Source organism: Aethalodelphis obliquidens, unplaced genomic scaffold (genome assembly GCF_003676395.1).
Source record: "Aethalodelphis obliquidens isolate GAN/ISIS:26980383/991018 unplaced genomic scaffold, ASM367639v1 scaffold10, whole genome shotgun sequence".
NCBI classification, from domain to species: Eukaryota; Metazoa; Chordata; class Mammalia; order Artiodactyla; family Delphinidae; genus Aethalodelphis; species Aethalodelphis obliquidens.
In genome coordinates, this window is record NW_020837954.1 from 916,774 (window position 1) to 1,053,796 (window position 137,023).

General features: G+C 51.6%; 6 protein-coding genes across 16 annotated transcripts in view; 2 read left to right on the top strand and 4 right to left on the bottom strand.

Moving 5' to 3' along the window:
- Positions 1-9,914, bottom strand: part of LOC113622955 (myosin-7-like) — an 11,304-nt gene extending 1,390 nt beyond the window's left edge. Inside the window, exons 1-21 of the mRNA XM_027111722.1 lie at positions 9,870-9,914; positions 8,633-8,685; positions 7,997-8,205; positions 7,595-7,738; positions 7,148-7,304; positions 6,946-6,973; positions 6,204-6,312; positions 6,029-6,121; positions 5,862-5,925; positions 5,346-5,444; positions 5,008-5,111; positions 4,207-4,345; positions 3,982-4,100; positions 3,724-3,873; positions 3,274-3,444; positions 2,374-2,683; positions 2,036-2,103; positions 1,614-1,701; positions 863-980; positions 594-717; positions 175-311 (exon numbers count right to left, since the gene is read on the bottom strand). Of these exons, the coding sequence (XP_026967523.1) occupies positions 175-311; positions 594-717; positions 863-980; positions 1,614-1,701; positions 2,036-2,103; positions 2,374-2,683; positions 3,274-3,444; positions 3,724-3,873; positions 3,982-4,100; positions 4,207-4,345; positions 5,008-5,111; positions 5,346-5,444; positions 5,862-5,925; positions 6,029-6,121; positions 6,204-6,312; positions 6,946-6,973; positions 7,148-7,304; positions 7,595-7,738; positions 7,997-8,197 (2,423 nt within the window). The 5' untranslated portion in view covers positions 8,198-8,205; positions 8,633-8,685; positions 9,870-9,914. The remainder of the gene's footprint in view (positions 1-174; positions 312-593; positions 718-862; positions 981-1,613; positions 1,702-2,035; positions 2,104-2,373; positions 2,684-3,273; positions 3,445-3,723; positions 3,874-3,981; positions 4,101-4,206; positions 4,346-5,007; positions 5,112-5,345; positions 5,445-5,861; positions 5,926-6,028; positions 6,122-6,203; positions 6,313-6,945; positions 6,974-7,147; positions 7,305-7,594; positions 7,739-7,996; positions 8,206-8,632; positions 8,686-9,869) is intronic.
- A 19,153-nt stretch (positions 9,915-29,067) lies between these two features.
- On the top strand, positions 29,068-82,553 carry NGDN (neuroguidin). Of its 4 annotated transcripts, XM_027110853.1 has the most exons (12): positions 29,073-29,109; positions 29,464-29,523; positions 30,146-30,217; positions 33,708-33,845; positions 34,095-34,179; positions 34,264-34,316; positions 34,568-34,691; positions 34,779-34,947; positions 35,720-35,876; positions 36,018-36,075; positions 61,582-61,737; positions 62,767-65,481. In XM_027110853.1, the coding sequence occupies exons 1-12, from the start codon at positions 29,098-29,100 to the stop codon at positions 62,868-62,870; spliced, it is 1,188 nt and encodes a 395-aa protein (XP_026966654.1). In that variant the 5' UTR covers positions 29,073-29,097; the 3' UTR covers positions 62,871-65,481. The 4 variants fall into 4 exon arrangements, with proteins under 4 accessions (XP_026966656.1, XP_026966654.1, XP_026966657.1 ...); XM_027110855.1 differs by lacking the exons at positions 61,582-61,737; positions 62,767-65,481 and adding an exon at positions 36,529-36,700 and having other exon boundaries at positions 29,068-29,109; XM_027110856.1 differs by lacking the exons at positions 61,582-61,737; positions 62,767-65,481 and adding an exon at positions 46,985-48,688 and having other exon boundaries at positions 29,083-29,109.
- Positions 67,827-85,281, bottom strand: ZFHX2 (zinc finger homeobox 2). 3 transcript variants are annotated; one of them, XM_027110852.1, is made up of 10 exons: positions 84,808-85,281; positions 79,532-81,615; positions 78,827-79,344; positions 78,028-78,268; positions 76,599-76,673; positions 76,114-76,172; positions 74,466-74,666; positions 73,910-74,036; positions 70,281-73,736; positions 67,827-70,029 (listed from the first exon to the last, which is right to left on the bottom strand). In XM_027110852.1, exons 2-10 carry the CDS (start codon positions 81,564-81,566, stop codon positions 69,050-69,052), a joined length of 7,692 nt encoding a protein of 2,563 aa, XP_026966653.1. In that variant the 5' UTR covers positions 81,567-81,615; positions 84,808-85,281; the 3' UTR covers positions 67,827-69,049. The 3 variants fall into 3 exon arrangements, with proteins under 3 accessions (XP_026966653.1, XP_026966651.1, XP_026966652.1); XM_027110850.1 differs by having other exon boundaries at positions 83,069-85,281; XM_027110851.1 differs by lacking the exon at positions 84,808-85,281 and adding an exon at positions 81,762-81,930 and having other exon boundaries at positions 67,828-70,029.
- A 13,718-nt stretch (positions 85,282-98,999) lies between these two features.
- Positions 99,000-103,265, top strand: THTPA (thiamine triphosphatase). 2 transcript variants are annotated; one of them, XM_027110863.1, is made up of 3 exons: positions 99,000-99,344; positions 99,713-100,264; positions 101,374-103,265. In XM_027110863.1, exons 2-3 carry the CDS (start codon positions 99,718-99,720, stop codon positions 101,484-101,486), a joined length of 660 nt encoding a protein of 219 aa, XP_026966664.1. In that variant the 5' UTR covers positions 99,000-99,344; positions 99,713-99,717; the 3' UTR covers positions 101,487-103,265. The 2 variants fall into 2 exon arrangements, with proteins under 2 accessions (XP_026966664.1, XP_026966665.1); XM_027110864.1 differs by having other exon boundaries at positions 99,560-100,264; positions 101,374-103,261.
- On the bottom strand, positions 102,217-111,191 carry AP1G2 (adaptor related protein complex 1 subunit gamma 2). 4 transcript variants are annotated; one of them, XM_027110857.1, is made up of 22 exons: positions 111,126-111,191; positions 110,483-110,693; positions 109,943-110,067; positions 109,658-109,799; positions 109,436-109,532; positions 109,186-109,262; positions 108,972-109,067; positions 108,486-108,566; positions 108,094-108,192; positions 107,863-107,918; positions 107,579-107,692; positions 107,253-107,393; positions 107,114-107,168; positions 106,911-107,033; positions 105,227-105,316; positions 105,010-105,137; positions 104,422-104,526; positions 103,970-104,093; positions 103,753-103,888; positions 102,902-103,065; positions 102,579-102,677; positions 102,217-102,492 (listed from the first exon to the last, which is right to left on the bottom strand). In XM_027110857.1, exons 2-22 carry the CDS (start codon positions 110,690-110,692, stop codon positions 102,391-102,393), a joined length of 2,364 nt encoding a protein of 787 aa, XP_026966658.1. In that variant the 5' UTR covers position 110,693; positions 111,126-111,191; the 3' UTR covers positions 102,217-102,390. The 4 variants fall into 4 exon arrangements, with proteins under 4 accessions (XP_026966658.1, XP_026966660.1, XP_026966659.1 ...); XM_027110859.1 differs by lacking the exons at positions 107,863-107,918; positions 108,972-109,067; positions 109,186-109,262; ... (3 more) ...; positions 110,483-110,693; positions 111,126-111,191 and having other exon boundaries at positions 108,486-108,572; XM_027110858.1 differs by lacking the exons at positions 107,863-107,918; positions 108,486-108,566; positions 108,972-109,067; ... (4 more) ...; positions 110,483-110,693; positions 111,126-111,191 and having other exon boundaries at positions 108,094-108,438.
- A 69-nt stretch (positions 111,192-111,260) lies between these two features.
- Positions 111,261-121,357, bottom strand: JPH4 (junctophilin 4). 2 transcript variants are annotated; one of them, XM_027110861.1, is made up of 7 exons: positions 120,728-121,357; positions 120,431-120,566; positions 119,647-120,197; positions 118,132-118,903; positions 114,951-115,069; positions 114,063-114,595; positions 111,261-113,136 (listed from the first exon to the last, which is right to left on the bottom strand). In XM_027110861.1, the coding sequence occupies exons 3-7, from the start codon at positions 120,023-120,025 to the stop codon at positions 113,053-113,055; spliced, it is 1,887 nt and encodes a 628-aa protein (XP_026966662.1). In that variant the 5' UTR covers positions 120,026-120,197; positions 120,431-120,566; positions 120,728-121,357; the 3' UTR covers positions 111,261-113,052. The 2 variants fall into 2 exon arrangements, with proteins under 2 accessions (XP_026966662.1, XP_026966663.1); XM_027110862.1 differs by lacking the exon at positions 120,431-120,566.
- Positions 121,358-137,023: the final 15,666 nt, after the last annotated feature.

Below are 137,023 nucleotides of genomic sequence, written 5' to 3' on the forward strand. Positions count from 1 at the left end.
CTGGGTCATGGCCCTGTCCTCCATCCATTCCACACTCCGACAGCAAGGCCCACCCTGTGTCTGTATGTGTGTCGTGCCCCCTTTGTCATTTGAAGACCTGGTGTGCTCTTTCTCCTTATACTGCCCTGAACCTGGGCCTTAGAGACCTGAGAACCTCCTTTTGAGATCTCTCACCTGCGTTCCAACAGCTTCTTGAACTCCATTCTGGAGAGCACACCCCGGGACTGAGCCTGGATGCGGGTGATGATGCGGCTCAGCCTCTCGTCCCGCATCTCCTCCAGCAGCCCCAGCAGCCCCGCCTTGAAGAACACCTGTGGAGAAGGTGTGTGTGGACATGACTAGGACAGGCAGGATGGAAAAGAGGGGGTGCTTATCTTAGAGAGGCTAACAATGCAGGAAAGAACTGGAGGAAGGAGGTCAATGGCAGCTGGAGCTGGCATGGGGGAGCAGTGCTGTCTGGTCCATGGGGAGGGCTAGCACGTGGTTCAGTAATGTTCCTGAGATGGTTGGTAAAAGGAAAGGAGCCATGAGGTGAGGAGTCAAAGGACAAGACAGGTCTTCCTGTAATCAGTTTGTTTCTTCCCTTTCCTCACCTTGGTGTGGCCGAACTTGTACTGGTTGTGGTCAATGTCCAGGGAGCCCAGCAGCTTCTCTGACCCTTTCCTGCTGTCAATGAACTGGCCCTCGGGGATGGCTGCCGGGTTCAGGATGCGGTACCTGGGAGGGAGGTGCCCGTAGTTACCCACGTTCTGCACTGATCTGCTCTGCCCAGAGAATCTGAGGCCACCTGAAGACTCCCCTCCCACCTGAGGCTGCCTATGCTCCCCCTGTTCCCTGAGCCCTGGGGGGCCCTGGTACCCACCTCTGCCGGAAGTCCCCGTAGAGGATGCGGTTGGGGAAGCCCTTCCTGCAGATGCGGATGCCCTCCAGCACGCCATTGCAGCGCAGTTGGTGCATGACCAGGGGGTTGTCCATCACCCCTGTGGCAGGAGGGGAAGAGAGAGGAGTGTGTTGAGAGAGCACGGGACTAACAGCCAAGCGTTCTGGGTTCTGATCCTGGCTCTGCCACGTACTGGCCTATAACCTTAGCAAGTCAGTATTTTTTCCTAGCCGTGTTTTGAGAATAACCGAAAGGCTTTCACGGTCCTTATTTTAGATGGTTTATGCCTATTATCATAGGTGATAGCCAGGGCAAATATAGCCCATTTTTTAGAGAATAAAATAAGCCCGGACAGGTTAAGGGACTTGACCGAGGTCACTGAACTGATCAGAAGAGAGCCAGGCCTTGAACCTAGGCACCTGAACTCCTCCATCTCCTTATGATTCATTCAGAAAGGGATAAACAATCCTTACACGTGTCACCAGCGGTTGTAAGGCACTAGTGAGGTGATGTCCATCAGAGTGCCTTGCACATTACTCTGAGCTACACATTCCAAATGTAAGGCAGCACTGTGGCCGAGTTGGGAGGTAGTGTGTGAGACTCCATGGGCAGTGGGAGGAGAAGAGTGTGATTTGGAAAGCTCCATGGTGGGAGCTCAGGAGGTGACCTAGAAGGCCCTGACCCCGGGGCAACGCGTCTCAACCTTGGGCTGGGCCCGACTTCTTGGGCTTACCTGGAGACTTTGTCTCATTGGGGATGATGCACCGCACGAAGTGGGGGTGTGTGGAGCGCAAGTTGGCCATCAGCTTGTTCAGATTCTCCTGTGGCCCAAAACCCAAGAGGGAAAAGTAAAGAAAGGGAGAGAAAGAGAAGTGAGCGGAGAGGAAGGAAGGGAAAGAGAGACAGAGAGAACTCGAGGAACTAGAGGATAAAGGAGGGCTAGGGGAGACGTGGAGAGGGAGAGGATGGGAGGCAGGAGCGACAGTGAAGTGAGGTGAGATGAGAAAGGAGTGGGAGACGAGGCCAGCAGATGAAGGAGAGAGAAGACAGGGTGGACAGGATCAGGAAGGGCCTGAAGAGACTGAGGGGCAGGAGCTGGGGATGAACCAGGCAGGGGGCAAGCGGGACTGGGGTGGCGCTGGGCCACATGCTCACCCTGTGCAGAGCTGACACGGTCTGAAAAGATGAGCCTTTCTTGGCCTTGCCTTTGCCCTTTTCGATAGCTGTGGGAACGAGAGTCGAGAAAATGGGACGAGTGTGCACGTGGGGAGTCTGGACAGGGGGTGAGGAATCACAACCTCTCTTCACATTTAGCCTGCAGGCCAGGGTCTTCATTGTGGGTGCCTCAGCTTCTCCACCCAATTCTATCTCACTGAACCTGTAAAGCTTGGGGCCCAGCCTGACATGGAAGTGGTGGGGTGTAGCACATGACCTGCCTCAGAACCACGGCAGAAGTCCTTCTCCCAGTCCCCTGGGTCCCAGTCTCCACTCACGTGTGTCAAACCCAGCATAGTTGGCAAACAGGGTGCTGAGCATCTTGAGCGAGGACTTCTTGTACAACTCCACCACCGTCTCGTTGAGGGGGTCTTTGTTTTTCTGTAGCCAGCCTATGATGTTGTAGTCCACCGTGCCGGCATAGTGGATCAGGGAGAAGTGGGCTTCCGGCTTCCCCTTGATGTTGCGTGGCTTCTGGAAGTTGTTGGACTTGCCCAGGTGGTTGTCGTACAGCTTGGCCTTGAAGGTCATGTCAGTGGCCTTGGGGAACATGCACTCCTCCTCCAGGATGGACATGATGCCCATGGGCTGAGGGTGGAGGGGAGAGCATCACTGAGCCTGCTTTAAGCAGATGGAGATGGACCCTGCTCTAGGGTCAGTATTTGCAAATGGAGATGCTCCTTTGGGTATTAGGTATCAGTGTCAGCTCTGAGTACAGTTATCTATTGACTGACACCTGTTCAAGCCTTCCCAAGGTGGGACTTTGTTTGATTTCGGAGGGACCTTTGTGAAAGTCTGGGAATGTGGATGCTACAGGTGCTTTACACACCATTCCATCGCCCAGATCCCTGAGATGATGGGGTTGAAAATAGGTGTTCTCTTATGCGCCCCTGTGCCACCCTCAAACTTCCTGCTCCTTGATGGGTAAACCAGGGCCGCAAGCACACTGGTATGGGAGGCCATCCTTGAGGTGCCCGTCCTCCGTGTGTCCACTCTCAAGCCTCTGGAAACTCAGCTCTCCCAGGCACCACCCTCTCCTGCAAGGTTCTGGGAACTAGGGCTCAGGCTTCTTCTGCTGTCTGGATCTCCCAGAAGGGAGAGGGGTCTGCCACTTTTCTGGGCCGTTCATGCATGTGGGGTGTGAGTGGAGAGTTCAGGCGGAGGGGCCAAAGCGGCACCTTCTCGATGAGGTCGATGCAGGCCTGCAGGTCCATGCCGAAGTCGATGAACTCCCACTCGATGCCCTCCTTCTTGTATTCCTCCTGCTCCAGCACGAACATGTGGTGGTTGAAGAACTGCTGCAGCTTCTCGTTGGTGAAGTTGATGCAGAGCTGCTCAAAGCTGTTGAACTACAGAGCGGGGGGGTGGGGGAGGGGAGCGGGTCAGGCGGGCAGCTGTCCGTGGCCCATGCGGTGCGCCCAGGGCCGCGTCCAGCCTGGGAAGGGGTGCAGCTGGCTCCTCCCCTCCCCTGTCAGGGCGGGGAGGGAGGGCGCCCTGAAGACACATGACCGTCTCCACCAGAGCACACCACCGTCCCCGCGCCTGGCCTGCAGCCGGCTCAGCCAGCAGTGGCTGCCTGTGCGAACCAGTGAGTTACTGTTCTCCCGGCCCCGGGGCTCCCCACTCACGTCGAAGATCTCGAAGCCGGCAATGTCCAGGACGCCTATGAAGTACTGGCGCGGCTGCTTGGTCTCCAGGGTGGCGTTGATCCGCGTCACCATCCAGTTGAACATCTTCTCGTACACGGCCTTGGCCAGCGCCCCCCTGGCGTACAACACCTGGAAGGTGGAGGAGAGGCCCCGATGAGAGAGTGGTAGGAAAGAGTGAGTTGCAAAGCTCCCACTGCACCATGCTAACCCCCCATTTAACTTCTGAAGGTGACCCACCTGCTGGACATTCTGCCCCTTGGTGACGTACTCGTTGCCCACCTTCACCCGAGGGTGGCACAGCCCCTTGAGCAGGTCAGCTGAGTTCAGCCCCATGAGGTAGGCGGACTTGTCGGCCTCTGGAAGGAAAGGGCAGGTAGCAAAGCTGGTAAAGGATGCGATGACTCCTCTGCAGAGGTAGGCTTCAGGGGCTCCACAGCTGCTCCCCGCATCCCTGACTCCCACCTTCGGTGCCATCTGGCTCAGCCTGCTCCTCTCGCTGCTTGAGTTTGAACTTCATGTTTCCAAAGTGCATGATAGCTCCCGTCAGCTTGTACATGGAGTTCTTCTCCTCTGATGTGAAGCCCAGCACATCAAAGGCACTCTGTAGGCAGGCCCGTATTGGTGGAAGCCAGAAATGGGAGTATGGCAGGTAAGTGAGACCCCTCTTGAACTGGAGAGAGATCTTGTCTCCCGAATCCCTGTGAGCTCTGAGACTCCCGTCCCCAGTGGGGAACTCCAAAACTGAGACGGGAGGTACAAGAGCTGGGTGGGGTGTGGACTGCCTCAGCCCCAGCGTCAGTGGTCAGGCTGTGCGCTGGAGGTGCTGAGGGTTGCCCACTCATGTTTCCTACTGTTACCCCTCTTCTAGGCCCTCCCCTTGCTTCCCCGCCTGGACCTTTCATATGTGTCTATACCCGTTCTTTACCTGACAGCCTGCCCCAGGCCCACGGCATCTGCGTGACCACCACTACCCCGTTTCCCTTGGTAATGCCTTGCTTTTTCGCTTGTCTGCTTCTCTGTCCCATGGCTTTCAACCCTCTCTGCTTTGATTGAAAACACCAAGTACTGGCCTGCCCTGTCTTAACCACACCTGTACCCCAGCACATCCTGGTCATAGGGCACATTCTGGTCCTCAGGGAGGGCCGTACCACGTTGAACAACGGACAGCCAGTGTCTTAGCTCTATTCGTGGGCCAGTGAACTGGCCCCATTTACCCCTGACTGCCAATCCCCTCGCCTCTCAGCTGGGTCCTCATGCACTTACATCAGTGGCCATAAGCTCCTCTGCATCATCAATTGAGTCCACAGTAGTCTCTCCTTGGGAGATAAATGAGTAGTCATAGGGGTTGTTGGTGATCAGCAGCATGTCTGGCAGGGGAGAAAGACGTGGTTAGAATGTGAGTGCAAACCCCTGGCCCTCCCTGGGGCTATCTGCCACATGACCTGCAGAAAAGCACATGAACAGGGCTTAACAGGGTCCTACATCCCACAGAACTGAATCCAGCAGTGCCATAAACCCAGGGCCTGTCAACAAGCAGCCACAAGCCGAGGTGACCAGGTTGCCATGGAGATAGTTGGTCTCGGTTGGTAGCTGTGACTCACCCAGCAGCTCAGGCTTTTTGTTAGACAGGATTTGGTAGAAAATGTGATAATCTCTCTCTGCTTTCAGCTGGAAAATAACTCTGGATTTTTCCAGAAGGTCTGTGAATAGTAGGGGAGAAGAAAGAGAGGAAGAAAAGGTTGGGATTTAAGTATAAGGAAATAGAGAAAAAGGAATGATAAATGTAGTGAGAAAAGGACAGAGGGAGAGGGAGACAAGAGAGGGAGAGAGACGCATACACAGACACACAGAGATGGAGATGGAGTCCCAGAAGGAGAGAAATGATCTCCAAGAAAAGTCCCAGAGAAAGAGACACAGATGTGCAGAGACAGTGGTGGAGAAAGACCAGAGGAAGTCTCAGAAGGAGACGAATATATAGACCTAGAGACACAGAGGTGGAGAGAGGGAGAGAGCCTGAGGGGCAGGGCCCTAGAGAAAGACAAAGAGGGAGGTTGAAACGGAGATGGTTAGAATGAGGATGAGCTCAGGCTGAGCCCTAGCAGATCCCTGGCACTCACAGGTCTCTATGTCTGCAGACGCCAACTTTCCGGTGGCCCCAAAATGGATTCGAATGAATTTCCCCTGGAGAGGTGGAGAAGAGTGGTGATGAGTTGAGGGAAGGCTCATACTTGACACCATCCCTTGACCAGCCCAAATCCCAAGTCCAAAGTCAGGGACCACTCACAAAGCGGGAGGAGTTGTCATTCCTGACGGTCTTGGCGTTGCCAAAGGCCTCCAGGGCGGGGTTGGCCTGGATGATCTGGTCCTCCAGGGTGCCCTGCAGAGGTCAAGAAGGGTGGCGGGTGAGAGGCCTCCTCCTCCCTTTTGCAGTGCAGGCCCCTGGAGGACAGTAGGCCTACCTTGCCTGAGGCCTGCTCCTTCTTGCTGCGATCGCCAATGGCGGCAATGACAGCAAAGTACTGGATGACCCTCTTGGTGTTGACCGTCTTCCCTGCCCCGGATTCTCCACTGTTGGGACAGTTGGGCTTATTAGGCAGTGAACAAACATTGTTTGAGACCAACAAGCCTAAAGTCAGGAGAGATTGCCTAGTTTTACTTGGCAGGGGGAGCCCTGAAGCAGGAAGCCACCAGGTAATATGCATCTCAAACACACAGCTGTACTCTGACGTACATATGGTCAAGGGTAGCAACCAGGAAGGATGCTGAAAGAAGGTGTGGATTTGGGCAGGTGGAACCTGGTCTTAGCTGGGCAAGGTCAATCAGAGGAGATTGGCCTGGGCTGTTTTGGAAAAGAATGGGTGGGGCTGGAAGAATGGGGAAGGTTTGCGAAGGGAACGATGAAAGAAAATGAAGAGGTGAAGAAGATGTGGTGTTACTGGGATTATGGATAAAGGAGTGATGAGCTGGAGGGGCGTGAGTGAAGGAGATGGGAGAGGAAAAAATAAGAGAGGGATGGGAAGCAGAAAGGAAGGGGGAGAGCAAGGAGAGGTCAGGGTGAAGGCCAGAGAAGAAATCAGAGCTGGCATGAAGGTGGAGGGAAAGAGAACTGTGGGTCTATGCACAGGGGCTGTGGTCCTCATAGGGGCTGGGCTCAGGGAGATTCTGGAAGGGAACCACATTCTGGAAGGGAGCCACACTCACGTGATCAGGATGGACTGGTTTTCTCTGTCTGGTGGGGGGAAAATGGGGAGGAAAAGTCAGGAGCCACATAAGATGCTCCATCTGGCTTCCCCCACCCCCCAACCTGCCCCAGCTCCCTGCCTCTCTTCGGCAACTCCCAGCGGCCTGAACCCCTCCAGAGGAGGAAGGGCCCTCTGGAAACCCTTTGCTTGGGGCCTGTCACCTGTCAGCATGTACTGGTAGGCGTTGTCAGAGATGGAGAAGATATGGGGCGGCGCCTCGCTCCTCTTCTTGCCCCGGTAGGCAGCCACCACCTCGGCGTTGTACACCGGCAGCCACTTGTAGGGGTTGATGGTGACGCAGAAGAGGCCCGAGTAGGTCTAGGGGAGGAAAACGAGGAGTGAGTTGCCAGTGATGAAGGGGGAGGGTTGGCGGTTTTCGGAGTTACAGAAAGGTCTCAGGAGAGGAAGAGAAAGGAAAACATATGAACGCGCTCAATCTGAGCAATCCCAGCCCTCAGGGTATTAGAACTGCACCAAGGATGCAAGGATTGGGACAGAGTGCAATACTGCCTGGGCACAAAAGACAGAAACTCTCGGGACTCCAGGAGGTGGAATTACGTGGAGCAGGAAGCCACTAGATTCAGAGGGATGTCCCGGGGTGCACTCACGTAGATCATCCAGGCTGAGTAGCGTTCCTTGAGGTTGTAGAGCACCGCGGGCTCGTGCAGGAAGGTCAGCATGGCCATGTCCTCGATCTTGTCGAACTTGGGTGGGTTCTGCTGCAACACCTGGTCCTCCTTCACGGTCACCGTCTGCAACAGCCCATGTGCAGGCCCTGCTGTCAGCCCCCTCAGCAGGGATAGGATTTGGGCAAGTTACAGGACGACGATGCTCATGAGATAAGGACCCAGGGTCCCAGAGAAGAAAGACCGGATGCTGGGGACGAGAAGGGCTATTTGGAGGGAGTAGGTCCCTACCCAGAGGAAGGGCAATCCTGGTGGCACCCCTCTCTGGCCACCCAGGTGTGGGGGGCATCTATGGTGGCCTCTCACACCGGCCCTGCCACCTACCTTGCCACGCTCTGTCTCAGCGGTGACTTTGCCACCCTCTCGAGACGAAATCTTGGCCTTGACGAACTCCTCTTTGTCATCAGGCACGAAGACATCCTTCTTGAGGTCGAAAGGCCTGGTCTGGTCTTCCAGCCGCTCCTTCTCCGACTTGCGCAGGTAGGGGGCGGCCTCCCCAAACGCAGCCATCTCTGCATCCCCCATGGCTGGGCCTGCAGCGGGAGGGAAAAGGAGCTGACTGCCCTCCCCCCCACTCCCCTCTCGGGGCTCTCCCCTTCAGCAGGAGCCCCGAAGCCTAGCACTGTGCTCAGGGCTCAGGAGGGGTCACCGAGAGTCCCTCGTTCCTTGAGCTCATCCTCTAGCCTGAGAACTCCCTAGCAAACCTATCGGGGCAGAGCGGGGAGGCTAACGTCTGTCCTGGCTGGGGGTCTCCTAGAGGAGCGAGGAGTGTCCCCGGCTTCTGCGAGCAGGAAGCTAACTATACCCACCGTACCCGTCTCTGAGCCTCATCCCTCCCTGGCTCCCTCACTAGTCACAGGTAAGAACTCCTGGCCACCAAGCCATGCTCCCAAGGCAAGGCAGAAACTAGAGTTGTGTGTCTTCCCAGATCCCCCACACCCCATCTTCAGCTCTCCTTACCTTGGCTTCTCGGATGTGCCTTCGAGAGGAAAGGGGGTCAAGCTGGCTGGGGCCTGGAGAGAAGGAAGGCTGGCTGGTGAGGACTACTTCCCTGCCTCGCCCTGGCCCCGCCCTTCATCTTCCCTCCGTCTCAGGCATGAACGTGGGTGGGCGGTGGTGGTGGCTTCTCTGGTCCTGTCCTCCCTCTTGCTTTCCCCGCCCAGGTTCCTGATGTCAACTCAATGAGCCCCTCACTCCTCACTCCTGGCAGATGACCCCACCCTTGCCTACCCCCATCTAGTGAAGCTTGCCTTTTTGAGCCACCTGATGTACAACCAGTGGTTACATTTTGGGGCTTTACAGCCTACAGAGCACCTTTATGCACGTGCTCCTACTCAGTCCTCACCCCATTTTACAGAGGAGGAAATCTAGGTTAACCGGCTTGCTTGTCCAAGAACACGTAACAATAAGTGGTGGAGCCAGGACTTGAACCCCAGTCTCAGGACTCCAAAGCCAGTTCTCATCCTTCCTGTCCCCGTTTTATCGTCAGTTGTGGTGAACACTGTCAGAGAGGAGCCGCTGTGGGTCTCTTCTCGTAGACAGACCCATGGTACAGCCGAACGCTCTTCACAACAGACGTGCACATTCAGTATGTATACAGCACAAGTACAGTGTCAAGGGTACGAAGACAGGAATAGCCACACCACGTGCCTGTGCCTGGGGACAACTTCTGCAGGGGGCACACACACGGCAGTGGGCTTGACTCCTAGTTGTGCACACGAGCCCCTCCACGTGCATGGACGTGGGTAGTTACACATCGCAAGCCTAGTATTTATGCGCACACTTCCTAAACAATCGTCCTCCGCCATCCTCTTGCCCCTCCCCACAGATGGACCTACCTGTCCTCGGGCCTGATCATAAACATGTCTCCCAGTTGATATTTTTGTGTCTTAGGCAGTGAGGTACATAGCCTCCCTCACCATGCCTTCAGACACCACACACGTGTGCACACACACACACACACCCCTCTTGTGCATTCCGGTCCCACATGCTCAGATACACGCACCTCCCCCTGTAACACATGAGCCCCCCACTCCCCTGGCACATACATGCATGTTTAGACCTTCCCATGTGTGCTCAGTGACCGGACCTGGCACTCTGCATGAAGCCCTGCATACAGCTTGCTGTTCCTAGGGAGCTCCTTTCGAAACCTGGGGCCCCTTTTCCCAGAGAAAGGCCCCCAGCTCTACGCTCTTACCTGAGAGCAGCAAGGAAAGAAGAGAGTGCAGGAGAGAGCTGTGGAAGTGACCTGGTCAGGGGCTGTATATATGGGGCAGCAGGGCGCCCCCCACCCCCACCTGCACCCAGTCCCCAGCCAGATTTAGAAAGGACTGTTGTCACTAGAAGCATTTCCCCCAGGCTCCCCCCCCTTCCCAAACCGTGCTCCCCTCCCCGCCACCTCCAGCTAGGAAACAATTGGAAGTGGTTGTCATTGTTATGGCATGGAGTGAGCAGGGTCTGATTCCAGGGGGCGGGGATGGCTCCAAGTACAGCCAAAATATCTCCCAGGCCAGGCCTCACATTCCACAGCTGGCAGGAGAGGGAACTGACCACGACCACCATGACCTCAGGCAGGCAGGGCCCTGGCCCTCTGCTCCCCGTCTCCCCCGACTCCGTGCTCTCCTGGCCCCTGACACTGCTGCCCTCAGGGCCCCTGCCCCCAGGACCAGCCTGGTTCCTCTTGCACAGTGTCCTTCCTACTCCTTGGCCTGGGTCCTGCACCCAACTGTGAGATAGGACGGGGCTGAGTGTCAGCAGCAGAGGGGTAGGGCAGAGTTGGGCCCAGGGTAGGGGCTAGATGGGGGCAGCTAGAAGGAGGTTTCCCAGCCAAATGGCAAGAACGACGACCAGGGAGCTTAGAGATGGGGACTCTGGCTCGGGCACTGATTTCTTTGGATGGCTGGGCAATGTGTTGAGGTCACCAAGCCTCAGAGCCAGACAGGTCTTAGTGATGGGTCCAAGTCCTTCACTTTATGGAGAGAGGAAATGCCTTCTTTAAGGTCACGCAGCCAGTCAGGGCAGCAAGATTCAAGGGCGGTGGAGAGGAGCTCAGCAGATGGAGATGGAGCCCAGCCTGTGGAGGGAGGCCTGGGAAGGAGGGCTGGGAGTCCAAGAATTCGAGGACCCACTGTGCGCGGAGGGCAGGACCCGGCTGCCTGATGGTCCTAGTTTGGAGCCTTTTGCCTGTTTTCCTAGCTCTGCCCACAGGTACATAATGCCCTAGCCCAGGGCCATAGATAATACAGCTGCCCTGATCTAGAAGGAGATGCCTAACCAAGACAGCTGTGCCTGCCCACACCCCTCTTGTGTTCTGTGGGGTGATATCTCTCCGGCTCTGGTGAGATTCGTATTCTGGCAAGTTGGGCAGAGGGACAGGAAAGATCTCCCACCTCCCTGGGGGCCTGAGGAGAAGCCACAGAGGAGGGGAGGAAAGGGAGCTGGGGCTCAGCCTGTGAGCACAGAACATAGCCGATGCCACTCCTCCGGCAACTGGGTGTGCAAGCTTCGCTGGCTCCGTGTCCAGGCAACCACTGCGTGGTTTGGTTTGAAATTCCCCCTCCTTCCCAATCACAGCTCTTCAGAGCACGTGGGTTACTCCATCTGATTAGTCTGCTTGGAAGGAGAGCTGCAGGCTGGGGGGTGGGGTGCAGCACAGGTACACTTTGAAAGCTGGGGGGGGGGGGCGGTGCAGCAGGGTAGGGCCAATCCAAGTGCGGGCCTCGGTGAGGGCTGCTTGATAACCAAGACACAGTGTGAGGGCGCTGAGCAGCATTAGGGGCAGGGAGCAGGCAAGTGGGGGGCGGACCGTGAACCGCAGGGGCTGCGCGTCCAATGCAGCCGCAGCTCCGCAGTGTCAAGGTATGCAGCTGCTGGGTAGTCCCCACAGGCCCTGCTCAGCAGATCAAATTCTGGGGGTTCCCGACCAGGCCCTGCCAGGTGCTGAGCGATTAGGTCCACTGGTAGGGACCTCAGGACTGGTGATGAAGGGCAAAATCTCTTTTCATCCACCCCTCCATCTTTCCAAGCTAAAGCTGCGGCCCCTCCCTGGTTTCCCAGGGCTCAGACATAGATGCAGGCAGTTGAGATGCACAAAGAGTGTTTGGGAGATAGCTGAGCCATTTCAAAGGCAGGATCTTCATCACGGGCCAGCCTCTGTGGCGTGGAACTGGAAAGCCTTTTTTACAGTCAGTAATAGTAAATCAATTGTACTTTGTTTCCCTCCCGTTGTGTTTGAGGTATTATGGTGTTACTATTCTCCACACCCCACTTCAGAATAGCACTCGCCTGTCTGCCTCTAGGCTTTCTGCTCCAGTGCCCCAATTTGGAGACAGACTGGAAGGTCTGAGGTCCTAAAGATGCCCACTGTTTCTCCAGCCCTCCGGCACCTACTCCTGACTCCATCCTGATTCTCTTCCTTCAGCTCGCTACTGTTTGAAGACTGAGCAGCTTTGCTGATTCCTTCATTCAACGAGTATTTGTGGAACAGCGATGCGCCAGACATTGTTCTAGTCAATAAGCATCTAACAGTGACCAATACAAAGATCCTTCCTCCAGACAGCTCTCTTCAACTGTTTGTAGAAGTGAAATCCAGGCCTGAGCTTAGAGCCAGTGCCTTTGCTCACATGCCCGTTCGTGGTGGGAGGAGCGAGGGGCCAGGGGCCCCTTGTGTGGCGGGTGTGTGGGGAGAGTGCAGAGTGTACTGGAGTGATAGCAGACAAGACAAAGGAGAGCAGAGCGAAATGCTATAAATAAAGAGGGGCCCGAGGGAGGGCCGCTTCACCAAGGTAGACCAAATAAGGCCTGGAGTGGAAGGAAGGTAATCTGTCTCCCCTGCTCTCCCCTCCCCAGCATTGTGACTGCTTTGTCTGGGCTCTGTCACCACCCTGATCAAGTGTCAGGCCCAAACAGGGGCCATTTGCTGTGAACATGCCAGCGGGAGTTCAGAGGAAAAGTTGCTAAAATTACTACCAGGAATGGGAGGAGGAGGGGTGCACTAGGACAAGTCAGAGGAGACCTCAGCATGAAAAGAGGGAAATCAGAAAGGAGTCCCCAAATCCAAAGGGATGGGAGCAGGAGAGGGGTAGAAAGAGGCAGGGGTCTTGGCCCAGGAAGAGGAAGGAGGCATGGGTTGTTTGTGCACATGGGAGAGGGGACCTACCCTGGAGTGGGCCCAGCACTCCTATCTGCCTGCCCCCAGAGTCCCTGACCTTGGGGGGATCCCTACCCTGGCTCCACACGAGCCTGGGCTTAGGGCCTGAGCTTTGTGCCTGTCTCAGGTTTCCCTTTAGAAACAGCTGTTCCTTCTTGTCATTCTTTTGTCTTCCTGCTGGCTTCCAAATCTTTGACCCCCTGTGCTCTGCCCCCACTCCCTTGTCCAGTCTCTGCTTTCCGATAGACAGTGGACAGCTGGACAGAGGGGCCTGGGGGGATGGGGCTGGCCCAGTTTAGTTTGGGGTGCTGGGGAAGGTAGATCTTGCCTTCAGGGAGTGTTTAGAGGGGCACAACTCACTAAAAGAGAGGCTTGGGGGTGTGTGACTTGTCTGGATCTAGGCTGGAGGCCTCAGAGAGCATTCGAGGGGCAACCTGGCAAGCTTTGGAGTCAGTCACAGAGGTCCACTTTGAAACCCAGCCCCTCCATTTCCCAGCTGTGTGGTCGATGTCAGTCACGGAACCTCTCTGAATCAGTGTCATCATCTGTAACACGGGGATAGTCACGGGCAATTAAGGCCATTAGAGTTTGCACAGATAAAGGTTCCAACACAGTTCCAACACACTGTATGTCCCTAGACATATTAAATGGCAGCTTTGGGCATTAGGAACACAGACCTGACTGCAGGCAGGTAAGGTGGTTTCCCTGCCATAGGTTCTGTGCCCCACATCTCCCTCAGTCCCACTAAGTCCACTTGGTTCAGGGGATGGTCTGGGCCAAGGTAGGTCAGAGATCCAGCAGGCCCATGGTCTCTTTCGCCCAGATTGTGGCCGCCCTTGGGAGCAGCATGATCAAGAGGCAGTCCTCGGGCTGTCCTAGGCCCAGTCCAGGCCCACAGCCCAGCCCTGAGGCCGGGAGAGACACCACTGCATGACTGACAGGCCACTGTGCTGAGTCCCACCAGGAGTCACCCATACTAAGTGGTGACACTGGCCAAGGACACCTGACGGGACCAGATGCCCTGAGGTGGAAGCTGCTTGACCATTAGAACCAACCATCGGTTAGATTTTGTGTGTGTGTCCAGGCCTGAAGCTCTTAGTGATCCTGGGTGGAGCTGCCTAATGGAGCTGGGCTGGCCCTAGGGAATGGGAGCTGGGGTGTGGAGGGGTGCAGATAAAACTGAGGTCCTCAGCGAGGGGACTGACCGAGGTTCCTTCAGCAGTTCTAACCATCCCTGGGCTTGAGCCAGACTTAGCATGTAGAGGGCCTAGGAACCTCCGGAAGGAGAATGGCCAGGGTATTGTGCTATGAAATAATCGGGAAAACTGAAAACCAGCAACCTGGAGTCACCTGGGCACTTCGGTGTTAGACCTGGAGCCCTGCACACTGCTCTCTCTGTGTTGGGCTCTAGCTGGGGACCCAGCCCAGGTCCCCGGCTCCGCCACCCGAGGACCTCTGCTCTGTTCACAGGCATCTCTGGGGCAGTATCCTGGCTGCCAAGCCTGGATCAGCCCAGGATATAGAGAGACCATGGGATTTCATAGGAGTGGCTGGTAATTGCTCAGTGAGGAACCAAGAGGTTGAGTAATCGGCTGCCCCTCCCCAAGGGGAGAAGGGGTTCTCTATTTTTGTTTAGTCAGAGACCTCCTTTTCTTAAGCAAGCCTCCCTGGTACCATCGCCTGTCTCCCCACCTCTACTCCTACCATAAATTCAGGTGAGTGGCCATGAGCACATGTGCCTACACACTTTACACATACATGGGTATGTATACATCTCTGCAAAACACCTATGGTACAGAGACAGAGCCGTATCTGTAGCCAGTCTCAAGACAGAGCATTAGCGTTTGATGAACTCGCCAGGAATGCCTCTCTTCCAGCTGCCAGCCTGTCTCATTCTTCCTTCCACCCTCCATCTGGGTCCCAGTCAGTCACTTAATCAGGCACCTTGCTGAGCCTGCTGCATGCCCAGGTCTGTGGGGACCACAGGAAGATCACATGGCCTCTGACTCACAGGCATTCCCATCAGGAAGCCACAGGTAGCACACTGGAAACCAAGTGAAGATGGCTCAGGGCTACACAGTGTGGTCCACATCCAGGACGGCCCCAAGGCAGAGAAGCTCTTGTTCAGTGTGGGCTGGAACAAAGGTTTCTAGGTGGGGCTTGAAGGGAAGGTAGGACTTTGAGAAGCACTGGGAGCAGGGATGTGGTCCAGGTGGTGGGAATCCCAGCATGACCAGAGGCATGGCAGGGGAATGGCGTGGTAAGGTAGTAAGGACTCAGAGGACATACGCCTGGCCAGACTCTGGGCTCTGGAGATTTCAGGTGGGCTCACGTTGTAGAAGAGGGGAAAGGGCTGTTCGTACGTGGAGTGCCTATCTGTGCCAAGCATCACGCCTGGTGTTTGATGCATATCATCTCCCTAACGCTCACATTTGCCAATCAATTAAATTGCATTTTATGGTTCAGCAATGGGTTCCAGAGAGCTAAGAGGTTTGTTCAAGATAAAGCAGAGGGACTTCTCTGGTGGTGCAGTGGTTAAGAGTCTGCCTGCTAATGCAGGGGACATGGGTTCGAGCCCTGGTTTGGGAAGATACCACATGCTGCGGACCAACTAAGCCCGTGTGCCACAACTACTGAGCCTGTACTCTAGATCCTGCAAGCCACAACTACTGAGCCCGCGTGCCATGACTACTGAAGCCCGTGTGCCTAGAGCCCATGCTCTGCAACAAGAGAAGGCACCGCAGTGAGAAGTCCGCACAATGCAAAGAAGAGTAGCCCCCGCTCGCCACAACTAGAGAAAGCCTGCGCGCAGCAACAAAGACCCAACACAGCCAAAAATAAATAAATGAATAAATTTATTTTTTAAAAAATCAAGCAGGAAGTGTAGTGCTGGGATTCAAGCCCCATTCTGTCTTACTCCAGGGTGCTTTCTGCTGACTCTGCCATGTGTCCCAGACCAGCAAAACGGACAGTGTCCTAGAGGCAGCGAAGAATGACTAAAGCTCTGTAGACCTGGGAACAGTCACTGTGATGTCATGACAGCAGAGTTCGAGGGCCCAGCACAGGTATTACTGGGCACTTTGAGGGAGAAGAGGCTGGAGGCGGGGAGATTGGAGAGGAGGGTAGGGTAACGATCAAGGTCAGGAGAACAGCGGGGCCAGCAGATGCAAAGGGGAAAGGGCGAGGCTGGAAGGATTTCTCAGGTAGAAATAAAATGCCTTGCTGACAGACTGGACGCAGGAGATAAGGAAGACAGACTCATGACTGTGTGATGTTGGCAAGGATGGGGGTAGCAGCAAAAGGGAACAAGCTCTTAGGTGGGCAGGAAGAGGACAACGTGTTTGGTTCAGGGGAGTTGGAGATCACAGTGGGGCATCTGACGAAGATGGTCTGCATCCCTGTAGGAAGTTGGAATTAATGGGACTGGCGGGCAGGGCTGGTACATGAGACCAACTGCCTCGGGGGATGGCCATGAGATCGGAGAGCCTGGAGAAGGCGACTCAAAGAGCACCGAGGAGCACGAGAAAGGGCAGTTTCCTAAAAGCCAGAAGAAGTTCTTCAGGAGGAGCAGGTGGCCATAGCGTCAGATGCCAAAGACAGACTGAATGTCAGGGTGGCAGAGAGGAGGAACTCGGGTGATCTTGGAGCAAGCACCTTCCGCAGTCACAGGGCAGAGCCAGGCTGCAGCAAGGTATTAAGAAAAGGATGAGTGGCCAGGAAGTGGAGGGTGTGACCCCTGCATTTGAGGAGCTTGGCAGTGAGTTGAGAGATTAGACAGCAACTAGAAGGGGAAGAGGGCCGAGTAACACGATTTGCTTTGTTTTAAAAATCGGGCAGTCCTGGGCTTCCCCAGTGGTGCAGTGGTTGAGAGTCCGCCTGCCGATGCAGGGGACACGGGTTCGTGCCCCGGTCCGGGAAGATCCCACGTGCCGCGGAGCAGCTGGGCCTGTGAGCCGTGGCTGCTGAGCCTGTGCATCCGGAGCCTGTGCTCTGCAGCGGGAGAGGCCACAACAGTGAGAGGCCCGTGTACCGCAAAAAAAAAAAAAAAATCGGGCAGTCCTGCACTTGTGAAGAGGGGGTGATAAAAGTTGCCCTTGTTTTGTTCTCCAGTCCCTTTTACATTTTCTGGTTCTAGTTTCTTATTCCTTCTCTCTTTCGGGAAGCTGGAGGGGTGGTTTGGGAATACTTGGAGGGCTGAGGTGACTGCCTCCATAAAGTGGGCTTGCAAACGGGAGGAGACTCAGCTGGCTCGCTCCTCATTCCCAGAGATGCACGCAGGGAGCTCACAGCAGAGCACGGGGGCAGCCGTGCTGTCATCCTGTGGCCCTCACCGACTGAGGCCTCCTGTGTTCCACGGTATGAGTACTAGCCTAGGGCTGGAGGGCAGAGAGTAGCCCTACAGAGTGATCTGGAAACATGAGTAGCACCCGTGGTTCAGCTTCTTCTGCTTCCTTATGTCTGAGTATGTTTATTGCACCTGGAAAGATGATGTTCCTGGTTTGACGACCCAGGTACCTCTGCCTGTCCCAACCCATAACCCGCCGTGGGAGAATGGCTGGTCTCCTGGAGCAGGGCTCTCGCTGGTATTCCAAGAGGATGGAAGGTGGAGGCCGGTTCTTCTCTGATCTGCCTGCGCTGCAGTGCTGGGCAGCCTTCCTATTGCTGGGTTTGCAAGCCTGAGTTTTAGTGCAGGACTTTGATACCCGTCCTCTGCCACATATGCCCCAAAGTTCTACGCAAATATTAGAAACTGATTAAGAACACAAAGAGACACATACATCCATCACGCAGGTCCTTCCTGTCATGGGGCAGGGGCGCTAAGCAACCTCCCTGGGTCTGATTTGGAACAAAGGAGTCGGGGGGCTGGCTGCTGTTTTCTCCCAGGGGAGCTTTTCAGGGGCAGCAGGCAACCTGACTGCCAGCTCACCTCGGATCCATGGACCAGACTAGGGATTGAGAGCTGGTCACAGTCCTCAAGGTCTCAAGAGACCGGAGCCGGGGTCTTAGCTTCCCCACCTGCAGCAAGGAAAGAAGAGCCTTTATCAAAGGGCTATGGACTGACTAGATCAAAAAAGCCTGACGCATATTGAGCAGGAAGAATGGGGAGGCAGTAAGATGGGGAGTTGGTTTGCTGGGAGTGGGGAAGAACCCAGGAAAGGGTGCGTGGGGACCAGGAGATACAGCGGAGGAGTAAGGGGTGAGGCGGCAGAGCTGAGGTTCAGCTGTGAACAGACCGAGGCTGCAGAAAGAGCAGCAGAGCTGTGTAGCTGGGTGTCTGTGCATTGTGGTGGGAGATGACCTTGCCCCAAGGACAGAGCCTTTATGCTCTGAGAAGTCAGGGCAGGGGGCAGTTTCCAGCCCAGCCTCCCACGTCTGGGCCCCTTGTCTCTGAGATTACAGCCTCGGCTGCCAAGAGCAGCTCCATGGGGGTGGTGTAACACAAAGCAAAAGGCCCTTTTGTGGTACTGGGTTCCTAAGAATAGCTCTGGCTGGGCTGTGGGAGGCGTCCCCTATGGCCTGCATGGCCTGGGTCTCGTCCTCAGAGGTATCCCTTTGCCTGGTGTGTAGTGCTGATGGTTTCTAGTAGTTAGGGGAGTAGAGGCTGTCAGCCCACCTCAATCTCTGCTACTTGTGCTTGTCCAGCTCAGCTTTGAGGGAGGGGACACAGCAGCAGGACAGAGGGAGGAGAGGACAAGACACTGGTCCAAAAGTGTTAGGAAAGGGGAGTCAGAGGCCACCAGCCTGGAAAACAAATCTGGCACGTGAAGCTGAAGAGAGTGAGGAGTGAGGAGAGGTGGTGGGCAAAGGGGCCAGGAGGGAGACAGAAGCAGGGGGAAAGGTAAGTGGGAAGGACTTGTGGAAAATGGTGGAAGGAAGCAGATCTAGGCAGAGAAGTAGGGAAAATAGGTGAAGGGGTAGGAACTTAGGAAGAAAGGGGATGAGGAATTAGGGTGGGGCTGGAGAGCAACGGGGGACAGGAGGAGGGGACGGGAATGGATGGGCGTTCGCAGAGAAGAGCAGATGGAAAGAGAAGAGAAAGAATTGGTGAGAGAACAGTAACTTGCATTTGGACGATTACTGAACACTGAAGACCCCTACAGAGACACAGGGCAGGGGAGGAGGTGGGGCGGCTCTTGGAAGAGCTTGGAAAACAGACACTCCCAAATGAACGCCATTCCTGTGAGATAACAATGCAGTTCAAATCCCTCCCTAATCTCCCGTCCTATTCTTAGCCCTGCGTCCTCTCAGAGAAGAGGCCACAGGGCCCTGGGCTCTGTCCCTTCCCCCATGCCCTTGGCTAGAATTAGACAGACGTGCCTGCATGGTCATCTGCTAACCAGGGTCCTCCTGGCTTCTGGCACTGTCACTGGAGAAGAGCATGGAGAGGTGGAGGGAAGGGGACAGGAAGGTCACTGCACACCCTCTGTGGACCAGGCAGCACCTAGACTCCGAGGGGGTAAAGAGGCAGGTCAGAGGCCCCTTTGTCCTCAGAGTTTTCAGATCAATGAACACACGGCCAACATGATCACAGGTCTGGAGTGGCAACACTTAACATGGGTATAATAACTGAAAATTTGAGTCCATAAATGCAGGAATGCAGAGGCAGGGCAGTGAGGGGAGAGGGCGATGAGGGAAGGTTTCTGCGGAAGGTAAGCTGGAGGTGGGTCCTGAAAGGGCTGGATCTTGAGCAACGCCATCCACGGCCACTGTCCAAAGCTGTGTCCATCCGGGGGAAATAAGGGCGACAAAGGCTTCTATGTCGACCTTTTTGGCCCAGCCTCCAGGGAACAAGGCTGTCATGGCTTAACAGGGAGCAGCAGCCTCCAGGATTTTTAGGCACACTGGTATTTGTTGCTATTTACTTGAAACTGCTGTTTCTTTCTTGTTCTTTTTCTGTTTTCCCCTTGCCCTCCCTCTTGCCTCTAGTCTCTTTAAATATTTTTCATTGTTTTGATATTTTAAATGGCCAGAAGTTATTATGTATGTTTTTATCTTGAGCTCTTTCAACTCTGATGAATCTAAATAAAATAAATGCATGATGAATAATGTACCAAAGAAGGTGAACAGCTGCTCTTCTCTTTCCTATGAGGGCTCCAATTGCTCCTGCAGGATAGGGACATAGATGAGATTCCCTGGATCTTATTCAGGGAGAGAGTGGAGGAGGCTTCTCTTTCTGTTCCTTTTTCTTTCTCTTTCTCGCCCTTCCTCCCTCCCTTCCTTCCCCCTTCCTTCCTTCCTCCCTCACTCCCTCCCTCTTTTTTTGTCTTTCTACTTTTCTTCTCTCTCTCAAATCGTTCTTTCTTCCTCCTTCCCTTCCTCTTTCTTTCCTTCCTCCCATATTGTAAAAGTAATGCTTGTTACTTTAAAAATTCAAACAATATATCTTCTACAAGGCAAGTGAGGTAAAGCTTCTTCCACTATTCACAGTCCCATTCTGCAAAGGCAGCCATGGTTAATAGTTGGAGTGTCCATCCAGATACACTTTTATATGTATGTATAAAATACATGCTTGGGATTTTTTTTTTTTTACTGGGATACACAAAAATGAAATGTTTGTAGTTTTGGAGGTTTACCAGGGGTCCCTCCTCAAGTAACTTGCATTTGGACGATTACTAGAGTGTCCAGAGGCTAAACAGTAATTAGCTCTTAAAAAATAACCCAAATGGGGCTTCCCTGGTGGCGCAGTGGTTGAGAGTCCGCCTGCCGATGCAGGGGACACGGGTTCGTGCCCCGGTCCGGGAAGATCCCACATGCCGTGGAGCGGCTGGGCCCGTGAGCCATGGCTGCTGAGCCTGCGCGTCCGGAGCCTGTGCTCCGCAATGGTAGAGGCCACAGCAGTGAGAGGCCCACGTACTGCAAAAAAAAAAAAAAAAAGAACCCAAACGAAAATGAATCCAAGAGGCTCAGGAGGATATGTAAGGGATGCCAACAAACATCCCCCTTTTGTCTCAGCTTGTCTTTGTCCCTGGACATCCTCCTCTTGGAAGAGGGGTCACTTGGACAGAGGGACTCTGCCTGGGGGCAGAAGTGCAGGAGGTATGTGGTGGGCTTTGGGGCCATGGGAAATTATCCTAATACAGCAGAGGTTATATCTGTCTCTGCACAACCCTAACACTGACATAAAGATGTCTGCTAATTTATTTTGCAAAGCCAATAGTGAATTGTCACATTTTTCATGCTCAGAAATTTATCTGGTCATTTTTCTGTTTGGGGCTCTGTAACTTATCCTTTAGGTCACATTTGTACCTGTCCTTTGCTGACCTTTAGCCAGAAGTCAATCAAAAGTTCTGACCAAGATCCTAATATAGTTGATGACTCTGATGCAGCTCCTGAGATGACAGCTGGTGTAACATGGATGGCCGGCTTCCTGCTGTGGAAGCATAAGTCCAGAAGCATCTGAAATACCCCGCACCTGATTCTCACCCTGCTCTGTGCTACTCCTGTGGGCCCCCCACTCCCCACTGAAGACCCCAGACTTAGCCAGTACTAAGCGTCCCTGGTTTCTACCACTTCCCAGATACCTATACCCTGGGCATTCAAAAGGAACAAGGCAAAATTTAAGGTGATGGAAAAAAGAAAGAAAAATTTAAGGTAATTGCTATGGATCCTGATAGAACAAGGTCAATAGGAGAGGGGCCTGAAATATGGAACCATCCTGTCATTCAAACAGGGAGCTGGTATGTAGAGGATTGAGGTGGGAGGAGGGCTTGAAATCAAGAGAAGAGAAGGTAGAAAGGGAGAGCGCAGGGGATGGGGTCAGCAGCCCCAAAGGATGCTGGTGAGCCCTAGGAAGGCCTAGCCTCTCTGGGCAGTGCCAGGGATCCCAGGGAGGAGGGTGTGAAGGTGGTGTGGCTCCCACCCCTATGATCTTTCTCTCCTCTCCCATGTGACCTTGTCACACTGGCAGGATCAGTCCTGCCCCAGGCTCTGGCCCCATTTCAGGCTCCAGGCAGGAGGGATAGAACAAGCTATTGCCCACCTTTGGAGTGTCATCATCAAGTCACCCTTGCTTCTGTGCTGTAGTTCTGGAAATGCAGCTTCTGTCTTGTTCCTAAGACTTGGGCCCCACCCTGTGCCACAGTCTGGTAACTGAGCCCTGGTTTCGTTCCCTCTGCCAGAAGCCCTGTCTTGGTAACCCTCTTAGTTTCTCTGGTGCCTGTCTACTTCTCAGGGATTAGATTTTTTCCCTTAAGCCCCAGACTGGAAGTGGGGGGCCCTGTTTCCTTCGAATAGAGGGAGACAGTATATCTTAATGACTAAGAGCATAGGTTTTGACATCAAATAGGCCTGTGATCAAAAACCCTGGCTTATGGACTAGCTGTGTGACCTAGGTGAGTTACTTAACCTCTCTGAGAAAAAAGTGAAGTATCATGCAGAGTCTTGTGACTCAAAGTATGATCCGTGGACTGATATATCCTCATCAGTGGGAGTTTATGAGGATTGCAGAATCTCAGCCCCCAACCCAGGCCTGAGTTACCTTTCTGCATATTAACAGAATCTGCATTTTAACAAGACCCCTGCCAGGTGATTTAATGCATATTAAAATTGGAGAAGCACTCATGTAGAGAAAAGAGGACAGGGCCAGGGAGAACTATTTTTGAATCCCAGCACTAAACCACAGTCTTAACTATAAAATGTGGATGGTAATACCCACCCCATATACTTGACTTAAGGATTATGTATATGAAGTTAAAAAAAAAATTGGTACAGCCATTATGAAATACAGTAGAGAGGTTCCTCAGAAAATTAAAAACAGGAGTACCATATTATCCAGAAATTCCTTTTCTGGGTATATATAGCCAAAGGAAACGAAATCACTGTCTTGAAGAGATACCTGCATGTTCACTGCAGCATTCTTCACAATAGTCAAGACATGGAAACAACCTAAATGTCCAGTGATGGATGACTGGATGAAGAATATTATCTAGCCCTAAAAGAAGGTAAAAAAAGACAAACTCTTAGAAGCAGAGAGTAGAACGGTGGTTTCCAGTGGCTGGAGAGGTGGGGGAAATGTTGCTCAAAGTGTACAAAGTTTTGTATATGAAGGATGTAAGTTCTAGCGATCTAACATACAGCAGGGTGACTATAGTAAAAAGTACTGTATTGTGTACTTGAACTTTGCTATGAGAGTAGTTCTTAATTGTTCTGACCCCCCCACACACAAAAAAAGGGTGGAGGTAGCTATATTAGGTGACAGATACGTTAATTAGCTTGTTAGCTTGATTGTGGAAAACATTTCACAATGTATACATATATCAAAACATCACATTGTACGTTTTAAATATATATACTTTTTGTCAAATATACCTCAATAAAGATGGGGAAAAAAAAGTTATAGGCACAGCTCCCAACAAACAGTGGATGCTCAATAAGTGGTATCTATTAATATTACTTCCACTTGCCTGCTTGGCTTTCCAAACCTGTTCCAGTGCCCTCTTATTAGAATACCTTCCTGATTCTGACTGCTTTAATAGACTAACTCCCTTCATCTGCTGCCAGGCTGGTCTGCACTTTCTTCCAGCATCTGCAATGACAATGTTCCCCAGGATCTGCCTCATCTCAGTGGGCCCTGTCTAATAATTCCAGATCCCAGCTTCTTCCAGTTTGATTGTTCAACTCATGTTAATGAGAATGATAATGTTAATGGAAGCATGCCCTACCATAGCCCAGGAATGAACGTTCATTCCACCAACACTGATCAAGCACCAACTTTGTGGCAGGCACAGTCCTGACTTCCGGAGCTCACAGATTACTACGGAGAGGCAGACAAAGTGGACAGGCAGTGACAGTATAGTGTGGCAGGTACTGTGATGGAGGAAGTGCCAGGTGCTCTGATGGAAGAAATCCTGGAGCACAAAGCAAGGCCACCTAATCTGGACTGGAGATCGGGAAAGGCTCCCTGGAGGAAATGCCTTTTAAGGTCAGACTTGAAGATGAGCTGGAGTAGATCAAGAAAAGAAGGAGCTGGGCAGAGAGACCAGCTTGTCCAAAGGCCTGAGAGGAACTGAGGTGAACTCAGTGTGGCTAAAGAGTGGAAGTAATCAGGGGATCCGACCGCAGAAGAGCCTGGGAGGCAGGTGAAGGCTGGTCACAAAGGACCTCATGAACCAAATTAAGGGAGTGTGAATTTTAACCTACAGGCACCGAGCAGCCATTAATGTGTTTTAAGGTGCTGGTGTGTGTGTGTGTGGCAGGGTTGGGGTGGGGGGGTGGTTATATTATCTGATTTTGTAGAATTGGTGGTATAACCAGTCATTCTTGGGAAAAGTGACACTGAGTTTTCGGATTCATCATTCATTTGGATTCATTCATTTTCGGATTCATTTCTGTTTCATTTGCAGAGGAGATTCTAGATTTGTGGTCACAGGTAGGGAACGAAGGGAACTACCCAGAGAAGCTGAGAATTAGACATGAGAAAGGGGAGGGGGCTCAGGAGAAAGGCAGCCAACCACATTTCTATTCATCTGTAGATTCCACCTTCAGAAGGTCCCGCCTCCTCCCTTCTTCCCCATTCTCTCTTTAATGTCATGAGGCAAGGCCCCTTCTCATGCCTGGATAATTGCAATAGCACCTTAACTAGTCTTCCATCTGCTCATCTCACCAAATGACTGGCAGACTCAATTTTCTAAAGTACCACTTCTAACATATCTGTCATTCATAGAAACTTCCGGGGCTCCATGTTGTCTCAGAGACAAAGCCTGAATTCCTGACTGGCACTTAAAGACACTTCATAAACTGGCCCCAGATTGTCCCAACTTAGCCCTTCACAACCTCCCATCTCCAGATATGACTGGTCTCCTAACAGTACCCTCACCCCAGGCTGGGCTTTCCCACCTCTTTAAAGTTATTGGGACTTTTGCTGCCTGCCCCTCCAGGCACTGCTCAGTGACTCTTCTTTTTTTTTTTTTTTAACTATTCCACTATTAATAGAGAAATTGTCAGCAATATATCCAGGAATCACTTAAAAATAGCATTAGGGACTTCCCTGGTGGTGCAGTGGTTAAGAATCCACCTGCCAATGAAAGGGATATGGGTTTGATCCCTGGTCCAGGAAGATCCCATGTGCCGCGGAGCAACTAAGCCCATGCACCACAACTACTGAGCCTGCACTCTGCAACTACTGAGCCCACGTGCCGCAACTACTGACGCCCGCGGGCTCTAGGGCCCACGTGCCACAACTACTGAGCCTGCATGCTGCAACTACTGAAGCTCACGTGCCTAGAGCCCATGCTCCACAAAAAGGGAAGCCACCACAATGAGAAGACTACACACTGCAACAAAGAGTAGCCCCCGATCACCACAACTAGAAAAAGCCCACGCGCAGCAACAAAGACCCAACACAGCCAAAAATAAAAATAAAGTAAAATAAAATATATTTAAAAAAAATTAAAATAAAAAAATATCATTAACTTGTGAAGTCCACAATGATTTATAATGTACTTACACATACTTTGCTTCAGTGGATTCTCAAAACTGAGTAGCAAAATTATATTTTTCCCATTTTCAAATGTGGAAATTCAAGTTTTTAAAGGCCTAGCTGGCTCTGATTAAACATTCAGCAATACCACAATATATATAACTAACAAAAATGTTGACGGAATGGATGAGATCCTCTGATGATTCTTTCTAATGTGCATTTAGAAAAAAAATTTTGTTTTCTTTTTCCTTTCTTTATTTTTTGGCTGTGTTGGGTCTTCATTGCTGTGCGCGGGCTTTCTCTAGTTGCGGCAAGCGGGGGCTACTCTTTGTTGCAGTGCACGGGCTTCTCATTGCGGTGGCTTATCCTGTTGCAGAGCATGGGCTCTAGGTGTGCAGGATTCAGTAGTTGCGGCACGTGGGCTCAGTAGTTGTGGCTCGCAGGCTCTAGAGTGCAGGCTCAGTAGTTGTGGCACACGGGCGCAGTTGCTCCGCGGCATGTGGGATCTTCCTGAGCCAGAGTTCGAACCCGTGTCCCCTGCGTTGGCAGGCGGATTCTTAACCACTGTGCCACCAAGGAATTTCCTCTAATGTGCATTTCTTAATTGAAGTATAATTGATTTACAATGTCATGTTAGTTTCAGGCATACAGCACAGTGATTCAGGTATCTATCTATCTATCTATCTATCTATCTATCTATATTCTTTTTCAAATTCTTTTCCCTTATAGGTTAATACAAAATATTGAGTATAATTCCTTGTGCTATACAGTAAGTCCTTGTTGTTATCTATTTTTTATGTAGTAGTATCAGTGGCTCTTCTACGAAAGTACTTTTTGATTCAGCAGGGCTGCTCCTGAAACACAAACAAAACTTTGTTGAAACTATGCAAGTACAGAAATAACACCCAAGATCTCCTACCAAATCACATTAACTATTTTCAATTCTCAGCTTCTTTCCAAGGTGTGTGTGTGTTTCTATTATATACATACATACAAAAGTACATATATGGTATATATATAGGGCTGCTGTGGGTACATACAATATGTACATAATCTTATGTTCTAGCCATTAGAATTCCAGATTTCTGCAATCTTAGATTTTATCATTTTTACGATGGCAGATGTTCTACTACTAGCTATAAAATGGAGAAAACAATATTGCCCATCTTATGGGTTTACTATGAGAATTAAACAAGTTAAAACAGAGACACTCAAACTTGACCATGTTGCAGAATACACGGAAGGCTTATTAAAATAAAGCATCTTAGGCCTTGGCCTCAGAAATTCTGATTCAGTAGGACAGGGTGGGGTGCCTGAATCTGCATTCCAGATACTACTAGATCAAGTACCATACCACACTTTGAAAAACCACTGAATTTATACATGTGAAGTGTTCAGAATAATGCCTCGCATATAGTAAGCACTCAATAAATGGAGCTATTTGCTATTTCTGTGATAATATATGAAAATTTACTTGTTTGATATTTAGATTGCTTATAGTTTTATAACACTTTTATTGAGACAATTCATATACCATAAAATTCACCTTTTTACAGTGTACAATTCAGTCGTTTTTAGTATATTCAGAGTTGTGTAACCATCACCACTACCTAATTTTAGAACATTTTCATCACCTCAAAAAGAAACCCCCTTCCATTAACAATCACTCTCTAACCCGTTTGCAGTTTTTTGAACTTATAAATAATGTCTCTGTAAACATATATATATATATATATATATATATGGCTTCTTTTCTTTTTTGAAAGATTTTGTCAGAATAAATTCCAAGAAATAGATTTCTGAGTCAATGATTATGAGTATTTTTACGTATAGCATGATGGTTAATTTTATGTGTAAACCTGACTGAGTCATGAAGTGCCCAGATAGTTGGTTAAATGTTATTTCTGTCCATGATTTCAAACTATATTACAAAACTATAGTAATCAAAACAATATCATATTGGCATAAAAACAAACACATAGATCAATGGGACAAAATAGAGAGCCTAGAAATAAACCCACACATGTATGGTCAATTAATTTACTACAGAGGAGCTAAGAATATGCAATTGGGAAAGAACAGTCTCTTCAATAAATGGTGTTGCAAAAACTGAACAGCTACATGCAAAAGAATGAAACTAGACCCCATCTTACACTATACACAAAATTAACTCAAAATGGATTAAAGACTTGAATGGAAGACCTGAAACCTTAAAACTCCTAGAAGAAAACATAGGCTGTAAGCTCCTTAACAGCAGTCTTGACAATGATTGTTTTTGGATCTGACAGCAAAAGCAAAGGCAACAAAACAAAAATAAACAAGTGGGATTACATCATGCTAAAAAGCTTCTGCGCAGCAAAGGAAACCATCGACAAAATGAAAAGGCAACCTACGGAATGGGAGAAAATATATGCAAATCATATATCTGATAAGCAGTTGATATCCAAAATATATAAAGAACTCATACAACTTAAATAGCAAAAGAATTACCTGATTAAAAAATGGGCAGAGGATCTGAATAGGTCACAAATTTATGTTGAAATGGAAACTTTTCATAATACAAATCCTGATAAACGGTATAAAACTATTGGTTAATGGACTGAGTAGGCTGTCAAGGCACACTGAGCTTCCATGCTGGGCCTGAAACAGCAAATAAATGCTTGAGGCAGAGGCATGAGGACTGGATACCTAGGCCATGCCTTTTTCTTCCTGAATCCCTCAAAAGATTTAGAAACCAGGATTTTCCCACCCTGGTTGCCGAGATATGGGAGTTATTCCTTGTTTAATTCCAGAAGACCACTCCAAGTCAGGAAATCTGATTGCTAGTCCTAGCTCTGCTCGACAGTTGCAGGTAAAATTCAAGACCATCATTTCCCCTTGCAGTGCTTACTTCCCAAGGCAGACGATAGGAACAATTAATACCCACCCAACTGACTTCATCAGCCTGTGAGAGCAGGAGTGAGCTGACATACTTTCAAGTATTGGGGAAAGATGAGACAGAGCATAACGAAATACTATATATGCACAGGCTGGGTTTAAACCAAGTTCTGCCGGGGCCTGTGTGACCAGGGCAAGTCACGTAAATCTGAACTGGCTTCATTTGTTAAACGTCCCTCCCTTCACGTCGCCGAACTAGTAGGAAGTGTTGGGGCTGCAGCTGGGGGCGTCTCTCCGCAGCGCCCCCAGGTGCGTATGAGGCGCGTGAGTGTCCTTACTGTCCGTGTCTAAACTGGCTCTGGGCTTCTCTGGCCCAACTCTCCTATTTATAGATGAAAAAAGCTCAGAGAACGAATGACTTCTCCACGATCACACAAGGGCCTTGGGGTCTGTGAGGAATCTAGCGCAGCCCGCCTTGGAACAGCAGCCAGCAATGGCGGCTTCCTAACGTGGCCGCCTTCTGAGAGAGATGCCGAGGCCCGTCACCTAGCGGCGGGTTCAGGCAATGCAAGAGAAGCCTCTTGAAAAAGATTCTGGGTACTGCGGCGTCCAGGAGCCAATACGTTCTCAGTTCGCTCAGTTAACTCCTTTTTTCCATTGGGTCTTTCTACCTGTCAATCAATCAGTTGCCGAGTTTTTACTGGCTTAGCTCCACTCATTCTACTCAATTTACTAATAACATGCTTCTTTCCAATAGCATCTTTACGTCGTTAAAGCTCCTCCTAAGTCTGACGAATTTAGCCAGTTCTTCTATTCCATTGGCTGGACCCGGCCCCGCCTCTCGTACATCCTGTTCGGGGCGGAAGTGAGAGAGCCCTTATTCCTATTGGCTTAGGTTTGCAAGCGGCGGCGGCCTCTCGTCTATAAAGACAACGTCAGCACTCAGGAAGTACAGTTCCGGAAGGGGCGGGCTTTGTGAAGATGGCGGCGCCGGTGAGTGTAGTGTGTTTGCTTCTTCGGCTTGGTATTGTGGACGTTTGTTTTCTCCTCAGTGCCTCGAGGCAAATTATTGGGGCGAGGGAAGGGTGGTGATGGAAATAACTCCAGGGAGGCGCCCTCCCTGCCACAGCGGGGCAAAAGCAGTAGTAGGGAGACATGGCTGGAGTTACCGCTCCTTTCCAGTGACCTGAGAGGCTGGCGGGCTCTGAGGCGAGGCTGCATGTGCACCGGAGTGGGAAGGCAGGAAGTCCGGGGTGTTCGAAGGAGAGAGGGGGCTTTTCCACCTCACATGTTCCGTCTTATAATCCTGAGGAAAGAATGTTTTTTTCTTTTCTCTCCCTTCCATAGGAGGTGCTGGAGTCAGACCTGCCAAATGCCGTAGCACTTTTGAAAAACCTCCAGGACCAGGTGAGTAATGGCACCCCTTCGGAATAGATTAGTCACGAATCGGCTTTGACTTTGCCGCACCTCTAAACTTTGGTGATTTGGGGGCACATATTTGAATGACCAGATAACAGTAAGAGCAAAATGATATAATGAAAACCTTTTCAGGCTACAATTCAGAGTAATTGATTTCTGCGTCCAAAGGAATACAGAAAATTCCAGAAAGAAAGCATCTGAATCAATTTTCTTTATTCTTAGAGCTGAGGAAACCGATGCCGAAAACGGTGACACGATTTGCCCTTTGGGTGCCTAGCTTATATACGTTTATATAGTTCTATGCATTGCAAGTTCAACCGGTACAAAGCTACAATGCCCCCATCACCACTGTCCCAGCCCCCATCCCCTCCCCCTGGTTTGGTAAGATGGTCTCTTTAGGTTTAAGAAGAGGTGGAAAGGTTTTTCTACCTTTTGAAGAAGTATCAGAAACCATCTCTCCTATACTTCCTCAGAACTGAAAAGATAGTGGTGTACTTTAGGCAGTGTTTCAGATAATTTTTAGGTGGCATTGTTTAGCTTTTGCACTTCACAGCTCACAGAGATAACTTTGATGTATTCTAATTAGTGGTTTTATTTGGATTAATTTCAGGTGATGGCTGTCACTGCACAGGTGCAAGCTCTGACCAAAAAAGTTCAAGCTAAAGCCTATCCTACAGAGAAGGTAGGACATAACTGAAGAGTAAGCACCCCTTGACTTGATGTTTTCAACAATTCTTTCCATCGTAGACTTATTGAGTGTCTTGTATGTGCTTAGTGCTGGAGCTTTGAAGATGAACAAGATCCAGTTTCTGTGCTGAAGTCTAGTAGAGAAGGCAGGTGAAAGCAATAGGTATAAGCAGTAGCAGTCATGATGAGCGGCTGTGCGAGCTGAGGAGCAAGATTAAATATCACGGAGCAGAGGGAATTAGCGGGGGCATCTCAGAGGGGTAACAGGATTGTGAGGAATAAATAGGAGTCAGAGGGATAGAAAGAAACAGCATGTGCAAAGGCACAAAGACCTAAAAGCATGGTGATATTCTGGGAAAGGAGGTAAGTCGTGTAGTGTGCTTGGGTGTACATTTTGTGTGTGTGTTGGGGACAGAAAAGTAGTCACTCTGTGTGAAGAGCCTTGTAGGCCAACTGTATTTCATTTAATATAAAATGCTGTTAATTGGTGACATATCACTGACTTACATTGAGTATACAATGTTGCTTGTTAATCTATGACATAATGCTAAGATACCATTGATTTAAAGATGTATCCTGACTTCAGAGATGTTAAAATATAAAAATGATGTCTATCTTAAAATTAAATATGGTAGTTTTCAAATTAAGGTCTTATAGAACCTTCTCAGGGACCATTGAGTGTGGGGCAGTATAGAAGGAGGTCTCTGGGGACTTCCCTGGCGGTCCAGTGGTTAAGACTTCGCCTTCCGATGCACGGGGTATGTGTTCAATCCCTGGTCAGGGAGCTAAGGTCCCACGTGCCTCGCGGCCAAAAAACCAAAACATAAAACAGAAGTTTATTGTAACAAATTCAATAAAGACTTTAAAAATGGATCACTTCCAAAAAATCATTTAAAAAAAACAATGGTCTCTGGATCCCTCATACCTGCTTGAGCTGGAAAACTTGGGTGTTACCTGTTTTATGTATTGAGCTTTCGTCCTAAGATATCATTTAAGCAAAACATTCCATAGGTCAACAGAAATATGCAAATCATAGTAGGTTAATAAAAATCATTGAAGGATTTTTAAGCATGAGATTTACAGCGGATTGTGTTTTAAAAAGACACGAGTTTTTTTTTAATTTTTTAATTTAATTTTGGCTGCGTTGGGTCTTCATTGTTGCGTGCGGGCTTTCTCTAATTGGGGCAAGCGGGGGCTACTCTTCATTGCAGTGCGCGGGCTTCTCACTGCAGTGGCTTCTCTTGTTGCCGAGCACGGGCTCTAGAGCGTGTGGGCTTCGGTAGTTGTGGCATGCAGGCTTAGTAGTTGTGGTGCACAGGCTTAGTTGCTCCGCGGCATGTGGGATCTTCCTGGATGAGGGGTCGAACCCATGTGCCCCCTGCATTGGCAGGCAGATTCTTAACCACTGAGCCACCAGGGAAGTCCCCGAATTTTTAATGTATCTTCTTTTTGCCTTTTCTTTCGCATCATTCATTTTCGTTCTTTTCTTATTTCTCATTTTTTAATCTTCGCTTTTTATTTTGTCTTTCTCTCATACGCTTGTAACCCATTAGAACTTGACAATGCCCAAGCATGTCAGAAGAGCCTATTTCTCAAATTCTTGGCTATCTTTATTCTGGTATCATGCTTTGATCTATTTTAATGTCTTTTTGAGATGGGCTGTGCACGTGTATCTTAGATCACTATATATTTATTCACTGAACAGATATTTATTAACCTTCAGGATCAAAGACTTCTAGTAGGTGCTTTTTAGGCTACAAAGTACTTTCATATCTTATTTGAGCCTCATAATTACTTTTGGGGGTGGGAAGGAATTACTGTACATATTATAGATGAGGAGACAGAGGTCATGATTTACCCAATATTTGACTGCTAAATGCCTAATTCAAAACTTGAACTCAATTTGTCTGTCTTTAAATCCTTTGCTCATCCTCCTGTAGCATGCTAGTGTTGATCTCAAGAGCTTAGCGTGTTGGTTTACAGATACCTAGGGCTTGGGTGTTGGAGTCAGGCTGAGTCTGAATCCCAGATGTACTCCTATTACTATGTAATCCTAGGCAGAGTATTTAATCTGTCTGAAATAGGTCTTCCGAGGGCTGTGGACTTTTTCATTTTCATTTTATGCAGTCACGGTGACTTTTTTTAATAACTATAGCTTAGGTCTGCTTACACACGTTACTTTTTTTATTTAAAAGAATACACTTATAATTTATGATTTTCTGCCTGTAAGTATAATACTTTTTTGAAAAAAAAATTTTATTTATTTTTTGGCTGCATTGGGTCTTTGTTGCTTCGTGCGGGCTTTCTCTAGTTGCGGCGAGTGGGGGCTACTCTTCATTGCGGTGCAAGGGCTTTTCATCGCAGTGGCTTCTCTTGTTGCAGAGCACAGGCTGTAGGCGCGCAGGCTTCAGTAGTTGTGGCACATGGGCTTCAGTAGTTGTGGCTCACGGGCTCTAGAGTTCAGGCTCAGTAGTTGTGGCGCACGGGCTTAGTTGCTCCGCGGCATGTGGGATCTTCCCAGACTAGGGCTCGAACCTGTGTCCCCTGCATTAGCAGGCGGATTCTTAACCACTGCGCCACCAGGGAAGCCCCTAATACACTTTTAATTTTAGAAAGTTTAGGAGATACATAAAATCACAAAGAAGAGAATTAAAAATCAGTGTAATCACCATTCTGAGATAATCACTGGGGTACATTTTTTATTTCGTTGATTGTAAAAGTAATATATGCTTGATGGGAAACCACTTTTTCAGTACAAGCACTCCATTTCTTGCTTTTCCTCATCTCGATCCTCAGGGGTAGCAGTTGCTAATTATGTTACTTTCAGATATTTTTCTATACATATAAAGTGTGTGTATTATACTTCTCACCTCCCCCCCTTAATTGGAACCACATTTTTCACACTTTCTATACAGTGTAGAAAGTGTGTCGACATAGATAAGTCCATGTCAGTATGTACAGGTCATTGTTTTTACCTATATCATATAATTCCATTGTATGTAAAAATCCATTGTATAAAATCAGTGATTGTTTTGGTTAAATTAATTTAAAATTCATTACTGTGTGGAGACATTTCTGATTGTCACAGCTTGGGGGATGGCATCAATGGGTGGAGGCCAGGGATGCTGTGGAACATCCTTCAGTGCCCAGACAGCGCTCCACAGCAAAGAATTACCTGTCCCCCAAATGTCAGTAGCTCTGAGTTTGAGAAACCTTGCTATAGTCATTTTGGGGGATACTTTATTGATTTTCCTGCTCTTATTGTCATACAGTAATTCTCTAAGCTGTGCTTCTGTTGTGTTAGCATAATTTTCTCTGTGGCCATTTTAGGTACAGCCACTTCTTGAGACTACTCCAGATACCTTATATGAACTGCATGGGAAAAAGTTTGAACTTGGAAAAAATTATCCTGTTCTCCCTAGACTCTCCTCCTTATTCTGTGGTTAAAACTGAATTTGCATGTCTTACTGTTTGATTCAACTCAGGGTCTCAGCCTTTTGGAAGTGAAAGATCAGCTGTTGTTAATGTACCTTATGGATCTGAGCCATCTCATTCTGGACAAAGCCTCAGGAGGGTCTCTTCAGGGACATCCTGCAGTTTTGAGACTGGTGGAGATTCGCACGGTATGAGGCGTTTGTCATCTTAGAGTTCTGCGTTTCTATGTCCTGAACTCCAGGACTGACACAATAGCTCTCATTTAAGTGGGTGTTCTCATGTTTAAGGGAGGAAACCAAATGAAAAAAAGCATTTTTGTCTTCATTTGCTCTACTTTGTGCATATTTTAGGTGCTTTATCTGGCAACTTAACATAGGGGCTTTTGGTGTATGCTTAATTTTGAGGAGGACATGTAATCCTATTTAACCACATTATAGGTTTTGGAAAAGCTTCGTCCTTTGGACCAAAAACTGAAGTATCAAATTGACAAACTGGTGAAGACGGCAGTGACAGGCAGCCTCAGTAAGTGGGGGAAGCTGAAAGGTTATGTGTGGGCCGTTCACAAAGTTCCAGATCTTGTAAAATCTCTTGGGTCTTTTATTTTAGGTGAGAGTGACCCACTCCGTTTTAAGCCTCATCCCAGCAATATGATGAGCAAGGTAAGAGGTAGCATTATCCTGATTTTCCTCAGGAATCTAAGCCTGAATGAGCCTTGTAATGCTCCTGGATCTCCTGGGATTCTCTTATTACCGTTGATTCCCAGCTTGTGCCTTAGAATGTTGACTGTGAGATTCCCCTTTCTCCCTCTTGTTTGTATTCCCACCTTCCCAGAGTACTTCAGCTTTGGATTTTCTTATCACTTGTTTGACTAACGCTTCCTAAGTTTGTGGACGTTATGTTCCTTTTGTAGTTGAGCTCTGAGGATGAGGAGGAAGATGAAGCAGAGGAAGGCCAGTCTGGGGCTTCAGGGAAGAAATCTGGAAAAGGGACAGCTAAGAAATATGTTCCACCACGCTTGGTTCCAGTGCATTACGGTATGAACTGTGGAGGCTGCTTCCTCAGCATGAATTGTGTTTCTCTTCTCTGTTCTGGGATAACCCTTGCTGATTTTTATCACATAGATGAAACAGAAGCTGAGCGGGAGAAGAAGCGCCTAGAACGAGCCAAGAGACGGGCATTGAGCAGTTCTGTCATTCGTGAACTAAAGGAACAGTACTCAGATGCTCCGGAGGAAATCCGTGATGCTCGGCATCCTCATGTTACTCGACAGAGCCAGGAGGATCAGCACAGGTCCGAGTCCTTGCAGTTAGAAATTGTTTTCTATGCTGTAGAGACCTGTCCTGTGAATGACGATGATTAAGTCTAATTCCAAGAGAACCCACATTATCTAGAAAGTGGAGTGCAAAATTTGGTGTGACGGTTTCTAAGAGTTAGCGGTTTGAAGTACAGAATAGGAACTAGCGGGGGAAATGTCTTTTTTTTTCCCCCAGGGGTTCAGGCTGAGCAAGTGCTACATGGAGGAGAATATATGCAGTTCCACCTAGTAGGATTTTAAAGTTCTGTGTTTCACTATCACTGCTGTTTATTTTCTGCAGAAAGCAAGAAAGTCACGTTTTTATAATGGCATGGAGAGTGCTAGATAAGTTCAGGGAAGAAAAGTAGAAAAGCAGTTATAAGTTGAACACAGACTCATCAACTTTGCCCAGGTGTCCATCTCTGCAGTTGGTAGATTTGAGTGAGAAGGTTCATGTAGATGATTCTGTTTATGGAGCTGGAATATAAAGAATTTCCTGATATAGTTTAAGTATTCCTGTGGATGGGCTGTGAGTTCATCTCTGGGGAGGAGGGAAGTTCTAGTGCAAAGAACATTTCATTGAGTATTGAGCATTGAGTGTTGAGCACACAGTATCACCTCACTAAATACTATAGTGACTTGCTATGAAATTTCTTGAGAACTGTCTGAATGTAGGGTGAGTAAACATCTGGGCCCAGGTTCTTGGCTGCAACTTTCTGCCTCTATGGTCTGAGCATGCTGCAAGTGGTGTCTGTGTTTCTCTGGCAGGATTAACTATGAGGAGAGCATGATGGTGCGTTTAAGTGTCAGTAAGCGGGAGAAAGGACGGCGAAAACGAGCAAATGTCATGAGCTCACAAATTCATTCCCTCACGCACTTCAGTGACATCAGTGCTTTGACAGGAGGAACCCCTCATCTTGATGAGGTGAGGAAGTGATACAGTGATGGGAGGTGACCTTCATGCTTTCAGCTAAATGTATGTGGGCTTATTACTGTGAGGAACTTGGGAAGGGACACTAAACTTGGAAGCTCACCGCCATTCCTTCCCTTCTCCATGTGTCTCCAGGATCAGAATTCTACTAAGAAGCGGAAGAAGATACCTAAGAAAGGTCAGAAGAAAAAAGGTTAGTGAATGACTAGGACTTGGGTGATCAAGTGCAGGACGGGGTTTACGAATTGGGATGCCAGCTCCGGATCTGCCATCCTAGGTTTTACCAACCTTTATAGTATCTCTTCCATACTGGGTGTTAATCTCTTTAGAGGTGGGCATTTATTTTTTTCTTTCCCAAGATGAAAATCAGCATCATTCACAAAAGAGATTTCTGGATTCTATTTCTGAAGGCCCCACAGTTCCTGTTCAGGTTTCCTTAAGTAAACTATGAAAGTGTCACTTGAAGGAACCATTATCCCATTTCAGTTTCTATCCTGCTTCTAGTCTTTTGTCCTGGGAGGATATAGAGAGTATTGCTGAGGGAACCCACTCCTATCGAGCCCTTCTCTCTAGATGTCCTTTTTTTCTGTCCCTTTGGCTTTTCCCAACTGTCCTTTGCCTCATTCTTGGTTTCCCTTCCTTTCAGGTTTTCGGAGGCGGCGGTGATTATGGGTGTACATATTTAATTTATTTTTTGTCATCCTGGGATACTTCTAATTTCACTGTATGTAGGTTTTTTCCTCGGAATTCATTAATTATTTGCTCTGGACATGTGGAAAGATCTTTATTAATAAAATTGATTTTACTTACGAATTGAAGCCCCTTTTGCACATGTATTATATGACTGGAATCACTGGGTATGGGGTATTTTTGGTGAGAGGTTGATGGAAAAGGGAAGGATGAGGTTTTGGGGGGAATAAGAAAGTTTGGCTTTATATGGTTTTCTTTGATAATACATTTTCACCAGAAACTAAAAATTGGTTATTTAATCAAAAAATATTGAGAGATTAGAGTAGTATAATCCACTCTTTCAACCCCACGTTGCCCCAAGTTCCTGTATAATTTATTATAATTATAATGCAGATCATCTGAAATATATGGATTTTAAGATTTATTAATGTATCTTGCTGGCCACCAGGTGGCATTAGTGGCTTAGGAAACCTCCTTTGGTGCTTGACTATAATCAAAAGCTAGATAGAACCTTTTCTCATTACCAAGAGTTATTCTTGTCTCCACTTCTCTGAAAGTTTTTCCTTTCTTTCTAAAATAGCATGGACGTAGGGCTGATCTTAGGTCAGTTATTGAAAGTTGAGAGTTTATCTGGAGAGAACAGTAGAGGGAATGAGAGGAGTGTGAAGAATCAGTATAGTCTTGTGTTTTTCAGCCTTTTTGACCCTCTTTCAACAAAGTCTTCAGTTTACCAGTGAGCAAACACCAGCCCTTTTACAAAGAGCTTGTGAAAGAATGCCAACAAGCAGGCAGACAGAAAATTCCTGAAGACCAAGAGAATGAAAACCCCTCAGTCATATCAGCCCAAGTCAGGAGACTGGTGGGAGTTACATATCTGAGATCTTGTATTCTGTTCAGAGAATGACTTCTGTTAGTGAGAGATCCCTCTGGCCTTGGATAATGTAGAAGGTGGAAAGAGGGACGGGAAGAGAGTTGAGTCTAGAAGTAATTCATTGGAGTTAATGATGTGTCATGGAGAGGGATATAATTTAGATCATTACATCAGTAAAACCTAGTTGATTATAAGTCCTATGAATTTGTACTTATACCGGTCTGCCCAGTTGGGGTGGGGGGTCTGTTTTCAGTCAGCTGTAGCTTGGTAGAAAGTAGTTAAGAGAGACAACCCAGTACTGTCTTCTGTTAACTCTGTGATCCTGGGCAAATCATGTGACATCTCTGGCCTTTAATTTTCCTCAGCTGAAAAATAAATGTATTAGACTGAGTCTCTGAGATTTCCTCCAAACCAGAGAGCCTAGAGCTGTTTCTCATGGATGGTAACCAAGATGCGCTTACTCCTGGGGCCTCTGACTTAGTCCCTGGCAGATCTGAGTGACCCTGATGTGCCCAGAGCCCTCATACTTCCATCTCCTTGAGTGAATCTAAGCAAAGAGCCTCAAGAACATATTTAGAGATTCTTTTTCCTTTCTGGCTGAACTAACTGGACAAGAGGTTAGGACTACTACATTCTCTTTTTAGGACTAGCTATTGCATTTGCATCTAATTTATTAAGGATTTTTGGATTGTGGGAACTGCCAAGGAAAAGGAGATGCTCTTTTTTTAAAAAAGATCTTAACTTTGTGTTACATCCTGAGCTAAGTGCTTTATACTTAATCCTTGCAAAATATATGTTATCTCTATTTTACTAATGAGGAAACTGAGAAACTTAGGTTATTTATTTGCCCAAGGTTATACGACTAATGAGTTAGAGAACCAGTGCTTGGGGGAACACAGAGGATGGAGGACTGCCAAGTGTCCTGGGGTTCATGAACGTCTTCAGGATTTTGTTTTTCCTTTTTTTTTCCTTTGAAAATGTATTGGTAGGTAGTTTATGACCTGTAGCTCTCCCCTCTTTACTGCACCATTTCTGTTCAAGCCCTTGCCTTCAAAGAAACGACAAGTTCCAGACACTATTCTGGCCTTTTTGTATTATAGGAGTGAACTGAACAGACAAAAATCCCTGCCTTTGTGGACCTTATATTAATTGAATCCAGTCTTTAATCTTAGGAAATCTTGTTATCCCTGGCCTTCTAGATGACAGGCGATATTTGAAAGAGGTTTCCAATAAAAAATGAGTAATCTTGAGATTATTTGCACCAGAGTCATCAAACAATGTTTAGAGTCCATTGTTGACAAAGTTTTGCGTGGATTCTCAACCTGTAAAATAGGCAAAGGCTAGGCTACTGTGGTTGAAGCGAGGATGAGGGGTCCTGGAGCTTCGAGTTCTCATGGCCCACTTTCCCCAGGATTTCTGAGGAGCTCCTAGGAACCTTTAGAACTCCATAGAATGTAGTTTAAAACTCACTTTTACAGTAGTAGGGCAGGGCAACTGAGAAGATTTTAGGGTTTCTTTATGGCTGTCGTTTGCTATTCTTTCCCTTATTCTTACTCAGATTTAGTTCTCTGGTTGTTCAGACCACATGAATGTCAGATTTCATCAGTGCAGTGCTAACGGCAGATCACTTCCAACGTTCACTAAGTAACGTATATCGTTAGTGCTCATGGGCACTTGTTCAGTTTTATCATGTGATGGTAAGGAGAGTCTTAGGATTTATTATTACCTGTTTTAATTAATTAATTTTATTTATTTATTTATGGCTGTGTTGGGTCTTCGTTGCTGTGCGCGGGCTTTCTCTAGTTGTGGTGAGCCGGGGCTACTCTTGCTTGTGGTGGGTGGGCTTCTCATTGCGGTAGCTTCTCTTCTCGTGGAGCACTGGCTCTAGGCGCCTGGGCTTCAGTAGTTGTGGCTCATGGGCTCTAGAGGGCAGGCTCAGTAGTTGTGGCGCACAGGCTTAGTTGCTCTGTGGCATGTGGGATCTTCCCGGACCAGGGCTCGAACCCGTGTCCCCTGCATTGGCAGGTGGATTCTTAACCACTGCGCCACCAGGGAAGCCCTGTTTTAATTTATTTAATCTGTCATTATTAAAAATGTGAAGGATCCTTCCTCCCTGGAAGTACAACAAATACCACGGATCACATTTCTCTCTCCCCTCCATCTGCAGAGCTTTTCCATTCTCTCTGTCATTCTTTCTACCCCATCCCCCCACCCCCCAGGTCTGTTTGACTGGTGGGGGAACCCTTCCCTTTCCTTCTCAGAGCTTGGTGGCTCCCTGGGGGTTTCTGATGATGGTTGGGAGTTGTGAGGAAGCAGCTGAGTAAGGGGCATCCATTGCCCCAGGGAGGGAGCTGTACTCTAGCATCCAGTGGGGAAAGGAAATCACTTGGAAATAAAGAGAAAATCTTTTCTCCAGTACTGATAAGCCTTAGTATTGTCATCTGAGGGGGTGGGAAGAGGGTTTGATCAAGGCCTTTTTTGTCTCTGAAGCTTTGTTTTGTTATGATTTTATGAAGGCTTGGGCAACTGTCTGTCAGGAGTTCACAGCAGTTTTCATGGCTACTGTATTAGAAAAACATGTTTATGAGGGAAGGGTGACTCAGTTATGTCCATTTTCAGCACCATGGAGAGTTCAAGCTTTCTCATCTTGTTCCTTGCCTTGGGTTGGTGGAAGGTACAGAGCTAAACCAATCCATAGAGCTGCCTGGTGTAGACCTGCCCTTACGCATAGCGCAGTTTATCTGTTCCATCTCCATTTCTGATTGGTATGGATTGAGTGTGAGTCAGCAGCAGTCCTGAGTATCCCCATCCTCCCTGGGATCTATTAGGTGTGTAAACCTCTGATTCATGTTGAGACTTATCCAAGGATTTGGCTAATTTGACAGTGTCATATGAATGAAATACTGCCTTCTGCTCTATTGGTAACATCATTCATATTGTGATGCACGAGGTTTTTAACAGCCCATGAGAAAAACTCTGTCCGTCCCTAGCTCTTCTTTGCCTTCAGACCCTTGAGGAGACTGAAAGTTGCTTTTTCATTCCTTGGGCTTGGCCTCCTTTTCTGCCTCTGCATGGAGAAAGGCATCATTGATCTGGCTCTCTGCCCAGTCTTGCTTTTGTATTTCTTTGATCTCATTGTTCAGAGGGTCTCAGAGAAGCCCCAAGAGCCATGCCTTTGCATGTTTAAGCTATTGATGCTTTTGAAATAACAGAGCGTCGCTGTGTAAGAAGTGTATTAAAGGTCTGTCTCAAACAAATTTGGGTCAATAGGTGGCAGTAGTCACCTAGTCCCGAGGCCCTGACACCCCCTGAGTACAAGCACATTTAATGGCTGTTATATTTAAGGTTGTGAGAAAGGAGATCACATTGAAATAAAAATGGGGGAAAAGCAGTCCCTTTTGGTGGGATCTGGGAAATGCTGAGCTGTGCTGGGTTACTTCTGTGGAGGTGTTGTATGTCAGCTGTGAAGGGCACTGGCAGGAAAGAGCGGGGCCTCAGATTGGGCGAGACCTAGGTGGGTACTAGGGCTTCTGAGAGCAGGAGTGAGACTGTGTTAAATGAGGACTTGTGCTGAAAGGATAGAGTCTAGGGTTGGGGGAGTAGAGAGGGGGAGAGAGGTGGAGGAGGGAGGGGCAGGGCTGTATGAAGGGACCACGGAAAGGGTGGGCTCTGATGGGGAGGACTGCAGTTAGAGGGGGAGGGGTAGGCTGCTGCAATACTTAGCCTATCTAATGGGGGAAGGGGCCAGGGAGATATTGGTCTGTGCTGAGCTGCATTGGCTCCCCTCCCCCACACTTCCCAAGGAGCCAGAGCAATGCTGGCAAATCTGTCTTCATGTATTTATTATTATTAAAAATGTGAAGGATCCTTCCTCCCAGGAAGCACAACAAATACCACTGATCACATTTCTCTCTCCCCTCCATCTGCAGAGCTTTTGCATTCTCTCTCTCTCCTTCCCACCCTACCCCCCACGCCCACCCCCCAGGTCTGTTTGTTGGGGGGGACCCTTCCCTTTCCTTCTCAGAGCTTGGTGGCTCCCTGGGGGTTTCTAATGATGGTTGGGAATTTCAAGGCAATGCTGGGAGGAAGCAGCTGAGTGAGGGGCATCCATTACCCCAGGGAGGGAGCTATACTCCAGCATCCCGTGGGGAAAGGAAATCACTTGGAAATAAAGAGAAAATCCTTCCTCCAGCTAATGAAAGAAGAAGCAGGCGCACACGTGCCTTTCAGTACCTGGCATTCCTCCCCTTCCTTACCCTTCTCTTTTCTACTACCTGAATTCTGAGAGGGAAACCCCCCTTGGAATGGAAAAAGCCAGGAGTTCTCTGTCCCCCTCCCTTACCTTGTTAAATCACTGTCTTCCCAGGAGAGCCATATAAAATTTAGTCTTCTAGCCCGCATGTTGTGTTACTGAGAGGCTTGAAGGGCAGAAGCCATGACTTCTCCCTCCCCACCTGCACCCCAGGCTCCCGTGCCCAGGCGGGGGCCTCTTTTGTTGCTGTCTGTAACCCTCCGCCATGCCCATAGGTGGTGCTGCTGTTGCTCTGCATGTAGGGTCCTCCCCAGCACCGGTCCTCCCCTCCCCTGGCGCCCTCCCCCTTTCTCCAGCCCTCTACTGCCTGATTGTTATTCCACCAACGTCTCCTCTACTGTTCCCTTTCTCAAATTAATTTTGTGGCGCTCTTTTTTCCGCAGTGCCATCTTCTTCCCCTCCCCCTTGCTCCAGCTCCCTTGCTTTCTCTGTCTCTATTTCTCTCTCTCTGTCTGTAGGATTTCCATCTCACTCCCCTATCTAAAATCTACAGTCTTCCTTACTTCCCTTTTTTTTCTTTATCTCTTCTGCCGTTGGCATCTTATGACTTGTAATTAAAAGGGGCCATGGGTGAGAGTGAGTTAGAAGAGGACAGGGTTGGGGAACTCAGGGGTCAGTGTTAAGGGCTAGGTGAAGAGAAGGCCGAGGCTCTGGGGAGAATGAGTGGAGAAGGGAAAGTACACATATCCTTTGCTGTCCAAGTCTATTCAGTGTCTGGATTTTAGATAGAGTTCAGCTGACAAGGGACCTGGTGTTACCTGAATCTGTAGAATTTAGTTCCACTTGCTGGGAAAATGGAAGATGGAGAGTCACAAGAATTCAGATAATAAGGGCTTCATCCCAAAACTTTTGGTTTAGATTGCTAAGGATAGCTGTGCTTTTGTTATCCTGTATTTTGTAGAATCTGGAGGAAAACCATGCCCTAAAACCTGTCCTGTGGTCCCTTAGGAAATGTCCTGTTTTTGATCTTTTGAGTCCTCAAATGGTCCTTGCCAGGGCAGCTGTGACGCCTACTTGGTGGGTACCCTGGCCCCCTGGTCACTACTGAGCACAATTCTGGCTGTAGAACCTCCTTTTTCTCTTGGGACTACTTCCTCCTCCTATCATTCCATGTCTCCTTTATCTCAGCCAAGTTCATGGGGTTCCCCACTCAGCCATAGCTCCCTTTATTTGTTTAGTCCTTCCAGAATATAACCCCAGTTCACCAGAGAGTACCCTTGCTCTTGTCCCACCTTGCTTCTTAACTTTATCTGGAAACTGCTCATTCATTGTGTTGACTACTACAACCCCTCAGCTAACTCAGCAGTGTTGTTGGTTGTAAAGTTACCCAGTTTCTAGGATGGCTAATTTTCCTCTTATCGAATTACTTTTGTGGATTAATAGCATCCTGGTAACTCCCTGGATAATAGTGCGGAGTCTTCGCCTTGTGTATGGCCTAGGAATTGCCCACAAGATGGATGGTGTGGCCTCTTTCTTTCATTCCCTGGTGGGAGGAGATCTTCCTTAGCATAAATGGCAGCCTCAGAATGACTGGCTTCCATTTTCCTTGCTTGGGTGAGTCAAGGCTGACTCCTAGACTATGGAGAGAGGCAGCGCCCTGGAAAGAGCCACAGTGCAAAACACCACATCCTTCACTTTATTACCTGAGCCTTGGAGGTACCTATGGAAACCTCTCTTTTGCCTGCCTCTCCTGCCGTCTTAAGGTGTGTATATTGGTGGAGACAAATGGGCCAGTGGCTGCTTCGTTTCCTCAGCTTATTTTCCTGCTGTCCTTTTCAGAGACGTCTCATCCTATTCGGGGGACTCTAGTTAGGGTCGTGGACTCATGTAACTTAGAAACCTGTTAAGGTCTCTCTCTCTCTTTTTTTTTTTTTTTTTTTTGGTCCACGCCGCACAGCTTGTGGGATGGGATCTTTGTTCCCTGACCAGGGATTGAACCCGGGCTCCCAGCAGTGAAAGCGCTGAGTCCTAACCACTGGACTGTCAGGGAATTCCCAAGCAAGGCTCAGTAAATATTTGTTGCCTGAATGGTAGGGACTTTTCAGCTTTAGTACCTTCTACAAGAGTTATAAAATTTTAACTATTTCTTCTCTAGATGCTTACGGTACTGTAGCTAAAATTGTATTGGTTAAAATTTTTGTTTTCTTCCACTAGGTGCTATAGGGGAAAGTGGTTTGCCCAAAACTGTACAGATAAGTCATTAGCAGAGCTGGCGTTAGAACCCACATTCTCTCAGACACCTAGGTCTGACTTTTTGTTGACTACCCCGATCGAAGCCAGTGTTCCCATTTCATCCCCACAGTCACTGACAGCTTTGAAGCCAGCAGCACAGTCGGGTTTTGTAGCTAAGCCACCCTCGGCTGGCCTGCTGAGGGCGAGCATCAGCAGTGCGAGAGCTGGGGTGTGCAGGCAGAGAAGGTAGCCGACTCCCTGGGAAGGGCTAGCACTCCCCTCAGGTGTTACACAGTCCAGCCTCTTGGAGGGGGCCTTGACAGTAGCAAGGTAGAGAATTTCTGAAGTCTTGGCTGCTCTTGCCCATTCCAGGTTTAATTTGACCTACTGCTAACTAATATACCCCTTGCCCTAAGCCTTCCCCCGCCCCCCTTAAAAATATTTCAGGGTCGGATAGCGCATGGTTGGTGCTGGATGCCAGAAACTCTGGAGTCTCCGTTTTTTGCCTTGCAGCTCATTTGTAACTAACTGTTGGGTCCGGGGACCAACAAAATAATAAAAAGCTCTGTGGACCACCCACCTCCTCCTATTAGTGCTAATAATCCTAAATTTCTTTTTTTTTTTTAATAATCCTAAATCTTAAAGAATATATCTCTACTGTAAAGGCATCATTGTGACTTAATAAATGTTCTTACAATTTTTGTTGTTAATTAAAGCCTAGACTAGAAAATAAGCTCAGAAAGCATTCGTGTATTTCCACTAGGACTGAGCCTGTAGCAACTTACTCTGAGAACTGCTTTGTCTCATCTGCCAGCCTTGGGTTTAGCCCCACGGGTGAGATCTGGAGAATAAAAAGCCCTTGAGTGTCTACTTCCTCTTCCCCAATTTCGATTCACTCACTGCTAGCTCTTGCAGAAAGCACTAGGTGGTAAAGAGATCAAATCAGAATTCCTAGCCAGGAAAACCCTGTCTCTTAGCTACAATGACCCTTGTCTGCCATTGCGTTCAGTTCTGTGGCAGTTAACACCAGAGAAGATTCATCTGGCTTCATACCCTCCTTCTCAGTTTCTTTCAGTCAAGTCTTAAGTAATCTATTGCTGATGGCAGGCTTCTCTTGCCCTTTTATTCCCTCCCAAGGCTTTAAGCTCCAAAGCTTCCTAGATGCCTCCCACCAAAAGGGTGCTTCTGAAACCCAGCCTTTCCTCTCTTTCTCATCCCTCAAGTCCTCAAATTGATCCCCTAATGGCTGTATTTCCCTCAGAGTGTCAGGTGACACCCTTAAAGAGCCTGCTGGGTGCTGCTAAAAATCCCATTCCTCACCCATCTCCCCGCTGGAGCTCCTGGAATCAGATTCTGCAGCCTCCTGTCATCCTAGCCTCCTTTTGTGTTCATTTGGAAGCTTTTCTCCATTGCTTTTGATAAATTCCTGGTGTGGCAGAAGTATCCAGAATTTAGGAAGATCCTATGGGATGAGTCCCCTGTCTCCGGCACCTTTGTTGACCCTCAGAGGGATCTGCTCGTGCCCCCTCCCTGCAGTGCCTCCGTACCCCCCTGCCTGGCCTAGGCTGGGCGGGATCAAATGTGGAAGTCCTCTGCACAGACACTCCAGCCCTCTTTATCCTTCTTGGCAAACAAAGCATGGCTCTGCCCCTGACTTCCTCCTCTTTCTTCTCCATTATTTCTTCTCCTTCACCTTGTCCCACTTCTCCCTTCCCTTCATGAATACCCTTCATTCCTCTTCCTTTAAATCTCCTTCTCGTCCACTTGCTCACCGTCGCCCATCTGCGCCCGCTCTCTCTCCACACACGCACACACACCCCCACCCCGTCTTTCATTTTCAGTAGCCGTCTTCCTCATCGCCTGCCCATACTGAAGAAGCAGCATGCTATGGGAAGAATGGCTGCAGAGTGGGTCCCTGGTTGTCAGAGTAGGCGGTCCCTTTTTCTCCAGAGGATCAGTGGCTGTCTTTCCCCATCTTGTCCTCAGGAGCCAGGGAACCCCAAGACGCTGGCTGTCTTTGGGGATAAACAGCTCTCCCCTTCGCTTCTCCCGGTCGTTCGGCTCCGGCGCCCCCTTGTTTGGCTCTTCCTGAGTGTGGTCTGTCCTTGTTTCTCCCACCCTTTCTCTCGTCTCTCGTCTTCTCCCTCTTTCTGTCTCTCCCCAGCACAAAGCGGCGGCAGGACTGAATGTGTCTGTCTAGAGGCTCTGCCAGGCTGTGCCCCTCACTTTTGCCCCTCCCCCGTCGCCGTGCGTGCTGTTGGGGGGAGGGTTGGAGGGCGGTGGCATGGTGCCAACCAACCCAGAACCATCTGCGGTGCCTTCTGCACTGAGGCGGGCTCTGTCTCTCCCGCCTGCCTCCTCTCCCACTCTTCCTCTCCCATTTTTAATTAGCTGCTGAATTAATTAAATCCCACACGCTAATTAACATTCCTACAGGGAAGAATGCTAGGTCAGAAAAGTAGGAGGTGGTAAAGCTTCTGTCCATTTAGGATAGGAGACTTAGGGATGGAAAGGGGGCTGAAGGGTTGAAGAGGAAAGAACAATCTAAGAGCAGAAAGAAATCTGAGGGAGGTGTGAAGAGACAGAGAAGGGAAATCATGGAGAGTGGAGCCTATTGAAGAGAATAATTAGAATTAGGAACATTGGAGAAATGAGAGTGTCTTGAAGCTTCTAAAGGTTAGAGGTAGAGCTGTGGGTCTCAAACATTAGCATGCATGAATAACCTGAGAAATAATGATATAGAGGATGCTAATTTGCTGCCTTGAACGTCTTCTAAAGAAATAAATCTCAATTTTAATAAGAGTGCTTTAGGTTAGAAATGAAGGAGAACTTCCTCCTTGCAAGTCAGTGACATGCTCTAGTAAAGGAACTCTTTGGGAGATAAATTCTTATCTGTCTAGAATGGTTAAAGTTTGCCCAAAGCCAGATGAACTTTGAAGGTTTTTTCTAGATAGACACATTAATCCTTAAATGTGTACTGTGTCCTGGAGAACCAAGAACATCCAGGATAGGAAAATTCAGGATTCATTCTCAGTTCCCTTTCCTCCTTGCATTCAGGGTGAACTTTGAGTTTGATCTCTGTGGTCCAGTCAACATTTTCGGGATGAGCCTTCTCTTCAAATCAGATAATTACTTCCCTGGGGTGTTTAGTGCACTGATTCCTAGCTAGGATTTCAAAGAGATGACTGTCTGATGGCTAGCATGGCTTCTGTCCTTGACCGAGGGCTGGAGAGACAAGAGAAGAGCTGCAGATGTATATGGAGCAGAAGAAGGGAGGCTGGGGTGTGCATTGACAAGGGTGTGGTTGGCACTGAAGATTCTGTTAAGGTCACTACTGTGATCCGACCTGAAAAAAAGAGGAACATCTTGCTTGTCATCGTTTTTCTCCTCTGAAAAGTAAAGGGACTATATTCAATGCAGATTGAGACTCCTCCCTGTCTAGCCCTTCACCAAAGAACTGAAGTCTGGGAGGAGTCCCTTGGGTTAGCAGAGCCTCCTGATGGCAGCTATCCCAGTGTTTCCCAACCGTTTTCAGTCTGAAATACACCAAGAGCAAGTTCTATCATGTCTACTCTCCTAACCACCGTTCACTTAGACGGCATTCCCCACTGTTACTCATATTGCAGTAATTAATTCACTCAAAAGTTTGCATGTTAAACTGTGCAGAGTAAAGAGTGTCGTTAAGAAACATTTATTAAGCACCTACTATCTGCCAGACAAACTAGGCATTAGGTTTAGATATAAAAATAAGGGATGAGATAGAACTGCTACATCTAAGGGGTTTATATTTTGGTTCAAAGGGGAAATAAAGAATATATAATAAAGGGCAGTAACTCACTTTGTGTGTCTATGTGCAAATGGATGTGAACTCCTTGTAGCACCTATTCCCTGTGCTGCTTTTGTGTCCTCTTATATTGTTACTTTTTCTTATATATGTGTCTTAGCTGTCCACAGAGATGGGATGCTAGCTCCTTGAGGGCAGAAATCCAGGTCTTTAAAGTGAGGTACACGTAGCACTAGCCTAAAGCCTTACACATTCCCAGCTGTTCGGCAAATGTGTTGAATTGGCATAGAGCCATATATCAAGGTATAATAGTTGCTTTAGAGTCTGTGACATTCCTAGTTGTGGTAAATATTTGTCCTCTGGAGGGAGGACACAAAAAGTTACAATAAGTATGATGATGAGTAAGATAATTATGTAATGCCCAAGGGAGGTCACTACACAGTATAATAGTGCTTAGGCTCCTCAATAGGATTCTAAGCCAGTTCCTAAAGAGGGGCCGGGGCTGAGGAGTGGCAGTGGAGTGCAGAGGAAAGGACATAGGCTTATTTTTATATGTACTGTATTTCCTGTTACTGTTTTATAGACATTTCTCACCATCTTCCCACTCCAAAATTATGGTTAGGCCATTTGTACACATTTGTACCCTGTTTTGTTCACTTAGCCTAGTGGTGTATTTTCTTATGCTATTAAAAAGTCGGATTAAAAAATACTTAATCAACACGTAATATCTCATCATGTATATACCATAATTTATAAGATCATTTCTTTTTGTTAGACATTTATGATGTTTGCAGGTTTGTCGTTGTATTTTCCTTCTGTGACAGCTACCCACATCTTCATACAGAGTCTTTGCAATTTTCTGAAATGGAATTTCTGGGCCAAAGGATAAAGACTACCATTCTGGTCTGTGGAGTGACTGCATTAGATTCACCTGAAGGAGGTTATGATTATTTTTATTTTTTCTTTTTTAATTTTTTTAAAAAAATATTTATTTTTGGCTGTGTTGGGTCTTTGTTGCTGCCTGTGGGCTTTCTCTAGGTGCGGCGAGTGGGGGCCACTCTTGTAGCTACTCTTGTAGCCGCGTTGCGGTGCGCGGCTTCTCATTGCGGTGACTTCTCTTGTTGCGGAGCAGGGCTCTAGGGCGCACAGGCTACCATAGTTGTGGCTCGCGGGCTCAGTAGTTGTGGCACACAGGCTCTAGAGCGCAGGCTCAGTAGTAGCGCACGGGCTTAGTTGCTCCGTGGCATGTGGGATCTTTCCAGACCAGGGCTCGAACCCATGTCCCCTGCATTGGCAGGCGGATTCTTAACCACTGCGCCACCAGGGAAGTCCCTATATTCCTTAAAAGAGTTTATTTTTTGAGTAGGTAAAAAATGTAAACACTACAAAAGGGAATACAATGTAATTTCCTTTGTACCTTTGTCCCTCATTTCCCTCCCCAGAGGTGTTCTATGCATGTATAAGCACATGTATAGATAAAGAACGTTTGTAAATAAAGAGATCATTTGATCCCACCTCCCGGAAATTCTAATCTAGTCTGAAGTGGAACCTTGGAATGTCTCTTTTCCTCCCCTAATGCGTTCTAGCTAACTCTACTATGCAGCCAGATTTGGGACCATCACGTTAGATGAATTCTTGGGATTCTTTTCAGGTCTAAAATTTAATGACTAAAACTCACAGAATTAGTAATTTAAAAAAAATAATGATTAATGTTACAACTAAATCATCAAGTATCATAGATTCTCTTTGGAATGATCTCAGAGATCCAATTTTTGATACTGAATTTATTATTATTAATACAAATAATGGTCACCATTTATTGAGTGCTTACCTGTGCCAGGCTCTGTGGAAAGTACTTTTTATACATTCTCACTTAAACCCCATAGCACTCCATGTACTAGGTAATTCTTAAACCAAGGCTTTGGAAAGATTAAGCAGCTTACCCACAATCAAGGGACCATTAAGTGGCAGAGTGAAGATTTGAACTCAGGCCTCTTACTCCAGGCTGATGTTCATTACCCTCTACCTTCCACCCTCATCATTAGATTATACTATGCCTGGTGTTTGGTAACTTGCTTTTTACACTAAAAACATACCTTGAACATCTTTCATTTCATATATAAAGGTGTATATATCTATATATACATAATTTAGTTCATTTTTAGAGGGTGTTTTTGTTGGTCATTATTTACTACACATGAATACATTTCTAAAGCAGGTTTCAAACAATACAGATAAGGGAAACCCCTTTGATTTTCACTGCAGTTCTTACAACCACTATTATCAAATTCATGTATATCTTATGGATTCTTTTCCATGTATTTATGTATGTACAGAAATACATGGTTTTGTGAGTGTTTTATAGTTACTTTATTTTTACATAAATGGGAGCGCACTATACATAGGGTTTTATAACTTGCTTTTTTATCTTAATAATATATCTTAAATCTTTCCATATCTCTACCTAAAGGTCTTTCTCAATTTTTTCACTGCTACATAATGTCTATAGTTTATGTAACTATTTCCCTAATGATGGGAATTATTCTAAACACTGTTGTTGTAAAGAGTATTAAATTATTTTTCTCATAAATGTCTAGAAGTAGAATTGCTGGATAGAAGTTTGAAATGTTAATAGAGACTGAAGTTGCCCTCCGAAAAGGCTAATAAGCCAGTTTATACTTCCACCGGCAGCCTGTGAGAGTGCCATTTCCCTTGCCAGCACAGGACACGCTGCAGCTCTTCCCCTGAATTTGCTTTATGTTAATTGCTTCTTCTGGATAGTCTCTTGCAGAACAGGCCAAATATTGACAGATCTCTTTTGATTAAACTCTAGGGTAACTTTTCCCCTATTATTTTTGACCTCTGTCCTGGGCCTGTTCTCTGACATACATAGACTTTTTTTTTTTTTTTTTAAGAGGCTAAATCTTGTGTCTCTTCTGGAACATCCTCATGCCTGTCTGCATCTCCCTCCTGCAATCAGTGATAGGTCTGCAGTGGTTCAGGCATAACCCTGCTTACAGCCAGAGTGACTTATCTCAATTACCTATTGGCACAGGGAGAGGCAAGTTGAAGAATTACGTAACACTTTGTTTCAACGAACTGCTTATTTTCTGCTTTAACACTTTCTTTGTTTACTAGCTGTTGTTATTCCACATTTTTGTGACCTGTTCAGAATGTGTGGGTCAGGCTACCTTGAGTGGAAGCCACTAAAGGGCGGGATCATCATCAGTTCATCAAGAGGCCTCTTGATCATAGGGCAGCTTTGGCTGGCACCCAGACTGAAAATGGGCCTGCCCTGCCGTCTTTTGGATCACATACACAGGAATAAGTAAACAACAATGAGAAACAAACAATTCTAAAATTAAATGAGAAGAAATAAACATTGTTTGATACATTAAAAAGTTCAGTTGCCTTGGGCTTCCCTGGTGGCACAGTGGTTAAGAATCCGCCTGCCAATGCAGGGGACACGGGTTTGAGCCCTGGTCCGGGAAGATCCCACATGCCACGGAGCAGCTAAGCCCGCGAGCCACAACTGCTGAAGCCCGCGCGCCTAGAGCCTGTGCTCCACAACAAGAGAAGCCACCGCAATGAGAAGCCCGCGCACCGCAACGAAGAGTAGACCCCGCTCAGTGCAACTAGAGAAAGCCCGCGTGCAGCAACGAAGACCCAACGCAGCCAAAAATAAAAATTAAAAAAAGTTCAGTTGCTTTAATAATTATCAGAGGAAAAAGAAAGATGAATTCAGGAAGCCTTCTATTCCTAAGGCTTGATTTTTCTCCTATGTGAGTAATGGAAGAATAAATATGTGGAGGGGTAAGAGCCTCTTGAAGCCCTGGGGATCTGGGGTCCTTGAATAATTTGGAGTGTTTGCCTCTGTGGCCATAGAAAGTACAATTGGGTAATTTAGCTTCCAGATCTTTTTTTTTTTTAATAAATTTATTTATTTATTTTTGGTTGCGTTGGGTCTTTGTTGCTGCGCCTGAGCTTTCTCTAGTTGCAGTGAGCAGGGGCTACTCTTCGTTGTAGTGCGCGTGATGCAGTGGCTTCTCGTTGCGGAACATGGGCTCTGGGCTTCAGTAATTGTGGCATGCGGGCTCAGTAGTTGTGGCTCATGGGCTGTAGAGTAGAGGCTCAGTAGTTGTGGCGCACGGGCTTAGTTGCTCCATGGCATGTGGGATCTTCCCGGACCAGGGCTCGAATCCGTGTCCCCTGCATTGGCAGGTGGATTCTTAACCATTGCGCCACCAGGGAAGTCCCTAGCTTCCAGATCTTGATGGCATGAACTGATGAATGAAGAAAAAAGTGACAGGGATCATTCAAGAAATTCCAGAGCATTAGATCTGGAAGGAAGTTTGGAGGTCGTTTAGCAATAGCATATGGCTTAATGGGTTTTGGGATCTGAAAAAACCTGACCTTGAAACTCGACTCCCTAGCTGCATAGCTTTTAGCAAGTCACCTATCTTCTCTGAGCCTCAGTTGCTTCGTTTGCAAAATGAAGATAATAACTACTTCATAGAATTTTACGAGGAATGGAAATAAGTATAAAGCATTTCTCATAATACCTGTCATATAGAAGGTACTTTGTACATGTGGTTATCACATGGGCCAGCACCCTCATTTGCATGAAGAGACTGGTTCAGGGAGTGACATGGACAGCACAAGTTCATGAGTTGTGAGTAGCAGAGCCAGACCCCGATTTAGATTTCTTGACTTTTAGCCCAGTTTCCTTTCTACCACCCCACAATGCAGGCTTTTTTTCATTCATTCTTTATCTTAAAAAGGAAAAGAAAAAACATGCCACCACCTCCTACTTCCCTCCCCTCCATACACATTCTTCTTTGTGTATAGAGTGATAATTGGGACAGAAACCCTACAGAGGTACAGGATAGGAGGCAGTATTCAGTTGGAGAGGCTTAATTGACCAGCTTATCAAAACTGGCAGCAAACTGGTGATCCTGGATCTAGCTCTGGCTGTGAGCAGGGAGGAATGTACTTTGAGTTCCTCCCTTATTTCCAACTGTGCTTGCCGGCTCTGGCTGGCCAGGACTCCCAAATGGATGAGGCTGATTTGAGCCAGCATCCTATTGGCCAACTCTGTTTCCTCCTAACCAGGAGCTGCTGGGAGGAAAATGTCTGGTTGGGCTCTGGGATTTTTCTGCAATCTGCAGAGGGAAAAAGGGAGGAGGGGGTAAAACTGGAAGGTACAAGGCTGAGGCTCTGGCCTCAGCAAAGAGATGCAAATGCCTGGGAATCCTTGGCTCCCTTATGGCTAAATTCTGTGCAGAGATTGCCCTGGATGGAGGAAATTGGCCACACTCACCCCCTCTCCTTCCCGACCTTCTGTCGGGAACTGTTGTATCTTGTGCTGACTAGCATGGCTGCCAGATCCCTCTTCACTGAGGCACCCTGTGCTCTAGACCTTTATCTGCCTTTCTGGATCATATTTTATTTTTTCACACTACCCCTTCCCAAAAGACCATTTTAAAACAAATTAATTTATTTATTTTTGGCTGTGTTGGGTCTTCGTTGCTGCACGTGGGCTTTCTCTAGTTGCGGTGAGCGGGGGCTACTCTTCGTTGCGGTGCACGGGCTTCTCATTGCTGTGGTTTCTCTTGTTGCGGAGCACGGGCTCTAGAAGACATGCTCATTTTTATCTGCTTACTTTCCAAGATGAGATATTTAAACTTCACACCTAACTGCTAAAGAGGCTGTCAAAATGTAAGGTACAGGGCTTCCCTAGTGGTGCAGTGGTTAAGAATCCGCCTGCCAATGCAGGGGACACAGGTTCGAGCCCTGGTCCAGGAAGATCCCACATGCCGCGAGCAACTAAGCCTGTGCGCCACAACTCCTGAGCCTGCACTCTAGAGCCCACGAGCCACAACTACTGAGCCCGTGAGCCACAACTACTGAAGCCCGTGAGCCACAAGTACTGAGCCCGTGAGCCACAACTACTGAGCCCGTGAGCCACAACTACTGGAGCCCGTGAGCCACAAGTACTGAGCCCACGAGCCACAACTACTGAGCTCACGTGCAACAACTACTGAGCCCGCGCGCCACAACTACTGAGCCCACACGCCACAACTACCAAAGCCCGCGTGCCTAGAGCCCATGCTCCGCAACAAGAAGAGCCACCACGAGAAGCCCACACACTGCAATGAGGAGTAGCCCCTGCTCGCCGCAACTAGAGAAAGCCTGCATGCAGCAATGAAGACCCAATGCAGCCAAAAATAAATAAATTTATATATTAAAAAAAAGTAAGTTACAGAGTTAAGACATTCTGGTGTGTGCCCTTACCTGTGGGCGTGCTTCACCTTAGCTCCACACTGCTGCCTTCCTCCACTTCCTCAGTTTCTCTTCTTGTTTCTCCAAGTGCAGTTTTAATTTGTTGCATTTCTGGTGGGAAAGAAAGTGGCACGCCCACCTCACAGGTCCATTTCTTCTGGTCCTAATCCTAGGCAGAGCCACATACTAGAGTTAGGTAGATTTAGAGAAGAGACAGAAAAATGGTGACTTAGTAAGTCACCTAGCTCTGGTCTGCACCAGAGTTCCTCAAGGTGTGGCCCAAACAATACCTGTTATTACAATCACCTTGGGGAATGGGGAGAGTTGTTAAATGCATATTTCTGGGTCCTTCCCCTGTCCTATTGAATCAGAGTCTCTGGAAAGGTGACCTGGGAATAAGCATTGTAAAGAAGCATATCAGGTGACTCTTGTGCTTACTCCAGTTGGAGAATCAGGGCTGTAGAGGTTGGTGTTTTAGTATGGGGTGGCCTGGAGTAGGGGACTAAAGTCTGTGGAGGAGGGCTCAGCAGCCTCATTGAGCACTGGTCAGGAAAGTGCTCAAGGTTCAGCAGGAAACATCCCACTTAAACATCCAGGTTTTCCTGAGTGGCATGTTCTGTAGGCAGTGATGGAGACAGAGGAGGATGTGGGGTATTCATCAGCCCTCTTGCCAGAAGGTAGAAACCCAGCCCCAGGTGATGGAATTAGTCAGATGGGGCCGACCGAAACATGTACCCTTTTAACCTTAGCTTCATTCATTCCAATACTTATTGAGCTCCTCCTGTGTGTCAGGCACTATTATAGGTGGGATACATTCTTGAACAAAGCCAAGATCCCTACCTGCCAGAGGCGAGAAGTAGAAAATAAACAATAAAACAAGTAAGTCAGATAGAAGGTAATAAATGCAATGGAAAAAAGGAAAAGCAGAGCAGGGTAAAGGGGCTGGGTGGGGTCAGGAGTCAGTATTAAATGTGAGGTCAAGTAGACCTCCTGAGCAAAGGGCAGGAGGGAGGGCGGGGTGGCTGGGTGTGCAGTTGTCTAGGGAAATGCACCCGCCTTAGAGAACAGACAGTGCAAAGGTCCTGCAGTGGGGAGCAGATCTGGTGTGCCCTTCAGTCTGGGGCTCAAGGTCTTAAGCCATTTCCCTAGAAAAGTTACTACCATGACCCTAATTTTTTTTAGTGCTCAGGACCAAAAAGAAATCTGACAGTAGCCTTAGAAGACATGAGCTGAGCTGCAGAATTGGAAAAGGTCAGCGCCAGAAGGAATACAGGAAGTCCAGTGCCACACTGAAGGAGTGGCAGAGATGGGATCACACTGTGGTTCCCCTTCATGCTCACTAGTGTTAGATTTTTCTGGGGAGTTTTGTTTGAGATTAACCCTCCTGAAGGGTAGGGGGGTTCACGTTGGGCTGTGGAAATGGTGGGCTTGGAGGACTTTTCATCTTCCCCGAGGGTCCCAACCCCCAGAGGCCATCGCTAACCAGTCTCTCCCCCTTCTTTGCTGCTAATGGTGGGAGCCTTAGAGAGTGGCTCTCAGGCAGAGGGGTGGTTCTAGAAGACCATATACGGTTTATCAATGTTGAATTTTGTAGCTCGCCTCTGCCGCCACCAGGCTTGGCAACATTATTTGATAATAGAATAATCATCATTTATATTGCAGCTCGGAGTGCCTCTGCTACTGATAATGGCTCAGTGCCTGGGTGTTGGGGAGATAAAACAGACTCTAGAAGGGAAAGTGAACTGGCTTGGAATCCATGACCCTGGAAGGCTGGACTTTGGCCTCTCTCACTGACCTCTGAGAGGGGACAATTTAGCAAAGATGTTCCCCAGGGATAAAAGCAGCCCTAAAATGCTTTCTTTAAAAAATGTGACCTGTGAGCACATCTAGGTCATACCTCTTGCCCTCCCTGGTTGGGTAGTTGACTCCACTTTGTCCCCCCCTTTATCAGATCATTCTTCAGCCGCGGGAGTAGTCAGCAGGTGGACAGTGGGGGCACACTCTGAAGCGGCTCTGTGAGCCCAGTGACAAAAGGCCATCCTGTCAGGTACACGGGAGGGAAGGAGGAGAGGGCTCAGCCAGTTCTCTTACAGACTCTTAGGTTGGAGCTCCAAGGGACCTTGTGATTCCTGCAAATTTGGACGTAGACCTCTTCCGCAAATCAGAATTGTATTTCAGAGCTCTTCTGTCTTTCCGATGGTGTGGCGAGCTATCTTGTGAAGAGAGTCATCACTCTTGTGAAGTTGTGGGTGTGTTTCTGTACCGGGAGGGTGGCCGTGAACTGGGCAGCGTTCACACAGCAGGACCCAGAGAGCAAAACCAATTTAACAGGGGGACTTCCCTGGCGGTCCAGTGGTCAGGACTCCACACTTCCACTGCGGAGGGCCTGGGTTCGATCCCTGGTCTGGGAACTAGGATCCCACAAGCTGCATGGCATGGCCAAAAAAACCCAATTTAATAGCGTTCTCAACCTTTGAAATGAGCTAGACTCCATCCATCTCCATTGTCCATCAGCTCCCCAAAGGACTGTGCTGGAAAAGATGGGCCCACGCTATGGCGGGACGGTGGATGTTCAGAAGCTCGGGAAAGCCGTGGTTCCTGAGGTCTCTGAGGGTCTCCTCACTCTCATGAGATGTGTGTCCCTGCAGGTTGAAGACAGCCTCTCCTCTTGAGGACTCTGATGGCCAGGCTAAGCAACCTCAGGGACTCCAGATGCCAAAGTGAGAAGGACAAGAAAAGGGAAAGTTGCTAGGAATACAGCAGGAGGTGTCCCAGGAGACATTTGGGGTTTCCTGACCAGATTGGGATTGAGGCTGGGATGGGAGTAGAAGCCTTGTGTTGATACCAGTGATACATAGTGGGGTCGGGGGTATCCTGGAAGGGAGGGCAGAGATGGCTTAGTGCTGATGTTCTGAACCCAGGATATCAGGAACACTTAGGGAGAGTCTGTAAAGCACGAACTCCTGCCCCCATCCCCACTCCTTTGGGAATAGACTCTCCAGAGGCAGGTAGATGCTGCAGGGTTCCAAAGGGAGTGGGGGGTGGTGAGGGCCAAGGCAGGGTGGAAAAGACAGGCCCAGGCCTTAGTCCCAGAGGAAAAAGGGAGTCTGGGTGAAGCTTTTAAATAGTATATGTTTGTGATAAACCTCGTGCTGGCCTTGTCCTGAAGATTTTTTATTTATTTTTTTTAATATTATCTTGACTTTTTAAAAAAAATTTATTTGTTTATTTTTGGCTGTGTTGAGTTTTCATTGCTGTGTGCGGGCTTTCTCTAGTTGCGGCGAGCGGGGGCTACTCTTCGTTGCGGTGCACGGGCTTCTCATTACGGTGGCTTCTCTTGTTGTGGAGCACGGGCTCTAGGCGCGTGGGCTTTAGTAGTTGTGGCTCCCGGGCTCTAGAGCGCAGGCTCAGTAGTTGTGGCTCGCGGGCTTAGTTGCTCCGTGGCATTTGGGATCTTCCCGGCCCAGGGATTGAACCCATGTCCCCTGCATTGGCAGGCAGATTCCTAACCGCTGCGCCACCAGGGAAATCCGTGTCCTGAAGTTTTAACAACAGAAAATAGAGGAACAGAGCTAGGCTAAAGGTCAAGAAATCTCCGTCCTAACATCAGCGCTACTGTTTAGTGGCTTTGTGACCTTGGACAAATCACTTCACCTCTCTGAGTCTCAGTTCCTTTTACTCTAAAATTAAGGGATTAGGCTTAATGGTTGCTAAGGTGTCTTTCCAGCTCTGAAAATACAGGTCTGTGATTCTAAGAGTGATTTAGTTTCTCTGCCACAAGGCGGTTTGGTACCTTGTTGTATTACATTTGGAAGGCGAGAGCTTAGGTGCTGCGCTTTGTTTATGGAATGTGATACCTGAGGCCAGCTCATCCATCTGCCAGCTTCTAGGCCAGGACCACCCCTGATCACTTGACAGAGCTTTCCCTGTAAGTGGGACACTGCTTCTGTGGGAATAAAATTCATTAAATTAGAAAATTTTAAAATGAGGGTTCCAGGATCCAGTGAGTTTGACAATCAGGGTTAAATGCATTCAACAGTTTCTAATATTAAAATGAGGGTTCCAGCGTCCAGTGAGTTTGACAATCAGGGTTAAATGCATTCAACAGTTTCTTTTTTTTTTTTACAAGATTTCTCAGAGCCTTTAACACACCAGTATGCATCTTGAATCTCTTAAGAGGGAGAATATGTAGTATATACCAAATAATTTGATTGTGAGATCCATTTTTCTTTTATTTATTTATTTACTTATTTATTTATGGCTGCATTGGGTCTTCGTTGCTGCGTGCAGGCTTTCTCTAGTTGTGTCAAGCAGGGGCTACTCTTCGTTGCGGCGCGCGGGCTTCTCACTGCGGTGGCTTCTCTTGTTGCAGAGTATGGACTCCAGGTGCACGGTCTTCAGCAGTTGCGGCGTGTGGGCTCGGTAGTTGCAGTGCGCAGGTTCTGGGATGTGCAGGCTTCAGTAGTTGGGGCCCGCAGGCTCGATAATTGTGGCTCGTGGACTCTAGATCGCAGGCTCAGTAGTTGTGGTGCGTGGGCTTAGTTGCTCCGCGGCATGTGGGATCTTCCCGGACCAGGGATCGAACCCGTGTCCCCTGTACTGGCAGGAGGATTCTTAATCACTGCGCCACCAGGGAAGTCCCGAGATCCATTTTTCTAAGGAGCATCTCATCGGATTCACGTGTCATAGAGCACCCCGAGAATGAAGTTTCACTATACTGACATCTCTTTTTCTTTAAAAACAACAACTCAAAGTTAGATGCCGTTACTCGCTTTTTCCCAAATCCTTGATCTTCAAGGTGGTAGGGGTGTCTACTTTTCCTACGCTGGAATCCTAAAGACAGACTGTCTTGTGTCACGGTCTTCCTAGGGCAGCCTTGCAGGCAGTGCCGGTCATCCTCAGTGAACTGCTGTTGAATCGACACCCCTCACGGTTCCCCATATGCTGCCCCATTCTCCCAGCAGCAGACACTCACAGGGTGCCCCCGACCTTGACAAGGGGTAGCGAAGGCCAAGTCAAGAGGGCTCCTCTGAGCCCAGAGTCTGGTCTTGGTGACCTGGTCTGAGGGTCACTGGGGCTGGATGGACCAGGTAGTAGCTGTTTACTCAGGTTTGGGGTTGGTTTTCTGTAAGAGACAGGGAAGAAAGCTGCCAGAGTCCACCCGCTAGGAATATATACTTGTCCAGGCTGGGCGGGGACGAGGAGTCGGCTGTGTCTCATTTGGGCAGGAAAGGCTGGGTCACTCTCACTTGGACTCAGTTTTTACACGCCCTTTTCCATGCCTCTGTCTTGTCACTCTGCCCTCCTTCTCCTTCATCCTTCTTTTGGATTCTTTCTGTCTCCCAGCCGCTCTGCTAAGCAGACAAACTCTCCTTCCTCCTCCCCCATCCCAGTCTCCTCTTCACACTCCCTCTGCCCCCCCAGCCTGGCAGCCTGCCCTTTAGGAATGTTAATTAGCATTCCCGATTTAATTAATTCAGTAGCTAATTAATGATTGGGGACTGGGGGTGGGGAGCTGGGGTGCAGGGGAGTTGGGGGCTGGAGGTGGCAGGGAGAAACAGCGGAGGCTGCAGAAGGCATCGCAGATGGCTGTGCGGTGGCTGGCACGGTGCCCACTGCCGTGGATGCAACACTCACACGCACGCACACGTACACACACACACACAAAAGGAAAGGGTGATCGAGAAATAAAAGCAGGGAGAGAAGGGCACAGGGGCCCTGGGAACTGGGGGTGGGGAAGGCTCTAGATCTATTTGAAGCTGCTCCGGAAGTGGAAGAGGGGAAAAAAAAAAAAAGAAAGCACCACAGGCGCAGCGAGAAGAGAGCTCTCCCGATACCCCACCCCGCCCCCACCCCACCCCAGCCACCCCTCCTCCCTGGCATGGGATTCATGGGCACCAGCTGAGGACAGGGTCCCCTCCCTCTGCCTGCCATAAACATTGGCACCGAGGACCCAGACTCAGAAGGACACGACATTCCCAAAGAAAATGGTTTTCCTTTTAAGTTGCTTTGTAAAATACATATGTATCTATTTTTTAAAAACATTGCACCCGTTTTGGTGTGAGGGCGAGGCGAAGGAAAGAAGGTGACTGAGCCAGGAGGAGAGAGCACAGATGGCTTGGTGGTGGTGTGGTGTGGTGAGTTGTGGGAGCAGCAGAGGGGTCCGGCAGAGGTTGGGCGTGGGCGGATGAGGACCCTGTTTTCCTCTTTTCCTTTTGCTGCGGATGAAGGAGAGAGAGAGAGAGAAAGAGAGAGAAAGGGGGTGGGGAGAGAAGCGAGACAGATGGCAGAGTGGAGAGGCGGCAGCCAGTGCCGGCACTGCCCAGCCTGGGCGGACCCAGCTCCCCCCGCCTGCCAGCTTCCAAATGCCACCCTTCCCCCATCCTCCCTCTCCCCATCCCCCCAGCTTGGCACTGATCTCAGAGAGAGAGGGAGGGATGCTGGGCAAAGAGCATCTGTTCCCTCCATTCTCCCAGCTCCATCGGCTGCCAACCTAGGGCCATCGCCTGCCTCCATCACCCTTCCTTCCGCCCGCCTGCCCGCCCGCCTCCCCACCCAATCCCAAATGGGTGCTGGATCAGGTGCCGAATCTGGCTGCCTCTCGGGTATACCAGTCACTATGCATTGCTGTGTGTCTGCCACCGCTGCCTGGCACTCAAGGGGCCGTGTGTGTGTATGTGTGTGTGTGCACGCGTGTATACGTACGCCTAAGTGCGTGCTGTATGTGAGCCTCCTGGGCATGGGTGGGGGTTGGCACTGCGGTTGCCAACCTAGTGTCCAACCAGAATGACAGAGGGATGGAGTGGAAGAAGGAGGGGAGAGGTTTGGGGCCTGGGAGGACAGAAGGAGGGTGCCTGAGTTGCTTCATGCTGCCTGCTTGCAGGCATGGGCACTGCGGCTGCCACCCTCATGCCCGCGGAGATGGAAGGAGGCGAATGGGGAGGGGGCAGCGGCAGGAGTCCTGGTGCTCTGGGAGGAAGGCTCGGGACCCGGGAGCCATTGGCATCACATCCGTCAGGCTGGCGCCCCAAGCGGGGTCCGTGGGAACGGGCCCCAGGGAGCAGAGAGGAGGGGCAGGGATGAGTTCCTGGTGTCGCTGTCCTTCTAGAGCTCAGCTCTGGGAAATGGTCGGGCTCTGAGGTGATTGGTCCTCTTCCAGTCTGGGAAAGTGAAGTGGTGGAGAGAGTAGCCAGGGAAGTGCCAAGAGGAGAGGTGTGCCCACCGCTCCCCAGGGAGAGCTCGTTGGGCTGGCAGACCTGGCAGACCGGCCCTTTGTCAGAGCACTGAAGAAGCAAGGGGACCCGGCAGGAGGTGGGCGGGTGCTGGCACTGCCCAGGCAGCCTGGCACAGGCTCTGGTGTTGTGTGAAGTGGGGAGGGTGGCGGTGTCTCTTGCCAATCTGCTTGAGAGGCTTGTTGTGCCAGGAGTGAGAAGGGAGGAGGAGAGATGGTGTGTGTGTGTGTGTGTGTGTGTGTGTGTGTGTGTGTGTGTGTGTGAGAGAGAGAGAGAGAGAGAGAGAGAGAGAGAGAGAGAGTTGTTTGGGAGAACAGACTTTTTTCTGCCGGGACCTCCTTCCCATTCCCTCTTAGGTGTGGGGAGTGGAGCGACAGACGGAGAGAGGCGTGAGGACACAAAGGAGGAAACACGCCATTGCCAAGACCCCAAGGAAGGAGGATGGAGAGGCTGGCAGTCCTGCCTGGCCCCCAGCCAGTTTCCTGCTAAAGATGGCCAGATCCCCTTGCCTGGTCTGTATATGTTACTCTGCGGGCGTCTGCGGGGGAGGGAAGGGCTTGCTTGTGAGCTGGGATCTAGAATGGGAAGGGCACCTTTCTGCGGATCCCATTTGGACTCTCCACTCTAACAAGTGAAGTGTCTGGTTTTCTCCCTGGTGCCCTTCTCCCCTCCCCCTCCCTCTGCCCCAGCCCTCTTTCATCTCTATCACCACCTGGCTCCTGCCGCTTGGCACCCAACCAACTAGATGCCGCCCCGCTTGGCAGCACTGCACTGGCACGTGAACGCCGTCTCAGATCCTGGCACTGCGGCAAACCCAAAGCCACCAAACATGCTCATGACCGCCACTTGGTGGCAGTGAGAGTGGCGCACACAGGCGTGCCACGCGCCGGGTGGAGCCCTGCTGGGGAGGAGCTGAGGACACCCTCAATAGAGGGGCTGAATCCTTGCTCTCCAGCCAACCCCAAGTCCGCCTTCCTTCCAACCAGACACCACCTCCCTCCTCCTACCCCCCGCCACGCCCAAGAAAGGGATTAAGATGGTGCCACTCTGTGTTTGAGCAGAATTCCAAGGGAAGCTGGAGCACAGAGGGACAAGGGCACGTTTAAGAGTCACGCCCAAGGCTCCAGGCTGGTGGACTCTATTCCTCTCTGGGGAGCAAGGACAGAAAAAAAAAAAAAAATCCTAAGAGGGCAAAATGAGATCCTACAGAGAGGCCAGCCAGCTATGCTGCCACTAAGATGGTGCCAGAAGAGATTGGAAGGGAAAGAGTAGGAAGAAGGAGAGCCCCTCAGGCCTTGCTGCTGGGTAGTGGGGTAGTTGGTGCCTGTGTGTATTTCGTTCTTCCCTGTGCCTTGTGATTGGCTGAGCTGTGGTTGAGTTGAACTGGTTCTTTCTCCCTTGTGAAAAGGCCCATATTCAATAACAGTCCTAGAAAGGTGGAGATGTGCTCTAGGCCTAGAGAGGTGGGCAGGTGTTAGGAAGACAAAGGCAACTTGGACTTGTCCTTCCAGAAAGACCACTCAAGGAGGTTTTGTGTTTAGGAATTTCTCTATGGCTTCCCAATTCGAGGTGGACAGATTTCCCTGTCTTTGAAATCCACCTCTGGAAGAGAGACCACGGATCAGCAATGAGCCCTGCCTGGTAAGAGAGGAAGGCCCCTAGGAGCGGAACCCCAGCATCTGTGGTGACACAGACCAGCCCTACACCTCCAGACGCAGTGCCATCAGCAGTCCTGCTAAACTGGACCTTGGGCCTCCATGTGGAAGAACTCCTAGCAGGTTGGGCTTTCCTTGCTTCCTGGGTGGCCAGAGGCTGTGAGTCAGTGACTAGGAAGATACTCGGGTAGAAGAATTGGTGGCTCTGGGTGATGTCAGGGGAGGCTGGACAGCTCAGATGGGGGTAGGACCTGCTCAGAGGGGAGTAATGCCATTGCCCGGCCTGGGGTCTCTCTTACTTCAGCACCTCTGGAAGTGGATGCAGCTTCAGAAGAAGCAAGGTGGTTTCCACAGCAGAGGAGAAAACAGGGAGGCACTCAGTCAAGGGTGATGCTTGTAACACTTCTCCTGTTGAAGAATAGGCACCATAAGCAGAAGACATAGTCAGATTTCCAAATGTCAGGGTAATGAGGAGGATAATCTGGGGGTGAAGCTAGTCCCCTGTGGCAGCCCCAGCCGTAGCAGGGTTAGGCCTTGGGTGCTGGAGAGTTGGGGGCAGGTCGCAGATGTAGACAGGGCTGAGCGATCTAAATAAGTGCTTCTCAGACTCCAGAAAGCACTGAATCACTTCAAGAGTTTCTGATTCAGTCGGTCTGAGGTGTGGTCCAGGAATGTGCATTTTGAACAAGTTCTCAGGTGACCATTGATGCAGGTGGGCAAAACTTTGAGAAACACTGTTCTAAGAGATGGCAGTCACCTTGTAGGACAGTTATTCAGGTCTGGATTTCCCACGCCTTTTACATCTTTCTTCATCCCCCCCAACCATATGAATGTCTATGCGGTCATGCATGGGATATATGTGTTGGGGGGTGTGGGGATGTGTGTTTTTAGGTGGGGGCAGCAGGAGGAAAAGGAGAGATTGTGAGGTCAAAGCAGGCAGATTTAACTTGTTAGAACTATGCTTCTCACTGGCAGGAGTTATCACAGAAGAACCCCTTACGGGACACTTTCGGCCTCCAGGTTCTGATGGATGGCTGCCCTGTTTCTGAAACCAGACCACTGAGAACCCCTAGGTTAGGAGCGTCGTCGGGAGATTGCTCTCTGCGGTCCGGTCAGATGGGTGTGGATTCTGTGGCTCGGTACAGGATGGGTCCTGGTTACACTTCTCTCTGGAGGCAGGTCAGGGTCCCGGGGAGTGGAAGCAGGGGTCGGCAGAGTCCAGGGCCTGGCCTGCTGCTGATGCTTAGTGAGTTGCTGCCGGTGCTGCTGTTTGAGCACTGGGCGGGGCTCTCCAGGAGCGAGCCCAGCGGAGGCCAGGCCAGTTGAGAAGACATGCTGCAGGTTGGGATATCAGGGAGGGACTGTGGATGTGGGGCAGTGCTGAGCTCCTGCTGATGACTTGTTCCAGTCTTTTAGCCACTGTTTGTTTAAGAGTGTGTGTATGGCTGGGGAGAAGTATGAGTCCATCCTGGTCACCTTTCCCCCATCACTTTCTTTCTGGTCCACCTGTAATCAACCTGCTTCCCCACTAGCCTCTAGCCAGACACCTCTCCACGACTGGAAGCTGCAAGAAACATGAGGCTCAGACTACTGGCAGGGAATAATGCCATTGACCCCTTGTCTCTCCTTTGTCTGAAGGCTGTGGGGATTCTCTATATGAAGGAGAATGATGGGGTGGGTGGGTCCTCACTCAATTTTATGTTCTTCTGGGAGTTTGTCTTTCCCCGGGAGGCTTTCCCTGGGGATCGATCACTTCCCGTCTTTCCCCAGATTTAACGAGTCCTGGCCTAGGTCTTCTACGAACATCCTCTCTGGCTTTTTTTTTCATCTCATCTTTTCACAATTGTATCCACGCTGTAATGCTGTAAACCCCTGAGGATGGGCCTGTAGCCTTTCTTATTGTAGCCAGAACTTCGTTGGAATTGGGACATTTCTTCCTTACTCAATTCACTGAGAATGACATCCTCAGGGCTTACAGGTTTCTCATTAGTTGCTCCCCAATACCTGGCCCTTCATGTAACACAGGGTCCCAGCACAGTTTATCCCTGTGTTTCATATAAATTTTCCTCAGAGTTTCTTCCTGGTTTCTCTTCTACCTCCCTCCCCTCCCTAGCCAGGCTCTTCTGTCCCCCAGATTACAGGGTTCCTGGTAAGGACAGCTACTCAGTCAGCTCCAGTCCACGACTGTGAATGTACATGGTGTCTCCACACCAGAGGAATTTAAGGTCCTTTCCCATGGATTAATGGTCAACATTTGGTCACCCTTCTTGACACTGGTTACATTTCTCTGTTTATAAGCTTTTCCTACTTCCTGTTGTGTGAAGAAAATTACTACGTATTGGAGGGTGTTTTTACTTAACGGGAGTGTAGTTGATGACTCTGGGGCACGGCCCTTGTGCCTGTATGCCCGTGGGGCCCGTTCTTTCTGGCATTTGTGTGTGTCCGTGTAGCTCTCTCTATACATGGTTCTGCTGCTGTTTCCGACGGTGTGCTTGCTTGCTTCTTTGGTGCAGTCGTATACACAGAGCTCTGTATTTCAGATGTGAGTATCTATACAGGGATGAATGATTAGAGGAGCGAATGTGTCTACTCCAGGGGCTAGAGGGTCGGGGGGAAGAACAGGTCTCTTTCTGTGGTCCTATTGCAGACTCTGCCCCATTTGGCCACTACGGCTTCAGATTTTCTCATTTTCTTCCACAGACTTTGATTTTTGTTCCTAGTTGAGAACTGGGTACCTTAAGCCATCCCCATACAGGCTCTGGTTTAGAGCAAAGACAGCCAAGATCATTTCCACCTCCTCCTCCTGGTACTGACCCTGACAGTAAGTAGGGTGGACCAGAATTTGGATGCTTTAGGACCTGGGTATGTCAGAAACCCTAAGCCTTTGCCCCGAGCCATGGAAGACCAGTCTTATGAGCCCTTGATTCAGGCTCACTTTAGAGCTGGCGGGGAGGGGCGGGCACCACAAGATAGGTATGGATGTGCCATGCGCTCGAGTTGGTTTACTGCTCCACAGAAGCAACACAGTTTAACCTGGGCGGCTTGGCATTCACCTCTAGCATTCTGCGTGGGGCTGTGCCGACTCAGCCTCTGTCCACAGGAGCCACCCACTCACTGAATCTCCAGTGCAGAAGTGCTGCTGCTGAGGATTGTGGTCTCAGGAAGGGGTCAGGGAGGAATGCTCCAGCCACTGGGAACATGGAACCGCACACCCTCCAGAAGCACGTTGACTGACCTAGGTCAGCAGTTGGCCAGGCTCTTCTGTCCCCCAGGTTATAGGGTTCCTGGTAAGGACAGCTACTCAGTCAGCTTTAGTCCACGACTGTGAATGTACGTGGGATTCTCCACGCCAGGGAATCTGGGTGTAAGAGATTATTAACTCCTGGTGAATATATTCATAGTTCAAACTAAAGCCAACCTACCCTGGCTGTAAATCCCTAAAATGCATGAAACCACACCTCTAATCATCCCATGCAAGGTGTTTGCCAAGGTTTTCTTTAAAACGTTCCCTCTTTTTCTCCTGTTTTTTTTTTCTCTAATTTTTCTTTGTTTGTTTTCAACTTTTATACACATATCACATTCCCAGAAAGCACAGAGTGAAAAAGCTTCTTTCCTCATACACATGCTGCTAAGAAAATAGTTTTATACACGGAATTTCAACAGGAGAGAGAAAAGGATAGAGAGGGAGGGAGGGAGGGGTGCACGAGAGATGCTGAGGTGGGGGAAAGGTGGGAGCAGCAATAGCAAGCCCATGGTTGGGCAATTTCACTCTTCTTGCTTGCATTTGTAACTGGCATTTTTGGCATCATCAGAATAAGTAATCCACCCCACCCCTGATGTGCTAGGTTAGGAGCTTTTCATTTTAGAAATGAATGGGACCAGAAGTGAGATTCACAGAGCATATGGAGACTAGGAACTGAGCTAAGTTTTCCCTCCCCTTTTCTCTCCTCCTATCTTTTCTGCACATAAGCCACTGCTTCAGTATTAACATGTTCAAGGAACAGAGTGACAGGCCAGGAAACCTAAATCCCAGGGCTGGCTGAATTTGTGTGTTTGCATGTATGAAATGGATCCTGGTAGTAGAAGCAGCCTGCAGGGAGAGTTTGGAAGGAGACTACCTAGAAGGGGGAGGTCTTAGGGGCAAGGGTCGTAGGAGAGACTACCTGTAGGACTGGGAAATTTTTGCAGGCTTTTCTTTGCTAAAACACCTGCGTCTCCACCCAGTGCCACTGTGGCTGGGCTTTGGAGTTGCCACAGTTACTTGATGCTTACAGAGACAACGAGGTTAGAGGTGGGGAACCCTCTTCTAGCACATTCCTCATCTGTTGGTTCCCTTGGTGATCTCACTCTATCAAAGGTTCACCTTGTGCTTCGGTCATCTCCTTGCCCACCCATCCCCTTAGCTGTCATCAGCTTGAGACCCCGTGAGCTTCATAGGGAGGCCCTGACTCCTTTGTGTGTGTGTGTTGCGGGGGTACCTCCAGCAGCAGCTGCTGCTTCCTGGAGGAGATGGGCCAGGCCGGAGGAAGCAGGGGGAGAGGATGGGGTGGTGTGGGAAGAACACAGACAGGGAATAAGGGTCCCCACAAAGGCAAAAAGGTTCAAGAAGTGCCAGAAATCTGAAGGGGGCGCCAGGAAGGGAATGGGAGGAGAGGTTTGTGAAAGAAGTGAATGAGAGGAGACGGTGGCAGCTACATGAAAGGGAAGCATACCCAAGATTCAGAAACCAGACTGCCCGGCCTAGTCCACCCCTTTCCTCCTGAGACGGCCAAGCTACTCTCAGTGACACTGACTTTTGTAACTCACAGCTGAGAATGAGGGGATGTTTGTTACTGTCCTGATAAATACTCAATTCAGGGGGCAAGGATGGGGTTCTCTCCCCAGCCTCCAGGCTCTTCTCCCCATTACCAGCTCCTGCTTCTGAGGCCGGGCACAGCCAGGGCAGGGCTGCACTCCCGTTAGTCTTGTGGACCACTGAACCCAAGCAAGGCCTTAAAGCCATTTGATCTTCCAGAGACAAGGTGGTTCAAATACGCTTGAACCCTTAAAATGGGGTGGGGTGGGGAGTGACACAAACAGGAAAAAAAACCACTTGTTTGATGAGAGAGTTTTCAGGCTTTTCTCTTTTTTTTTTTTTCCTGTGTTTTCCAAGTTTGTTTTTCATTAGTTCATTCCTCTGGTCTCTCCATCTCTCTCTCCCGCACGTGTGTGCGTGCTCTCTCTCGCACTCGTGGTTTTTTTTTTTTTTTGGTCGTGTGTTTCAGTTTTTCTTTAAAGAACTTTGGATTTGCCGTTGGTGGGCAGCGCCGGTCCTGGAGGCTGGACCACCACGTGGCAGGGCTGGGACAAGGGGCAGGCCGACGGCTGCTGAGAGGATCTCTGTGTTTAAAGCCTTTGAGAATAAGTTACTGCAGTTTCCAGGGTGCAGGGTCGGGGCTGGCAGAGGGGTTCCTGGCCACGGTTTCCCCTAGAGTTCAGGCCACAGGGGCTCCCCTGTCAGGTGAGGAGGGAGGGGTGTGAGGAGAGTGGGCTGGGAGCACTTCTCCCCGCTGACCTCCAGTTTGGTTAGAGTTTCGTGGGCTCCCTGCCCATCCCAGGCTCCAACCTTGGGAGCCAACTGAGTATTTGGAAGGAGTTTGTGAGCGGTATGGCGCTCTAGACGAGGGGGGTAGGAAGGAGAAAGGGGAGTGGCAAAGTTTATTTTCCTTCCCCCTTCCTTGTCTTGGGTTTTCTTTTTCCTTTCTTCTTCTTCTTTTTTTTTTTTTTTTTGGTGTTTTCTCAGTCAGTGGAACAGCATGGGATAACATATTTGTGTGTTTATAGGAGTTGGAAGGGTGACTGGGAATTCAGTAGGAAAGAGGCTGTAGGAAGATGAAACCAAGGATAGATTTTGTGTCTGGTGGGCAGGGTGGGTGTGAATGAATAATCGAGATGGCAAGATGGATGTGTTGGCCGTGAAGACCAAGGGGCAAGGATTTGTGGAGGATCGGTGTGTCTGGGGGTGGAGGAGGAGGCAGGACTCTGCTGGAGGTGGGGTGTGTGAAGCCCACTGAGGGTGGGAACTGAGAGATTCCCAGGGGGGTGGGCAGGGCCAAGGGCTCCCACCAGACACCCCTTGGGGTAAGAGGAGCCCCGAGGCCCTCCCTGCCCCGTGTCTTGGTTTGTCTGTTTATAAAGCTAGAAGTGTAGAGGTAGTAGGAGTTTTCGGGTTGGAGTCCGTGTGAGGTAATCTTGCTTCCTCTTTGGCAAAAGCCACAGCAGCCGTGGCGGCAGTGGCGGCGTTGGTGGCGGCGCCAGGTGGGCCCCCTGGGGGCGGGGCCGCCTTGCGCCTGTGGGCCGAGGAGCGCAGGTGCGAGGCCAGGGCTTCTCGCCCACTCAGCAGCACCTCACATGCCAGGCAGTGGTAGGTGCAGATGGGCACCCGCAGTGGGGGGGGCATGGAACCCCCAGAGCCCCGCCCAAAGAAGCAGAAGGATCTCTGGTGAGCAGTGGCCAGGGCCTCCCCGTCAAATGCCATCTTGCACTGGCGGCAAAGGTAGCGGTGGGTCACGTCCACGGTGGAGATGCCCGTGCTGCCTGTCAGCAGCTCATCGGCCTCCCCGGCCTCCCCCTCCCCCGGAGCGGGCAGTTCAGGTGGCTTCGGAGGCGCTGTGGCTATGGGCTCGGGGGCCTGGGGCGGTGGCTGGAGGAGGGCGTTGGGGAGCAGTCCGATGAGGGTCTGAGGTATCACGGGGTTCACGGGAAACAGTCCCTTCTTCATGCCATAGAGCTGTTGGAAGTAGGCCCCCTGTAACTGGGGGCCAAAGACAGCTGGCGGCGTGGCCCCCCCTGCAGAGGGCAACGGGAAGGGCAGGAACTGGCCCCCCAACAGGGCTGGGACAGTGGCCTTCAATGCTTTGAGGTTCTTGAGGGCATCGGTAGAGGAGTTGGCGGGGGCTGCAGCTGGCTTTCGCTCACCGGAGACCTTGTCCCCAGAGGGTTCAGTAGGCGGGCCTGGGGCAGGGTCAGTGGTGCCTACTGTGGAGGTGTTGGTGTGGTCGGGCATAGGTCTCTGAGGTAAGGGGCAGCCTGGGCCAGCAGTCTGGACCACTGTGGTAGCAGGCAGGACCGAAGTAGCGAGGCCAAGGAGGCCTGAGGAGGCTGCAGGGCCTAGGAAGACGAAGAGTGCGGATTAGCCACCTCCTGGCGCTGCCATCCTTCCTGCTGGAGGCCACCTCCAGCCACGTACTCATGCGTCCCCACCGCCTGGCCTCCATGCTCCCTCTCCTCCCTTCTCTACCCCACCAGCTGGAAACACAGGGAGGAGACTGGAGATGGGAGGAGTCAAGAAGGAAAAGGAAGGGCACCTCATTAGAGGGAGATGCCCTCTGAAGTCCAGCTTCTCCCAACCTCTCACTCACCTGCGCTGAAAGGAGCTAAGCTGCCCAGTGGGGGCTGGGCCAGAGCTGGGCCGGACAAGAGGACCGGGGCCAGGCGAGGCAGAGCCGGGGCAGCCCCGAGGGGCACAGAGGCAGGTGTGGTGGCAGGTGGAGCCTTGGGAGCGGGGGGTGCCTCGGGTGCTGGGGCCAAGTCGTAGCACTTGCTTTCACTCTTCAGCTGGGCTCGGACTGCCTCCTTGAGCTTGGCCAGGTGCTGGCGGGAAAAGAGGTGGCCTCGGCAGGAGACATAGAAGTCATACTTGACGTCACAGTAGGGGCAGTCGGTGCGCTGGGCTCCCGAGGGGCCCTCACTGCTGCCCCCAGCCCCACCGACTGCTGCCCCCTGCAGCTTGGCCTTCTTCTCCTTGGCACGAGCATTCTGGAACCAGACCTGGATGACTCTCTTGGGCAGCCCAATCTCCTCCCCCAGCACCTCACACTCCTGCATCGTAGGGGTACGGTAGGCTTCATAGCAGGCTTTCATGATCTTTAGCTGCAGACTGCTCATCTGGGTCCTGTAGCGCCGCTGCCCCATTCCGTCTGGGACCCCAGCCCCACCTCCTGGGCCCCCATTGGTCCCTCCAGTCCCAGGGGACTCTGGTTCAGCCAGGCTGGAAGCTGACGAATCACTTAAGTCCCCTGCAGATGGACTGCAAGCCTCACTCTCTGGAGAAGCTTTAGACGGTTCCTCTGGGCCCTCATCCTCATTGGGTGGAGGGGGCGGTGGGAGAGGTAGAGGTGGCTCTGGTGTCAGAGTGGGAGCCTCTTTCCCAGGTGGCAGGAAAGGCAGAGGCCCAGCAGCAGGGGTGACCGTGGGGTAGGGAAAAGCGGGTGTTTCCCTCTTTGGGGCCTCCCTCCCAGCCCCATCATCCACCTTGCCCAGCAAGTGGTTGAACTTGGGGAAGGGTGCGGGGCTGGGTGTGATGGGGACCTTGACTGCCGGACTGGGCACTGCCCCGGGGGTGCTTCGGAACTGGCCCTTCCTCTCCCGGGCCCTGGTGTTCTGGAACCAGACCTGCACCACTCGCTTCTTGAGCCCCACCTCCTCGGAGATGCAGTCGAGCATCTTGCGCGTCGGGTTGGAGTCCTGCATGTACCAGCGGTACAGGATCTCCAGCTGCTCGGGCAGGATGGTGGTGCGCAGGCGCTTATCCCTGGGGGGCTCACCCTCCCCACCCACCCCTGCTTCGCTGCCCGTGGGTGACAGGCTACCGTCCTCGTGCTTCCGTTTGAGGGGTGGCCCTGGCACTGGTGGAGTGCCTGGCACCGGAGGGTTTCGCTCCCCGAACACCAGCAAGGGCAGCTCTAGGAGGTGGGGGGCAGTGCTGGGCTGCACAGGTGGCAGGAAGTGGAGCCGGCGGTGACTGGTCAGGAGGTCCTGGCTGGGGAAAGACATGGCGCACTGGTCACAGGCGTGGACGGGGGAGGGCGAGGGAGGGGCCCTCCCTTCAGGCTCTTTGCCTCCTGGCTTTGTGGCCTCTGCTTGGCCCAGCTCTTCCCTGTCTGGAGGTTCTGGTGATGGGCCCTCAGGCCCCGCTGGGGGTTCTGGGCCCTGTTCCTCCTCTGCGTCTTCCTCCTCTGCGTTTTCCTCCTCTTCTCCTCTCTCTGCCTCTTCCTCCTCTTCCGGATGCTGGTCGTCATAGCATTTCTTGAGGTGCCGCACCAAGTCAAACACACAGGAGAAGGTGGCACGGCAGCGCCGGCAGCCAGAGGCTCCCCCAGTGCCTCCCCCGCTGGGCACAGGCCCACCGTCGCCGGCGCTTCTGCGAGCCTTCTGGCGGGCGTTCTGGAACCACACCACCACCACGCGGCTAGCCAGGCCCAAGAGACTCGCGAGCCGCTCCACCTCTCCGTCCTTGGGGTAGGCGCTGGTCTCAAAGAAAGACTGCAGGGCTTGGGTCTGGAACTCTGTGAACTTGGTTCTGGAGAAGCGGCGGCCTGCAGGCACCAGGGGAGGAAGATTCCCTCTGGAGCTTTCCTCCTCCTCTGGGGGCCAGCGTCCTGCTGCCTGGCCTCGCTCCTCAGGGGGGCGGGCCCCCCCTGCCTCAGACTCTGGGCCCAGGTGGGGAGCAGGTGAATCCAGAGGCCCATCGGGAGGCTTGGGGGACCCTGCCGGGGGTGGGTAGAGGCTATCATAGCTCTTTCGAAACTGAGCGGCATATCGGCTCAGGGCCTCAAAGGGCAGAAAGCGGCGGTGCACGTGCTCCTCGTGTGTCTTGAGGATGAGCATGTTGGAGAAGAGTTTCCCACAGGCCCCGCAGGCCAGCTTGTCCCCACCCCCCAGGGCCTCGGGTGGGGGTGGTGTTGGGGGAGGGGGCACAGCCTGCTTCCCCTCATTGTACTGGATCACCAGCTCAAAGCCAAAGTTTTCTAGAAGGGCTTTGGCTGCAGTGCGGGCTGCCTCGTTGGGTGTTGCCTGAGGGGGTGAGCTGGGCGCCGTCTCGTTCCCCTCTTCTGCCGCGGGTGGTCGCTCCCACTCTCGCTCAGCCAGCTCGGCCTTAGGGGGCGGGGGAGGAGGGGTGGCGGCCGGCAGGGATAGCAGGGGCGCGGGCCCAGCCAGTGCCAGTTTGGGCCCTACCTTGAGGTCATGGAGGTAGAAGGGCAGGAGCAGCTGCTGCTGCTGGAGCTTAAGCAGGGACTCGGGCACCAGAGGGAAGGAGGGCAGGACTGGTGGGGCGAAGAGTGGGGCTGGGAATCGGTGCAGGTCCAGGGGAGGTGGGGGAGGGGACAGGAAGGGCAGTCCACCAGACACGAAGCCACCAGGGTCAGGGCCCTTCTTCTCAGTGCCCACCTCCCCCTCAGTCTCGCCTTCCTTGGGCTCTTCTGGGCCGCGCTCTGGCCCCTCGGCCTTGGCATCCGTCTTGGCTCCCCTCGAGCGAGTCTGGTGCAGGACGGAGCGCATGTGGATCTCCAGGGTGGAGCTCTGGTTGTACGAGACGCGGCAGACTGTGCACTTAAAGGGCTTGTCTGTGGCAGCGGCGGGGGCGGGCGCGGCCCCGGCTTCCCCGCGGGCAGGCCCGGAGGGGTCAATGGCAGCCTTCTTCATCTTGTGCAGGTGGGAGACCGAGTTATAATGGACCAGGAGGATGTTCTTCTGCGTGAAGGACTCCTTACACACAGTGCACTTGTAGGGCCGGGCAGGGTCGAGAAACTTGTCCAGGGCAAAGTTGGTGGTCTTCCGATAGGTCAGAGGGTGGCGAGAGTCAGCCGGAGCTGGCTCTGCCAGGCGGGGCTCCCCGCCAGCCCCCTCTTCCTCCTCAGCCGTGGCGGGTGGAGGAGCTACCTCGTCAGCTTGGGCATCGGGCCGAGGGGCTGGAGACGGGGCTGGAGAAGGGGGCTGGTCAGGGCTTCCCATGGGCTTGTCTGGGGCCTCGGCTGAGGGCAGGGGAGGCTCAGGAAGAGGCTCGGGACTGGCTTCCGGGGTCAGGTGAGGGCCTTCTAGGGGAGAGAGAAGGGGGCGCAGTGAGAAGGGAACCTTGTCTAAGTCAGACCCCACCCACTCAATATCTAGGGCAACTCATCCTTGCCTCAGTTGTCTTTAGACCTTCTTGGTCCGAGGAATCCAGGTCCCCTTTCCTGCCACCTTGGGAGGTCTGCCCTCCCTTCCTTACCTGCTGCTTGGTCTCTGCTGGGCACAGACTCTGGCCCGGGAGCGGGGGGCTCTGGGCCGTCCCCCAGAGGGCTTAGAGTGGGCCTAGGCAGCACTTTGGTCGTCAAGGTCATCTCTACAGTTGTGGCCTGCGATGGAAGAGATCCCAGTGACTTCCCCCACCGTCCCGCTACCCCAGACCCCCCAGCTCTGCACCTGTGTCTGTGCGCAGCCCAGCTCCAGCCTCCTCTGTGGACAAACCTCCCACCTGCCCAGCTCCAGCCTCCTCTGTGGACAAACCTCCCACCTAACTTCTGCCTTCCCCACGGAGGGGAGGGCCTGGGCTGCTGCCTGTCCGGTCCGGCAGCCGTGCCTGCTGTGGAACAGCTCCTCTCAGGACCCAAGGGCGCTTCCTCCCCAGCGAGTAGAGGCTCTGGACAGGTTTCGGCTCTGAGGTTCCCTCCAGCTCTAAACTCCACCTTCAGATCCACGCAGAGCCGCTCCCCTCAGCGCACACAGCTGCCCGGACACCGCGGCCTCTGCCTCCCCTCCTGCCTTGCCCCCCAGCCCGTACTCACCGCGAGCAGCAGCCTCTCAACGCACTCGGGCACCACGTTGTGCAGGTGGCTGAGGTGGAAGTGCAGGGCAGGCCGGCCCACCAGCTGCTCCTGGCACAGAGGGCACCGGTACTTGGGCTGCACTGCGTGCTGGGAGAGCGCGTGCGCCCTCACCTGCTCGGACTCTGGGCTCAGGAAACTGCAGTATGGACAGCAGAACACCTGGGGCACACAGGCGGTGGGGGGAGGTGTCAGGGAGGGGTGGGACTCACCACTCACCCGGACACAGCCTGGTCCTACCCCTGCTGGAGGAGGAGTCCCAGTCCTGAAAGCTGGCTCCTCCCTCGCTTCGCTTGGACAGGGACAAAGGCCTAGGCTGGGCTGCCCCGGCTGGCCCGCCTTCTCTGTCCTGCCCTCTCCCTCCAACCTGGCCTCTCTCTTCCCCTGTCGCTGCTGCCCTACTCCGTTCTCCAGCCGACAGGACGGCCCTGTACCTACCTCCTCTGATTTAGTTTTCTTTTCTTACCTGCCCCCACCCTGCCTGTGCTCCTCCGTGAAATAGCTCCCCTTGCTTCTGGCACTTCCTGGACCCAGAGGCTCCTGAATCCCTGCCACTCTGCCTCTCCAAGGTCCCTGGACTAAGCGGGGCGCTCCCTACCTGTCTCCTCGGAAGCCGGCTCTTTCTCCCTCCTTCCCACTTTCTTTGCCTGCCTTTTTCTCCCCTTCCCTTTTTAATGTAAACAAACACCACAGCTCCCCCAGTGGCCCTGGAAAATTCTGGCCTGGCGCTGTTGGCGCATTCCCGCCCGTACCTCCAGAGGGTGGGGCGTGAAGGCCCCCCTACTTCCGCCTCAGTCACCTGACTGCCTGACCTGCAGCCTGCATTTCTGTCAGCCTGCACTTCCTCTCCTGTCGCCTGTGCCACTGGTCCAGGCCCGCATGTCAGGGAGGGGGTGGCCGTAAAGGAAAGGTATTCGGACGCTCATCTTAACGCACCCGTAGCCCTGGGAGCAGATAGTTAGGAGGCAGGGGAGCTGAGGACATAAGCTGTCACTGCAGCAGTTTGCAGTCGTAGTACACACGGCATATTGCAGTCCGGTTTGGAGAGCTGGGAGGCACAGGGTGGCACCTCAAGACCAAAGGCTGGGAATCCCCTCAGAATGAACCCTTTCAGGCCACAGAGCTAAGCTACTCTTGGGCCCTGCCTAGGTCTGCCACTCGGAGACTTGCAGAGCTTCCTGTCTGCGTGGATCATCTGGGTCAGTTCCTCTAGCCTGAGGAAGGAGGTGCCAGGGCAGTTCCACCCAGGCTCGGGGTTCTCTGTAGAAGATGAACTTCACATCTTTCTGCTCCCAACAGGAATAAAGAGCTGGGCAGCAGCTAGTGTTTTATTTTTGCCTTTCTCTTTTCATTCTGTCTCCCTCTGTGCTCCACCCCTCAGGGCCGGCTCAGCTGGTGCTCACATCCGGTAACTGGACCTAGGTGCAATTTCTGAAATGTATTTGGAGTGACGTAAGTCACAAGCATGATAAAATTAGATCTGCCTTTGGTCTGAAATCTCTTGTCTGTAAAGACCTACTAATTAGAAGTTCAGCCTTTAGGATATGAGCAGATCTCAGTAAAATTAGACACCCTCCCCCAAGATCTTCCCAGTTACCCCGGTTCTGACCGTGATCTGGCCGGCACTGTCTCCAGGAGGGCCAGTCTTGTTCTCTGCCTCTTCAGAAGCTGAAGATGAAAGGAGAGATTAAGAGACTCTGACAGCCCCTCCCTCTTCCTTTCACAGACCCCCGGCCCTTAAGATGACCTGATTTGTAGCAGAGGGCTTCCGAGGTAGGGGTGGGCTCTGGGGAAAGGGAGAAAGGGCAGGGAATCACAGAACTGCGCTCAGTACAGGGAGTGGAGCTTGGCAGGGCTGAGCCCGGGTTAGCGCGATGGCCAGAGGGCAAAAGCACCCAGCTTTCTGTGGCTCCGCCTCCCTTCCCTCTGATGAGCCCTTTCTTTTGATCACTTTAGCTCCTTCTGCACAGGAGGCCTTGCTGGGTGTCTGGATTACCGCAAGGTCCCATGAGCACCTCAGAATGTATAATATTAGGACTGGGGGGTGAGAAGGGCAAGGGATGGAGAAAGAAATGGATCAGATGAGCAACTCACCCAATTGTTCTGTCTTATTCTGGGCCTCTTTCTCAGGGGTGGGTGGCTCAGCTAAGGGGGTGACAGGAGCCTTCCCTGTGTAGGATGAAGAGAGAGTCAATTTAAAAGGATGAAGCATCAGAGGAGGGAGGGCATAGGGCAGAGGAGGGAGGACATAGGGCAGAAGAAGCAGGACAAGCAGCCAGGCAGTAAAGGGAGAAGATGGATAGATGAGTCAATAGGCAGGAGAGGACAAAAAGCCGCCAAAAAGAAATACAGAGGATGAGGGGGGAAATTACAGTGTTGGAACTGGTAGAGCCTAAGAAATCATCTCTGCGAGTCTAGCCCCGTCATTAAAGATGAGGGAACAGGTCCAGCAGCAGGCGATAGAAACAGGACCAAACTCAGCTCCCTGTCTTGACTGATCCTGGAAGAAGGGAGCCCAGAAATGTAGAGTGAGGGGCGCCGAAGAGGGCAGGTGAGGTTGAAAGGAAGCAGCTGCACCGAGCAGGAGGCGGCAGGTCTAGCTGGGAGAGGAGATTACCACTCAAGCAAGAATTGACAGATGTGTAGGAATTTATTTTCAGTGGCGGCCTAATTAAAGTGCTAAAGTTCCTTAACTCCATTCAGTCCTGCTCCAGGATCGTTAGCTATTGATCTGGGCCCCTCCGGCACTTAACTCCAGCCAGTGTATTGGCAATTCAATTAGCACCAGTCAATGCTGCCTGTTCCTGGTTCCTGCTGCCCCTGCCCTCACCCTTGCCCACCGCCAGCCTCTGCAAAGCCCGGACACCCGTGCCCAGCTCTCACAGCCCCTTCCAAGCTCTTCTGCACCCTCTGGGTCAATGGTGCCTGGCGGGCTCTGCCCAGCCTCTCTCGTACAACCTCAGCTGCCTAAGGGGGACCCTAAGCCCAGCCTTCGGACTGAAGACCTCCTAGGAGACAGGAAGAGGCTGGGGAGCTCATCAAGGGCTTCCCATCCTGCTGCCTTCGGGCCATGCCCCCAGCTCCCACCTCCTTCTGACAAGTCCTGGCCCAGCCCAAAGCTGATTCTATCTCTGTTTTTCTCCCTTCCTCTCCTTCTGACCAGCTGCTGCCACACCCCACACACGCCCCGCCTCCCGCCCACCCCAAGCTTTGCCAGCACACAGTCACCACTCGGAATCACTGGGTGGTTCCTTCTCACCTCCCTTCCTGCTCTACCTCTCCACCCAGCAAAATCCCTGCTCTTCTCTGCCTCCTCCTCCAACAGCCTCTTGTCCCCCACTTCCCTCGGCTGCCCCAGTGTTCCTAAAAGCCAGTTTCAGCAGCCTTCCCAGCGCCTTTCCGCTTGCTCTGGACTGTGCACGGCCCCATTTCTCGTCCCCGTGCCACTTTCTCCTGGGCCCCCAGCTCCCGCCCTCGCTGCCCTCCCCGCCCACCTCTTCTTCTCCAGTCCCCTCTTCCTCACCGGGAGGCCGGAGCTGCCCGTGGCTGAAGCTCAGGATGCTCTGAAGAGCTGAGAGCCCCTCGTCGGCTGCGGGGCCGCTCTGTAGCAGCTGCAGGCGCCGCTGGGCCTGGGCATCGCGGTGGGCAGGGGCGCGCAGGTGCTGCAGCACAGCCAGGCGGGAGGGCGTCTCCCAGGCGCACAGCAGGCAGCGGAACAGCCCCAGCTCCGTCCCCGCCGCTGCCCCCTCCATCTCCAGCAGAAACTGGAAACGGGAGGGAGGCTGCTCAGGCACAGAAGGACAGATGGACGCCCCCAGGTCCTGGGGGCCCCTTTGCCTCCCCGGGGGGCCTGACCAGCAGCACCCCGACACCCCTTCCTCCCTCTTGGACTCTCCTCTTCCTTCCTTTGGCCACCTGAGTGTGACTGCCTTTTCTCCACCGTCTCCTCCTCTTCCTACTACCAATCCTGAACTCCCTCCTAGTATATGAATGGAATCTGGTTCCATCCTCTTGAACTTCTGGGGACAAGATGGACTGAGCAGACACAGAACCCTCCCGCTAGTCCCAAACGCCAGAAAAGTTGAATAAAGTACCGGAGTCACTTGGTCAGAGTCCACCATCCTTCGGTCTTTCTCCACGTCTGTCTCCAAATAGTTTTTCCCCTGGTGCCCTGGCCTTCTTTCTCCAATCCCGCCCCCCTGGGTTTTCGCATCACCTTCCCACTCTGCATCTCCTTGCTCCAGCCCCATCCCCTTCTCCTCTCCCCCTCAGGCTCTGTGCTGTGCCCTTCAAATCCCAGACCCTTCCTGCCCTGCTCTCACCTTGTAGATCTGGATGTTCTCTTCGTGGGCCGCACCCCGGGCGTGCAGCTGCATCTTTTCCTTGCTGTTGGACTCAAAGTCACAGATGTTGCAGCGCAGGTGCAGGGTGGGGACAGACCCATAAGGAGCCCCGTCTCCCAGGGGCACTGGGGAGGGGGTGCCCACGGCCCCGCCCCCCTCCCTCAGGTGGGCCGCCAGCTGGTACTTCTGAGCATGTTTGTCGGTCTTGAGGTGGAGCTGGAAGTTGGCCTTGAGCTGGGTGCCATAGCAGCAGAGCTTGCAGCGGTGGGTGTCCCCAGCTACCTCCTTCCACTCGGCCTCCGGGAGGCTCCGGCCCACGCTGCAGTGGTAGAGCAGCAGCTCCAGGCTGTCTGTGCTGAAGGCCTGGCACACGAGGCATCGGAACACCTTCAGGGATGGGCTGTCATCTGGGGGCGGCGAGGCAGGCAGCCCGTCGGACAAGGGGCCCAGAAGCTGACTTTGAGGCAGGTGGGCATCCGGGGAGGGGCTGCCGGGGGCTACGGGACAGAGACAGGTTAGTGGCCCCAGGAAGGAACAGGGAAGGGTCAGCTTGCTGTGTGGGAATGGGAGGGGTGGATGCTGAGGGAGCTGGGGTTATTTAAGCGGCGGGGCTGGCCCTGGGGAGAAAGCAGGGAACCGAGTTTGGCCCCGAGGAAGGGAAAAGAGAACACCCAGGGAGCTTACCAGCTGTGGTGAACTTGCGGGCAGGTGCTCCGAGGTGGTGGAAGCCATTGAGAAGCAGCTGGGCTTCCAGGGGCTTGTCTGGCCTCAGCCCGGGGCCAGGCAAGGGAGCCTGAGGCTGCCCTAGGGCCTGCGGTCCGAAGTACTGGAAGAGGTCAGGGGAGGTGGCAGGGGCAGCCCCTGCTGGGGGAGGGGGGCCTGGCCCCACCATCCCCGGCGGCAGCCCCAGCGGCAGCCCCTGGTGCAGCATGAGGACGTTCTGCATGTGCTTCTCGGAGGTCATGTGGATGCGCAGATTGCGGGAGATGTTGGTCTCGTAGCTGCACACCTTGCACTGCCAGGACGCTTTGGTCTTGGGCTCCTTGTCCCCCGCGGGGGGCGGGAGCGCTGCCTCTTGGGGGCTCCCCTGCCGCACCGGCCCCGCCTGGAAGCCCTGCAGGTTGGCCAGGTGCTTGTCGGACTGCATGTGGATGCTGAGGTTGCCCTTGGTGGTGGTGGAGTAGTTGCAGACGTCGCAGCGGTAGGGCTTGTAGCCACAGTTGTAGCTCTCCCCCCGGGCGAGGCGGGGGTGGGCGCCCCCAGCGCTGCAGTAGCTGCAGTGACTGTTGCTCTCAGGGTGCTTCTCCCGCATGTGCACATCCAGGGTCTGCTGGTACTTGTAGTGCCAATTGCACTTGGGACACTTGAGCGTCTTGCAGGAGTTGCGCGAGTGTAGCAGAGCCATGTGGCTGGACAGGCTGAGGCCCTGGAAGGCCGCAGGGGCCGGGGTGTAGTCGTCGGCTGGGCGATAGGGCTGGGGCGGGTCACCGGGGTCTTCGGGGGAGCCCACTGGGGCAGGGAGAACGCCCCCGTCCTTGGAGGTGGGTGAGCTTTGGTTGAGCGAGGGGCAGAGCCCTCCATCCTCCTCTTGCCCCTCGGGGAACCAACCTGGCCCTGCCTCGCCTGCCAGCGTCGGCGATTCTTTGGCTTGGCTTGGGCTGGGGTTCCAGGCGGCTGGGGTTGTCAGCGGGGAGGGCGGGCTGAGGGCCACGTCTTCTTCCACGGGCAGGACAGGGGCCTGGGCTTCGGCCGCGGCGGGGCCATCCTCGGTCTGAGCCGCGTGGGCCTCCATGTTCACGGCGCTGCTGTTGTTGAGGGGTATTTCTAAAGGGGTGTGAGCAGGCAGCTGTGGTTCCAGGAAGCTCAGGAGGGCCACGCAGCCCTCGTCCCCCTCCCGGAGCACGGCTGGGTTGCCTGGCAGGCCCTGGTGTTGAGCAGCGGTTAGCTTCACCCCGTGAGACTGTGTGTGACCCACAAAGGCCTGGGGCCTGCCGAAACCCAGGCGGCACGGGAGGCAGAGCCAGAAGAGTGCCCTGGGGTCTCCTCCCCTGCTCCCCATGGGGCCATCTTTGGGATCTCCAGGTGGGTTTGGAGCCAGCTGGTAGCTCCAGAAGGCTCCATCCCTTCCCTCACAGGTGGCCGGAGATGGCGCTGAGGTATCGTGGGACAGAATTTGGTCAGAAGAGCTAAAGCCTTGGATTGGGTCAAAGCCATGTTGGATGTGAAGGGCAGTGAGGTGTACAGGGGGCGGGTGGGCAAGGAGGGGCAGGCTGGGCTCTTCCTTGATGCCTGCCTCACCCCAGGGGAAGCCCTTTGGTAACGGGAGTTCGCTGCCACCTGGCAGGGACAGCTTGGCCACTAGGCAGGCCTCACCGCCAGCCGTGAAGACTAAGTGGTCGCTCAGGTCCACAGGAGGGAGCCCTCCTCCTCCCTCCCCCTCTTCCGCCCCCAGGCCCTTTGGCGGGGAGCCACCACGGCCAGGCTCCTCTTGGGGCTCCCCTATCTCCTTTGGTGGGACGAGGCCACAGCCTGGCTCCAGGGGCTGCCCCCCGGGCTCTGAGGACCTCATGCTCTCAGAGGCGGAGGGGGCCGCAGGGGGATCTTTGGTGACAGGATCAGAGGGGGTGCGGGGGGAGGAGGTGTCCGGAGGCGGGGACGGGGCATTGTGCCCAGGGGAGGGGGTGGTGCCAGCGGTAGAGGACGAGTTAAGGGTGGCCATGGCAGACGGAGGAGAGCTGGGGGTTCATTTCAGCGTGACAGCCAGGACCCTGTGGGGGAGACACGGAGAGAGCGGAGCTGTGAGGTGGCAGCGGAGACACCCAGTCAGGCAGTAGATTCTCCGGATCCTCCGGCCCCACCCTCCTCCCTGAGCGCCGGATTCAAGCACCCATTTGCCAGCTTGAAGCTTCATTACCTTAGCGTCTAACAGACTTCAAAGTGAACATGTCCAGAATCAGAACTCTTTATTTCTGCCCTGAACTTGTTTCTTCCCATCTTCCCGATCTCAAAACTTGGTACCACCATTTATCTGGTTGCTTAGGCTAGAAACTCAAAGTGTCCTCCCTCTCACCCACAGGCAGGCAATTCGACAGCACCCTCTCATGCGAGCGTCTCTGCCTTCCATTCATCCACGTCTCCGTCAGCACCAGCCTGGCCCAAGCCATTACTGTCGCTTGCCTGAACGAGTGCAACAGACTCCACGTTGGCCTCCACTTCCACTACTGCCCCTCCTTCCGCTCAGAATGATCTTTTATTTAATTCTCAATTATGAGAAATGCCAAACATACATAAAGATAGACCAAACAATATGAGGAACCCGTTTGTACTCATCACCCAGCTTCAACAGTCTCCAAACTCAGGGCCAATCTTTTTTTTTCTTTAATTGAAGTGCAGTTTGTGGCAATCTCTGCTTACAGCAAAGTGACTCAGTTACACACACAGAGACATTCTTCTTTATATTCTTTTCCATTATGGTGTATCACGGGATATTGAATATAGTTCCCTGTACTATACAGTAGGACCTTGCTGTTAACTCATGGCCAATCTTGTTTCATCTATATCCTCACCCACTTCCCCTTTTCCTGTATTGTTTTAAAGCAAATTTCAGGCATCATAATCACCTTTCAAAATGTAAACCATACTATATTCTGCTGAGAACCCATCAGTGAGTTCACTGCACTGTAAATAAAATCCAAACTCTGCTCCCTGATCTACAAAAAAGGCCTATTTGATCTGGCACCTGCCTACTTCTGACACATCTTTAATACTCTCCACCCCACCTGGCTGGCTAACTCCAGCCCACTGACCTTCTTGGTTCCTCAAACACACCAAGTTCATTCCCACCTTAGCAGCTTGCCCGAGCTGTTTACTCTGCCTGCAGTGCTCTTCCCCCAGACTTCTGCCCAGTGGCTCCTTGTCATTCGGTGTCTGCTTAAATAGCACCTCTTCCAACAGGCCTCGCCTCTCTACAGAAGCTAACACAACCGGCGGCGGGGGGGGGGGGGGGGGGGTGGGGGGGAGGGGTATTTTCTTCAGAGATTCATCACTACCTGATATTTCCTGGTTTCCTTATTTCTCCCTTCTAGAAACTAAGTTCCATGGGCGCAGGAACTCTGCTTTATTGGTTGCCCTATCATTGGTACCGAGAAAGATGCTTGCCACATACCCATACATGTCTGTTGAATAAATCAGCTCTGGGAAAGACCCTCAGATTTTCCATACCCTGAAGAGTTAGTTTCCCAAAGTCAAGGTCCTCTTGCCAGAGGCCACAGTGACTTTCCTCTGGCCTGCAGACACCATGCTGCTCTCAGATGCGTTCCATATCCATCTCTCATCACAGGTGGAAGAGCTTCTGGCCAATTGAAAGACAATGGCTTGTGTGAGATGAGCCGCACCCCTCCTCCTCCCCAGGGATTAAAAAAAGTAACAGTAATAACATTAAGGTACGTATAGCATGGCCCTGGCACTGTGTTAACTGCTTTAATCAATTATCTCATTTAATCTCACGACAACCTTATTTTATGGGTGAGGCACCCAAGAAAGAGAGGCTGAATTAGCTGATTGTCACAAGCTCCAAGGCGGTGAGACTAGAAAAGGACTGGCGGCCACAGAGCTGGACCCCAAAGCTGTGGCCTGGGCTCCTCCATCTACCCGGACTGCCCCGCAGACACAGTACTGGCGAAATGAGCCTCCCGAAGTCTAGAAGTCAGGATTCCCGAGCTGCCTCCAGCTGACCAGGATTACCGAGCCCCACCCGCTTTTTTACCTTGGTCTCCCCTCAAACTCACCAGTTCCCCCATGCCTCACCATCCCATGCTTCTCCCAGTGTCCCAGGTGGCCTGACTCCTCTTCAGTTCTCAATTATCAGCAGATATCGAACGATTAAACCTTTAGCGCTCAGGCCAGAGTGCTGCCAGGAAGTGGTGTGGCCTCTCCCGCCTTGGGCAGCCTCTAACCCTCACCTTCAGATTCCCTGATTTGGAATGGGTCCTTGGTCTGGCCGCACTCAGCCTGGAGGCCCCCATTCCCACTTCCCTCCTCCTCCTGGGGGGCCAGCCAGGCGTGAAGTCGAAGGAGGAGCCATTAAGGCGCTGGCTCTGCATGCTAATGAAAATGCAAATCAGCACCTGGGCCGAGGTGGGTGGAGAACTAACAGGGAAGTAAAGGAATTGGACGGGGGGCGGGGCGGGGGGGGGGCAGTTATCTTACATAACCAGAAAGCAGAAGCCCTGAAGTTGTGGGATAAAGGTATTCTTCCTATGGAATCCTTGGGGTGCCGGGGGAAGTGGGGAGATACATGTGCTGGAGTGTGAGGGCCTGACATTCCACTGTCACCCCCATAATGGGGGCTCACCTGGTAGGAAGAACTGAGACCGGGCAAGAGCGGCCCCTCCTGGGCCCTGACACTGAGGGCTGAACCTGGTGGGTGCTCTCCCCGTGCTGGCCCACCTCACATCCGTCAGCAACTTCTCTCTGGCTCCCGAATCACAACTGTAGATCAAACTGCAGAGGAGGGCTAGGAAGACCTAAGCCCCAAATCCTCTCTCCAAAGCTTTTACTTCCCAGGACTGGAAAAAAGACAGCTGATTCCTAGCTAGAAACCAAAGGAGCTTAGCTTTGGGCTAGCTAGTGGGTGAGACCTGGATCAGCAGAGGGAGGGTAGGTCTGAAGCTGTTTAAAATTGCAAATCTCTTTTCCCCCCTCCCCCTCCCCTCCCCCTCTACAGGAAAGAATTTCAATTGCAAATTTATCTCTGCCTCAGTGCCTCTCTTCCCGCTCCCCCCACTGCCACCAACTCCCCTCCCCTCTTCTCTGTGCTTCTCCCATCACCCACTATTTATTACAAACCTTGAACTGCAGCAATTATTTTTTCACTTTCCCCCCCTCCTTCCATTTTCCTCCGCCTCAGTCTTTTCTTCTGTCCCTCTCTGAATCTGTGTCCCTTTCTCTGCCCTTCCTACCTTGACCTCAGTTTTCATCTCTTTCTGGAGACAGGTTCCCACGCACCACGACCAGGCCCAGAGTCTTATTCTCCCTCAGACCACTGTCATTCTTCCTGTGGTTCCAGGCTTTCCTTAAGGGCATCTTCTCTCCCTCAGGGTACACCTTAGACGTGGGGAAAGGGAGAAGGCAAGCCCTTAAAGGCCCTGGCATTCCTGCTTGTGGAGGAGGGAAGGAGGAAGAGGGCGGATCGGGTGTAGGGTGGAGGTGGGGGGATAGTCAAAAGGAAGGACCTGGGTAGAGGCGAGGGCCGGGGGCCCGCGAGGAGAGGGGTTAGGGGAGACAGAGCAGGCAGTGGTGGCGGTGTGATTAGAGCGGAGATTGATGTGAAGGGGCGCCACAGACGGCAGAGAGAGTCAATAAAACGAGAGGATCACATTAGAGGCGACAGAAAGAGCTTTAAATTACAAGGCTGCTGCCACCGAGGGGGATGGGAGGAGGCAGGCCTGGAGCCAGGGGAGGGTGGAGAGTTCTGAGGGTGTAGTCATCCCCTAAGATGAATCATCTAGCTCCAAAATGGCCCTCAGCCTCCAGAGCTCCCTTGCTGCCCCTTCATTCCATCACCCTCCCTAATGCTTCCTTCCCTCACAGCGTGAGGCGAAAGGGAAAATGGAGAGAAAGCTATGGGGAAACAGAAGAGATTTTTGGGGGGTATTGCCCTCTTCTTCTGTCCAGACCCAGGTCCCTTGCTATTCCTCAAGGAGAGAAGGAAAGGATGGCAGTGCTACTTCTTTCAAAGCTCAGCTAGGGACTTGTTGCCCCATCAACATAATCCCTGAACTGAGATATTCTTCCATGGGAGGTGGGCAGAAAAGCACCCTGTAAGTAGCTGGACAAGAATTCCTACTTCTTGAAATGTACCGTACTTAGAACAGGAAGACGCCAGGGAACCAGGAGGCTTCAGGACAGACAGTAGGACCCAGAGAGCTACAAAGAAAGACGTTATGAGAGGGACAGAAAGGCTTGGATGTGAAGTGGAAAGCTGCAAAGGCGGGCTCTGAGACCGCAAAAGACAACACTCTGAGACTTCAGAACCCGAGAATTACAGGAGCCAAAGGAGCTAGGGCAAAGGAAGGACCAAAGAAGTGAGGCCTGAGCAAAGGAAGAATGTGCCCCTCACCGAGGAGGCGCCAGGCCGTGGGGCCTGTAGAACTGGAGGCAAAGCTGGCCAGGGGCACTTCCTCTGGAGCTGGAGCCCCAGCAAGACCAGGACTCCCCTGGGCTGGAGCCCCCTCCCACCTCTGGCAGAGCTGGAGTGGAAAAGTGACACGACTTCCCCCTAGTGGTTATGGAGGGAACATCACCGAGGAGAGGACAGGCCCGCAGGGACAGACTGGCTTTCTCCTCCCAGCTCCCCTTCTTAAAATAAAAAACAAAACCCCCTCTCCTTTCTTTTCTTCAAACCCAACGACAGGGCAAAGTCTTCCGCAGCAAAGTCGGCCAGAGGACACTGGCACATTTGCTTACAATTTGCATACAGTGATTTCCAAGTCCCAGCCCTCCAGACATTTTTGCCTTTCACTTTTCCAATTGTTCCATCTATCCTCTTTCCTTGGAGCCCATTTTAGGGACCTTTTCTTTCTTCTCTCTGAAATCCCTGCCTCCAGCCTGCCCTCTTCCACACTAACTTTGCCCTGCCCTTCTCCCCTTTCGGTTTCAACCTGTTGCTTTTAAGAGGCAGCCACAGAGGGGAGGGGAAGAGAAGCAGGAAAGATGGAGTGTGTGTGCCCACATTAGGGGGAATCAGTCGGCACCAACAGCAAATAAACTCTAACCAGGTGAGATTTCTTTTCTAAGGCAGTGGAAGAACATGGGCTATGGATTCACTTAGACCCAGGTTCAGTCCTGGCTCCCCGCCACTCACCAGCTGTGCAGCCTTGGTAAGTTACTTATCCACTCTGTTTTCTCACCTGGAAACTCCCTGGCCCTCACTCCCAAGTGCTCTTACAGGACAAGGGTTTACAGCTGGCTTTGTGCTGTTATCTGAGCCTGGGTCTCTCCAGTACACCTACAAGATCACATAGCTGCCACCGCTGTCCTTACCCAGCTGTTGTGAAGACTAGTACAGGTAACATGTGAAAAGGGCCCATACTGGTGTCTATCAGGTCAGTTTCTTTCCTTCTCTCTGGCTCTCCGCCCTCGCCACCCCAAGAGGGGAGCGAGGTGTGTGCAGCTAGGCTGACGCTTTCCTTCTGTCTTGCCCCTTCTTGACCTGGACTCATCCTCTCATCTCTGCCCTTTTCGACTGAGGGCAGATTCTTTGGCGGGCAGGATTTAAATCTAGTCTGCCCAGCAGCAGACTTCATTTCTCACCAGGCCCTCTTGATTGCTGCGTCTAGAGACATCCCATTATCCCAAACCAGAGACTGGAAGCTTTGCCCAGGCTCACACTTGCATCAGAACTATTATGGCCTCTCCTTGCATTAAAACTATCACTTTCTCTGTCTCTAAAGCTTACCTTCTGTATTTAAAAAGAAAACAAAAAAAGGTACTCCTATTCCTCCATTTTAATTCTACCTATCTCTCCTAGACATCTCCCTGGCACCCCAATACTTGGGGAGTGTTTACTCTGTGCAAGAGAATTTTTGTCCTAAAGAGAGAAAATAAGAATGGCAGGAAATGAGACAGGCAGGAAAAGGAGTATCATAGAGGGTAAAGAAAGACAGCCAAGGCAGAGAAGAGGATGGAGGAAGAAGGGAGGGAGAGGGAGGGAAGGAGCGGGGAGCTGGATCTCGATCTGTACATGTAAATACCGAATCTTGGAGAATCTTGAATCTCATTGAGGGCTCCCAGTTTTGGCAGCAGATTGGGCAGGTGGCCTGTCCCCAGTGAGAGGGATGGAGCAAGTGAGATGCTTAAGGTGGGCGGGGGGGGGGGAGGGGGGGGGGGGGGGAGGAGAAAGGAGAGGCTGAGAGGAAGAAGAGGGGGGTGGGAGGGAGTAGACAGGGCTAAAAGGGAAGCTGTGCATTAAAACCACAACCAGAGAACATCCATCCACATTTGTGTGGCTTTGTTGAGATGTGCTGCAATATGTCTGCTGCTGGAGGAGAGGATGTTGTGGAGAGGAGTGGAGCCTCTTGCCAGTGCATCTCCCTCAATGATGCCACAAGTGTTAGGACAGCAGTGTGGAGCTGTGTGATCTTGTAGGTGCACTGGAGAGACCCAGGCTTAGATAACCACGCAAAGCCAGCTCTGAACCCTTCTTCTGTATGAGCACTCCAGAGCCAGGGGACAGGGAGCTGTGCCCTTGAATTTAGATTCAGGATCCTATCTGATCCTGGCATGGGGGACCTCTGCGGAAGACCTTTGATCTCCCTGAGCTTGAAAAGAATTACGTGCGATTCTTCTAGAATTACTTGGAAGGATACCATTGTAAGTGTCTGTGTATATAAATAAATCCTTCTGGTTCTCTGATTCTGCATGAACCCTTGTGATAGTAATGACTCTGTTTAAATACTATTAAAACAACAACAACAACTAATAATAATAATAATAGTATCTTTAAATGTTTACCTTGTGTCAGGCACTGTGCTGAGCCCTCTGGAAGCATCACATCACCGAATCCTCCACTACAATCTGATAAAATACATACAGCTACTCATTCCCATTTTACAAACATAGAAAGAGTTAGATGGGTTATGTAATTTTTAAGGTCTAACACTTGGAAAATAGAGTTGAGATTGGCCTCAGGTAGCCTGACCCCAGTGCTCTGCTCTCAAGTTAATTTGTAAGCTTCTGAGCTCTGGCTGGTAAGCATTCTGAATGAGATCCTTGAGTCTGAGTGTGTTACTCTGCTCTTATGTGTGTTGCTTTGAGCATATATGCTGTCATGCTCTCCTTTGAGCTTGAAAGTGTTAGATGGCCTTCTCCCAGTTAGTGTTAAGATGGGCCAGAACAGGCCACTGCTTTGTGCGACTCCAGGGGGCGCTATTCGCATTGCAGTCTATGCACGGGCCCTGGCCATTCTGTGTGTGTGCGCGCGCGCGCGCGCCCGCGCGCGCGCGTGTGTGTGTCTCTCTCTCTCTCTCTCTCTCTCTCTCTCTCTGCTGGGGGCGGGGTTGTGGTGGGTATCAGATTTCTGATAACCTCTCTGAAAGTTGGAAGTCTACAAATGTGTATTCTTAATAGCATATGAACTTCAGAAAAAACGGTATGGTATTATTTTAAAACATAGCCTTTAAGGTCAGACACCTGGAATCAAATTCTAGTTCTATTCCCTATGATGTAAATGTCCTCGGGTGGGTTGCTTAAAGCTTGTTGCTTCATAAGTAGAATGGGGAATAGTTCCTCCTGGAGTTGTGCCCGTTGAGACGATCATTACTGAGACTGGCACTTTGCATGTGATCAATAAATGGAAACGATAATTGCGCGTCCACGTGTCTTGTTCCCCGAGTTCGGGTGTACGAGTATGTTTATTGCTTTTTATTGTGTGTGTGGCTGAGGGCCTGGGTGTAGCCCTGTCCCGGCACCTCTTCGGGGTTAGTGAAGGGTCTCCCCGAGGCTCTCGGTTACACCCGCGTGGGCCCTGGGCTTCCCGTTCAGCGAGAAGTGGTGTCCTGTGCGGGTGTGCTGCCACGTGCCTGGCGTGCCTGTTTGTGCTCGGTGGCCCGGCTGGCGCGGGCGTGTTTGGGGTGGTGGTAATTACTGGGATGGCCCAGCCCTAATGAGTGTGATCTCGTTACACTCTCACCGCCTCTAATGGAGCTAACCTCATTTCACAGCCGTTAGAGATGGAGATGAGGCCCCGCCCCCGGCCCCGCCAGCTGCAGCTCCCGCACCCCGGCCACGTCCTTTCCCTCCGGCTCGCCATTTCCCCGTGCCACCGCTCCTCTCCCTCCCGGTCCTCTGCTCCTCCTTCCAGGCTTCCCTCTCCCGTTCCCCATTGTTCTCTTCCCTTCCCGTCTTTCCGCGCCTCTCTCCCCTGCCCTCCTCTTCCCTCGTCCCCCGTCCCTCCTCTCCTCCATTCCTGGCTTCCTCTCTCCTTTCCTCATCCCCCTCCCTCTTTTTTCCCCGGGTCCGTCTGTCCTCCGCGCCCTCTTCTCCGCGCCCCTCCCCCGCCCTTCCCTGCTGCTGGCCCTCCCCTCCCCCACGGTGCCCCGTCTGGCCAAAGGACAAATCTCAAGGGGAAACCAGCAAAGACAAACAAGGTGCAGTGACTTCATTATCGTCGTTAATTTGCCACTTCAGTTCCTCCCACAAGGGTCAAAGCCGGCACGGCTTGAACTCAGGACTGACGCGGAGGCTGAGCCGGCCGCCTGCCTTTTCCGCCTTAAGCCTCTTCCACAACCGCTCGGCCTCCCTCCTCCTCTCGGCCGTCATTTCTCTGCAGGGGGTCAGGCTCCGGGTTTTTTCTCTTCCGTTTCTTAGTCCTCGCAGCCTCAGCCTACCGCCTTCCTTCCTTTTTCATTTAAACCGTGGCCTTCTCTCCACCTCTCTCCCGGCTCCAAGTCACATGGTTTTTACCTTTGACTCCCTCTTTCTCGTCCTATTCAGCCTGCTTCCGCTTTTCCCACTCCTCCCTGCCCCGTCCATCCTGAACCAGTATCTTGGTCTTCCCTCTTCCTAACCTCAAGCACACTCCTTTCCCTAAATCACCGGGATTTATCTCTAGGTTTTGAAAACCACATAGCCTGATGAAGCTGGGGATGGGAGGAAGGAGCAGTTTGTGGTCCAAGCAGGAAAAGTGGTACAGAACGTGGAAATGGCTGGATAGAAAGGAAGACAACTGTGATGGGGGGGGCGTGACAGGCACACGAGTCAAAGCAAGCAGCAGAATCTAGACTCAGACACTTGAGACTCAAGACACACTGGGCCCCAGAGAAACAACCTTGCCAAGACCAGAGAAAAAGGAGGGTGGGCCAGAGGGCCTTGGGCTTGAGACTGGGGGCTGGGGTGGGGTAGGGGTGCATCACCAACAAAACAAGGAGTGAAAAATCTGAGGATGGAAATGGCGTTTACCCCATCAGTTCCTCAGGGAAACACAACCTAACACTCCTGTCCCACCCTCTGCCCTCCTTCACTGAGAAGCCAAATGATTGGCAACTGACTCTTGACCTTTAGCCCAATGCCAGCCCCAAAGGGAGAGGCTGAGGGTAGTTGGCTGTAACTGGAGGAGGCACCAGGGAAATGTCCACACGTGAAGTAAACGTTTCTTCACCCACCCCTGTCCCACCTACTCTGCACATCAAAATGCCACAGAGGACCAGACACAGCATATGAATGCCCTCTTCTCTCCACAGAGAGTGCTTGCTACTTATGGCCCTCTAATTTCACAGGCCCCTGTGCCAACACTGTACCACTGGGTGGCCCTGCTGTGATTCCAAGGCTGGAACCCTGGCTTCAGTGTAATACCATATTCCTGCCCCAATACAGAGGCAGCTCCTGTTCTCTCATTTGACTTTGAAAGAGAGATTTTGAGGGGTGCCGAGCTGTCTTGGGAGGGATTAGGAAAAGGTGTCTTCTTCCAGGTGCACGGCAGTGGTACAGCTTGGTGACAGGAGAGCAGGTGGATCTCAGCCCTGTTACCCCTTAACTGGGCACCCTAGACAACTGGACACAGAGGCCCTGGTCTGCACGAGTGCTTATAAGAGGGGGATACTGAGAGCCAATGGGATTACCTCAGGGTGCTGAAAGGCACCTCTAAATCCTTCACCCTGTCTCACCAGCCTGGCGGGGGGGGGAGGACGGGTGGGCAGGCAGTCCCCTGGGGCTTTCCACAGTGAGGCAAGGGGCTCTAGAAAAGTGAGGGGTGGGATGACTGAGAAGCCAGAGAAGAAAGATGGAAAAATCAATGAAATGAGTTTCTAACAGTGAGGTAAAGGACCGCCGTGTCGACAGCCTGTCGCCTGCTGCAAAATATGTGCTGCCCAAGTCCATGGCGGTGGCTGACAGTGCATCCAGCCGCCGCTGTCCTCCCTGCAGGCCCCCGCCCACTGGCCCCTTCTCCAGCTGCCCTGGCCTTTCTTATTATAGCTAGACTCTCCCCCAGGGCTCCCAGCTCGCTTCCTCTCATCCCGAGCTTCTTTCCTAGATTCCTTTGATCCATTTGCCACAGGAACAGGTTAAGTTATAATTCCTGATTGGGTGCATCTTTCTCCTCTATGGCTTCCGTGTTTAGACTCCCCGCCCTTCAGACCTCAGAGCTGTGATGAGCTCCGCATCTCCTGCCTCTCCCTCTTTTACTTTATGTCTCTCGACTCCAGCAACGCATTGCGTAGTCAGATGTCAAGGCCATCCCTCACAGGGTTTCTTACATCCAAGTCTGTGCCTCTTTCTGCCTTTTGGCCCACTTGGCCAATGCTGACTTCCTTGTAAGTGTCTGGATCTGGACAGGGTGTTTAGGATGGGCCTGGAATTGGTTTATGAACTCTTTGTGATCAGCACGTGCGTGCGCACGTGTGTGTGTGTGTGTGTGTGTGTGTGTGTGTGTGTGTGTGTACTTAATTTATATATGGCAGATTCAATTGTGGTTTCACGATTGGGAATGGGGTGGGGTAAGGATGCTACTCTTCCAATTCAAAATCTCTGACTCTATGTTTAGAAACAACTCTCAACCTTTTCTGGAAACCACCTCCTTTCTCTAGCCTCCTCCATATCTTCCTTCTGGGCGCCTAAGACTGTTCATTCATGTTTTCCTCCCATTATCTCTGCAAAGACTCCCCAGATCAGGCCCTAGAGTCAGCCCTGGATGCTTCCAAGTGGGCCCCTAACCCAGTCTCTCCTCTCTCTGCCTCAGATGTCACAGTTGCTCCCCTCCAGCCTTTTCCTTCAGTGTCTGCTTTCCCAGCTTGCCCATTTATGCAGACTTAGGCCTGAGGGGCGGGGTGAAAGGAAGGTGGGCAAGTCTTTTCCTTAGCCTCTCCCTATTAATTTGACCTCTTGATCAATAGATATTAAGCATCCTCTGTGTGACAGACATTGTGCTAGGTCCTGGAAAACGATGGGAAACTAGACAGATGCAGCCCCTGCTCATATGGCCATCAGGACTCACCCTGGATCTCTCACCCGACAGCTTCTCTCAGAGTCCCCCTTTTTTTCCCCCTCCCTCCACAGCCAAGTTCCACCATGCCCTCTGGCATTTCAGCATCCTTCCCTATTCTGTATCCCTGCTTCACATAGCTCCTATCCCCTCTAATCTGCATTTCCAGCTTCCGGCTCCATTCCTAAACCCAAAGCAAGGTTCATCTTATATTTTCAGGGACTCCCCTCCCTGCTCACAGAGCCCTTCTCCTTTCACATTCTGTAAATGCCATTTCCAGCTCTCTTCCTTCTTTCCTGCTTTTCAGTCCCACCATCCCGTCCTCAATGCCCCTGTCTCCTGAGGTCCCTTTCCCTTGCTCCTGCAGGCTCTAGTGAACCTCAGGTGCTCACAAACAAGACTTCATTTGGAGCTAAGAACAGCTCCAGGGCGGCAAGGTCAAGCTACCAGATGCAGGAATCCTACAGATTTGACTCTGGCCCCGGCCCCATATGTGTGCAGCTCCCCAGCAAAGCAGCAAGTTGCTCCTCTATGGGTCTTAAGGTAACACCGGCTGCTCTGACATCATGGAGGGAGGACCCCTGTCAGGTTGCCAAGGCAACACCAGCAGTTTATGACATCAGAGGCTGGAGGTCTTTGGTGCTCAGGGGGCTAGAAAGATTCCAGTTCCTATCAGCTAAAGTAAATGGGAATTCTACTTTTTCATGTCTTTGCTCACGTTGCCCTGGCTTGGGGTTGAAAAGCAAAGGCCTCCGGGGGGGTAGTGAGGGATTTGGCCAATGGAACGAGCCAAATCTCTCCTTCTCTTCACCAGATATCTCTGCGCTCTCTCTCCTCTCCTTTGGCATCTCCCTCTTTTGGGGCTTCGCCCAGTGGTATTTCTGCTCTGCCTTTTTTCCAAATCGCCCCTCCTGCTGTGCTCTCTTTGCATCCATCATGCTGTGTCCTTCTCACACCAGAGGCATTTGTTTCCTTTGATATCTCATCTCTCCTCTCTCCCCCTACCAAGCTCTGTGCAGCTCTGATCTGCTTCAGCACTCCTCCCTTTGCCTTCCATGTCCCTTCTTTGTACCATACTCTTTTCCCACCTCATCTTATTCTTCCATTCCTCCTTTCCCCCATTTTACCACTGTATTTATTCAGTTCATATTGCTTTTTCTGATGACCTTCCTCTTGAGAAATAATCTATCCTTTCTCTCCCTCTCTCCTTCTGTATCACTATTAATTCATGTTTTATTTCATTCTCCCAATTTTTCATTAATCACCCCTTGGTTCCTCCCCTGCCCCCCCCCATTCCACATGTATTTTCATCCCTTCCTTTGCGCGTTCCTCACGTCATGCATTTCTCTACCCCATGCATTTATTGCACCCGGCCTCCCCTTCCTTTCTGTCACTCTATTCACCTCTGAAATTTTCCATTTTCTGCCCATATCTACCTCCTCCTTTTACCCTTCAAGCTCCTGAAGTCTGGAAAAACAATAATGGGCGTAAAACAAGGTAAACTCTCCAGACTCTTTATCCACCTTTCCCATTCTTCAGGCTGAATGAACCTGGCCCCTTGCATAAGATATCAATCGCTTCCGTCACTGCCTCGTAAAGAATCATGCTGAATCCAAATATGATAAAGAGTGAGGACCCAGGAAAAGGATGAATTAGAAGGTAGAGAAAGAGCCACAGATGTCTAGAATGAACTGAAAGATAAGGGGCAACCAAGCAGGGTGGAGCTTAGAATCCCAGAGAACGTCCCTTTACAAAATCAAAGTTGACAGTGAATGAACATAATGGCCCTGACTGATGAAGGGGTTCTATGCCCCTGGAAGTCCAGTAAGTTGATTTCTTGGCCTGTTTATGTGCTTTCACAAACCATACTTCCCAACTCCCCCAGCCCCTTTGCTCTCTGGTACATTCGCTGCTGCAGTTAAAATGCTGGGTGAGAAGGTAAGGAATACAAGAAACTTAGGGTGACCAAGGATAAACGGTAGGAGGAGTGCAGATTGTGGGAACAAGGGTGAAGAAGAGGCAAAGGAGATCATGGGAGACAGGGATGGGGAAAAAAGGGGGTGAAACAAAATGGGGAAATGAAATGATATATAATGGTAAAGTGAGGGAAGGGAGGAAAACCAAGTCAGAAAGGAAGAGGTTTGTGGTGGGAAGCTCCTGGAGAGGCAGATGACACACAGGAGACCAGAGGTGAGGTCCTGATGGGGGACACAGGCACATGGCAAAGGGGACAGTCAACAATGCTAGGAAGTTCCAAAGCTCCCTGGGTGAAGATGGAAGAGGAGGCCATCCTGGCCATGCTGAAAGGGCACTCGAATCCTTGGGGGAGCCACATCTGCTCCATCCCTCCACTCTTCCAGGCCTCTGACCAGTGACTACCACAAACATCAGTCATGACTGATAAGCAAACTCCAAAGCGGCCTGAAAAGGCCAGAGATATCCATTCAGACCCTGAAGGAAAGGGCATGGAGTCCTAGGTGGGTAGAACAGTCAGGCAGCCAAGGTGTAACACACAGTGACAGGGACACACAGGGAAAGGATCACCCGGGTAGGAGGTCACATCCGGAGATAGTGACACACAGACAGACTCGGAGATGGATGGGTGGGGAGAATGAATGAGGTGTAGAATGTCAAAATCCAGAGGTAGGGACACATGGACAGAGACCAGCGGGGCAACAGGAGCAGCAAAACGCGTGGTCGAGTTCTCGTTGATAGGGCTATTCAGAGAGAGGGACAGACAAGAGCAGATGGAGAGCTGGGGGCCAGGAGAGACACACTTCACCTTGAATAGGAGTAGAGGCCTCCCCTCACCTACTACTCACACCTTTCCAAAACAAAACAAAACAAACAAAACCCAACCCCCCCAAACCAACAAACAACTCAACTTCTGGCAAAACCTAAGATCGAAGATTAAGGGTATCCACGTCCTCTCCCCCCCCCCCCCCCCCCCCAGCGCGCTTGCCCATCCATCTGCCTGCCTGCTAGCCGCCGTTCCTCCCCCATCCTGCGGCCGGCGGGGGGCCACCGAGACCCAGGCGCCTCCAGACTGACAGCTCCGAGCCCCCGCACTCCCCGGCCTCCCCTTCCCTCCGGGACCCCCGCTCCCTGCACAGCTCGGCGCGGCCCGTCTAGGCTCTCGTTACCCTCCATCTGTCCGGCTGGCTCCTGGTCCAGCCTCGAAACCTTTCCCTTCCCCGTCTCTACCTCCACCCCGGCATCTCTCTCTTCGCCCCATTCTCGCTCGCAGGCCCTCTCCTTCCCTCCCATACCCCTGTCCCTCCTTCTCCTCAGGCTCTCGGTGTGTCCGTCTGTCCGTCCGGGTCCCCTCCCCCAGTCCCTTCCCGTCCCTCTCCGTGCCCTCCAGCGGCAGTCTCCGAGCGCCTCCTCTCCCCTCCGTCTCAAGCTTCCAAAGAGCAAGGAAGGGAAGAAGAGAGAGGGAGAGGAGAAAAAAAACCAACCCAGCAGCATCGGAAATCGATGCACTTACACCTCAGCTGGAAGCAGGGACGGGAGTCGAACCGCGGCCGCCCAGCAGCGCGAGGCGGGGAGGGGAGGGGGTGGCTCTTGGAAGGGACTTCTCCGATGTGTTGATTCCTTTTTTTCCCCTCCTCCTCCCTCCCTCCAGCGCTCACTCCGGGGCGTCGGGGACGGAGATGGAAAAAATAAATAAATAAATTCACGGCGGTGAGGGAAGTGAAGGAAAATAATCAATGCTATTTGGCTGCGGCTGAAGTGTTTTCCCGGCTTCGTGAGGGGGTTTCCATTGATTCACCCTGGGCACTCGCTCGCTCCCTGCCTCCTCCTCCTCCTCCTCGCCCTCCTCCTCCTCCTCCTCGCCCTCCTCCTCCTCCTCCTCCTCCTCGCCCTCACTCCTCCGCCTCATTCACTGGCTGGAGCCGAGGCGTCCCACACAATGGAATAATCAATACCCAGGCGCCCGGGGCGGCCCCACTGAGCAGGTGCAGCGGCCCGCCCGCCGCGGAGTATGCCGGGAGTTGTAGTCCGCCCGCCCCCGCCCCGGCCCCCCGTTTCTAGAGCTTGTGTCCGCCTGCTTGGCTGGACTGTGGGCGGGACCCGAGGCCCGAGGACAGGCGGACAGCGGTCCCGGCCACCTGCTTGACTGTGGGGCCAGGTCCAAGCCGGTGCCTGCAAAGAGGGCAGGCTCCTTTAAACACTTTCCTGTCTTCTCCTCCTCTTCCTTCTGCCTGCAGAAATCGCACACGTGTTTTGTAATTTTGTTTTAAATCAGCTCTAGAGCAAGTCCTGGCTTCTGCCAGCTTCCCGGAGCCACTCGAGGCCTATCTCTCTTTCTTCACTCCCTTCTTCTTGCTTTATTAGTTCCTGTCCCTTCCAATTGGGCACTAGAACCTTATCTTCCACAGCAATTAGTCTTGGTCCCTGGGAGCTTCTGTCTCCTCCACGTGGTCACAGAGTCCCCAGAGTTGGGTGGGGGGAGCGGAGGTTCTGGCTCCCCATCCTCATCTTCAGTTTATCAGCTCCTATAAGCTCTCCTATATTCTAATAACAATAGCTGCTAAAATTAATTGACCGCATAGGGACAGTTCCAAGCACTTTTACATATATCAACTTATTTAATCCTCACAACTAGTCTCATTTTACAGTTGAGGAAACCAGGGCACAAACAAGTTAATTAACTGGCCCAAGGTCACACGGCCAATAAGTGACCTCTCCAGGATTCAAATCCTGATAGTCTGACTGCAGACCTCACACTAGCTGCTATAGCCTACTTCTCTTAAAAGAAAAAAAGTTTCCTGGAGTTCACAGGAAAAAAGGAAGGAGAAAGAAACTAACATTTTGAATCTCTGTGATGTGACAGTTTGTCACTGAATTCCTCACACTTAACTGTGAGACAGTCCACATTTTACCAAAGAGAAAACAGAGGTTTAGGGAGGTGGAGTTGCTAGCCCAATGCCAAACACCAGTAAAGTGAAGATGGGACTCAACTCCAGGTCTGTCTAGCTTTGGAGTCTGGTCTTTCCTTTTCCTTAAACTGCTGCCTTGGCCCTACTGGACTGGACTTTATAACTCACAGAAGAGATTAAGTCTTCTTCCTCTGAGCAACAAAACTGATAAGCAAAGGACAGATGAAAAGCAGGCCAGTAAAAGGAATTAGGGGCTGGGGTCCCTCCCCTCTCTGCACATTGGTACCTGTCATAGGATGTGGCAGGGTACGCCTTAAAGAGATCCCAAGTTCAGGATGCCATGTCTGTAAACCAGTGTCCTCTCCACAGTACCTCCCATGGGTCACGTGTTTCCAGAAACATACTGGGGAGAGGACAGGTATTGAGAACCTAGCACTTCGCACCCATCCTAGGAGCAGGCCCAGGAGCTGACAAGAGCCACTGTTCTTCAGCAAGCTACCTTACTCAAAGAATCAGACATGCAGTTGATGCCTCCAGCTAATCATAGCCCTGGGAGGGAGTAAGGAGAAGAAGCCTTCTCTATTTTGTCTCCCAAAGCAAAGGGCTATTCTCATGTCTTCCTATATTTTAAATGAACATAAGTATTTCTCCTATTCCTGACAAAGCCTGCTCAGGGGCCGCTGGACAAACTCCTCAGTCTGACACTCAAAACCTTTTCCAGCCTGCCCTCAAGTGTATTTCTAGATTCATTTCTTTCCTCTTACACATGGGCCAGGTGCTCTCCATCTTCTGAGCCTTTGCTCATGCTGTTCCTGTCACCATCTTGGTCTCCAACCGTTGAAATTCCATCATGTCTTTAGTTTTCATCCAAAATATCACTTCCTCCTCTTACAGAAAGTCTCCCATCCACCCTTCTCCTGAACATTCATGGGGATGTATTAACTCCCCTTTAAAACTCCAGAGTCTAGAATAGCTGTACTGGTCTTAGTTATCCTTTTTTTTTTTTCCTAGCTCATTCCCACTGGCCTGCATTCAGTGGGACACCATACTAGTTAATAAAATATTTGCTGGACAGCGTCTGAGTGAGTGGCTTGTATTCCAGGCCCATCTGCCAACGGGGTGAGGAGGTTGGAGACAGGACTGGGGCCTCAGCTCCTTTTCCATCCGACTCTCTCAACTTTAGGTCGAGTCCCGCTGGCGTTAATCGCAGCTTTCCTGTCACCATAGCGACGGGTGGGGCAAGAAAGCAAAGTCTCTCTTTGGAACTACAACTCCCATCATGCACTCGGGCCCCAGGGTGCCGACTCAGCCGGCGGCCTGAGAGCCGGGCCGCCCCCACCCCCGAGAGCGGCAGGGGTCTGGGAAGAGAAGCAGAGCGCAGGGAGATGGCCTCTCTCTCGGCCCACCGCGGAGGTTGCGGCCTCCCATAAGCTAGCAGGCTTCTCGGGCCCCGGCCTGCCGTCGGCTTCGCCACAGCGGGCCTAATATGGCCGCTTGTGCCGGGATCTCCCGGGTGTGCAGAGAACCGGGCCGACGTCCGGGGCCAGGAACTGCTCCCGGCATTCCTCGCGGGCGTGGCGTGGGCTCCCTTCCCCCTTCTCCAGGTCCCGCGAGAGGGAGATCCTGGGGCTTTGAGGTGAGACCCGAGGCTCCGCTGGCCGTTGCTGTGGGGGGATCGGGCGGGGTCGCCACCGGCAGTGAGCCGCCGTCCTCCCGGGGTAGCATGGTGTCTAGCGGGCGCGTTGAAAGGACACCCGCTACACCTGCTTTCTAGAGAGTCCTTTGGATTGAGGGCATTTTCAGCAGTGGAAGGGGTCTAACTGGAGACTTATCGCTATTGCTGAACCTTAGAACATCAGAGACAAGAAAGGGCCATCCATCACAGAGGCAGGGAGGAAGGGCCCCCAACAGAGAGCCCTGTGACAGTGTGTGCGCTTCCTAACTTCTTCCGGGGGTAGGGGTCTTTGGGAGCTCAGCCAATGTTTGTTGATTGACTGATTGCAGGTAGCATGGCCCAGGGCCTGATTGAAGTGGAGCGAAAGTTCGTTCCCAGCCCTGGCACAGAGGAGCGGCTGCAGGAATTGGGGGGTACCCTGGAGCGCCGAGTCACTTTCCGAGACAGCTATTATGACACCCCTGAGCTGAGCCTCATGCGGGCTGACTACTGGCTCCGACAGCGAGAGGGCAGTGGATGGGAGCTCAAATGTCCCGGAGCAGCAAGTGTTTCAGGACCCCACACTAAGTACATGGAACTCACAGCTGAGCCTGCAGTTGTGGCCCAGCTCTGTGAGGTGCTGAGGGCTGAAGTCCCGGGGGCTGGAGGCGTGGCTGCTGTGCTGGGCCCGCTGGGGCTGCAGGAAGTAGCTAGTTTTGTGACTAAGCGTAGTGCCTGGAAACTGGTGCCGCGCGGAGCTGATGAAGAGGAGCGGCCGCTCAGGGTGGACCTGGATACAGCTGACTTTGGCTACGCTGTGGGTGAGGTAGAGGCCCTGGTGCAAGAGGAGGCCGAAGTCCCAGCTGCCCTGGAGAAGATCCACAGCCTCAGCAGCATGCTTGGTGAGGGAGACAGGCCCTTCTGTGCTTCCCTTGCTCCTCTTCTGGGTGTACCCGCTGGGCCAGTTAGTGGGGAGGGTCTCGAGGCTATTTCTGGGGAATTACTTCAGCAATTTTCTAGAGGACCCGGTTTGCTTAGGGCTCTATCAAATCCGGTTTCCTCTTTTGCAGTAGTTGTCTAACCTGGATTGAATCCTTCCATGTGTCTCTAATCCATCCCAGTCGTTGTCTCATGTAGTTCTCATACCTCTAGTCACTGCAAGTGTCCTTCAGTTCTCTTTGTCAGTTCTCCTCTTCCATCTTTCCATCCATCCTTCCTTCCCCCAACTCCTGTCCTCTCACTTTTACAACTAAATCCTCATTTAATTTGTCCTATTGGCTTGAGTAAAAGGCGAGAACGTTGTGTCTATGTGACTGTGCGGCAAACGTTAGCAGATTAGTTTTTCCATTCCCAGGCTTAGCTCCCTTGTACACAGTTCATCCACAGGAGTATAGTGTCGTGCATGCCGTCGGGCCTTACAGCCCTGGAACGCTGCTCTTGCCTCCCCAGCAAACCCACAGCGAGTTCCCTGCTATCTGCCCGGCATGCTGCCAGGCACTGACATTCAGACACTGGCTTATTGTGACTCCACAGCACACAGGCTAGAATTCCCCGTGAATCCCAGCCCATGGCTGTAGCTGCGTCTCTTCTTCCTACATCCCTTGGTTTCTCTCTCTGTGTGCATCTCTGCATGTGCTTCATTACCAAGCTAATGAGCTTTGGCCTGGCTGGATAGGCTTTAATCTTGATTGGGGGGCAGACGCAGTAATTGAAATGAGTCGCTATTGACGCACCCTCTGTCTTCATGGTGCCTGAGTGCCTTTCACCACTTCTTGCTGGAGGAGAGGCTCATGCTTGGCTTCCCAGGCCCACTGCTGCCTCAAGTGGCCCTCTTAGGCCCCGCTTCCCTAGGCTAATCAGGGAGTGGGCTGGCAAGTTAGAGAAGCTGGTTGGACAGTGTTCGGAATCCCAGTGCTGCCTTGGAAACTTTGGGGTCCAGCTGCGTGGGCAGGGAGAGTCAAAGCATTTTCGGCTCTGTCTGGTTCTCTGCTCATTCTCCTTTTGCCTGTAGGTGTGCTGGCGCAGGAGACGGCACCTGCCAAGCTGATTGTGTACCTACAACGCTTCCGGCCTCAGGACTATCAGCGCCTGCTAGAAGTGTACAGCTCCACAGAGAAGGCTTAGGGGACTGGAAGATCCAGACGTGACACTGGGCTAGGGTGTCACTTGCCCGATGGGGAAGAAAGCTCCGGGTCGAATGAGGTTCATTCCTGGGCTCACTGTGCCTCTTCCTCTCTGGCTCCCCTTCCCACGGTGACTCCTCTCTCTCCAGCTCCGCCTGTTCCTTCCCCCTACCCTCAGCTATCCTTCCTGGAGCCCTCCCTGGCTGCCCCCTCTCCCTCATCCGTCAGATGCAATCTGTGGGCCACCCCTCTCCCCTGGCCGCTAAGCAGCCTCCATTGATTTCCGCTCGTGTTTATAGGATTTCCACTTAGCCGTGATCAGTAGTTAAGCACAGGAAAATCCCTTGCCACCCTCCCTCCCTTGGTCGATGCCATTGATTCTGCCAGCGGCTCCTAAACCGCCTTACAGCTGAGTTAGAGATGAGGGGAGGCAGCAGGGATTTCCCTGCCCTGGGGTATGGGGAATAGCAGAAGGCTGGGGAAATGGGTGGGAGTCCCTGTTAGAAATCTAGAAATTCTGGTTTGATGTTGCCCCTGTGCCCTGCTCTGGCCCAGAGGGTAGAGTGCCTCCTGTGGAAGTTTAGGGGCACATTTGCCCCCCAGCCTGGAAAGGGGTAAAAAGAAAACCTTTCTTTGTTGAAACCAGTTCCAAAGGCTTAGGGCAAGATACCTACTTCCTGTGTAAGAAGGCTCTTCCCTGGCTGTGCTTCACACACGTTTTCTACCTCAAGTATGGCTTCCCCCCTCAGGCTTTATTGGGCTTTCACTATTTGTAGGGTTGGGGGCAGCCCCCCAACCCCAGTGGCAAGTACAGGACCAGACTGCCACCTGCTGGCTGTCCTCAGATAGCGGCTCCCCTGGGCTTGGGGACGCAGGAGGGTTTCAGGCTGTGAGTGAAGGCCGAGTTACTGCCACGTCTCCACAGGCAAGTTGTTCACCTCAAAGATTTCCTGCACCGACTGGCCAAAGTGGTTGTAGGTGAGGCGCAGCTTCAGCCGCAAGGGGGCCTAGGAATAGGAGAGCAGAGACCAGGGTAAGCACCAGTGACTCCCCCTTCACTGGGTCTTAGCCTCGGGGGGCTCCTGGAGCTCACCTTCTTAGGATTGAGGATTCTGAGGAGCTGGGTCATCGGAAGGCCACCCTGAGCTGGAACTGTGTCCCCACTGGGAGCCTGTAGCTGCAGCTGGAAACTCTGAACACAGGAGGTTGGATGGAGCACACCGCAGGGAGCTGGCTGGGCTCAGGTAACCCCTCCACACCCAACAGTTTTCAACCCTCTTCCCATAACTCCCCACGTGCCTGTCTCTGCAAGTCACTCCCTTCTCATCTCATCCTCTCCCCCACCCACCTCCTCTACTTAGTGGCCTTTTCTCCTAGAGTACCGAGGCCACCTCTGAATCCCAGTCTTCTACAAACCTTGGGCACAGCGGCCTGGCAGATGAAGTGGGTGACATCACCCCCTGAGGTGTTGGTGGCAGTGACAGTGATCAACAGCAAAGTAGGGGTTCCAGGGGGTCGAACGAAAGAAAGATCCAGCTGTAGTCCTTCGCGCTCAAACACTCTGAGATGTGGGATGGGAGCTACAGCAGGGAGAAAGAAGTGGCTCAGCGTATGGGCTGAAGATAACGGTTCACTCATTCAATAAAAATTAAACGAGCACCCATTGGGTGCAGGGCCCTGCTCGAGATGCTAGTGACAGAGTGGAGAAGATGCGGCCTCTGATGGAGCTAACAGCCTAGTCGGGGGGAGAGACACAATAAACAAGAAAGACAATCACAGACTGTAATTGGTGCTCTGAAGGAAGCAAACTATGCCAGGATAACTGGGGGGAACTAACTGAAATAGGAGAGGTAGGGGAAGGCATCTGACAGTTTAGCTGAGGCCTGAAGGTTGAGAATGAGCCAGTCATTTTGATGTGCTGGGGAAAGGACATTCCATGTGAAAAGAATAGGAACGCCAAGGGCTTGAGGTGAGAGGGCCTGAGGAGCTGAGAGGGGGCCAGTGGAGCGGGTAGTGGGAAAGCATGTGAGGTGGGCAGGGAGGAAGCAGGGCCCGCAGGCCAGGGTAAGAAGTCTGGAACAAAGGGAAGATACTGGAGGGTGTCCAGGAGGAGACTGGCATGATGTAATGAAGCCTTTTACTAAGATGGGGATGTGATGGGGGTACACAGCAGGGAAGAGGCTATCAACCTGTCCTTGGCTTAGAAGGGGAAGCAGCCTGTTTCCACCGCCCCTTCTTTAAGACATCTCCCCTTTGCTGAGGCTTACCAGGGGGTGGGGGAGCACAGGGAAGGTTGAGGAGGTGTATCAAAGCGCCTCCTGGGGTGGGATCCAGAGGGGGAGGGTGCTGGGCGTCCCCAGAAGGGCCATCCAGGAGATCTAACAGATCCAAGAGCTTTGAGGCCTAGGGGAGAGGGCAGAAGTGTCAGGGCTGGGTATGGAAGCTGGACCATGCTCTTCCCCCTGGGACTCCCGGCCTCCTCACCTCGGGTTCTGTGGGGACAGGGGCTGCTTCCGAAAGCTGGGCTGTTTCTTTGCTTTCCTTTGCTTCCTCATCAACCTGAGAGCTACCTCGCTCCACAAGAGGTATCTTTTCCAGGATGGCAGCCCTGGGAGGATGGAATGCAGGTGTATCCCTCTGGGTAGACCCTGGGCTTTGCGCAAGAGGCACGTGGGAGGAGGGGTAAGAACACGGGGAGTCCTGGGCACATGGTGGGTCAGAAGTGCCCCTCTGATTTCCTAAGGTGGCACAGTCTTGCTGGCCTTCAGATGAACAAGGATGGTGGGAAGCCCACTTAGCTTCAGTGAACTGTGAGTAGGAGGCTCTGACTGGATGAGGAAGAACACAGGTGAGGATGAGACCCCTCCACCCAGAAAGGGACAGCGGGGAGCGGGCCAGGGGTTGGGTCCCACACTGCGGCAGAGTGGCGCACACACCTCATGTGGTCATACTTCCGGAAGAGGGTGTTATACTCCACCGCCCGCTGCTGCAACTCCACGTCCAGGCAGCTGCTGTAGATGGACACAACCTGGCGGATGCGGCTGGGCCGCAGGGTGGTGCGTGAGTGGGAAGGCTCGTCTGCCATGCCCTTCACCTTCAGGATGCGGCAAGAAAGGAAGAGGCCCCACAGACCACGGAGATACCCATGATTCTTGGCTCAAAAGGAAGAAGCTGGGCTTCCCTGGTGGCGCAGTGGTTGAGAGTACGCCTGCCAATGCAGGGGACGCGGGTTCGTGCCCCGGTCCAGGAGGATCCCGCATGCCGCGGAGCAGCTGGGCCCGTGGGCCATGGCCGCTGGGCCTGCGCGTCCGGAGCCTGTGCTCCGCAGCGGGAAAGGCCACAACAGTGAAAGGCCCGCATATTGCAAAAAGAAAAAAAAAAAGGAAGAAGCTAAGGACGGAGGAGTGGGGATCGGGGTGTGGGCCTGGACAGAAACTCAGAAACTGGGGGGCACAGTGAAGGGACATCTCTCAATGGAGGCACCAAGAAGAGGCTCTGTGGGAGGGGTTGGGACCCACTCTTACTTGTTGTCCCCACGGAGCCGGGTGCTGAGCTTCACGAGGGCTGTGAGGGCATATCCTCGGGTGGCCGGCAGGGACATATGGGACTGCAGCACCCTTTCCAGCAGTGCCAACACCTCTTCTTCCTCCACCTTCCAGGGGGACACAGGGAGTGACCCTGGGGCCAGCCCTGCCTCCCCTGGTATGTCCCTCCTCAGTGTATCCTCAATGCAGGACCTACCTGCAGGGGCTCAGTTTCCTCACAGCTCCCTTCCAGCAGGAGGTCCCCATATTCCCCGATGCACCAGGTTGCCACCTGCACCAGCGGTTGCTGCATGGGATGAGAAACATGATGGGCCTGTGTCTATGTCCCCTCCTCACTTCCAGACCCCATGACATCCTTTAGGCAGTGCAGAGATGGTGGAGTTTGGAGGGGTGGGGAAAGGGAGGGGCCTCAGCACAGGGAGCAGTTATGAGCAGTTTTGTTAATTCGCTCCCAGCTCTGTCCTGGCTCCTGGGCTTCCTCTGCCCTCTGGTGGCCAAGTTTCAGAACTACATGGCCTAGGATGGACCTACAGATTATCGTACTAAATTAAGCCAGACATAGAAAGACAAACATTGTATGATATCACTTGTATGTGGAATCTAAAAAGTAATAAAAATGAATCTATATACAAAACAGAAACAGACTCACAGACATAGAAAACAAACTTATGGTTACCAAAGGGGAAGGGGGAGTGGGAAGGATAAATAAGGAGTATGGGATTAACAGATACAAACTACTATATGTAAAATAAATAAGCAAGGATTTACTGTATAGCACAGGGAACTATATTCAATATCTTGTACTAACCTATAATGGAAAGTAATCTTAAAATATGTATGTATAACTGAATCACTTTGTTGTACACCTAAAACTAACACAATATTGTAAATCAACTATATTTCAATTTAAAAAAGTATCCTAGAATAAAATTCAGAAAGTAATGCAAAAACAAAAACAAACCTACATGGCCTAACCACAAGGGGTGCAGCAAGGATGGGGAGAAGTGACGGGGGGTCCTCCCTTGAGAAAGGGGTGGGTGGTTTCTGCCTAGCCTACTAAAGTAATATGGAAAGGGGGCTATACTGGTTGGCATCTGTGAATTCACTCAGCATTCAAGGTAATAATAAAACCGGGGCACACCGGTTAAGAATCTGCATGCCAATGTAGGGGACATGGGCTCGAGCCCTGGCCCGGGAAGATCCCACATGCCGCGGAGCAACTGAGCCCGTGCGCCACAACTACTGAGCCTGCGCTCTAGAGTCCATGAACCACAACTACTGAGCCCGCATGCTACAACTACGGAAGCCTGTGTGCCCTAGAGCCCTGCTCCACAACAAGAGAAGCCACTGCAATGAGAAGCCGCACACCGCAACGAAGAGTAGCCCCCGCTCGCTGCAACTAGAGAGAAAGCCCACGCGCAGCAACAAAGACCCAATGCAGCCAAAAAAATACCTATGGGGGACTTCCCTGGCAGTCCAGTGGTTAAGATGCCATGCTTCCAATGCAGGGGGCACGGGTTCGATCCCTGGTTGGGAACTAAGATCCCACATTAAAAAAAAAAAAAAACAACCTAATACATGCAGAAAGAGCTTTTATCTATCTCATTTGATCAAGGCAGCTCCGGGAGATAGGCAGGGTAGAATGCGGAGTGGACCTAGCATGAAGGTAAATGAGTCATCTGTGGTTGCACAGACAGTAGGTGTCAGAACCAGGACAGAAGTCCAGGTGTTCTAACTACAAACAGGGCTCTGTCTTTGAGTGTCTCCTCTGCTAAGTAGAGAGCTGTGACCCTGAGGGAAAAACAGTTGGGAATCAGATATATGGAGCAGGTGGCCCAGGAAGGGCTGGGCAGCCCCAGGCCTGGTGGTGGGAGCAGTACCTGGGAGATGTCCTCAGCCAGGGCGCTGTAGAGACGGCGCACAGAGTAGGCATGGAGCTCCTGGGCGCCCCCAATCAGCTGGGTCAGGTTGGCCACTGCGTCATCGCGCACATGGGTGCCTGCCTGGAGGGGTGAACGTGGCTGAGTCAGTGTGGTGAACCCTGCATGCTCCCGCCCAGCTCTCAGTCCAGCCCCCGCCTCACCGTCATCAGCACACGTAGGGTGGTGTCTATGTGCCACCGCTTGGTTGGGGCAAACCTAGGGGACATATGGCTCTTCAGTCCTGGTGCTGACGGTCCCTGGATTCCACCCTCTCTGCCTCCTGGGCACCCATCCCCTCACCTCTCTGCTGCCAGCAGGATGCCTGAGGCACAGTCGGCCTGTAGATCAGGGGGGCAGGACTCCAGAAAACCCTGCAGCTCCTGTGTCATGGCTTGCACGTTGGAGCTATTCACCAGAGCCAGGCTCAGTTCCAAGGCCCGCCTGGCAGGAGAGAGGTGTGTTTATACAAGGTAACCCAGGTCACCCTATGACATGCCTCAGGCCCCCGCTTCCCCAGGCACCTGTCTCCTTAGTCCCCTTTCTCCAGCTGCTCTGAGCTGGCCTGGGTCTTGGCCACCAGGTGCTGGGCCCTCTGCCCCGCCCTCTCGTTCCTCTGTCCTGCTCACCGGCTGAGGGACACATCAGGTTCCCGTAGACATTCCACCACGGTGGGGCGGTGCCGCTGCACAGCACTGTGATCAGACTGCACCAGCCTCAGCAAGGACGTCAGGGCTACGTACCTGGCCAGAGCAGGAGAGGCCCTGTCATGCCATGGCCGTCAGCCCTCCCCGACCCCGTCCTGCCCTGGGTATAGGAATAAGAGGCTGGTGAATCCGGAGACTCTGGAAGAAGGAGGGCAGAGGACCCAGGGCTCAGTGACACAGCCCAGCCAGACACCTGGGCCTATTACCTAATGTTCCTGTCACTGTTGAGCAGGAAGCGGCCAAGAATGTTGACAGCTAGAACCTACGGAGGCAGAGGTTGGGGACGGTCAGGGAAGGAGCAACCTGCTCATTCAGGAGTGGGGACTGCGTGGCACAGGATGACCAGGGTGGGGAGGAGAAACCAGTGAACAGGACCTTTCTGCCTGGCCGGGGCGGGTGGGAGGGGCCCCAGGGGGGAGGGGCACACGGAAGGGTACCCGCAGGCCTGCTGCAGAGCGAATGTCCATGATGGTGAGCACCGTCTCAAACAGGACCGCGTTGCCCGCATTTCGGCTGGTGTCTGTGTTCGTGGCTACCTGTGTGGATGCGAGAGAAGATGCATTCTAAGGGGCTCCGTCCTCTCCTCAGGTCTCTGAAAGGTCTCCATCATATCACCCCTCAAACAGCTAACAAGGTTCCCTGAGCTCCCGCTATGTGCCAGGGGCTACTGCACTGAGACAGACTGTGTCCCTGTCCTCAGGGAGATCCCGGTCCAGAGGGAAATGGAGACGTTATCACATGGCCACCGCATGGCGAGTGGTCATGTGAGGGATGCGCAGGGCCAGTGGGATCACAGAGCAACACACTTAACTGGCAACCCCACCCCCACCTGGGCCAGCAAGTCATTCATGGTCTCACTGCTCTCCTCGTGGTTCCGGCCCAGAATCCGAAGCAGACGAAGTATCTGGACCTGAAATTGGGTTAAAGGTTGGGGGGGTGGTTCTTAGGGGAAGGAGTCGTGGGGCTGAGGAGAAAAGTCCAGCACTGAGGAGAGCGTTGTGAGGGGTTTGGCTGGTTCCCGAGAACCTCCCTGGCCCTCCCCCCACCTCCACTGGTCCCTTGGGCCCTGGGAGGGGTTCAGAGGTGTGTGAGGCCAGGGGATTTGAGGACAGGCTTTTTAAACATATTGTTACCAAACTGGATTTTCTGGCCTTCAGGCATCCCCCTCCCCACAATGGTCCTGGGAGAACCTGGTGCCTGCCACCCTCCCGCCCAAGACACTGACTGAGCCCACGTGTTCTCTGGGAAGCGACCACTAGCCATGGGCTTACTAAGCTCTTTGTTCTAGGGATATAGCAGGGAAGGGTCAGCCCACCTGCAGGAAGGGGTCGCTGACTCCAGATATGCTGTGTTCTGTGGAGTATCCCGACGTCACCAGAGTCCGGAGGATGTGCACCAGCTGGGGCACCATCTGGAGAGAGGGCAGTGCCTGGTCTGAGCATTCTTCCTAATCCTCTCAATCTTCAGCCCCATTCCAACCCTACTGCCCTTTTCTTCCTGGCCCGGGGCCCGCCCCTTCGCCAGCCCACCTTTCGAAAGTGCTTGAGGGCCGCAGGGCTTCGTTCGCAGAGTTCCGTGATCAGCGTGATGGTGCCCAGCAGGATGCCTGGGTCAGGGTGGGGGAAGTGAGTGGTGGGCCGGAGTACAGGGGAGTCTACTGCGTGTGTGTGTTTGTGTGCACGTGCCACCCTTCTCCTAGGAGCTGCTGTTCCCATCCCACGTCTCCCTTCTGTCCACAGCCAGAGCTGAGGCAGGGGACGAGGAGCCCCATGGCCTTACCGTGGTGGTGTTCATGAAGCAGTTGGGCACAGGGTGGGAGGAAGATGTTGGAGAGCTCAGGGACCTTCCGGATCATGTGCACTGCAGTCAGAACAGCCTGCAGAGGTCAGGGGTCTCAGAAGGGGAGGGGTCTGCTGGGATGGACTGCCCTCCACACCTCTGCCACGTGGCAGACAGGGGACAGTTTCTGGAGGCGCAAGTGCCTAGAACCTGCCATCTCACCTTCTTGCGCACATAGGCACTAGGCTGCAGGAGCAGTTTCTCCACCTCAGTGGCCAAGTCCCGGCACATCTCAGCAGAGCCCGTGGCACTCAGAGTGCACAGGGCCAGGCCTTGTACAGCCTGAATCCCTTGGCTCAGGTCACTGCACAGTTTTGGGAGGATGGTCAGTCGAGCCTCTGAAAAACCCAGCCCTTCCCAGTACCTACAGCAGGCAACCCCCTGGGATTTCCCAGTTCCCCACTCTCCCATCTCCCTGATTCCAAGCGCTTCCCAGAACTCTCTCACTTCTTGATGCTGTTGGTAATGAGCAGGTGGGCATCCTGCCTCTCATCCAGTAGAAGCATGGCCCCCAGGTAGCCCACCCTCTTGTCTGTGAACCTGGGGGAGGCGATCAGTTTCAGGCACTCCATCTACAGGGAAGGGGGCAGACCAGGAAGGGGCAGGGGTGAAACCAGAGGTACTAACGTCCCTTTTCCATTTTCCTCCTTTACACCAGATTAATCTGTGAGGGCAGCATATCCCATGACCCTCCCGTCAACAAGAAGAGAGGTCTAGGAGATTCAGTTAGTGGGTAGTTTCAAGGAAACAGGAGGATGGGAAGAGAGGAGGAAGTGCCCTGAATGGCGCTGGCCAGAGAATGAAGGGTTCAGCCCAGCTGATGACCAGTTGGGGTTATACTGCGGAAGGAGGTCTGCGGTGCATACTGTGAGGGCTCAGAAGCTTTGTAGAATAAAGAAATCGGGACACAAATAGGTGAGGGGTCCGAGACGGTGCTCCACTAGCTTCTCTCATCAAACTTAGAAGGGAGGCGTCCCTGCCCGGTACCTGTCCAAAGTGGGCGGGGTAGCCTAACAGGTGGACGTAGAGCAGTTTGGCCAGCTGGCGGTGCCTGTGCAGAGGGTCCCCATCGCGGAAGGAGGCCCGGATGTGGGCGCACTCCTTTTGGATCACCTCCCGCTCCTGGGCCTGGGTCTTGGCCTCACGAATCTCCTGGATTAGATCCCGAAGCTTCAGCAAGGACGAGGACGCCACCATCCTGGGGGCAAAGCCCGGGAGCGGAGAGGGCTTTAACCCTCTGGCTGGAAGCGTCTGGCCTTTCTGCACAGGCTTGCCCTGTACCAAGTTCCTTAGGGCTTGGGTCCCACCGCTACCCTAAAACTGAGCCCTTTCCCCACGCGGGTCCCCCAATTCCGCCCCCTCCTCACCGCGGAAGGAGACCTCCACTACGCATGCGTCCCCGCCCCACTCCACGCCCGTTGCTACCGAGCATGCGCCGGAACCCCGCCTATTTCCGCCCCCCCCCCGCCCCACCTCTTTTCCCTCAGTGTACACCTGGTTTCCCATCTCTAGGTTAGCCATTCCCTTCCTTCTAGAGCCCAGCGCTATTTCTTCCTCCGGAACCGCCGTTCACTTCTCAGGCGGCCTCAGCTTCCCCACACCAGGACGCCAGCCCTAACGCCAGCCTCACCTGGCTTCAGTCTCAACTCCGCTCCTCTCCCCACAGCGCTTCCTGGTACTAGCCCCGTCGAGCGTTGGGACTTGGTCTGGTCCTTCCCTCTCCCCGCCCCCATCACGGGACCCCGCCCCTCCTGAACCGACCGGCAGAGCAGTCTTGAATCCTCTAGCTCAGGCCTTCCTGGTTTGGAGTTGAGGGGAAAGAACTCTTAACTATTTAGGGCCGGCGAGAGTGTAATAACAGGCCTGGGGGTCCCCGAGAGGGCTCCTTTACCCGGAGAGCCTCTGAGAGCTTGGTTTGAAGCCATCACACCCAAAGGAGAGGACAATTTCCCCCCCCTTTTTTTGAAATTTTTTATTAATATATTTTTTTTTGTTAAATTTCTTTGTATATTTTTTTTCCTGCAAGACTTGGTGTTGGTGGCACTGTTGTAGTTTAACTTCAATCCCAAATTCCATGAAATACAAATTAGAAGTAAAGGTTGAGAGGGGAGGAAGAGGGAGGCAGGCCAAGGAGTAAACAGAGTTTGACTAGAAAAAAAGAAGAGTTTGTGTGTGGTGGGCATTCCCAGGCAAGGCCATTCCTTGAGGGAGGGGGTTGGCAGGCAGCTTGCCTCTGCCTCATGCAGGGGAGGGAGGAAAGATCCTCTGGGGACCCTACAGTACCCTCTTCCTAGGGCTTCCTGCCCCCAGGGGAAAAGCTAGTACCAGGGATCAGCCACAACCTCAAACAGGGCTCTCCACCCACCTCTCGCCCGGGTTTGACTCTCACCTCTGCTGTGCCTGGAAAGTGTGTGAGAGACTGGCTTCCTTTGATCCCCTCCTTCTGTTGGTTTCCCATTTCACAAGATTCTGATATGATGGGGGAAGGGACATAACCCACTTAGGGACTACTAAACAGCTTCTGCTGCCCTGTGATTTCTTATTAGCTTGTCTGGTTTGTTCTCCAGAAATGCCTTCCCAGCCACTACTGCCAGAGTTGGGGAGTGGGGTCCTTGCTCAGGTGCCTCTAACCCTCTGCAGTAGAAATGCCTCCTTCAGGTCCCTTAGAAATTTAATCAAAGGCCACACGTGAGTCCAGACCAACCAAACAAACTTTTAGGGGGAGAGAGAAAGGTGGGAGAGGGTGGGCTTGGCCGCATTGGACATTCTCTTTCCTTTACACATTGCTCTTGACGTGGCATGCCACCCTAGGGGGTTGGATGAGGGGCTGGCTGTTGAGGAAAGAAAGAGGGAGAAGATGCTGGGGAGCCATCCTACTTTTCCTTCCCCTCATCTCCTTCAGGGAAGGATGGAGCTCGGGAAGAACCTAGCTCAGTGCTTGGAGGTGAGGTAGGATCCTCCAACGTCAGAGATGGAGGCTGCACCCCCTCCAGCTTTATCACTAGGCCTCAGAGGGACGCCAGGCCCCTTGGGTCAGGGAGTCACAGCAGCACGGCCAGTGCCTCGCCCAGGATACAGTCTTCTCCCGTCTAGAGTATACCCCTTCTCCATTTTCTCCTTCCTTTCTGCTCAGCTTCTGGGAGACTCCTCAGGACCCCAAACCCCAACCCTCATCCAAGTTCAGGTCTAAAGAAAAGGCAGGGAGGGTGTGGGGCAATGGTCTGACTTAGAATTGTGTGTCTCAGAGAAGAGAGCGACTCTGAGCGAGAAAAGCCCTTCATATGTAAACAATCTAGAGAGAGGAGAGAAGGGAGAGAGAAGGGGTGGGTGGGGAAGGGAGTGAGGAGGACGGAGACAGAGCCAGGAGGGATGAGAGAATCTGAAAGGAGAGAGGGAAAGAAAAAACAAGAGAGAAAACCAGAGGGGGACAGAAAAGAAAGGGAAGCGAGAAGAGAAAGAAAAGAGAAAAAACAACCAGGAGGAAGAAAAGAGAAAAAGGCAGGTCAGAGGAGTGAAGAGGCAGCAAACCAAAGCCAGAACTAGGCCAGGCAGGAGCCTCAGGTGAGGAGCTGGGAGAACAGGAATGCCAGGCTGAGGTCCAGGAGGGCCACGGCTCCCACCACCAACGGGTTGGCAGCTCCCTAGAGAGATGGGGGGAAATGCAGTCTCAGTGCCTGAGGACCGGGTCCAGCGACGGGTCCCACCTTCCTGCCCTGGCTGAGGTGGCAAAGCAGAAGGGTCCCAGGCACCTCTCCTCAGAGGCCAGAGCAGGGAAATCTCCAACCTTTGCTTTGGATGGCAAAACATTCCTCTGCTCCCAGGCAGGGCCCCACCTTCCCTCTGGCTCCCTCAAGTCAGCCCATCCTCCCTTCTCCTTCCACTCCCCTCCCTGCAGCACGTGGCCCAGGCAGAAGGTGCCTGGCCTTAGTATCAGACGTTGGCAGCAGCAGCCTTTACTGCAGTGAAGCAGAGAGGGGATGAAGGGGTGAGGATGTGGTTGCTAGGAGACAGGAGAAGGCCTGGAGTCCAATCAGAGTGGAGGGTACTGGGGAAACTCCACCCCTCCCTGTTTTCTGCCTTCTTCCCTATTTCTCTTCTTCCCAGGAGAGGGAGGGAGAGTCAGGGTAGGGAGGGAACAAGCTTTTCCTTTTTTATTTCTGGGCACCAAAGAGAGAAAGTGTGGAGGTGGGGGTGGAGGTGGAGTAGGAAACCAGGAGCCGGAAATGATATGAAAGGAGAGCAGGCAAAGATGTTCTGGCTGTACTGTTAATTATTCGTAACCTTGGTGAGTTACTGTAAGTGCCTCAGTCCTCCCGTGTGTCAAATGAGGGAGTTGGACGTGAAGGTCTCTAAGGTTCCTTCCAGCTTGCAAATTCTCTATTTTTTTGAGGTGGGATATAGTCCAAGACTGGGCAGGCAAAAAGGAAGCTAAGTGCAAATCAAAGCCCCTCAGGGGATCAGAGAGAAGTCTGGAAAGGATGAGAGGCCAGGCTTTGATAAGAGGGACCAGGAAGGATGGGAGACTCAGAGGGCACAGGGCAGAGTCGGGGAGGGGAGAGTCTCTCACCGGCTGGGCGGGCCTCTCGGACGCAGCAGCCTCCTCAGCCTCTTCCATCAGGCACCCGGCTTCAGGACCCCTCGAGGACAGGCCCCTCAGGACTGGCAAGGCTGTGGGCTCCGGCTCCGAGCGCCCTGGGGTCCTCATCTGGAGCAAGGGCTCTTCATCCTCCCCTTCCTCCTCTCGAAGACTTCCGGAACTGTCGCTGCAGCCTCCGAGGAGTGGGGAGCCATCTCTGGGCTCTGGTCCCTGCAGCCCAGCCTCATCCTCTGCCTCATAGCCAGCTAGTTCTTCTGCCTGCTCACCGGGGCCCCCCCACTCCTCAGGCCAAGCTTTGGGGCTGGAGAAGGGACCTCGGTCCCCTCCAGAAGGCAGTGGGCTCCGGCAGGCAGGGGGTCGCCAGGGTTGGCGGGAGGAGGCAGGGCTGCTGGGCAGTTCAGGGGAGCCCTCTGAGGGGGTCAGTCCATTCTCGTACACCCCAGGGCTGTCCTCATCCAAGGGCTCTGTGTCAGAACCTTCTGAGTCCTGCCTGGGTCTGCGGCCTGGGGCAGGGATAGCTAAGAATCAGAGGGGACGAACTGGCCTTGGGCTGCAGAAGCTACAGCTGTATCCCCCTGCCTGGGCGCCTCCCAGGACTCTGGTACCCCCAGGTTTACAGCCTCTCATTGCCAGACCCCAACCCCCTAGTCCTATGACCCTATTTCATAAATTCCTACTTCGCTCCTCAAACAGCTGGGCCTGGTCCCCACCCCCTGTCCCCGTAGATCCTCATACCCTGGCCTTTCCCGCCCCCGTCCCCTGCAAGGATTCCCTTCCCCTTTCTCCATGCCCAGGCCCCCCAGCTCCCCAGGAAGCCACCCCCTCCCCCGGCCCCGCCCCAGGCTGCCCACGCCTCACCTGGGGCCTCCAACATGGGCTGCAGGTCCTGGGCTATCAGTTTGGCCATTCGAGCTGCCTCCACAGCCTTCTCGGCGACACTGCTGGCTGCCACTGCCTTTAGAAGGGCGTCTGCTGCCCTGTTGGGTTCCAGGGACACTGTCTTAACAGACCTACTCCAGTCCCTTGGCCCAGGTCCCCACTGCATCACACCCCCCAGATCTGAGCTCACCTCTGGACTCCTCACCCTTGCTCACACTCTGCCAGCTGCTCCCCTTCCCCGGCAGGGCAGCCGGCCTTCGGTTTCCTCCCCTAGATCTGGGCCACGCTTGCTGTCATCACACCTTCCTGCTCCTCTCTCACTCCCTCCACCATTCCATCCAGTAGTAACACTTCCCTTCCTCCAGCTGCAGGGCCAGGCCCTCCCCACTGCCCTCAACTCTGTTATTCCATCCCTGTCCTGCTCCCTCCCAGTGACAAATGAGGCCTCACTCTCTTAGCACATCTCTCTGCGGCTGCACCTGCTTGGTGCTCACAAGCTATGCCTCTTTGCTGTGTTGCTACCTCTTGTTATGAGAATTTTACATCTTGTTTTCTTCAGCCACTTCTGTTATCACATCGTTCTCCCTGCCCCCGATCACTGCCACTGCCCCCTGCCCCATTTCCTCATTTCTGAGCTCTGGAACTGGAGTAAGGGTGGGTCTCCCCTTTCTGCTACTACCTATTCCCTCTCCCTGCTAACATGCATGCTTTCTCACCATTGTGATTACACCTTCTAAGAGGTGAGCTCTTCATCTCCCTTCCACAACCCCCCTTCAACCCTGCTCTGCTCCTTAGTTACAGGTAACCTTGAAGCATTATCAATCCTTTCCCCTCTGGTTTTTCTCAATTCTCCATCTGATGTCAGATGTTTCCTCAATTTTCCCTTCCCTTTTACCTTCTGCTGTTAATCATAGATGCCTTGTAATTACTATTATTATTTAACATCTTTATTGGAGTATAATTGCTTTACAATGGTGCGTTAGTTTCTGCTGTATCACAAAGTGAATCAGCTATACATATACATATCCCCATATCTCCTCCCTCTTGCGTCTCCCTCCAACCCTCCCTATCCCACCCCGATGCCTTGTAATTACTAAATTAGTTCTGTAATCTTGACTGAAGGTGGGGCGTAAAGGATCAGAGGTAGAGGTAATCAGCTATACTTGCCAGGGGCTTGAATGCATCAAGACCCATGACTCCCTCTGGCCCTGGGCCTGTTGTATCTGGTCTAAGAAACCAATCTGGGTATGGGGGTAGGGAGAAGGGTCATGGTGTCCCCTGTCATCTTAGGTCTACTTCCTCTCAATATACCTTGGGAGATATGGTCAGCCTCCTCCCCTCAAACCTGGTGGGTCAAGACCTTTAGAACCTGCATGGAGGGATCTCAGATAACCCTGCTCTTCTGTCTTAGGGCTTTCAGGATCTATACGCCTAGCCCTGTCCTGAAACTGAGCTGGTCTCAGAGCTTAAGGCAGGGGATGAGGATCACAGTTTTGGGTTGCATTGAGTTCTGTCGGCAGCCAAGAAACTGCAACATTGACAAGGTCCTGTATTTTTGACTTTGGAGGGTATGGTTGCTCAAATCCTAGCCGGTAGACCCAGTCAGTGCTCAGGCATCAGGCCAGGCTCAGGCTACCTGGCAGAGGCACCTACTGCTGGGGCCCTGCTGTTTCCATGGCAACCAGCAGCCAATCAGGTTTGCCAGGCCTGTTGCTGGGGAGACCAACCAGCCTCCTCCCACTGCCTGATCTTTCTGGCTACTGAGATCAGTTTTTCCTGCACATGCCCACTCCCCATCCAGCCTGAAGTGCTCCCTGGTGCTCTGCCCTCCCCCTTCCCTGGCTTAAGGCCCTGGACTCTAACCATCCAGACACTCGGATATATCTACAGATAGACATTCTCTGGTTCAGGCGTCTACTCTGGATATGACCTGTTTACTCACACACACACACACACACACACACACACCCCTTGTCACCCATTTTACAAACTCACTGAAGCATACTTGGACATATCTTGACTTTTCATCCTCTGAAACACTCTCAAATTCAAACAAGATCCTTCAACTGTGCCCTCCCTTTTAAAGAAAAACCAATATCTAAAAATTCCTATGTGTAAATTGTATAAATCAGGGGCTTACGAACTCCTCACAAATAGATTTTTGGTTTTCTTTAGTCACAAGCCATATGCAGCTATTAAGCACTTAAAATGTGGCGAGTCTAAATTGAATGATGTGCTCTAAGTGCAAAATACATATTAGATTTCAAAGACTTAAGAAAAATGGGGGGGGATGTAAAATCTCTCCTTAATTATTTCATATTGATTTTAGGTTGAAATGATAATATTTTGGATATATCGGGTTAAATAAAAATATATTATTTAAATTAATTTCATTTGTTTCTTTGTAATTTTTTCATACTGCTACTAGAAGATTCAAAATTATGTACTAGGCTTACATTATATTCCTACTGGACTGCACTGCTTTAGATAATGAGGTTCCTGATGCATGAAATGTAATCTGATTTGCAGAAAGAAAATTTCATTTATAGGCAAGTCTCCTCCCCTTCAACCTTTATCCGTTGGGTTAAGGGAGGCAGAAGAGACAAGGCTGAGAGGGACTATCTTTTCAGGTGGATAGATCAGCTGTACAAACTAGACCTTCCCAAGGCCTAAGGCTGAAATGATAGCAGACTGTGGGCTGGCTTGGATGTGGTTACTAATGTACGCTCCCTGTCTCTCTGCTGGGGGCTGCTGCTCCCAGCAGCAGAGTCCTGGAGGCCGGATCAGCTACAAGAAGAGGAAGACTAGCGATATGTCTGAGTTCCAAGAGGTTTCCTGGGCCGGCACAAGGCAGCGCTCATTGCTACTCCCACACACAACGACACACATCCCCACAAAAGACACTGAGACACGCTTACAGTCTAACAGGGCTTTCCTCAAATACCCAGCCACCCACAGTTACACCCACGTCCACCTGTAGCCTCAGATATAAACACCTCAAATACCCAGGGCTACAAATGCCTGGCCCTAGGCCTGCTCTTCCCCACCGGGCCCTAGGCCTTGTGTCTTGGTCCTCCCTCCTTTAGGCATCGCCCCCTTCCTTATCCCCAGGGTACCTTCTCCCCTTAACCCCGCTACGGCCTCTGCACCGGGTGCCCACCTGGCAGCGGCGATCTCCTGGCGCTGGCGGGCAGCGCTCACGGCTCGACGGGCGCCCTCGACGGCCCTGTCCACCTTCTCCTTGACTTTGCCCCGCCGAAGGGCCAGAGGAAGAAGGCTGCGCACGCGCCCCCCGTGCACCAGCCGGTTGCGCTTGTACTTGCCCTCCTCGCGGGAGCCGTCGGGGCGAGTGGTGCGCCCGTAGCCGTGCCGCCGGTTGCCCAGCCACTCGCCCTCGTAGCGCAGCCCGTTGGAGCGCTGGCTCACGCCGTAGCCGCTGCGCCGGTCGGCGCGCCATTCGCCCGCATACACCTCAGTGGCCGAGCCCTCGATGAGGGCGGGCGGCGCCGGGGCCGGGGGCCCGCTGGCCTCGGAGCCTGGGGGTCCCGTGCTGCCCACCTCGCTGCTCACCTCGCTGCGCAGGGAGCCCCTCTTGCTGCCCAAGGAGCTTCGGCGCCCGCCCGCCCGAAGCCCGCTGAGCAGCAGCGAGCGGCGGAAGAACCCGCCGGCCGCGGGGGTGCGCTTTCGGCAGGCCGCGCTGTCAGCATCCCCAGGCCCGGCCAGCACGAAGCCTCCCCGGGAGCCGGAGGCCGGGCTGCCTCCCTCGTCGCCGGTCAGGGGCAGGGGCGGGGGCGGCGTCGGGGGATCGCTGTGGCCCGAGTCCAGGGAGGTGCGGCGGGGCGAGCGCAGCAGCGCCGCCTGATGGTAGGGCACACTCTGGCGCACCCCGTAGCCGTGGCGCTTCCCAGCCTGCCACTGGCCCTGGTAGGTGCCTGCGCGGGGCGGGGTAGGAGGGAGAGAAAGAGTCAGGACCCGCCGCTCCTTGCCACCCCCAGCCCCATGCGCCCCTGGAAGCCTAAGAGTCGGGTGGGAGCAACTGGCGTGGAGGTCGGGGAAGGGCACTAGGAGCCGGGGACAGGCCAGGTGGGGTCGGAAGGTGTGGAAGAGCAGAGGGAAGACAGGCAGGGAGTGGGAGATCCGTGGATTAGGGCCGTGCAGGTAGACAGGGGAAAGGGGGAGGGACAGACAGGCTGGGGTGTGTGAAGGACAGACAGTCCAGAGGGTGTGAGGGACAGGTTGACGGGGTTGTATAGATGGCATATGACAAGCAAAGAGAATTGTCAAGGGCTGACTGAGGAAATGTGAGGGGACAGGCAGAGCAGAGGTGTTAGGGACAGGCAGGTGGAGAGGGGAGGTGTGTGGGACAGGCAGACAGGGTGTGTGTGAGGGTTAGGTAGATGCGGGGTGTGAGGCTCAGGCAGACAGGGAAGGGGTGAGGGCAGGCAGATTGGGAAGAGGGAAAATCAGGCAGGGGACAGACAAATAAGGAAGGCGTGTGTGATGATGGGAGGAGAGGGCAGAAAGATGGGCGCAGGGGCGCATATTGATAGGGGAGGCGTGTAGGATAACAGCGGGGCACCGGGGGTTGTATGGCTGGGGAAGGCATACGCGGGGCAGGCCAGCGGGGAGGCGCACGCGGACGAGCAGACAGACAGTAGTGGGCAGGGCCCCGCACCTCCGTCGGAGTAGGTCTCGGTGCCGTAGCCGTCCTGGAAGCCGTCCTTCCAGAGCCCGGCGTAGCGCAGGCCGGACACGCTCTCCCACACACCGCTGCGCCCCTTCAGCCCGCCCAGCCACTCGCCGCGGTACGTCCAGCGGCTCTTGCGCTCCACGCCCAGCCCTTCGCGCTTGCCCTGCTGCCAGTGGCCCTGGTAGCTGTGTCCGCCGGGCCCCGTGAAGACGCCCAGTGACTCGAAGCCCTGCGCCCAGCAGCCGCTGTACTCGCCCTGGGCGCCGGGCCCCGTGCACACGCCGTAGCCATGTGCCCGCCCCGCCTCCCAGCCCCCCACGTAGCAGCCCCCGTCGTCAAAGTCGAACTTGCCCCCGGGGGACATGCATGTAGTTGGCGCGGCCTCAGCCCCCCGGTGGCTCAGCGCATCCTGGGGCTGGAGAAGCCGGCTGGGGGCCTGGGAGCCGGGCGAGGCCTGGGGGCGGGGGCAGTTAGACCGGGGCCAGGCAGGGGGCGCCCAGCGCGGGCAGGCAGGGCCGGACCCTCATCCTGAGTGGCTGCGGAGAAAGAGGGGGGAAGTGGCGAGCGAGGCCCCTCCTCTTTGCCCGTCGCTCCCTGGCCCAGTGGCTCCGGAGCCTCAGCACCGCCCCCCAACCCCCCACCCTTCAGCAGCATCTTCCAGCAGCTCCCAAGCTTTGGAGGCACGGGGCTCCCCCATCCTCCGTTCTTGTAGAGGGCCCCTCCCAGGGCTTGGGGTCCTAACCCCAAGCAGGAGTGCCACTTCTCCAACCTGGAACCCCAAAGCATCGAGTGAGGATGACAGTTGCGGGGGGAGGGGGTGTCCTGGGAGGGGGCTGGGCAGAATCGTAAGCCACCCGCTTCCCTGGCTGCTGTCAGGACCCCTCTACCCCGGTTCTTTGGCTTCCCTGGCAAAGGTCGGGGGTGTGGGTGGGTTGAAAACATAAGGGGGAGATCGGAGCAAGGTGGGCAGAGGATATGGTGGGGGAAAGGATGGGGGAGGCTCTGCAGGGGAAAGGCGAGGGTGCGGATGGGCAGACGGGCAGAAGGGAGGGGGCAGGTTACTCACCATGTGGACTGGGGCTCAGGCTGCCTCCCAGGCACAGCATCCATGGCAGGACACCTCCACTCCCACCTCGCCCAGGCAAGACAAGCCCCCTCCCCTTCCGGAGAGACTGCTCCAACCCGGAGAGCCCAGGTGGGGGAGCCGCAGGAGAGAGTCCCCTCTCTCCCCAGCCGGAGGAGCAGGCAGTGGGGGGCGCGCGAGGTGGTGGCAGGGGTAGGGGGAGATGAGAATAGTGTAGGGGAAAAAAATCTGCCTTGGATGGAGGTCAGGAAGAGGAGCTGGGAGCTGGATGGGAAGAGAGAGGGGGCTATCAAGAGGGGGTGTTTTTATTATTTTCTTCTTCTTATGGTTGGGAGAGGAAAAAAAAAATCAAAATTCTGATTCCATCCCAGCGCAAATCAATGTTTGCTCCATCCCAGCATCACGGGGGAGGCTGGGCCAGGCAGATTTAAAGGGGCAGGGAGAAGAGAGGAGAGGAGAGGGTGGGGAGAGGAGAAGACGAGGAAGAAGAGACAGTGGCGGTGACAGCGTTGGGGGGCGGGGATGCCTGGGCAGAAAAGGATGGGTGCCTGCTCAACCTGCGATGAGGGAGGAGGCAAGTAGAGAGGAGGATGAGAGGCACAGAGACCCCCAGGGTGGAAAGAAACCCTGGGATGCTGGCAGGGAGTGGGGTGAGGCTGAGGGGAGGGGAGAGGAGCCAGGGGGAGGAGACTGAGCTGAAGATGGGGAGGCTGGGGGAGGTCGAAGCCAGCGGGGGGAGGAGAGATGCTGGCGAGGCCGGGAGAGGGCGAGAGGAATACAAAGAAAGAGGTGCAGGGGTGAGAGCTAAGGCAGGGGGAGATACTGTTGGAGAGGGAGAAAGGGAGGGAGACCCATTCTGGGGCTGGTGAGGGATGGCAAGGAGAAGAGAGGCAGGGGAGGAGGAGAAGGAGGGAGAAGAAATAGATATGGAGACTGAGAGAGCAAAATAAGGGTTGTGAGGGAGGGAGAAAGCTCTGCACAGGGAAGGCGGGCTTGGGCAGAGACATCTATCTAGCCAGGAAGAGCCCAAGCAGGGGCTGGAGGGCCGGAAGTGGTGTTTCCGGGGCCCTGGGGAGAAGGATGAACCTGCCAGCTGCTTGGACTGAAGCCAGGAAGCCTTTGGGCCTGGACGCCTGTGTCCACCAAGTCCACTGTCCTCCCTAAGAAACTGCTGCAGGGGACCAGGAGGCTCCCCACTTGTGCTTTCTGAGCAAGCTTGAAATGGGGCCCTTCCAGGAAGCCCGGACCCACAGTGCTTTTCCAGGCTGCACCACCTTCCGCCCCCCACCAGCTCTTTCTCCCTGGGTTCTCCCTCTGACGGAGGTGGGCAGGCATGAGGGGGTGTATTGGATTTGAATGGGGAACAGGGGGTCATGTTTGGCAGCGCCATCAAGATGCTGGGGCTTTGGAGTCGTCTCTTTTGCAAACCTAGAGGCAAAGACATATCTGGGGAGGGCCTTATCGTGGCAAGGCCCTCTTCAGCCTTCCACCGCTCCCTGACCATTCACCCGAGGGGCAGCACATCCTGGGCCTTCCCGTTTACAGACAGAAGTAGGCACATACTGTCTTCCCTCCCCTCAGCTTACTTAGATGCTGCATCTACCCTGCCCCTAAGCATTTAGGAAGGAGGACACCATCCAGTTACAGCAGGGTAGGTAGTCAAATGCACTCAGGTCCTTTTCTTCCTTCCTTCCTTCCTTCCTTTCCTTCTTTTCTTTCTCTCTCTCTCTCTCCCCCTCTTCATTTCTTTGTTTCTTTTTCTCTCTCTCTTTCTTTGTTTCTTTTTTGGCCGCTTGCAGGATCTCAGTTCCCAGACCAGGGATTGAACCCAGGGCCCCAGCAGTGAGAGTGCCGAGTCCTAACCACTGGACTGCCAAGGAATTCTCTGAAGTGTGTTTATTTTCATACCAGGTCTGGTCCACCCCATCATTTTACTGGAAGAGAACTGAGGCCCAGGAGGGGAGATCACTCACCCGAGGTCACACAGTAGAGGTGGCAGAGCTAGGATTAGAACAGACTTCAGACCTTGTGAACCCTGTAATTCTTCCCAGAATTCCTTGTACTTGGGAACCTCTCTTAAACTCAGGAGATCTATTTTTGATTATGTGGTAAAATAAAGAGCATGAGGTTTGGAATAAACAGGAATTTCCCTTGCACTTTGTTTTTCTAAAGGTGGATATGAGGTTTGAGAAACATGTAAATTTTAAGCCTTTAGGGCTGGGACCACATCTTCTAAGGATGTGGTCCCAGCACATGGAACATGTCCTAGCGTGGAACAGGGCAACTGTGGGTCTACTTGGGACAAGGGTGGTGGTGGAGAGGTTCTTCCTTCCTCCTTCCCTTCCTTCCTTTCTCCATTCATCAAACATTTATATAGTTGACTGTGTACCAGGCACATTGCCCTGGGCTACAGATCTAGCGGTGAACACTGCAGTGCCTGCTCTCGTGGAGCTCACTGTCTAGTAGAGAAGACAGACAACTAACAAGCAACTCTAGAGTAGTTGGTGTTACGACAGGGGTAGAAATAGAGAATAGGGATGGAACCTAACTTCGGCTGGCTCCCTAGGGAAAGAGGCATTGAAGAGGAATCCAGAAGGAGTACTGGGGCAGGCCCAGCTGCATCGCATCACTCACCCCTAGATATTCAGGCCTTTCTTCTCCACACAGTGCCTTGTACTATTCAGACCCTAAGATTCCCCTTTTCTCCAAAAAGACAGAGTGGGGGTGGGGGGAGGGGGGGCTGTGAGGAAACGAGAAAAGAAAAACAAAGCTATGGACCTGAGGAGATGTGTGCCCTGTTCTTTAGGGAAGAAGGATGGCAGGGTAAGTGGAAGGTGGGGAGCGATGCTTGTTGGTAGGGTGAGTCGGTACTGAATTCTAAGCTGCAAATCAAGGTATAGGTCTGATGACACCCTGAAGAAGTCACTGGCAAAACTACCCTGGCACTTGTGGGGCTCACAAGTCTTAGCCCCCCCATATTGCCCTGAGAGAGGCAGTTTTCCAACCACTCTCTGGTCTGTCCCTACAGGTCCTATAATCCCTTCTTTTAGGGTAAAGATGCTTTTTTTTTTTTTTTTTTCCTTTTGGAGGATGCACTGGTTTGTTCTGCCACAATTTACCAATGCCTGGGGGTCATAGAAAAGGAAAGCAACATGAAGTGAAGCAGCTCTGGTCTTGGAGCTGCACTGTGGGTGGTCCTCCACCTGCATTCCTTCATTCAATCCTCACAACAAAACCTAGCTGTGAGCAGCCCAGGCTGGAGGCCAAGAGCTGGGCTTGCAAAGATGGACAGACCTCAGTCTGAATCCTGACTCTACTGCCTGCTAGCTGGGTAAACCTGAGCACATTCCCTAACTTTTCCAAGCTGCAGTTTGTGTATCTCTAAAATGGGAACACCCTAACCTATCCCCCAGCTTATGGTGAGGATTGAAATGATCATGTATGAATAGCACATGTGATTATATACAGAGGGAAAAGCACCTGGTCTAGTGCCTTGTACATAGTAAATGCCCAGTAAATGGGGCTTGAAAAATAGGTGGCATTATGCCAGTCTTATAGGTGAGGAATCTGGGACCCAGAGGTTAATTTGCTCAATGTTGCACAGCTAATATATGGCAGCATTTGGAGTTGAATATCTATCAGACTCCCAAGTGAGTATTATTTTAACAAATGCAATTTGGGGGCCTATTTCTAAAAGTAAAACATGCTGATTGTAGAAATAGGAAAATAAAGCACAATGTCAAGGGTAAAAATCACGCATAGTCTCACCGCCTGACAAACACTTGAGCGTATTTTCATATCGTCTTCTCTTCTACGCATTTTTTATTTAACATAATCAGCTAAATGATTCATAGACAATTTTGTATCCTACTTATTTGCTTTGCATTACACTGTAAGCATTTTTTCATGTCATTAAAACATCCTTGAATTTTTAATGGCCGCATAATATTCCACTGTTTGGATGCAGCATAATTTGTTTAACCATTCTAGCATAGCACTTTTATGCCATTTGCACAGTTTTTGCTATTAAAAATTAACATCTTTGTTTTTGGGCTGCGCAGCAGGGCTTGCGGGATCCTAAACAGGGATTGAACCCATGCCCTCGGCAGTGGAAGTGCAGGTTCCCAGCCACTGGACTGCCAGGAGATTCCCAAAGCATTTTTAAAAGAAAGCATCGGAGATACAAAGATTTGTATAAAAGATGTTAATTTCTGGCAGTTCCCTGGGGGTCCAGTGGTTAAGACTTGGCACTTTCACTGTGGTGGCCCAAGTTCAATCCCTGGTGGGGGAACTAAGATCCCAAAAGCTGTGCGGCCCAGCCAAAATAAAAATAAAAATAAAAATGCTTTATCATGGAAAATTTCAAAGATATACCAAGATAGACAAAAGTAGAATAAAAACTCTCATGTGCCCATCCTTCAACTTCAGCAGTTATCACTTTTGGCTAATCTTATTTTCTCTTCTGCCATTTATTTCAAAACTTAGGTATCATGTTATTTCAGTCTGTGGTTGCTTGAAGTTGGATTCTAACAGTATTAACAGACCCAGAATTGCTGGGTGAGAGGATAGAAACACTTTGTAAGATTTTGGATTTATTTTGCTAGAATCGCTTCCAGAAAGGTTGTACAAATTTGTACTCTCCCCAGTGAGAGTGCTGGTATTATTGCATATTGCACCCTGACCTGTATTTCACACACACACACACACACACACACACACACACACACCCCTTCTGCCAACTTGACAGGTGAAAAGTGCTTTTTTTCATGCACATCTGTTTGATTGCCAGGCTTAGACTGAGAAGGCACTGCAGTGGAGTGAACCCCCTGAAGGACCCTTAGAAACATGCTGATACCTCCTGGGGACCCCAGCCAGGGCCTGTAGGCTTGAGGGTTCATCTTCCAATTGAGCTGCCCCCTCTCCCCCGCAGGGCAGGGAGGAGCTTGGGAAGCTCTCCCACCTCATCCCACCGGCAGCCACCAGGGGTCAGGGTGGGGCCAGAGATCCCCATGGTGGGAGAGAGGGTAAGAGTGGCCTGCGTGGCCAGACACTGCATTTCCTCTATTTGGCCACTGCTGGCAGGACACACAGCTCCCCTCTGCCTATCAGATCATGGTTCCAGAATGTTCTTCCCTGCGTGACCACCCCTGCCTCTCACCGCTCCCGGTTTTGGCTTGCTGAGAAGGGAAAGGGTGTTTGAGAACTCGTTTCTGCTTCTTTCTCCACACTCTCTGTGGGACTGGGTTCTCTACGGAGCAGGGATTTTTAACCCAAGGTCTATGAACTGAGGGACCCAAGGATGGGCCTTAGGGACTGTGAACCCTCTGAAAATGGGCAAATGGAGCATGGATATCCATTTTTTCCCCTCTGGGGAGAGGACAATAGCTTTCATGAGATTCTGAAAGGGGCATCCATGCCCAGCAAAGTCCAGCATCTTCTGGTACCCCCCTCATCCGTCCTAAGCCCATTTGTTTCCTATGGTGGCTGTGAAGGGAGCAGCCTGGTATTGGAAAGAGACGTAGTCCTGGGGGTTATGCTACGGGGTTGGGCCTTCTACATCATCCAATGGAGCTGAGAGAAAGAGTCTGAATTTTCCCTGGGGTGGGATGGGGAGGACAAAGGGAGACGGGCAGTCACTGGGACTGAATTGGATTTGGGTGCACATTAGGTACCATGCCTCACACTGAGGGGCATATGATTGTATGCTTTAAGTGATCTGTGCGGGGAGCAAAGGATCAGGGGAAGCAAGGCCTGGGATCACCCAGGCCATTGGTCTTGGAGCCTGTACCTCTGAGCCATGGGTGGCGGCAAGGGTAAGATGCCCAAGAGGTAGAGAAACCAGCCAGGTGACATTCCACCAGGGCACTGCTCTGTGTCTTATTTCATCACAACTTGCTCGAAGTCCTAGCCCCTGTACATGTGTGGATGGGAGATGGGGTTAGGACCCCCAAGATCCCCAGAGCAGTGCAGGCTGGCTCTACCACAGAGGGAGGAGCTGGGGGCTTGGAGAGGCTGAGAGTCAAGGCTAGAGTCATCCAGCACATCAGATATGAAGAAAAACCTGAGCATTCCTAAATCCCACATGAATACCCTGGTTTATCTCATAATAATGGTTTCTATTTGTACATAAAGGTAACCTGAGGATACAGCAAATCATGATCATTACCCACATCCCTTTCTGGCAGCAGAGGAGGAGGCAGCCAGTAGAGACCTCGTGGCTAAACCACAATTATCACACGGGTGTGAATACACGGCCTTCTGCTTCGGGCGCCTCAGTATCTGATGTTCACTCCACACTCAGTTGCCCCCTCATCTTATCCTCCAGGGTGGAATTTCACCTCTTGCAGCTGCAACTGCTATTTCCCACAGAATTTCCTCATTAAATGGGAAATTAGCATGTGTGAAAGACAGATTAACATCTAGTTGACTCTTTCTCTCTGATGAAAATAGAAAAATGGAAAATATATTTTAAAAGTGACATCTTCGAAATAAAACGGGAACGACAATTCAAAACACCGTGTGCCAGGAATAAATGCAGGGAGATATGCCTCTCTGTGAAATTCATTTTCAGGTAAAGAGGTTTCTCCTTCTGCCCCTTGGAGCTGGCAGAAAGGTACGCCACGCTTTCCTCCCTTTGCCCTTGTGCGATGCCTCCTTCCAGACGTGACAACCACAGGCTCAGTTCCTGCTGTTTACGCTCTGGTCCTCCTGGACCAGGCTGTTCTTGGGAACCATAGAGAGTAGAATGTGCCCTTGTAGTAGCCTTAGGTGGGAGAGCAAGGGCATTCACACCATTAGTTTAGCCTCCCCCCCTCCGCTTTGCCTAACAGTGTCTCTGCACAGGCTCCTTTACCTATTCAATCTGTAATTTGAGTCATGGCTTTCCAGCAACTCCGGAAGAGGTGGTGGTGCAGGCTGATCATGATGTGAGACATGGAGAAGTTGAGGTCGATTTCACCCTTCAGTGAGGACTGAGCAGCCAGTGTGTCCCTGGTTCCGTGGTGTGGGAGGTAAAAAGGGAAGCTTCACACCTGACAGCTTCACACAGCTGGTAGCTCTCGAGCTGGGGCCTGAACCAGGGCACCTCCCAGCCCCTTCCCCTCCCTCGATACGCGGTGAGCACCCCCCTGAGAGAGAGGTGCATTAGGTATCTTCCTGTTAGCACTGGCTGCTTGAAAATGACACTGACTAGGTGACCCAGGAAGAGGACAACATTAGGATCTGGATTCTTTTTGTTTCTCAGACTAGGTGGGAGATGATAGTACTAACCAGTTAGTAGTAACCAGTACTAACAGGTTAGTAGTAACCAGTACTAACCGGTTAGTACTAACCAGTTAGTACTAACCAGTACTAACTAACAGAGCTAACAGATAGTTCTGTCCTAGGTTAGCGGTTCTCAAACTCTGGTACGCAGCAGAATCAGCCAGAGTGCTTGATCAAACATAGCGTGTGGGACCTCACCCCCGGAGTGTGATCCAGAAGGCTGCGGTGGGACCCAAGAATTTGCATTTCTCCTGAGTTCCCCGGTAAGGCTAATGCTCCTGGACCAAGGAGCACACTTTGAGAACCACTGCCCTAGGCCTTACAGCTCCTGAGTGTAGAGTCATGGCTTTAGAGCAGTTTCTTTGGTTTCTAAAGACTGTGGGGTTTTTTTTGTTTGTTTTTTGTTTAGGTCGCACTGCACAGCTTGCGGGATCCTAGTTCCCTGACCAGGGATCAAATCTGGACCCCGGCAGTGAAAGCACAAAGTCCTAACCACTGGACCGCCAGGGAATTCCCTAAAGCCTGAATTTTTTAGCCACTGCACACACTGCCTCATGGCAGACTTTTCCATGAAGATTCCCCCGAAACCCTGCCCTTGGTGGGGCACGCACTGGGTGAGGAGGGCAGTCAGCCTCTCTCTAATCTCCCTCATCATACCCATAGCTTTCTCCCCACCTGGAAAGACCTGTCCCAGCCTCCCAGCTCTTTTTCCTTGTGGCTCCGTCACCCTGTTGGGAATATCTGCCTAACAGCGCGACTCCACCCTCTCCTCTGCTCTCAGTTCTGGGAACCATCCTGGTCCTACCCTGCAGATGGGAGGAGCGATGGTGCTCATTGGCTAACTTGGCCTCAAGGCCACGCGGTGGCTGGTGTTGCTGTGATCCTGTTGTTCCTTTGTGCTTCCAGGTCTGTCCTTGTGACTTCATGCTCCAGACCACCTAGTGACCGAGGACCCTTCCCCGGCGTCCCTGGTGGCCAGACCTCTCTTGTGCTGACCTCCTGCTCACTGGAATCTTGGCAGATCCCCTCCTGCTTGAGTGAGCGCTGTGTGTAAGGTAGGGCCGGAGCTGCCCTGAATATGTTCAGAGTGACTGGACATTCATCACTGGGGAAATGTCTAAGGTCATAATCCCATCCTTGGAGCTGGGCTACCCTTCACCTTACCCACCACTGTGTCCCTGTGTTGATAAGCTACAGGAAAAGCAGACTAAGTTGGCTTTTATTGCTAGTCTTTGGTGGTGATCCTGGTACCCCTCCCCGATCAGAGCAAAGTCCTGGGGTGGGAGTGAGGGAGTAGCGTGACCTTGTAGTATAGCAGAAAGCATCACGCAGGGACAACGTGAATATTGGGACCCAGAGGCCACATCCGGCAGCTCCAGTGCCTAGTAAGGCTCCCACTGCAAAAGGCCACTGTCTCATCTTTAATAAATCAAGCATTAGATTAAGCACATTAGAAGGCCAAGTGTCTCTTTTCTATTTCTGGCCTTCAGACACTAGTGACAGTGGTGACCTCAGGCTGTGGACGGGAAGGATGGTTAAAGGATTTGTGGCCCCAAACCCTTCCCAGGAGAGCCCTGAACAACTCAGGAGAGTCTGACAGTTTTCATTTTGGCTGATGACACACCAGGCCCTCTGTCTTTGCCTTGGTTCAGATTTGATTTCTGGGCCTTTGTCTCTATGAGCTTTACCCTTGAACAGCCCTGTCTGTCACACTCTTACAAGTTTCTGGACGGCTCTCCAAGCAGAACGTGGGACTCTTACGAGGCCCATAAAGTAGGAGAGTTAGGAGCACACATTCCACAGCCAGACTGCCTGGGCTTGCCTCCCAGCTTCACCCTTTACAAGCTGTGTGACTGTGGGCAAGTTGCTCTGCCTCTCTGTTCCTGAGTACTCTGAAACAAGGAGATGTTTATAGTGCAACTTTTTAGGATTGTGGTGAGGATTAAATGAGTTTACCTGTGTAAAAGTGCTTTGAACAGTACCTGGTATAAAATAAGAGCTACATAAGTGTTATTATTATTTGCTTAGGGAGCTTATGCTCCAGTAGCGGAGGTAGTAAACTAATAAACAAGAAAAAAATGTGAGGCAGTGACACGTGCTATGAAGAAAATAAAAGAGAATGGTGGGAGAGACTGCTGCCGAGGGTCCCCTTGTACCAGGTGGTTAGGGAAAGTCTCTATGAGGAGGTGACGTTTATCGACCATAAAATGTTTGTGGGAAGAGCTTTCAAGGAATAGCAGATGCAAAGACGGTGAGGGCAGGTTTGGGGCAGAGAGAAGCACGGGGGTGAGGGACAATGCGGATGAGGTGCTCTGAGAGATACGCAGGAGCCGGGGGCTGCACGGCTTTGTGAGTCAGGGAAAGGATTTAAGTTTTGATTCTAAGTGGATTCTAGGTGCAATGGGAAGCCACTGAAGAGTTTTAAACAGTGGAGATTTATGTTTAAGAAGATAACTCTAGGGAATTCCCTGGTGGTCCAGTGGTTAGGACTCTGTGCTTTCACTGCCGAGGGCCCAGTTTCAATCCCTCGTTGGGGAACTAAGATCCCACAAGCCACGCCATGTGTGGTCATAAATAAACAAATAGATAAATAAGTAAATAAATAAAAAAAATTTTTAATTAAAAACTAAAAAACTCTAGTTGCAGGGTGGAGGGAGAATGGCTTATGAGGGTTTAGGAGAGAATGAAGGAGGTCAGTTAGGAGCACTGCATTCATAGTATAGACCAGAGATGACAGTAGAGGTGGAGAGGAAGAGAGGATTTGAACTGTTTTGGACCTGAAATCAACAGGACTGGCTGATGGATTGTTTATTTTTGTTTTTTTTTTTGTGGCCTCTCCCGTTGCGGAGCCTGTGCTCCGGACGCGCAGGCTCAGCGGCCATGGCTCACAGGCCCAGCCTCTCTGCAGCATGTGGGATCTTCCCGGACCGGGGCACGAACCCGCATCCCCTGCATCGGCAGGCGGACTCTCAACCACTGCGCCAGCAGGGAAGCCCATGGCTGATGGATTGGCTGTGGGAGTTCAGGTGCAGAGAAAACTCAAAGGCAGCTCTCATGCATTTGGCTGGAACTCCTTTCTGAGATGGGGAGATATGGAAAGCCAGGTTTTGGTGTGGGTGGGAATCAAGAATTCTACTTTTGTCATGTCCAGTCACTTAAGCTCTGTGATCTTCAGTTTCGTTATCTAGAGTATGAAAATAATACTAATGTCTCCAGGGGCAGAAGATTCCTGTGCTGGAGAGAATGGGTTTAAATCCCAACTCTTCCATTTACAGGCCTACCTCGTTTTAGTGCACTTCGCGTTTATCGTGCTTCACAGGTAGTGCATTTTTTACAAACTGAGGATTTGTGGCAACCCGGCATTGAGCAGTTCTATCGGTACCATGTTTCCAACAACATTGGCTCACTTTGTGTCTCTGTGTCACATTTTGGTAATTCTTGCAATATTTTGAACTTTTTAATCATTATTTTGTTGTAGTGATCTCTGATCAGCGATCTTCGATGTTACTATTGTAATTGTTCTGGGGCAACATGAACTGGGCCCAGTTAAGACAGTGAACTTAATCGATTGTTGAAATGACAACAAAAGACTTAGAATACGACACAAAGTTAGTTGACAAAGCAGCGGCAGGGTCTGAGAGATTTGACTCCAATTCTGAGAGAAGTTCTGCTGTGGGTATCAAACAGCATCGCACGCTACAGAGAAATGGTCTGTAGAAGAGTCAATGGATGCAGCAAACTTCATTGTTATCTTATTTTAAGAAATTGTCACAGTCACCCCAGCCTTCAGCGGCCACCACCACCCTGATCAGACAGCAGCCATCAACACTGAGGCAAGACCCTCCGCCAGCAAAAAGTTATGACTCGTTGGAGGCTCAGATGATGGTTAGCAATTTTTAGCAACTATATATATATATATATAGGTTGTGCTGCTGCAGGGCATGTGGGATATTAGTTCCCTGACCAGGGATTGAACCCATGCCCCCTGAATTGGAAGCGTGGATTCTTAACCATTGGACTGCCAGGGAAGTTCCAGCAATAAAGTATTTTTAAATTAAGGTATATACTTTTCTTTTTTTAAGGTATATACTTTTAAAAAAGTTTTTATTTTTTTCTTCCAGTGTTATTGAGATGTACTTGACATACAGCACTGTATAAGTTTAAGGGGTACAGCATAATGATTTGACTTCATATATCATGAAATAATGATCACAGTAAGTTTAGTGAACATCCATCATCTCATATAGTTACAAAATTAAAGAAATAGAAAATAAATTTCCTTGTGATGAGAACTCTTAGGAGTTACTCTCTAACAACTTTCAAATATAACATACAGCAGTGTTAATTATATTTATCATGTTCTACATTACATCCCTAGTACTTATTTATCTTATGTCTGGAAGTTTGTGCATTTTGACTGCCTTCATCCAGTTCCTTTTTCCTCCACCCCTGTACTTGTTTTATTTATTTATTTATTTTTTTTGCGGTACGCGGGCCTCTCACTCTTGTGGCCTCTCCCGTTGCGGAGCACAGGCTCCGGACGCGCAGGCTCAGCGGCCATGGCTCATGGGCCCAGCCGCTCCACGGCACGTGGGATCTCCCCGGACCGGGGCACGAACCCGTGTCCCCTGCATCGGCAGGCGGACTCTCAACCACTGTGCCACCAGGGAAGCCCTATTTTTTTATTTTTCATTTTTTATTTTTTGCGGTACGCGGGCCTCTCGCTGCTGTGGTCTCTCCCGTTGCGGAGCACAGGCTCCAGACGCGCAGGCTCAGTGGCCATGGCGCATGGGCCCAGCCGCTCCGTGGCATGCGGGATCCTCCCGGACCGGGGCACGAACCCACATCCCCTGCATCGGCAGGCGGACTCTCAACCACTGCGCCACCAGGGAAGCCCCCCTGTACTTGTTTTAAAGACATAACGCTATTGCACACTCAACAGTATAGTGTAAATGTATCTTTTGTATGCACCAAAAAATTCACGTAACTCACTTTATTGTGATATTCACTTAATTGTGGTGGTCTGGAACCAAACCTGCAGTATCTCTGAGGTATGCCTATATTGGCTGTGTGACCTTGTGCAAGTATTTATCTGTGTCTCAGTTTTCTCATTTGTGAAATAGGAATGATTATAATACCTACCTTAAATGGTTGTATGAGGAGTAAAAGAATTAATATTTACAAAATGCTTGGAATAGTTTCTGGCACATAGTAAAAGCTATACTAGCTATACTAGCATTACAGAAATATAAAAACAAGTAGGACATAGTTGAACCTCATATTAGGTGAGTGGTTCACCTCCCCCAGATAATCATTAACCATTGTGACAGAAAAAGAAAGAAAGAAAGAAAGAGAACCCTGTTCCTTTTGGAGTATACTAGATAGATTTGACCAATTCTACATAATCTCTCCCAGAATACGGAAGAGGAAGGAAAACTTCCCAATTCATTTTATAAAGATACTATTACCTTGATACTAAAATCAGACAAAGACTGTAGGAAGAAAAAGGAAAAGAAAAAGAAAACTATAGCTCAATAACCCTCATGAATATAGATACAAAAATAGGTACAAAAAGCCTTAATGAAAAATTAGCAAATAGAATTCAGCAATGCATAAAAACCATTATACATCATAGTCAACCAAGGATACAAGGCTCATTCAATATTCAAATATCAATCCATGTAATTTACCATATTAACAGACTAAGGAAGATGGTTCTATGTTTTAAAAGTGTTATAGTTTTATGTTTTACCTTTATTTATTTTTTTAAAGATTTTCTTTTTTGACGTGGACCACTTTTTAAAAAGTCTTTATTGAATTTTTTACAATATTGTTTCTGTTTTATGTTTTGGTTTTCTGGCCGAGAGACGTGTGGGATCCTAGCTCTCCCACCAGGGATCGAACCCTCACCCCCTGCACTGGAAGGCAACGTCTTAACCACTGGACAACCAGGGAAGTCCCCAAGTTTTACCTTTAAATCTGTGTGCCATTTTGAATTAATTTTTGTGTACCGTGTGAGGTTTAGGGGCAGGTTGACTTAATGGACACACCTGGAGCTGGGAACCTGGGAGGGAGCAGCTGAGAGTGGGAGGGCAGGAGGGAGCACAGGGGGTGAGTAGAGTCCTGGGGACATGCTTTATATTACCTTGTGAAATGAACACCTTACTGATTCTTAGAAAAATAATATATGACTCGGTGACAGTTTGTTGAGTCAATATTTAGGATTGACAGGGAGAATATATTCTCAGGAAAGAGGAGGATGGGGGTAAAAGGCTCTGGAAAGTCCTTGATATGCAGCCTTGGAGGACAGGCCAACAGTCTTCTCCTTAACGACCTGTAATTTCCAGGGGCCTGACCTGTACTCAGCTGGGGAGGCCTTGGGGTAGATAGGGATTATCTACCCTATAATAGTTAGGGTAGAGTCTCGGAGAGGAGGAGGGTGGAGCTTTTTGTCTGTGGGGGGATGGCAGGAAGTGGTGGCCATGTAGGGAGCCTGCCCTCTGAGTAATTTTCCTTGGGGCAGGAACAGGGTGGTGGGAATCTGAGGGGAGCCCTGTCAAGGGCCTGGCTCTCTGCCCGGGCTACCCGCTCCGGACTGTCGCAAGGCTATTGTATTGCTCTGCCCGGCAGGTCACCCGGTGGACTTCTTAGATCTGAGAGGCTGGGGGCAGGAAGGCTGATGGGGAGTGGCTTCAGGAAGTCTCAGGCAGGTACAGGCTGGGAGGTTAACATCTTAGAGAAAATGGAAGCCTCCACCCCATGGGCCTCACGGAGTTTGGGGGCAATGGCACCATGTTCCCTTCTCTGATCTTTTGTAAGGCAGGAAACTGCATCTTCCCGATTCACTGCAAACCACAGGGCGAGTCTGGGACGGAACCTTCTCCAGGCTCCAGCATGGGGTGGCCAGAAGTATTGGGGTTGGCCGTGTAATGTAGGGAAAAGAGGTGGAGAAGAAGTTACCGTCTGATCAATTCTGGGTACGCTCCAAGCACGCTGCCTGGTGCTTCAGACATTACCTGACTCAGCCCTGCAATAATGCTGGCCATATCATCACCTCCCCTACATTTGACAGATGAGGAAACCTATGTGCTGAGACTCTTAATGTTCTCATCCTGTCAACAGTGTGTTCTGTTTACCTGTGCCAATGTCACCGTGTCTGATTCTGCAGGCCTTGTCACAGTGGGTCTGGCATAGCCGTTCTGACTGTGCTTTCTATTGACGATGACAAACCCAGGACTTCCTTTTTTTCTTTGGCCACTGCACCGTGTGGCTTATGGGATTTTAGTTCCCCGACCAGGGATTGAACCTGAACCTGGGCCCTCGGCGCTGAGAGCATGGAGTCCTAACCACTGGACAGCCAGGGTATTCCCCCCAAAGCTTCCTGATTTATCTGCATCCAATGTCAGGCACTGTCACCCTGCCCTTTCCCCTGATACATGAATCTAAGCCACCTGTGATAACCACTAATTACCCCTGTATTAGAATGTTTTCCTTGAGTAAAAAGATTTTCTTATACTGTGCACAAAGAGATATGTACAAAGATGCTTATTACAGCATTGCTTACAGGACAAACGGGAACATTCAGAAAGTGCCCATCAATAGGCAAATAGATAAACCAGGGAAGGCAGGGTTCTCAAACTTTTCTGTCTCAGGGGCCCTGTAGGTTCTTAAAAATTACCGAGGACTCCAAAGAGTCCTCAGTAATTGTGAGTTATAACTGTCAATATTTACTAAAATAGAAATTAAAACTGAGAAATTAAAAATTTTAACTTATTCATTAAAAACAATAAATGTTCACATAAATAACATTTTCAGCTTTATTGAGTTATAATTGACAAAAAGAATTGTAAGATATTTAAAGTGTACAATGTGATGATTTGATATATGTATACATTGTAAAACGATTCCCCCCATTGAGTTAATTACCACATCCATCATCTCACATAATTACCTTTTTTTGGTGAGAATATTTAAGTTCTACTCTCTTAGCAAATTTCAGTTATACAATACAGTGTTATCAACTATAGTTACCATGTTATACATATATTAGAGCCTCAGAACTTTTCATCTTATAATTGAAAATGTGCCCTTTTACCAACCTTTCCCTATTTCCCCATCCCCCATCCCCCCCTCTGGAAAATACTTTTCTAACTCTCTGGTTCTATGAGTTTGACTTCTCCTTTTAGATTCCACATGTAAGTGATACCATGGAGTACTTGTCTTTCCATGTCTGGCTATTTCACTAAGCATAATGCCTTCCAGTTTCATCCATGCTGTCACAAATGACAGTATTTCTTTCTCTCTCTCTCTCTTTTTTTTTTTTCAAACAAACAACTTTTTATTGAAGTATAGTTGATTTTCTTCTTTTTAAGGCTGAAATATTCTGTGTCTATATAAATACATATACATCACATTTTCTTGATACATCTATCTGTTGACGGATACCTAGATTGTTTCCATACTTTGGCTATTGTGACTAATACTGCAATGAACATGAGAGTACAGATATCTCTTCAAGATAATGGTTTTATTTCTTATAGACATTTACCCAGAAGTGGAATTACTGGATGATATGGTAGTTCTATTTTAAATTTCTTGAGGAACTTCTACACTGTTTTCCATAGTGGCTGCACTAGACATTTCTTCATAAAATACCATGTTAAATGAAAAATAGTTATATTTTCTAAAATAAATAATTAGTGAGAAGAGTGGCATTGTTGTACATTTTCACAAATCTCTTTAATATCTGGCTTAATAGACGACAGCTAGAGTCTCATACCTGCTTTTGCGTTTAATCTGTTACAATATGCTGTTTTGATGGAAGAAGATGAAGCGTATCTGGACCCACAGATATGCAGTTGGAAAGAGAGGTGTATCAGCTTTCTCAGATAATTGTGAATATTTTTCTTTGATACTACACCAACACTTGACAACTGGTAGTTTCTTAAAGGTTAGCTGTGATGTGGAATCTGAAACCATATCAACTAATTTTTCTACTCTGTTACATTAAAATTG

What these genes read in the sequence shown, in the direction of transcription:
- NGDN (XM_027110853.1), top strand. An exon ending in GACTGGTGGAGATTCGCACG is followed by an intron (nt 33,846 to 34,094) that starts GTATGAGGCGTT and finishes ACCACATTATAG; the next exon opens with GTTTTGGAAAAGCTTCGTCC. An exon ending in GAACCCCTCATCTTGATGAG is followed by an intron (nt 35,877 to 36,017) that starts GTGAGGAAGTGA and finishes ATGTGTCTCCAG; the next exon opens with GATCAGAATTCTACTAAGAA.
- ZFHX2 (XM_027110852.1), bottom strand. Translation starts at nt 81,566, where the DNA reads ATGGCCACCCTTAACTCGTCCTCTACCGCTGGCACCACCCCCTCCCCT. An exon ending in CCGCAAGTTCACCACAGCTG is followed by an intron (nt 79,345 to 79,531) that starts GTAAGCTCCCTG and finishes TCTGTCCCGTAG; the next exon opens with CCCCCGGCAGCCCCTCCCCG. An exon ending in CAGCAGAGACCAAGCAGCAG is followed by an intron (nt 73,737 to 73,909) that starts GTAAGGAAGGGA and finishes TCTCTCCCCTAG; the next exon opens with AAGGCCCTCACCTGACCCCG.
- THTPA (XM_027110863.1), top strand. Translation starts at nt 99,718, where the DNA reads ATGGCCCAGGGCCTGATTGAAGTGGAGCGAAAGTTCGTTCCCAGCCCT. An exon ending in CAGCCTCAGCAGCATGCTTG is followed by an intron (nt 100,265 to 101,373) that starts GTGAGGGAGACA and finishes TTTTGCCTGTAG; the next exon opens with GTGTGCTGGCGCAGGAGACG.
- AP1G2 (XM_027110857.1), bottom strand. Translation starts at nt 110,692, where the DNA reads ATGGTGGCGTCCTCGTCCTTGCTGAAGCTTCGGGATCTAATCCAGGAG. An exon ending in TCAGCGACCCCTTCCTGCAG is followed by an intron (nt 108,567 to 108,971) that starts GTGGGCTGACCC and finishes ACCCAATTTCAG; the next exon opens with GTCCAGATACTTCGTCTGCT. An exon ending in AACAGTGACAGGAACATTAG is followed by an intron (nt 107,693 to 107,862) that starts GTAATAGGCCCA and finishes TGCTCTGGCCAG; the next exon opens with GTACGTAGCCCTGACGTCCT.
- JPH4 (XM_027110862.1), bottom strand. Translation starts at nt 120,025, where the DNA reads ATGTCCCCCGGGGGCAAGTTCGACTTTGACGACGGGGGCTGCTACGTG. An exon ending in GCCCATGTTGGAGGCCCCAG is followed by an intron (nt 114,596 to 114,950) that starts GTGAGGCGTGGG and finishes TCCCTGCCCCAG; the next exon opens with GCCGCAGACCCAGGCAGGAC. An exon ending in CCGAGAGGCCCGCCCAGCCG is followed by an intron (nt 113,137 to 114,062) that starts GTGAGAGACTCT and finishes CCATCTCTCTAG; the next exon opens with GGAGCTGCCAACCCGTTGGT.